The sequence below is a fragment of the Myxocyprinus asiaticus genome, chromosome 29, assembly GCF_019703515.2.
Source record: "Myxocyprinus asiaticus isolate MX2 ecotype Aquarium Trade chromosome 29, UBuf_Myxa_2, whole genome shotgun sequence".
NCBI lineage: Eukaryota > Metazoa > Chordata > Actinopteri > Cypriniformes > Catostomidae > Myxocyprinus > Myxocyprinus asiaticus.
In genome coordinates, this window is record NC_059372.1 from 8,987,831 (window position 1) to 9,120,287 (window position 132,457).

At 38.1% G+C, this 132,457-nt stretch overlaps 3 protein-coding genes across 4 annotated transcripts in view; 2 read left to right on the forward strand and 1 right to left on the reverse strand.

Annotated features, from left to right (window-relative positions):
- Window positions 1–6,194: 6,194 nt before the first annotated feature.
- On the reverse strand, window positions 6,195–74,124 carry LOC127419986 (ensconsin-like). Of its 2 annotated transcripts, XM_051661868.1 has the most exons (20): window positions 73,992–74,124; window positions 48,905–49,027; window positions 47,544–47,618; window positions 40,274–40,437; window positions 38,797–38,911; window positions 37,511–37,609; window positions 34,824–34,934; window positions 34,429–34,530; window positions 31,950–32,066; window positions 25,150–25,331; window positions 24,492–24,634; window positions 18,859–19,121; window positions 18,600–18,747; window positions 18,298–18,469; window positions 16,608–16,712; window positions 16,407–16,448; window positions 16,256–16,310; window positions 16,033–16,171; window positions 14,954–15,186; window positions 6,195–8,149 (listed from the first exon to the last, which is right to left on the reverse strand). In XM_051661868.1, the coding sequence occupies exons 1-20, from the start codon at window positions 74,107–74,109 to the stop codon at window positions 8,139–8,141; spliced, it is 2,517 nt and encodes an 838-aa protein (XP_051517828.1). In that variant the 5' UTR covers window positions 74,110–74,124; the 3' UTR covers window positions 6,195–8,138. The 2 variants fall into 2 exon arrangements, with proteins under 2 accessions (XP_051517828.1, XP_051517829.1); XM_051661869.1 differs by lacking the exon at window positions 37,511–37,609.
- Window positions 74,125–97,165: 23,041 nt separating this feature from the next.
- On the forward strand, window positions 97,166–116,916 carry LOC127420012 (protein phosphatase 1 regulatory subunit 14C-like). The gene is made up of 4 exons (XM_051661915.1): window positions 97,166–97,437; window positions 109,539–109,622; window positions 109,766–109,798; window positions 112,707–116,916. Exons 1-4 carry the CDS (start codon window positions 97,210–97,212, stop codon window positions 112,779–112,781), a joined length of 420 nt encoding a protein of 139 aa, XP_051517875.1. The 5' UTR covers window positions 97,166–97,209; the 3' UTR covers window positions 112,782–116,916.
- A 14,017-nt stretch (window positions 116,917–130,933) lies between these two features.
- LOC127420003 (iodotyrosine deiodinase-like) overlaps window positions 130,934–132,457 on the forward strand; it is a 5,677-nt gene continuing 4,153 nt past the window's right edge. The window contains exon 1 of the mRNA XM_051661906.1: window positions 130,934–131,198. Within this exon, the coding sequence (XP_051517866.1) occupies window positions 131,012–131,198 (187 nt within the window). The 5' untranslated portion in view covers window positions 130,934–131,011. The remainder of the gene's footprint in view (window positions 131,199–132,457) is intronic.

A 132,457-nucleotide genomic window follows, 5' to 3' on the forward strand; every position in this document is an offset into this window, starting at 1 on the left:
TCAAAAGATCAAGGAAAATGTTATTCCTCATGTCATGACCCCTTTAATCTTAACCCTTGTGCCTTATAGTGTTCCTCCTTGGCTACCACTTGTGTTCCCGGATTAAAATGGCCGGCCCATTTAAATGGTTTATGAATCTCACAATCCATATATTGTCAATACTGCATTAGACCTTTTTTTCCAACTTGATTTCTAGTTACTAGAACAGGTTTTTTTTTTTACCTCTGTTTGGAATTTATTGACGATAGGCCTAAATTACTTGATCTAAGGAAACTCAATTTAACTTTTATTTTGTAAAAAATGGTAGAAAACACTCATTGTGTTCATGGTCCAAAATGACTGGTCCATTAAAATGTGAATAAATCTCTCATTATGAGTGTATTTTCACTAGATATTGCATTAAAACTTTTTGTTAACTTGATTTCTAGTAATTAGAACACTTTGTTTTACTTCTTTTCGGAACTTATTGCTAGTAGTCTTTGTTGACCTGACCATATACACATTTATTTTTTAATTAGCATTATTTATTATTTTGTCTATATAACAAAATGTTCTGTGCTATTTATCACAAAATTATTTTGATGTTGTTTTAATATTTAACAAAAAGGTTTGCTTTGGCAGACTTTTTTCTCAAAAATGGCACATACCTGTAGGCCTGAGCCTTTCAAATGTGTGCACTGCATTTGGAAAAAACAATGCTTGTCTTCACATCTTTTGGTGCACACAGTGTGCACCTCTTCCTTTTCTCTCCACGGCGGATCTAGACATTTTTTCATGGTGTGGCAACACCAACACAAGCACCCATGCCTAGTTCTTATGCAGTAAGGTACCAATCTCTAAACACATTAAAAATCCTAAATATTCCTTAGCTTGACATATAGAACTGGCAGTCTGAATGAGAAGCCACCTTATGCAGGCCAAATTGTTTATATCGTTAAGTGTACCCATGGATGGAAAGAAAAAAAATTATATATATATATATATATATATATAACAAATATTATCCTATTCTGCTTATAAAGTCCTGTAGACCTATCACCATTGTAACAGCTGGAACAAGCCATTTGAAAGCGAACATTAACACAAAGTTAGGCCTAATAAAATACAAACTATGACAATTGTACTGTGGGGGACAGTGCTGTGAAACTCATGAATATTAATTGTTATGCACAGTAAAAATTATTTAACATTTTTGATAAAGTCATTCTGACTGATTCAAGCACTCAGATAAATATTTCACATCGACTTCATCTCAACAACTGCCACTATCAGTCTTATGATTTTGTTATTCAGTAGATGAACTAATAAGCACTTTATGAATATGACAGACTAGACTGGTGGTGACATTTTGCCTCTAGTTTTTAGAGGTTCCGGGTTCTAATTCGACCTAGGGGTTGCATAGACTAGTTTACTACAACTAACCTAGTCGATGCTGTCAGCCTGTAGTCGACTAGTCGCTCTCCACATGATTTATCAAAGGCATCTGTAGGAAATACATCAGGTGTGGATCCCGGTGGCTCTGCACTGAAAAGGCGCAGTGGCTCAAATTTAAGATCTGATGTTCAGCCTGGCTCACATTAAAAGACCCACACAGAATGCACTTCAGACCTGATGTTTGTTTACTGTGACACTCTGCTCAACAACGCAACGTATCAACAACAGTCTTACTTAAACTGGAGTACAATGACATGATGGAATCCATCCCCTTGCATGCTGGATCCCGTTGCCATCTGTAAGTATATGGTCAAGCTGCTGCAAGAGGAGAGGGAGCCGCCTGCAGTTACAGGTATTCCAGGCTAACCTACCTTACAGCTTGACGTATGCATACTTATTGTTGAACACTAAAAAGGTGTTTACAAGGATACCATAATGGCTGATGTTTTTTTCCATTATGATGTTTTCACTTATAATAACAGCCGCAACAACACTCATCATAACATTAAAAATAACACATTCCAACGCCAAATTGCAAGTCAAAACACACACAGATCAGATGAAATAGAAACTCCTTTTTGAAAGCGATTTCAAAAAGTGTTGAGGACACATCTCATCCGTGTGCACCCATAATTGAAAGCGATGTATCTAATACTCATTCAGTGACAACTTAGAAACAACTTTTATATTAATCTCTTACCTCTGTGCAGCAGCACAGCACGTCCTTGATTGGCCACTGATGTAATCTATCATGCGATTGGCCGCTGCTCTGGTCACTCACACAATAGGTCTGTGCTCTGGGCTCGGTTAAGGCAGTTCGAAATGAATAAACTCCTACACAATGTACATTTATTTTTTATACGTTGGGATACTAATGCTGGGGTGCAATGCTTTTTCTTAAGGTGGCCACCCGATGTCACCCCGGTAGATTCACCCGTTTCGGTTGTAGACTCTGGCTCTTTCACCTTGGCTTTCCCCAGCTCTTCTAGTAATAACCTTCTCTTGAAGGTCTTCCTCTGGTTCCAGCCTGGATTCACCTCCATCCACATTACGATAGCGTTGTAGGCTGACACATCTAGTCTCCTGAACACTCATTGTTTTCTTTTTTATAACCTCATCCATTCAATCCTAATGACTGGTCATTTCTGACCAGGAACACCACAGGTGTGTGTGTGTGTGTGTGTGTGTGTGTGTGCACATGTACCCACATACCCCCTCACCCCGACAGGCCCTTTGGAATCCCAGGCAACCTCTGAACCTTTCCTGCATTGGTAAAAATCATACAAAATTTCAGAGCTTGCTTAGAAAACCAAAGTGCGTGTATGTGTAGGAGTGTGTACACATGTCCAAGGACTTAATGTGTGCAAGTACACATGCAGATAATGTATGCGCTCATCAGGTGGTTAGACAGGCTCCTGAACACTAATTTTTTTCTTTTTTTTGTAGCCCCACCCCTTCATTTCCAATGGCCAGTCATTTTTGACCGGGATCACAACAGTAACAAAGTGAAATAAAATATTCTATTAAAACGTAAAGACAATTGTCAATTTTTTGTGTGTTTTCAGATACCATACTGTATGTGAACAAAGTCAAATAATTTTATTCCAATTGGATTAAAAAAAAAAATTCCATACATTCATTATTAATTAGTTTTCATGATTATCATGATTAATGTTTATCATGATTTATATTAGTGTATAATAAAGCTAATTTTGTTCAACACCATTGTTTTGTATTTTTAGCACTTTTGTGTTGTTGTTAGACTAGTTCAATGTAGTCCCTTCATGAAATACTATTTCATGTTCAATGATTTTTGTCTTTTTCAGATGTTTCCTCTGTGTACCGCACATCAGCTTTGAGCAACTTTGGGTACTTTGAGTGAACAAATGTAGGGAACGAGATGTTCGCTCAGAATTCGGTCAACACTACAAAATGGCCGACACACAAAATAGTGCACTATATAGTGGATAAGGGGTGATTTCGGACACATCATCTGTAAATACCCACCTATGTCTTACTACCTGGAAGTGAACAACCAAAATACAAAAAACATTTCCTGCTCCTACAACATGAATACACAATTTTTGCAACAATAATATTATAATAAAAATTCTATAATAAGTAAATGTTTATACCAGTGGATATACCAGTTCAATGTGTCTGCCTCTCACTCCGTCAGTTATATGCATCTGGTGTCCAATTAAATGAGCTGACTGTGACGGAAGTTGGTTTGACATCTTTAGGTCAAATGGTCATACATTTTAATATAATTAGAAAAAAACGTATTATACATTTTTGTATTTTTTTTATCAAACATATACAATGTATATTCCCCAAATGAAGTCTTGACACAAGTGATTTTTTTTTTGTTTTGATTTTTTTTGTTTTTTTGAGTATTTTAAAATTGGTGTGATGTCAACTTTAAATGGTTAAATTGTTTAGTAGATTTAGAGCTAAAACAATTTATGCGAGAAAAAAATAAAAAAATACGCATTTTGAAATGTAAGCCTTGTGGTATGCTAAGGATATCTGTTTATGTATACACTCACCGGCCACTTTATTAGGTACAGTACACCTGTACTTCGACTTGTTCGTGCGATTATCTAATCAGCCAATCGTGTGGAGGCAGTGTAATGTATAAAATCATGCAGATATGGGTCAGGAACTTCAATTAATGTTCACATCAACCATCAGAATGGGATCTCAGTGATTTGGAGCATGACATGATAGTTGGTGCCAGATGGGCTGGTTTGAGTATTTCTGTAACTGCTGATCTCCTAGGATTTTCACACACAGTCTCTAGAGTGTCAAGAGAATGGTGCGAAAAACAAAAAACATCCCGCGATCAGCAGTTCTGTGGGTGAATACGTTTTGTTAATGACAGAGGTCAGAGAAGAATGGCCAGACTGGTCCAAGCTGACAGGAAGGTGACAGTAACCCAAATAACCACACGTTACAACAATTCTACGCAGAAAAGCATTTCTGAACATACAACAAGTTGAACATTGAGGTGGATGAGCTACAGAGGCAGAAGATCTCTCCAGGTACCACTACTGTCAGCTTAGAACAGGAAACTGAGGCTGCAGTGGGCACAGGCTCACCAAAACTGGACACTAGACGATTGGAAAAACATCGCCTGATCTGACAAATCTGGATTTCTGCTGAGGTACACAAATGGTAGGTCCACTGCAGCCTTAGTTTTCTGTTCTTGGCTGACAGAAGTGGAACCCAACGTGGTCTTCTGCTGTTGTAGTCCATCCGCCTCAAGGTTCAGCGTGTTGTGCATTCTGAGATGCTGTTCTGCTCACTACAATTGTACAGAGTGGTTATCTGAGTTACGGTAGCCTTTGTCAGCTCGAACCAGTCTGGCCATTCTCCGTTGATCTGTATAATTAACAAGCCATTTTCACCCACAGTACTGCTGATCGCTGGATGTTTTTTGTTTTTCACACCATTCTCTTTACACTCTAGAGATTGTTATGTGTGAAAATCCCAGGAGATCAGCAGTTACAGAAATACTCAAACCAGCCCGTCTGGCGCCAAAAATCATGCCACGATCAAAATCACTGAGATAAGCAGATGTACTGGTGCACCTAATAAAGTGGCCGGTGAGAGTATATCAGTTGTTTTGGCTTCTTGATGTGAACAATGCAGAGTTAAATGAGTTTTATTCTGAGTATCAAAGGAACTGTCAAACATAAAACTAACTTTGCCGTTCTTTTACATTGCTGTTCAAACCCTATGCTCTATGTTTTTGTTTGTGAAAAATTCCAAAATCATTCATAATTCATAATTTCTCTCTTTCCTCACTTAGTCCATTTAAAAATGAACATGTAATAATCCTGATTTCAATATTAACATCAACATAATTATACTTACGGAACTGAAATTTCATAATTAAACGTAAATACAGAATTAAAATGTAAGATTCAGGTGAAGGCATTCATCTTCTAGTATGCAAACCTACGCATAAGTTTGTTTTTTCATTGCTATCTAAAAGGGATGAGAACACACACACACACACACACACACACACACACACACATATATATATATATATATATATATAAAATGGGTGTTTCTTCAACTTTGCATGTCCCAGAGGTTCTTTTTTAATTTAACAAACAGATTTTTACTTTTTGTTATAGGAGGTCCCATTAAAACTCAATTAGAAACCAGGTCTTCATTGTTAATTGTTGGTACTTTTCAAATACCTTTTATGTACAGATTATTTTTTTGTTTTAGCCTGGTATCAGACCCAGACTTTAATTATTAGACTATGAAAATCCATTATAAATATACAAATAAATGAAATGAACAAACAATTTCAATATTTATTATTTGAAAATGATTTCTATCAATTTTAATATTACGACTGTCCCACTGTTGTGGGACCACAACATGATACAGAATTTGAGATGTACTGAAAATGACACTGCTGTGGGAATTTTCATGACTTTTAGAAAACAAATGACAAAGACAAACCTCCTGTGAATCCACAGTGCTAAAAGTGCCAAAGTTGAAGAAACACCCAAATACAGTATATCAATTATAAAATGAACAATTTACACAGAAATTCATTCTGCTTTAGAACTTTTTCATAGAATATACTCCATTTTCTAACCAGCTGCTTTCACATGCAAACGTTTAATGAAGGTTATTAACTTTTTTCATCTACAGCCCTCATTTACTGTGAAATTTCTCTTGTTAGTGACACGCGCAGCATGAGCATTATGCCTAGTTAAATGAAGCAGTCTTAGTTGTTTCTGAACAAAAAGTTTTATTGCTTTTCATCATCTGTACATGCAATATAGATTGACTTTGTTGGGAAAAAATGCTTCAGTGTTTAAAGTGATACTCGGTGCTGTTGGTCCGGTCAAGGGCACGTGGGTGCTTTATCAGATTGTTTTTCTTTAAATAATCCAGTAGATTTACTCTTCACTGAGAAATCTGTCTCTGAGTGAAGTTGTGCTCGTCTTAAACCCTCACCCACAGTTTCCCAAGATAATGCTGTCAGATTTTGTGCACTGTATATTAATATTTTGTACTGTTTGCATATAGCAATGTACACTGCATCTGTTTAGTCTTATTTGACAAGATATGTAATTAATCCCTGCCTTTTTTCGAATATAAAGTAGTGCTCCCTACATAGGATACTTGGTATTATATAAGCCCTATGACATCATGATATCACACAGGGCTTGGATGGAAAGTAAAATAACTACATGATGTAGCAGCACTGACAGGGCTAAACTGACAGAATTTGTTGGAAGCTTATTGATGAACTAAGGATTTTTCGAAAAACAAAAAACAAATCAGCCCTTAAACAGATAAAGAGGTCACAGGCTACTAACACAGTCAAAACGTAACTTCATTTGATAAGGCAAAGGAAAGACATAGGTAGCAGCATTTCAAACTGAAATAGATTCTGCTAATTTTTTATTACGATTCATTTCGCAAAATTTCATTATTTATATAGATTTTTTTAATGATTGGATTAGCTTTCACGGGATCTAACGATGCAATAGACATGTTGCAAGTTTCTCTCGCATATCTGTGATCAAAGTTACATGGAACAACACGGCTAGCAAAACCATTAACCTGGAAAAAAAAATATTTAAGTCACAGTTTTCGCCAAAATTAAAAGATTTTTTAAAAATAATATGAATAATAATAATGTTGCATAACGAAAATGAAGCCTATATTCTCAATGATCTAGTGTAAAAATAAATATAGTTTAATAGTGTAATGTAAATAATTAAAGATTTTGTTTAATATACATACAGTTTATCATGATAACAGGCATTTCAACAAATACTACTATGATGTATAAATACTTTAAATTTAAATAATACATTTTTTGGCATTACAGTAATGAGAATTAGATTTTTCTTGCATTACGGTAATGACAACTGTGTGGAAAATGTACTTAATTGTTATGAAAATGTTACAACAGAAAAAAAAAAATGTGAATGGCCTAATAGCCTTCATTTTCTTTATGCAAAATATCATTTCTTTTAATTTTGGGGTAAATATGACTTGGACATGTTCTAGACAGGTTTTTGAGATTCACTCAACCATTTGCTTTTTTCAGATTGCGCAGGGAGCCGTATGATAGGGTACAATGGAGCAAGACATCTTTGCAACCCATAGCAAAATTCATCATTCAAGAGGCAAGAATCTGTTCAAGCTTTTCAAAGAGGGAGGAAAATCTGTTTATCTTCATTATTAATAATAATTATAAAACTAAGCAGAAAGTTAAGCCACTCCATTGCTGGCATAATGAGAGCAAAACTAGAAGGTTTGCCATTAATCTATGTAAATATACCAACCATTATTCTCTCGTCACACATTCCTTATAATTAGCACTTCACAGGAGCTTCCACAACAATGACAATAACATTTTTCAAGTATTCGATGTGACTTTATGGTCACCAACAGTGGTCCCCCATCCATTAACAGTGGATCACTAGTTTGAGCCATACCACCTTCAGCTTGGGGAGACAGGAGCAGATTACAGGAAGCGCAAGACAGGAGATCTGTCTCAACTGTGAGAAGATGGTCGGAGGCTATTTCTTCTTAATTTCTCTTTGCAGTTATAGATGTCCTAGTGTCAGATGGAGGGAGATGCAGTGAGAGGTCTCCCTCTAACTCTTCTTATCTCTCTTCCCTGTGTTGCATGCTGCACTTCCACAATTATTTGTTCATACATCATCTGCAATTAAAAGGAAATTAAAATCAGGTAAAGGGGACATATGTTCTGGTTTTGTTGGCTTGACAAAGGCCAACAAAGTTTTTTCAAAATCCCTAAACCAATATCAATTGTAACTCGTATAGCTTTCAAGCTACAGCCACCAAACTTGGCACAGACCTTCAGACTGTTCCGACTCGTGTTGCTGTAGCTTCCCTAACTGATCGGAATAACCATTTTCGCATATGTAAATCTAACCATTTCATAGATTTGCATTGACGGAATGTTCAAATGGGCCAACGGAATGCTTGTTAATTCAAACTCTGTCAAAAAAATTCAAATGTAAACAATCATACACAAGGCCTGCCATATCATGGCTTTAAAGAATTAGTTCACCCAAAAATGAAAATTCAGTCATTGTTTCCTCACCCCTGTTTTGTTATAACCCATATGACTTTCTTTTTCTTAACACAAAGGGAGAAATTGTGGAAAAACTGTTGTGCTCAGTGATGTCATACAAATTACAGTTTATGGTGGCCACCACTTCAAGCTTCAAAAAGGACACAAAGTATAATTCAGAAGTCTAATCAATTACTCCATGAGACTCATGAGTGTTATGAAAGCAAATGACAAGGTTTGGTGTTAAACAAACAGAAATCGAATATATTATTTAGTACAATTGATCACTGACCGTAATTCTCCTGTGCACGTGTTCATGAGTCTGCACGCAAGCTTTAGAACTTTTTGCTCGAGAGCAACAGTTGTCACGCAGCACACACTAGATGGGGCATTCAAGCGAAAATGCATTTTGTTTCGCTTCAACAGAACCACCAGCAATATTAACAACAGAAAACACAACATAGCTGTACACAAACCAGAGAACAAAACATACAAACATGCCTGAAGAGTGTGTAGTGGAAGAATACAGTGCATCCGGAAAGTATTTGCAGCAATAGAGTTTCTGGACTTGGTGCCCTACTTAGACTGTTTAATATGCGTATAGGGAGCGGAGGTACTGGTAGCTACCTTCAGCCTCCTCCATCACACTTTTTGATTGAGGGCTGGACATTGAAATGCATCTACAGTGCATCCGGAAAGTATTCACAGCGCTTCACTTTTTCCACATTTTGTTATGTTACAGCCTTATTCCAAAATTGATTAAATTCATTATTTTCCTCAAAATTCTACAAACAATACCCCATAATGACAACGTGAAAGAAGTTTGTTTGAAATCTTTGCAAATTTATAAAAAAGAAAAAAAAAAAAGAACAAAAAAGAAAAAAGAAAAAAAATCATATGTACGTAAGTATTCACAGCCTTTGGCACCAATTACAGCCTCAAGTCTTTTTGAGTATGATGCTACAAGCTTGGCACACCTATTTTTGGGCAGTTTCTCCCATTCTTCTTTGCAGGACCTCTCAAGCTCCATCAGGTTAGATGGGGAGCGTCATTGCACAGCCATTTTTAGATCTCTCCAGAGATGTTCAATTGGGTTCAAGTCTGGGCTCTGGCTGGGCCACTCAAGGACATTCACAGAGTTGTCCCGGAGCCACTCCTTTGTTATCTTGGCTGTGTGCTTAGGGTCGTTGTCCTGTTGGAAGATGAACCTTCGCCCCAGTCTGAGGTCCAGAGCGCTCTGGAGCAGGTTTTCATCAAGGATGTCTCTGTACATTCCTGCATTCATCTTTCCCTCGATCCTGACTAGTCTCCCAGTTCCTGCCGCTGAAAAACATCCCCACAGCATGATGCTGCCACCACCATGCTTCACTGTAGGGATGGTATTGGCCAGGTGATGAGCGATGCCTGGTTTCCTCAAGACATGACACTTGCCATTCAGGCCAAAGAGTTCAATCTTTGTTTCATCAGACCAGAGCATTTTGTTTCTCATGGTCTGAGAGTCCTTCAGGTGCCTTTTGGCAAACTCCATGCGGGCTGTGATGTGCCTTTTACTGAGCAGTGGCTTCCGTCTGGCCACTCTACCATACAGGCCTGATTGGTGGAGTGCTGCAGAGATGGTTGTTCTTCTGAAAGGTTCTCCTCTCTCCACAGAGAAACTCTGGAGCTCTGTCAGAGTGACCAACGGGTTCTTGGTCACTTCCCTGACTAAGGCCCTTCTCCCCCGATCAATCAGTTTGGCCAGGCGGCCAGCTCTACGAAGAGTCCTTGTGGTTCCAAACTTCTTCCATTTACGGATGATGGAGGCCACTGTGCTCACTGGGACCTTCAATGCTGCAGAAATTTTTCGGTACCCTTCCCCAGATCTGTGCCTCGATACAAGCCTGTCTCAGAGGACTACAGACAATTCCTTGGACTTCATGGCTTGGTTTGTGCTCTGACATGCACTGTTAACTGTGGGACCTTATATAGACAGATGTGTGCCTTCCAAATCATGTCCAATCAACTGAATTTACCACAGGTGGACTCCAGTCAAGTTGTAGAAACATCTCAAGGATGATCAGTGGAAACAGGATGCACCTGAGCTCAATTTTGAGTGTCATGGCAAAGGCTGTGAATACTTATGTACATGTGATTTTTTTTTCCGTTTTTTATTTTTAATAAATTTGCAAAGATTTCAAACAAACTTCTTTCACGTTGTCATTATGGGGTATTGTTTGTAGAATTTTGAGAAAAATAATGAATTTTAAATTTCTAGATTAAATTTTGTAATAAGGCCCTTTCTCACACATAACAAAATGTGGAAAAAGTGAAGCGCTGTAAATACTTTCCGGATGCACTGTAGATGCATTTCAATGTCCAGCCCTCAATCAAAAAGTGTGATGGAGGAGGCTGAAGGTAGCTACCAGTACCTCCGCTCCCTATACGCATATTAAACAGTCTAAGTAGGGCACCAACTCCAGAAACTCCACCGGATGCCCTTTCTCACATGTTATACCTTATTCAAGGACATGAAAGCAGTCGTGGAACACAAGTAATCGCCTCGTGCTCGCACCAGGCATCGCATTTTGGACTGGTGCCAGTTCATAGCCGACGTGGTTACCATGTGTGACGCTAAATATAGAAACCAACCAATTGACAGAATGTTCCGTTGCTCATCGCAGCAGCTTAGGACAACAAACTCTGATTAACATAGAAAAGATTACTTTTATTGTGTGTTGTTTGGCATCTGAGTAGGACATGATGTGACTGTACCTTCAACCCCATCTCTCTGTTTGGAGGAGGACTCATTTTCTAACAAATAAGTCTGGACACTGCATCTATTCTTCCACTACAAACTCTCCAGACATGTTTGTAAGTTCTGTTCTCTGGTTTGTGTGCAGCTATGTTGTGTTTTCTGTTGTCAATAATCGCTGGTGGTCCTTTTTAAGCTAAACAAAATGAGTTTTCGTTTGAATGCCCCATCTCGCGCATGCTGCGTAACTACTGTTGCGCTCGTGCAAATAGGTGCAGACTCATGAACGCGCACAAGAGAATAACGGTCAGTAAACATTTTTACTAAATAAAACATTAGAATTTGGTTTGTTTCAAACCAAACCTTATTGTACGCTTTCATAACAATCATGAGTCTCATGGAATAATTTATTAGACTTCTACATTTGTGTCCTTTTGAAGCTTGAAGAGGTGGCTACCATAAACTGTCATTGTATGACATCACTGAGAACAACAATTTTTTCACAATTTCTCCCTTTGTGTTAAGAAAAAAAAAAAAGAAAGAAAGTCATATAGGGTTATAACAACACAGGCGATTAACCAATGACTAAATTTTAATTTTTGGGTGAACGATAGTTAATTACAATACAAAGTCTATCCAATCTATCTATCTTTCTGAAAGTCCACTTGACTATCTAGCTACAGATATTATTTAGCAGAGATGGGCCATGTCTATTAAAATTAAAGGAAGAAATTGGAATGCCCAACGGCAGCCAACGGTCAACGTATGTAGAAAGTCCTGGCTTACAGGTAAAGAGCCAATCACCTTTTAGATACAGACATCACCTGTCAATCAACAGGAAAATTTTGTTTTTTAGTGTAATCTGGTTTGTCAAGCCAACATCAAAGTTTTACTTGACAAACTTTACCTATCTAGTTCATATTTAAGAGTCCAATGTACTGCATACTTGAATGTTTACAACATAAAAAACCTCTCCCAAATCAATTTTCAAAAATTAAGCTCCCTAAATGGCTTGTTCAAAAAACTTCCATAAAAACAATGAGAACATAACATTTGACGACTCACATTACGTCAAAGAAAAAAGTAGCAATGAAAAACAAGTTTCATTTCATGTGACCCACATTTGGTTTTCGACCATTGAAAATGGGTAAAATTGAACAATTAAATTAAGATAGAAAAATGAAATCTTGTTCTGAACCAGAATCTGGAAGGATATTAAGATATATCTTTCATATTTCTGGAGTTACAGGCTCAGCAACTTTAGAAAAACAAAACACACACATACATACACACACAAAAAAAAGCATATTTTCATTTTATTTTTTTCTTTCAGTTTTCAGACTCACCCCATTGGCATATAATGCAACAAGGGGTGCTGAAGTAAACTTATTTTAGTATTACACCAACCTATCTCTGTGTGAAAATAAAATACTTATGTTATTTTGTTTACCTTTAGTTTTGCTCCAAAATCATCGGCAAAAATTTTAATTTTGACCCTCTAGAAAATAATGGATTACTCTGCAAATACTGATGCATGGCATTTAATATTTTGGCTTTCGTCATTATTTATGTTCATCTTTCACCAGTAAAAAAATAAATAAAATATCAAAAACTAAATTGAGATGGGGACTTTTGGTTGATTTGACATAGAACGACCTTTTACATTTTTGACCCTTTTAGACCAATTTTGCAACAAGTTTTAAACGGGGAACAGATTTAAACACTATATGAAATGGCTGGGCAATAAAACATTTTTTTTACCAAATGCCACTTGTTGTAAAAGTAGGGGTGTAATGGTTCACTCATTTCACGATTCGGTTCACGATACTGAACTCATGGTTCGGTTAGGTTCACTATTCTTTAAACTTAGCCTGTATCAAGAAAAGTTAAGATTGAACTTTTTTTATTTTTTAAAATTATTATTACTACTTTAACGACATGTGCAAAACAGTTCCTTTCCTTTAACAGGGTTGCTGCAGAGTTTTTAAAAATCAAATGTAAGACTTTTTAAGACCTTTTTCAAGACCTGAACAAATAAAATTAATACCGTATCCCCATACCAAAACAAACCAACACAATCTCAAAATAAATCAATTATCACAGATTCTTACTTAAACAGGCAGGGGGGCACACATTCAACATGGCCTTAACATTGCTTATCAGTAAAACAGGGTAGGATATATGTAAGTTTAAAACACTCAAGACGTGTTTTCCACATATATATCACATTAAAATTGGTTTACGTGACATTACATAAATAGATACAAATTGGAGGTCAACCGATACTGGATTGTGCTGATTCAATGATGTGTTGAAAGAAAGCCAGTTAATCTGACAATAGTTGTTTTGTTTTTTAAAATTGGTAGCCTATATAAACTTTTACATTTAAAGGCACTTTAACTTTGAAATACACCGGGGACTCCTGTTTTGAAATGTTTGCGCTTCACTGCTTCCAGCTGCTCATTCAAACAAATAAGGGATATAAAATGTGCACTCCTACAACCTATTACAATATAAACAATTAAAAGTAAACATTTTCAACACCAAGAGTTGATCATTAGTAATCGCTTGTCATACATTCTTTACTCCAAAAGACGCAGTGCATGCATTTATTTAATTAAATCATATTCTTTTGAAGTTTGATAATCACATTAGGTCATATCTTTCAACCTCTAAATTCAAGACCTCTTGAAATAAAAATTAAGACTTTTGTTGTATCATTTAAGACTTTTTATGACCTTAAATTTGGGAAAACTGAATTTAAGACATTAAGACTTTTTAAGGATCCATGGGAACCCTGTTTAAAATGGAGCTAAAAGTACTGTTCTAAAATAATATTGTCTATGATTATATCAAAATATTCCTTTCAAAAATACATATTTAATGGAAGTGCATGCTCGTCCAGTTAAATAATAATAATATGCTGATGAAATCAAATCAGACATGACATTTGACATTAGGATTATATTTCCCCATAGCATTATAATACATAATATTCAGCATTATACTGTATATAGTAGATTTATTATTATGGCACTATCATTAAACCTCTGTAAACTTTAATTTTCTCTCACACAGTCAGAGCAGATCACTTACGCTTCAAACGGACATTTGATCATTTGCACTGAAAAGGTGCGTCTCTCTCCCGCTGCTGTACTGGTTTAACTTTCAATTTCCGCAGTTTCAGCCGAACTCATCGTACAACACCTGTGGCTACTAGTTTGCAATCATATATTAGAGGTCCTTGTGTGCAATGAAGCGATTTCCATTTGTATGCTCTCATTATGTAGATGTAGGGCGTTGCATGTATTGGATCGAATAGACTCTAAAATAATAATAATAATAATAATAATAATAATAAAAAAGTCCAATCTCCATGCGCATCGTCACATTGTTGAACCGCGATGTATCGTCCAACAATAAACCGTTACACACCTATGTAAAAGTAGTTTAAAAATGTTAATGCAAGAACTAAAAGACAGTAAAAATCTATTTAATAATCACATCATGTTTTCTCCCATTTAAAGTTTCTCCAATGAGTTTATGGAAGAATACAATTTGATAATATTTATTTATTTAGCCTCATAAGGTAAAAATCACATGCACCCCAGAGGACTGTTTCCACTGATCAATGTGAGTTGAGATGTTTCAGGGAACACTCATGTGTGGTAGAAGATGCTAAGGCCTGACAGACTCACCTGCATTCAACAGTGCTGGATTCTCCTTCAGTTCACTCACATTGTGAGCGCTACCATTCTCTCTGAAGGCCAAGAAGGGAACCTTACTCTTCTCCTGCTCCTCGTTTTCCACCTCCTCTCCGTCTCCATCCTGACGGGACAGTTTGGCTGCCATGGGAACCTCTATGACCTCCTCAAAGGCCTCTCTCTCTGCAATAATGCCATTTTCTCTGAGCTGGACAGCAACATTTGTACTGAAGACAGAAGAAACAGAACCTTTAATACAAACATATAATACTTCACATCAATTTGACATTTCTTCTTAATTAAACATGGCTTAAATTATGCTATTGTCTTAAGGAAATGTTGCGAATAACAAACATAAACCTATCACTGAGTATAACCAGCAGCTCACACTTTTAGTAAACTGATTTATAAAGCTTGGAAAGGAGGATATGAGTTGTAGTTCCCCCTTTCACCAGCAGAAGGCAGAAGAGCGACAGATTCTCAACATATTAGTGGCAGATCTTTTCCTTCATTAATGTTTAATTCATCAGTAGACAGTTTTATTTAAAGTGAATTACACATGAGGAAAAATAAAAGCTGTGCCATAATACTGAATTTAATAGTAAAATAAAATAGTTCAGCTAGAGGAGAACAACAAAAGGCATCCCAATAGCAAACCTTGCTGAGTAAAACTGAATTACTAAACCCAGAAATGATAAAAGCACAAAAAAGGCCTCTAACAAAAAAATCTCAGTATCATTATTGCCTTTTTCTACTGCTCATAGTACTTAAAAATCTCCATTATTACATGAAACAGAATAGATAACTACAAGTCATCATTTTTATTTGAATAGCAATTTTCACAACAAACATAGTTTCAAAGCAACTTCACACTCAGCGGTTTAAATCCAGAAAATTCTATGATTTTTTTCCTTTTTTTTTTTAACTGCACTTTTATTCATATACTGGAGAGTGGATCGAAAATGGAGAAGAGGGGCGAATTAGATTGGAAGCGTGTGTACTAAACACCAAGCAATCGCTCTGATCCCAATTATTATAATTTATAAAAAAAGTTCACAGTGCGCTGGACTCACCTGTGACCTGCAGGGGGCATGATGGGTGTAATGAAGCTTGGGCCCGTATGTCCATTTCTGTCACTGCATTCTGTCACAGAGGTTTCAGGAGCCTGAGGGGCCAACACATTCACTGACAGACTGCTGGATACTGAACTCGCTAAGAAAGAGAAAGGAGATGTCCAAGTCACAAATGAATCATTCGTTTTATTCTTTTTTTCTTTTTTTAATAAGAGTCACTTACCTGCATCTTGTCCACTCTGTTGGCTGCCATCACCATTTCTATGAGGAGCTGTTTTCTTCAAGTGAAACACATAGTGCATGTTAGAGAGAGAAATTATTGGCAACTATGCCAAAAAAGGAGGCGACAATTCCATGCAGTTATCAAATCTTACCTGATCAGATCGGCGTGTGCGTTTCATAATTTCCTCAAGGCGCTGTGACGCACAAGAACATACTCTTACATTTTCAAAAACTGTCAAATAACATGCCAGCTTTCTCAAATAAAAATAATCTTTAATTATATTAATTGCTTAATAAACTGAACTCAAAAACACAACTAGCACATTTTGTGTTCAGTGTTTTGTTGATGTTACCTTCTTCCTTTCCAGTCTCTCGGCCTCCTCTTTCTGGAAGTGTTTCTCTCTTTCCTGGCGCAAACGCTCTACCTCTTCTCTCTGTCGAGCCTCCTCTTCCTCTTTCTGAACAAACAAAGGTGCACAAAACACACATTTGGATAGACCTCTTGCATATCTTCAACAATATTTCTTTACATACATAAGATAAATGGACTTATTTTTTCAGGGCTGCCCGAGATACCATGTTCTAAATGTAAATCATTTTTTAAAAGGGTGATGACATGAGGAATAAAATTTTCCTTGATCTTTTGACATAAGAGAACTAGAACTTAAACGTCCTCCTTAATAGAAAAAGAGCATTTATTTAAACCAAGCTACAAAAACAACTAATTCGGAATTTGTGGAACTTGTGACGTCACAAGGACCAAATACATCTGCATATGACTGCAACTTCAGCAAGAAATCAATGCCTATTTTTTGTCAGTGCACCCTTGGCCCCGCCCACTGGTGCTCAGTCAGTCACACAGGTGAAGAGGAGAGAGATGGGCCTGTTGTGGGAAATTCATCTAAAGTGGACTTATACAGGACAGCTTCATGTGCCTGTCTGGATTTAAATGTTTTTCTAAATAAATGTTATTGTGCATTTCACGGCACTTTTAAAAGACACAATGTCACTAAAAAGGAGATCCCCCATTCTTTTTCATCTTGCTGTTTGCTATTGTGCTGTTTTGAAGGCATCCTGGACCATTTTTGCATCCATCTGTGCTATTTTTAATTGTTGGTCTTTTGTAAACATGCGCTACATGGACGTCTTCAATCATTTTGATGCATTTCCAGCAATGTGCGCTGCATTTTAAGAGCAGTACAAGTGCAACTTTTAAAAACACGTCTCATTCTACTGCTGCCACTGACTGGGAGAAACACATGGCCTGTTGAAGCACCCAATATCACCGGGGGTTGTATTACATTTCCATATTCAGAAGATTTGGACGTGGATTGCTTGCGCACCAGTCGCAATATGATTCAAGCTTTACAAAGGAACAGTTATTGAAAGATGGGACAGTTAAAGCTGGACTACTGGATGAAAAACCATAAGTAATCAGTTCCATTCACAAATGATTTTTAAATGTTATGACTGTTAAGATTTTGCTGTGCTTGAGTAAACAGTTTGAAACATTCAGATGAAATGTGTTGGGTGTACATTGTGCTAACACTGAAATGTAGTTTTATAATGTTGTGTAGAGTTTGTTCATATTCTTCAGATTGAGTTTCAAATATGGCTGTATTGGAAGGGCTGCATGATTTTAGCCAATCAAAAAAGTGGGCGTTTACACTGAAGTGTTAAAGGGCCAGACAGCTTAAAACCGAGCGTTTCGGACAGAGGGCCAGAGACATTTTAGAAAATTATTATATATGACTAAATTATGCACACACACACACACACAAAAAAAAAAACTTTACTAACATTATAAGTGGACCTCAGGGAAGCTAATAATATTAAATTATTAATAAATGAATTAAATAATTTTAATAATAATAAAAAGAGTATGTCATAACCCCTTTAATGTTTTTAACTCTGATAAATAAATCTATTGAACACACTTACTTTAAGGCATATTTTGTGTTCACATACCTTGAGCGAGTCTGGTATATGTTTACTTATCTGTCTGGTGTGATTAATGAGTGTGATTGTGTTGTGTGTGTGTACCTGTCTCTGCAGACGTTCAACCTCTTCTTTCTCTTTCTGTGCTCTCTCCTCCTCTAAACGCCTCTCCTCCTCCTCCTCTTGTCTCCTCCTTTCTTCTGCCTGCCGCTGGGCCTCCTCCTCTCTCTTCACTCGCTCCTCTGCCTTTCTGCGGGCCATTTCCTCCCTACTGCGTCTGCACACATAAAAACAATGATTTGAATAACTCTTTCAGCAAATAATTCTGTCCTGAAATTCAATTAGTCCCAGCTCTAAAAACTGATTAAATTGTGTTGTAAAACAGTCAACATGCTGTGACCGTACACCTTTCTGCCTCTTCCTGTTGTCTCCTCTTCTCTTCTTCTCGCTCTCTTTGTTCTCTGGCTTGCCGTCGTTTCTCAGCCAGCAGACGAGATGCTTCTTCAGGATCTGTTGTGCCTGCAGAAGGCCGTGCTGATGGAGGACTTCCAGTACCTTCCATAGAGAGAAAGAAAGACAGGAACAGAATAAATGATGTTTGTTAAATTCAAGCTAAAGTAATGGTGGAATGTGATGTTTAACAAGTGGTTGAGTATAAATAATGACCTGCAGCGGGTTTAGGTTTAGTTGCAGGGGCCTCTGGTTCAGTTTTAGGAGGATCGGCAATTGGCCCCTGCTCCTCTTTTTTGCCCCCCTCCCCCTCTGGTGTAACTCTCGGACTCTCTGGTGCAACTTTGTTGGGCCTAAGGTTGCCTGGCGATAAGGATGGGTTACTAGGAGACAGAGGCATTGATGCGGGAGGAGGTGGAGACCTGGACTTTTTGGGGATTTTTTGGGGTATCTTCTGAGGGGGTTTAGCATTGGAGCTCCTGAAACGTGGACAAAATCAAAATAGGTGAGTGTAAAGTAGTTTAACCATTCTCTTATTCTGTTGAATAAAACCTACAGCACCATACTACTTGTGCTATTTGTAGTATGTAACTTCCATTTCCAGTGTTACAAATTAAATGGAAACCACAGCAAAGTTTTGAAGTCACAGGTTTCCCCTAGACATTGCACTGTAAACCCTAATGTTGTCATTACTGAAACAATTAAGTTGTGCAAATCAAACTTTACTTGAAATGTTAACTCAATCTGTTTCTTGAACTTCTTTGCTTAAAAATACATAAAATTTTAAGTGCTTGTAACTCAAAAGATCAAGCACAAAATTGAAGTTGTGGGGAATATCCATAAGCCCTTGCGATTTAATTATTTAATCATGTTTGCTTTGTCAAAAGGAGCTTATGGGGCATTTTAAATGGTTGTTATTGAGAATTCATGGAGATTTTAGCTATTTTTGTATTATTGATGTTGTTCTATTGCAAATAGTTTAGTGTGAAGTCACTTTAAGGGTGATTAGTGTTCCCTTTGGTGAAGTTGGACCTCATTCAATTCATGTAATTTCTACTTGTGCATGTGAATGTACAGTTGAAGTCTTTAGTTTACATACACCTTAGCCAAATACATTTAAACTCAGCTTTTCACAATTCCTGACATTTAATCGTAGAAAACATTCCCTGTCTTAGGTCAGTTAGGATCACTACTTTATTTTAAGAATGTGAAATGTCAGAATAATAATAGAGAAAATTATTTATTTCAGCTTTTATTTCTTTCATCACATTCCCAGTGGGTCAGAAGTTTACTTACACTTTGTTAGTATTTGGTAGCATTGCCTTTAAATTGTTTAACTTGGGTCAGACATTTTGGGTATCCTTCCACAAGCTTCTCACAATAAGTTGCTGGAATTTTGGCCCATTCCTCCAGACAGAACTGGTGTAACGGAGTCAGGTTTGTAGGCCTCCTTGCTCGCACACGCCTTTTCAGTTCTGCCCACAAATTTTTTATCAGATTGAGTTCAGGGGTTTGTGATGGCCACTCCAATACCTTGACTTTGTTGTCCTTAAGCCATTTTGCCACAACTTTGGTGGTATGCTTGGGGTCATTGTCCATTTTGAAGACCCATTTGCGACCGAGCTTTAACTTCCTGGCTGATATCTTGAGATGTTGCTTCAATATATCCACATAATTTTTCTTCCTCATGATGCCAAACATAACGTTGGTCATTATGGCCAAACAGTTAAATTTTTGTTTCATCAGACTAGAGGACATTTCTTCAAAAAGTAAGATCTTTGTCCCCATGTGCACTTGCAAACTGTAGTCTGGCTTTTTATGGCGGTTTTGGAGAAGTGTCTTCTTCCTAGCTGAGCAGCCTTTCAGGTTATGTCAATATAGGACTTGTTTTACTGTTGATATAGATACTTGTCTACCTGTTTCCTCCAGCATCTTCACAAGGTCCTTTGCTGTTGTTCTGAGATTGATTTGCACTTTTCACACCAAACTACATTCATCTCTAGGAGACAATGTGTCTCCTTCCTAAGCAGTATGATGGCTGCGTGGTCCCATGGTCTTTATACTTGCATACTATTGTTTGTACAGATGAATGTGGTACGTTTAGGTGTTTCGAAATTGCTCCCAAGGATGAACCAGATTTGTGGGGGTCCACAATTTTTTTTTTCCTGAGGTCTTGGCTGATTTCTTTTGATTTTCCCATGATGCCAAGCAAAGAGGCATTAAGTTTGAAGGTAGGCCTTAAAATACATCTACAGGTACAATCCAATTGACTCCAATTGGCCTATCAGAAGCTATTTGGCTAACTGGCTAAAGGCTTGACATCATTTTCTGGAATTTTCCAAGATGTTTAAAAGGCACAGTTAACTTAGTGTATGTAAACTTCTGACCCACTGGAATTGTGATTCAATTAAAAGTAGTGCCCGACCGATATTAGCCTTTCACCGATATATTGGTATCGGCGTATATTTTACCGATATGCTGGAAAGTAAAATAAACAACGTCCGTCTTTTACTCTCCGTGGCAACGAGCTTATAGCTAACTAGCTAATCACGTAGCTACTTTCATTGTTGTCAGCTGAGTGGAAGCTAATGTGTAAACATGTATTCACCAAACTGTTTTGTTCAGGATTCACAGTTTGGTACCCCCTTCAACCAAACAATTCCAATCATTGCATTTATAAAATGTAATATTTAGAAGTCTGGTTTTCCACCGTTGAAAGTTTCCCCTGAACTTGTATAGCAGAAAATGGTGTAACACTGCTGCTTATCTGTTTATCTTGACTCGGCAGTATTAATATTAGTCAGCATTTGACTGATACTAAACAGTACTGATGTTTATTTAGCTATTTATTTTATTTATTCTTTATTTTAATGGTCAGCATTTGACTGATACTAAACAGTACTGATGTTTATTTAGCTATTTATTTTATTTTTATTTATTCTTTATTTAAACGGTCAGCATTTGACTTATAATTAACAGTACTGATGTTTATTTAGCTATTTGTTGTATTTTTATTTATTCTTTATTTTCTCAGAGTTCATTTCTAGAATTTGTTGACAATGTATAATAATAATGTAAAATATTCTTTGATAAAAATATTTATGAAAGCAGCCTTCTGAGTACCTTTGCATAGTCATATTGGTGCAAAATCGGTGAAAAATCCACATGGAAAAGGTCTGTTTTCATTCCAGCTCAAAAATTTTATATATCGGCCACCATATTGGTAATCGGTGAATTTTCCCTCTCTAAAATCGGTATCGGTCGGACTCTAATTAAAAGTGAAACAATCTGTCCGTAAACAATTGTTGGAAAAATTACTCATGTCATGCACAACGTAGATGTCCTAAATGACTTGCCAAAACTATAGTTTGCTAATATGATATCTGTGGAGTGGTTAAAAAATTAGTTTTAATGACTTCAACCTAAGTGTATGTAAACTTCTGACTTCAACTGTACACAGCTGAAGTGCAGTTTAATGTGTGCTTCTATGTGGAATCAAGTTTATATAATGACTGACCTACAGTGGCAAGAAAAAGTATGTGAACTCTTTGGAATTACCTGCATTTATGTATAAGGTTGTCTTAAAATTGGATTTTGATCTTCATCTAAATTAGAATAATGAACAAACACAATCTGTTTTAACTAATAACACACAAATTATTGTATTGTTCTTGTACATACTGAATACATCATTCAAACATTCACAATGTAGATTGGAAAAAGAATGTGAACCCCTAGGCTAATGACATCAACAAAAGCTAATTAGTGAGAAGTTGGCATCCAATTAATGAAATGAGATTGGAGGTGTAGGTTAGAGCTACTTTGACTTTGCACTCAAACATTTTGAGTTTGCTATTCACAAGAAGCATCTGCTGACGTGGACCATGCCTCACAAAAGAGAGATTTCAGAAGATCTACGATCAATTGTTTCTTTGCATAAAGCTGGAAAGGGTTACAAAGTTATCTCGAAGAGCTTAGATCCTCATCTGTCGACAGTTAGACAAATTGTCTATACATGGAGACGACTCAGTACTGTGGCTACTCTCCTTAGAAGTGGCTGTCCAGCCAAGATGACTTAAAGGGCACACTGCAGAATGCTCAATGAAGAACTCTAGAGTGACAGCTAAAGACTTGAGGGAATCATTGGAACTGGTTAACATCTCTGTTCATGAGTCTACTATACAGACAACATTAAACAGGCATGGTGTCCACTGCTTTCCAACAAAAACATTGCCGTGTGCCTGAAGCTTGCCAAAGACCACCTTGACACTCCACAACGCTACTGGGAAAATGTTTTGTGGACTGATGAATCTAAGGTTGAATTGTAAGAACACGCAGAACTACATATGGTGTAAAAAGGGCACCGCATACCAACATGAAAACATCATCCCAACAGTGAAATACAGTGGAGGGAGCATCATCATTTGGGGTTGCTTTGCTGCTTCGGGGCCTGGACCACTTGCCATCATCAAGGGAAAAATGACTTCCCAAGTTTATCAAGATATCCTACAGGATAATGTCAGGGTGGTTGTGCGCCAGCTGAAGCTCAGTAGAAGTTGAATGATACAGCAGGATAATGACCCTAAACATCGAAGTAAATCCACTACAGAATGGCTTCAAAAAAATTAAATCCACCCTATGGTCTTTCTGTGAGTGCTGGCCCAGTCAGAGCCCAGACCTTAACCCAATAGAGATGCTGTGGAATGACCTCAAGAGAGCCGTTCACACCAGACATCCTAAGAATATGGCTGAGCTGAAGCAGTTCTGTAAGGAAGAATGGTCCAAAATTGAATGTTGTGCAGGTCTAATCCGCAGCTACCGAGAATGCCTGGTTGAGGATATTGCTGCCAAAGGAGAATCAACCAGTTACTGAATCCAAGGGTTACATTCTTTTTCCACAGCACTGTGAATGTGTAATGGGATGTGTTCAAAAAAAAATATGAAAGATTATAATTGTTTGCGTTGTTAGCTTAAGCACATTTTGTTTGACTATACTTTTAACTTTGATGAAAATGAGATCACATTTTATGACCAATTAATAAAAATTTTTTATTAAAACAAACAAAAAAGTTAATTCCAAAGGGTTCACATCTTTCTTGTCACTGTAGAATCATTAATTTTATTAATTGAGCAAATTCAATTGAAATTATTAAGTAGAAACAGTGATCTTTTAATAGCAAATCTGAGTTAAGTCTACTTGCATCTAGTATACATAAATGTATAAGTTCACACTATGTGAATACCAAATTAGGTAATCTTGAAAACCTGAAGTTCTGAGAGACACTTTTAGTCAGTTAAATCAAATCAAATCACTTGTTTGAGGGAACTACTCAATTGTTTTGAGTAAACTCAACTTATTAGAGTTCATGATGTACCAATATAAACAATTACAATTATTTTGTACAATTACTACAAGTACATTATTTTTGCTGTTTTTAGCCTATACATTTTCTCACATAAATAAGCACACTTATCCACATGGATTCTTCTGTTAAAAGACAATGTGAAATAAATGTATCTGGTCTTATTGGGCACAATTTATCAGTGCACAATATTTTGAAATTATCTTTTTATTTTTCACAATATTTTTTTCATCAAAATATGACAAATGTTTCTGCGCTCTGAAATGACAGTTCTAATCTGAAGGCTGTGTGGGTAGGGAAATCAATATTGAGCAGATATCATTGCCTAACTTTTCACGATCCAGTTACGGATTAAATCAAATGCCATCCAAAATTATTTGCTGAATATTCTGTTTAAATTTTAAATGTCATGTTATGAGATTTAATATCATATTTTGAATCAACTGCAGATCACAAACAATACAGCATGTGCATCTGAGTGCAAACCTGTTGGGGGACGGATTTGTGACCCTGCTGCGATGACTGACAGGTGAAGGAGCTCTCTTGGGTGTGAACAGGGTCAGACTGGGAGTGGGATATGAGAGATTGCTCCATGACTTCCTCACATAGTCCTTATCCTTTCTGTCAACCTGCAGAAAGAGGCACAAAATACATCTTTATATCAGTAAAAGTTGTAAAAGTTAAAGTATGTCTATGTAGCGCATTAAACTCTGAATCTGAATAAACTGAATTTGTGTTATGTAAAGAGGTAATTTTAGTGTTAGCTCTTAATTGAAGTAAAGCACCCAGGGTCTGTTGAGGTTCTAGCAGGATAAAAGCAGTGGGCTGGGTACAGCTGGCAGGTGTTGAGCCGGCACCAGCCCCTGAGAGGCAGATTAATGGAATCTAATACAGGTCAGTGGCTCCAGGGCTATAAACACAAGTCTCTAATGACATAAGCACCTAACACAATCACACATAAACAGAGACTGAAGAACGTGAACTAAACATGGTAACCGAAAATCATTTGTTTTTATAAAAACAAGTGTCAGTATAAAAGTCCAGCATGACTGCTGTAGCAGCTATCAAATAAATTTCAGACCTGAAATGATTGGGCACAAACAAAAACTCACGTTTAAAACAATACATATCAAATTAGGCTTACCAGTATGTTCTGGGTGGTCTTTCTGTGAGTGCTGGTGTCTTGAGGAACATGCCCTGTTCTGAAGGGTCTCTCTAGATAAAGGCCCGTTTTGATTGGTCGCTCAGCGTTGCGACACTGGAGGGACTTGAAGGACATCGAGGTCATTGAGTGACAGGAGGCTGAGCGAGGACAAATGGGGGTCACTGTACCATGGTCAAGTTTAACCAACCAACCAGGGAGTATTGACAGATAATTCATGTATTCAATATGGAAATGAGAAGCGACAGGGAGGTGGGAAGAAGAGACGGGGTGGGGAAGGGCCAGTGAGTGAGTGAGTGAGTGAGTGACGGAAACAGTGAAAGAAGAAAAAGAAAGTGTGTATTAGTATCTATAAAGCATTAGAAATAAATCAGGCAACTACTGGATCGTCACTGATCTGATCTGTCATACAAACGGTTAGGCTACGATCGGAATGGTATACTACTAGAACTATTTCTGCAGTATGTAACTTCCATTTCCAATGTCACAAATTAAATGCAATATCAACCAAGATTTTTAAAATACACACATATATATACATATACATATACATATATACAAACACACACATACACAGTTGTGCTCAAAAGTTTGCATACCCTTGGAGAATTGGTAATATATGTACCATTTTTAAAGAAAACACGAGTGAGCAGGCAAAACACATTTCTTTTATTTCTTATGGGATTCATATTCAACTGTAGGTTATAACAGAATGGCACAATCATAAAACAAAACATGGCAACAAAGAAAAAAATGAAATGACCCCTGTTCAAAAGTCTGCATACCCTTAGTTCTTAATACTGTGTATTGCCCCTTTTAGTATCAATGACAGCGTGCAGTCTTTTGTAATAGTTGTCTATGAGGCCCCAAATTCTTGCAGGTGGTATAGCTGCCCATTCGTCTTGGCAAAATGCCTCCAGGTCATGCAAAGTCTTTGGTCGTCTTGCATGAACCGCACATTTGAGATCTCCCCATAGTGGCTCGATGATATTAAGGTCAGGAGAGTGTGATGGCCACTCCAGAACCTTCACCTTTTTCTGCTGTAACCACTGGAGGGTCAACTTAGGGTCATTGTCCTGCTGGAAAGTCCAAGTGCGTCCCATGCACAGCTTTTGTGCAGAAGAATGCAAATTGTCTGCCAGTATTTTCTGATAACATGCTGCATTCATCTTGCCATCAATTTTCACAAGATTCCCCTTGCCTTTAGAGCTCACACACCCCCAAAACATCAGTGAGCCACCACCATGCTTCACAGTGGAGATGGTATTCTTTTCACTATAGGCCTTGTTGACCCCTCTCCAAACATAGCGCTTATGGTTGTGACCATAAAGCTCTATTTTGGTCTCGTCACACCAAATTAGCTGTGAGATGGGTCAAGGTGTTGTCATTTGTGGCATTGGCACAGTAAAGGCTTCTTTCTGGCAACTCGACCACGCAGCTAATTTTTGTTCAAGTATCGTCTTATTGTGCTCCTTGAAACAACCACACCGTCTTTTTTCAGAGCAGCCTGTATTTCTCCTGAGGTTACCTGTGGGTTTTTCTTTGTATCCCGAACAATCTTTCTGGCAGTTGTGGCTGAAATCTTTCTTGGTCTACCTGACCTTGGCTTGGTATCAAGAGATCCCTGAATTTTCCACTTCTTAATAAGTGATTGAACAGTACTGACTGGCATTTTCAAGGCTTTGGATATCTTTTTATATCCTTTTCCATCTTTATAAAGTTCCATTACCTTGTTACACAGGTCTTTTGACAGTTCTTTCTGCTCCCCATGGCTCAGTATCTAGCTTGCTCAGTGCATCCACGTGAGAGCTAACAAACTCATTGACTATTTATACACAGACACTAATTGCAATTTAAAAAGCCACAGGTGTGGGAAATTAACATTTAATTGCCATTTAAACCTGTGTGTGCCACCTTGTGTCTGTAACAAGGCCAAACATTCAAGGGTATGTAAACTTTTGATCAGGGCCATTTGGGTGATTTCTGTTATCATTATGATTTAAAAAGGAACCAAACAACTATGTGATAATAAATGGCTTCATATGATCACTATCCTTAAATAAAAGACAGTTTTGTTTCCATGATCAGACATATTTTCAAAATCAATGCCAAAATGTAACAATTTCTGCCAGGTGCAAACTTTTGAGCACAACTGTACGTTGTATGTGTGTGTGTGTGTGTGTATATATATATATATATATTACGTGTGTAATGGTTCGAATTTCTCACGGTTCTGTTTGTATCACGGTTTTAGGGTCACAGTTTCGGTACGGTTCAATATTTGCTTTAAAAAAATTTATATATATATATATATATATATATATATATATATATATATATATATATATATATATATATATATATATATATAAAACTGGCAAATCCAAAGAATAATCTATTTGGTAAACACTTCAACAGGTTTGCCCTTAAATAACAATCATTGTTTTATAACAGTAACCATAGTTTAACCATGGCATTTGCAGTAAAATCATAGTAACCACATATAAACATTGTTTCTGTCATGGCTACAATATATAGTAAAATCATGGTTACTATATAGAAAATACAGTATTACTGTTATAAAACCACGGTTAAATTGTATCAAAACCATGATTTCTGCTCAGAAAACCATGGTGACAGCAGTCATGGTTACTACAATATTACTATTGTAAAACCATGATTAATTTTCTTCATGGTCCTAAAAAAAATTCTAAACATTACTAAATCAACATTTTAACTTAATACCTGCACTAATATGCTACATGAATCAACATAAAGTGCACTTCAAACTCATCTCAACATATGCAATATTCGGAAGCTGTACATCACTATAGAAGTAATAACCTTGCTATCAGAATGCATACTAGAAGGGATGTTGTGATAATGTTGCTTGAGTATTTTAATCATTCGTGGAAATCACACATGAACATCCCAAATGCTTTAGTTATTGTTTCATGTCTGTCCAAATTAGAGTGCATGCTTTAAAATGGAAGGGAGTATGTGCAGTTTCGGCTCACCTGCGGCTCTTTCCCTGGGTGTTGTCAGCGTAAATGATTAATCATGTATCAATGTATTACTATAACGGCATATTAATGCCATTAATCAAAGCGCATTATTGACGCTCGTGCTCCAGATGCGTCATTAAACGTGAGGTGAACTGACCGCGGTGCCAATGCTTCCTGAACCGTGGGTGGCAAATATATATATATATATATATATATTTAAAACATTTCATGTTTACTTCACTACTGCATAATGTTTCACATACTATTTTTTTTAAATATGCAGTATAAAGTACATGGTGTGAAGTACGCAGCAGTCCATTCTGAACATAGCCTGAGATACATGTGGAACTGAAAAGTTGTGTGCATTCACTTTAATTTAAATCATTTCAGTCAGTGATGATTCTGTTCCCCGTGTTAAAAGCCTTTAATCTAATGAATTAGTTAGAAATAATGACAGCATATCCAACCAGAAAAACCCCACAACACCAATTAGTAAGAAACACACGTGTTATTACATACACACAAGCCATTATCAGAGATTATCCTCAGCTCCATTTGCACACACATTTTTTAAGATTAAGTGGGCAGTGACTGGGCAAAGCTGTAACCCTGGTTGCAGAGATAAGTCTTTCAGAAAGAGGTGTTTTGTTTGTGAGCAGGAGTCTTGCCAAAAACTGCTCTCACAGTTTAGCAATACTCTCATTCCTGTCTTTTCCTGCTCATTCTCTTAGTACATGTTCGCTTTTATAATCTACCACAGACAGAGACAAAGATCACAGCATAGCTGATATTTTTAGTGGACAGTTCTCACGTCCACTGTTGGGAAGTAACTATTATGAGTCGCAAAATGTTAAATTACAGTTGAGCTACTCTTTTGATAATGTATAAAGATTGAATTACTCACAAAAAGTAGCAAACTGCACTTCTGTAGCATTTATCTGGCACAAAAAAAAATGATACTCTCAATTGGGGTGACCGCATCAAACTGGGACATCAAAATGACACTTAAAACAAATAATATTTAAAAATAATATTTAAAGCATACTGATAAACAGCATTATACAACAGTTAGTTCCGGTCTTAGAATATGATTGAACGAGAGCCGTTCCAATCAGCACTGGGATGCTTTGCTGTATGTAACACTCCGCTTGTGTTTGTGGCATTCTAAACTAACACATAAAAGCAGCGCAGATGTCTTTTCATTTATCCCTGTAATATTGAAGAATTTAGCCAGCAGGTGGCAACAAAAGACAATTTTTGTGTGTTATGAGTCAGTTGAATTGAAGTTCCTTGAGTCAGAGATATCAGTCAGCGAGCAGGTTTCTTTGAAGTCATCAGAATGGTCTCCCCATGATCGATCGGATTAATACTACGCTACAGCTGGGAAATAGATTTAAACTAACAGCTTCAGCATTAAGTCTCATCACAGCTGAGAGATAATATTGACAGACCAATAACACATACTCACACATAGGGTGCGTTTAGGTGGAGACGTAAACATTAAACAAGGCGGAGGAGAGTATAGCTTTTATAGTGAATGACTACTGCGAACCGGCTATGTGAAATATTCAGGGGGGACCCCCACTCGGATGTCTATTTTTATACAGAAAATAGGATGTATTTGACCAAAATTACATTATCTTTAGCAAGCTGACTAACACTACACTACAGCTGAGGAATAGAGCTAAACAGCTTTATAACTGATTGGGAGTCGCGACAGAGGTAGGTAATCACACTTGCTCAATCACTCTTCTCTCTTTCTCTCAAAAACACATCCTTGTTTCTCCAAAAACTTGTTAGACACAGCCCAAGCCATCGATACTAGTTCTAAAGTGACATTTTTGAGTTAGTAATGGAGGTTTGAACACATATTTCAACCTAACAATGGCAGATCCTGATCCATGGCATAAGAAAGTATTTCCATGCACAAGTGCATTTTTTTGTGTGACAGTTTTTATTCATTTATTTGTTTGTTGAACTGTTGTATAAAAGCAATATCACACTCCCTATATCATGCACCTGTATGTCCCTATATCAGCATCTGTAGCCGAATCACAGCCATGCTGATATAGGTCCATACAGCACTCTTGCTTGTGTGATATTGCTTTAATATACAACAGCTAGTTCCGGTCCTCGAATCTGATTGGACGAGAGATGTTCCATGAGCACTGATGGTCTGACACCATCAGCACTCGAACGCTTCACTGTGTGTATCACTCCGCTTGTGTTCGTGCCATTCTAAACTAAAGTGTAAGAGCAGTGCATAGGTGTTGAGCTACTGTAGGCTATGTGTCTCTTTTTACATCTATTTTTTTTTACATTACATATGTTAGCCAGCAGGTGGTGGCAAAAGATCATTTTTGTGTGTAATATGAGACAGTTGGTGACGTAAAGTGAATCCGCGTCAGCCACTGTTTACATACAACAGCGCTCCGTTATCGCTGTTACACTACTAAAGCTAGGAAATAGCTTTAAACGAACAACTTCAGCATTACGGCTCATCACAGCTGAGCAACACAACAGATTGATTGATTACAGAACTCAAGGCACTTACCTCTTACCGGAGTTTCCACATTGGAGAGAAAATACTGTTCAAAATAGTGGAGGAGATTGCGGTTTCTATAGTGAATGACTCTTGCGCACCGGCTACCGCGAAATAGAATAGGAATACCCCACTTGAATGGCTATTTTACCACTGAGAAAGCTGATCTTCAGAAAGCTGACAGCATCTCTGCTTGGGTGTGGCAACAGGTGATCACACACGCTCCTTGTCTGTCTGTCTGTCTCTCTCTCTCTCGCTCTCTCTCACACACACATCCATACTTGTTTATCCAATAACTTGTAAGAAACAGCATAAGCCCCGATACTATTTCTGAAGTGACATTTTTGAATTACTTACAAAGGCTTGGACGCATCATTTGGTTTGAACCAGCAACGGCAGATTCTGATCCGCCAAGTAAGAAAGTAGTTCCAAGCACAAATGCGTTTTTATGACCGTACTGAAGTGCAATTTACTTGTTCATTGAACTGTTGTATACAAGCAATATCACACTCGCAATCGTGCTATATGGCCCTAAATCAGCACTGCTGTGATTACCTATGTCACTCGGCCTGCGGCCTCGAGCCTGCAGCCGAATCACAGCAGTGCTGATGTAGGGCCATCTTGCACTCTTGCTCATGTGATATTGCTTAAGTATTTAACTGCTTTTTAAGTATACTTTAACAGTATTTAAGTATTTATTTTACTACAAAATGTTTTATTTAAAAGGATGCACCATGAGTTCTGGGAACACAAGTAATGACTCAAATGATCTTTTTCTTTAACTAGTTCATTCATTCATTCCTTCACTTAAATGAATCAAAGAGTGGACTTCTAGCTGAGAATATTTGCTTATTGTCTCAGCTCTTTTGGTTGTAAGGCTGTGTGTGCACAGTGTGTCCAAAAAAAAAAAAAAAAAACTGTGATGTAACATATTGATATGGTATATAACTACTTAATAAAATAGCTTGTTCCTGGAAGCTATTTGTATTACTTGGAAAAACGCTGAGCTAGTGAAAGACATAATTAGGCTAGCAGTGTTGCTACTTTTAGTAAGTCACTCCCCAATACTGCTCAGGCCTATCTGAGTAATCTTTAATACTAGCAGAATTATCTGAAATATGGGAAGTGTTCTAGTATTCTGTTAGGGTTCAACACACTACAACCTTACTCAACTCATATGACAGGAGAATCCAGGGCTATGTATTAGTTTGTGTCTTGCTGTTTTTGTGTTCTACCTGCATCTCCAGACAAAGACATGGCGCTGCGACTCCTGGCCAGATAGGAGTGTGTTGGTGTCTGTAGTCGACTGACCATCATATTCTCCCATGGGGTCAGAGGCATGCGACGCATACCTGGACGGGCATAAACACAGGCATTTACTCTTGTATTCTGTAATTAAAATTAAAAATACTTATGCATTCAGATCAATGAACATAAATGCTGAGCAAAGTAGCTTCAACGTGCAACAGATAAACACTTATCACATACAAATGGCATCACATGCATTGACCAACTTTAACCCTCTATCTGCCCAGAGTGAGCTAACCCATTGACATTAGCTGGTGACTGTGAGGCAGGCATTAAAGCTTTGTTTTTGTTTTGTCAAATTAACTAATAATAAAAAAACAGGGTTAGTTAACAGCATTAGTCACAAAATGGTTGCCACCTGCTGTAGGAAAAAAAAAACATGCAAACTAGCAAAAAGATGACAGCAATTAGGGATGCAAAACCGTATCAGTGTCGACCAAATGTATTTTTTAACTGTCATCATTGGCCAATAGCAGAAGCAGACAATATCAAGGCTTACATTTTCCAATTTAAACAGTATACTCTCTATCATTTTGAAGGTATTAAACCATTATTCAACTTTTCAACTGTATATTAAAGTGTTTTGGTGGCTGATTTCACTCAAAACAATTCTAAATTGCAGCGAAGTACACCAATGAGTCAAAACATTTTGACCACTCACAGGTGAAGCAAATAACACTGATCATCTCCCAACAAGGCCAAATGTCAAGGTCTGGGTAGATTAGATCAGGGTTTCTCAACCACTGGGTCACGACCCAACAGTGGGTCACGGATCATTGTCTGCTGGATCGCGAGATATTTTCTGTCATGAGTACAAATTACTAATTAGAAGGATCGAACTAAACATTTGCAATGTTTGGGGCAACAGTGACCTCTATTGTTGAATCGTGTTAATATATCCAGGTTTACGTAAACGATCATAAGAGGCTGCATTTCTCTGACGTTAATTATTAGCTGTCCAGTCACAATAATCCATCAATGCCACGAATCATTCTTTTTGGATAAGGTCTCTTTACATAGATGGCAGTGGCCCCTTTCAGCAGGATATTGCGCCCTGCCACATGGTAAACATTGTGCGGGAACGGTTTGAGGAACATAATGAAGAGTTCAAGATGTTGCCCTGGCCTCTGCTGCTAATGTCTTGGTGCCAGATACCACAGGACGCCTTCAGGGGTCTTGTACTGTAGAGTCCATGCCTAGAAGGGTCGGCAGTATTTTGGCGGTACACGGAGAATCAACGGCATATTAGGCAGATGGTCATAATGTTTTGGCTAATCAGTGTATATGATGCAGGCCAACATATCAGTTATTGGCTAGAAGATTCAAATAATGATGGCTAAAATTTCTACATCAGTACATTCCTATTAGGAATTTCTAGTCAAATGACAGCACAGTTCCCAATATGAAGCATGCACCCATGCACACACACTTAAACCACTTAACAGTGCACACCGCACAGCTACATAATACACTATAACACACCATATGTGTAAATGGGTCATTGACAAATCTTTTAAAAATCTAATTTAAAACATGTCAAATTTGTAGAAATGTAATCTTTGTGTCCATGTTGGTTTCATACATTTTTGAAAAACATTTATACAGTAGCATTTTCTACCCGAAAAAATTATAATAATTTAATGACTTTAATGAAAAATCTCAAGTGGTGTAACCATCAAGTAAAAGGTATTAAAATACTTCTCTTGCACCATGAGTGTACAAAACTAGACTATACATTTAAAAAAAGATACAAAATATTTTTGTAATATTTGTAATATTTAAAATATTTAAAGTTACTCAATTTGACCGAACAACATGTGCCTTTTCATAAAAATGTCTAAATATCAGATAAAAAATAAAAAAAAAAAAAAATAAAAAAATAAAAATATAACAGTAATATGGGTCAAAATGGGTCCTCTCTGTTTTATGTTTTTTTTTTGGTCACATGACAACAGAATGGCTGCCTACACGTTGGTTACGCCACCTGACTTTGATTTGGTGGGCAAAAGTTTTTTAAATATTAATAATGTTTTAAAACAAAATCGTTTCACTGCTTATTTTATTAAAGAAATATTAATACAATTATTCCCAACTACATAAGCCAAAATGTATTTTATTTTTTTCAAGAATTTTTGTTTTTAAATGAGATTTTTTTACTGTCTCTGGACTTTTTTGACTTAAAGCCCCAGAAAAAATATAAAAACTCATCATAAGAGGTGTATTCAAGTATGTGGATTGCATAATTTATATTTTTGAATAACTTAATAGGTCAGAAAATAAAAATGAGCATCACGTCATTGACCCAAATACTGGAATAGAAACACAGACTGCAGAGTTCTGTGTTAAGCACATGTTTGACCCCGGATAAAACGAATCAACAAAGATTCCTGGATGTATTAAATCCACCTGCTTGTTTGTCCTGAGGGATCTTCTCTCTGGAGATTTGGGATTTGGACTGTGTTTTTTTTATCAAGCAAGTGGACAAGAGAGACGTCTGCTTCTTTAAGGCTTGGACCAACAGTACAACAACACACAAATATTAAACAACACGCAAATACACATACACAGCAAACACAAAAACAACAAAAATGGTCAGTATCAAAACACAGAGAAGGGGCAGTTTCCTTATGGTATAATCCCGTAAATTCATGTTAAGTGAAATCCAAACTGGTTGCGAGACAGTTATTTCACAATACAAGTCATTATGTGATAGTGTGTGCACACCTTGACCCAAACAAAAAAAAAAAAAAAAAAAAAGTATAAAAGAAGATTTAAGGAATTAAATGTGTGTTTGCGTTTACCTCTATCTGGTGAATTAAGCAGGGTGGCTGAGGACAAGGACAGACGTTTGGAAATGACTGGATCAGTATGTTTGGACAGATTCATGGTGGAGACAGACCGTCTCTCAGCATCTACATATAAACAGACACAACATTCATCATCAGATGCACAAATCAAGTGAACAGAAGAAAGTAGATGTCGGCCGATATGGGTTTTAAAATGGCCGTTGCCAATATCCAGAGAGCAAGGTGGTCGATATTTAAAACAATAGTAAATGACAAATAAATTGGCTAAAAATGTATTAACTTTTAGGTTGCACTTTATTTTACAGTACGTGTACTTTCAGTATACTTAGTGTACTTACCCAAGAAAGTACGGACTAGTATAAGGTAAATACATGTACTTAATATGGGTTAAGGCTAGGGTTAGGTTTAGTACCTTGTAATTACTATAGTTGTTGTAATTATATAGTACATAAATGTGGAACAGTACTGTAAAATAAAGTGCTACCAACTTTTATTTAGCATTATATTTACTCAAACTTTCACACAAAACTTTAACATAACTTTTTCCGTTTAGTCTTCCCATTTTAGTAATTGTTTTCACATAAATTGTGAATTGAAGAAGGAAATAACAACAGTGCACAAAGTAGTCCAGCACGGACGGTAAGTGCACATTAGCAATCGCATTTCCTCAACTTTGTTTATTCTGCCTGGATCGTCTGCTTGGAGTGTCACTGACAGACCATTGTACAACATTTGTGAGTCAGAGGGACACAGTTTGGAACCAAGCTATTATAATATGCGCTTCAGAGGTATATACACTCACTGAGCACTTTACTGGGAACACTACGGTCCTAATAAATTGCCCAGCGTGGTTTTCTGCAGTTGCAGTATGTCCGCTTCACGGTTCGATGTGTTGTGCATTCATGTTATTTTGCTCACTACAATTGTACACTCAATGTTTTTTGTTTTTGTCTCCATTCTGAGTAAACTCTAAAAATCCCAGGAGATCAGCAGTTACAGAAATACTCAAACCAGCCCGTCTGGCACAAACAATCATGCCACGGTTAAAATCACCAAGATCACATTTTCCCCCCCCATCCTGATGGTTGATGTGAACATTAACTGAAGCTCCTGACCCGTATCTGCATGAATGTATGTACTGCACTGATGCCACATGATTGGATGATTAGATAATCACATGAATATGTAGGTGTACAGGTGTTCCTAATAAAGTGCTCAGTGAGTGTATGAGTGCTCCACACAGCGGATTTGCACGAGTTTCGTGAGGTTTGTTAATTAAATCTGTTTAAATGAGATATCCGCATATTTGCAGACGATATGTGATAGAAGTTTTACTGATGTTTGCCTTTGTATTATTAGACATGACAGTTAGCAGTTACAGGACATGCTTGAGGAGAGAGAGAGAGAATGAAACACCCGAGCACTTCAAACATCATGAGTTCACACGCGTCTGTCGCGGTACCATTTAAATGAGACTGTGTTGCACACTGGTCTATTATTGTAGTAACACGATGGCACTAACAACAAAACTGTGAATGGTCATTTACATGTCTCAGATGGCCTCGGCGATATATCGGTCGACCAGTAGAAGAAAGGACTATAGAAAGTTTGAAAGCAGGGATGATGGGGTAAGAGGCTTTACAGTGGCCTTTTCTATAGTGTGCTTACCTGTCGCAGCTAGCTGGGGCCAATTTTTAAGTTAGTTCTGAGGAAAAGTGCTAAATCTAATGACTACTAAGGATGGCAGCACCCTTATCTGCTTAATGCTCAATCTGTCTTCCATTTGTGTGTTCCAGGATGGACAAACACACAGACATGTTAAAGCTCACAAAACATCTGTTATGGTATACATCTTCAGTATGCCACTTTAAGTGACCTAACATCACCAATGACTACTTTAAAGGGTCATATTATGGGAAAAAATGTTTCTTGCTCTTTTGAAATAAGAGTTATATGTACTATGGAAACACAAACATCCCAACAGACCATATATTAAAACTAAGCTGCAAAAACAGGTTGTTCAGAAATATGTCACAGCTATGAGCTTATTAACATATGATCACACCCATATTTACACATCAATGTCAATGATGTCTATTCAACAACTTCCAATCACAGTGAAGTATTAAGCAGATGTAGGATAGACAATATTATTTCTAAACACCAGCAGAGAAAGATCCGATTATTTGAGGTATCTACAGTATATATTATATGCAATTTTCATGCAAGGGTTTAGCAAATCATAACAGAGCTTATTTACATATAGAAGTCTTACAGAAACGGGAGCCAAAAAAATAAAAAATAAAATAAATAAAAATAGAAAATACGAATTCCAAGGGTCAGAGAGAGGACAGAATTGGTCATGTTAAAAAAAAAATTTGTGCAAGAAAGTTATTTTCAGGGACAAAAGTAAAACATTTCAAAAGTGAAAAAAAAAAAAAAAAACCTTTAAAACAGAAACTACAGCCTGTTACTAGGGTATGAGTTTGTCTCTCTATACAAAAAATAAATAAAATAAAAAATACAAGTCAGATATAACATGCTATTGATCGAGCAGTTTTTTCATGTTTATTTCTCCAGGTCAACGTGGTGAAATTCACAGAAAACTACTAGTTAAAAGAACTACAGACTGATGCTACGAGCTCTAGCTAATGCTGCTCTACACTAAGTGTCATATTCACATTTAGAGCAAAGCTTCTGCTGACGGGCCAAGCTGAAAACACCATGACAGTGCTCCAGCCCAGCTAGATCCAACGGAAAGAGAGCAGACTCATCAAAACCTGAGAGAGAGAAGCAGGGAAAGAAAGAGAGAAGGACAGAGATAAAGAACCATACAGAGAGAAAGAGAGATATATTGGAGGAGAATATAAAGGGAAACAAAGGTAATGTGCTGTGAGCTCACAGCTCTGAGTCAGCATATGTATGCAAAAAAGAAGCGAGATGCTGTACAGCAAATGTTTTTAAATTAAATTAATAATACCACCCTTACGTACACTCAAGCACACACACACACACACACACACACACACACACACACACACACACCATAACTGCAAATGAAAGGGTTAAAACACATCCCAGACAGATGCACACCATTACGAAATAAATATTAGGACTTTAAAGACAACATAAAATGGCATTCACAATGCCTTTAACTGGGCATATTTCAATGTAAAACTGAATATTCATGGCAAATTTTGGAAGGCGGTACTAGATCATGTAAAGCAGGCTGTGAAATTACTGGTTATTAGGGCTGGGTATTGGTACAGATTTCCCAATTCGACTCAATTATGATTCAAAAGCTCTCGATTCGATTCTGATTCGATTTGATATAGATTCATATGGGTATATTTCAGTTAAAATGTCCCCTTTGTTTACATATGAAAGAAATTCTCTCCCAGCTAAGGCTGTTAATTATACATTATTCAATGACAAATGGGTTGCGTGGATCTCGTCTTTGGACACACACACACACATTACACGGAACAACTTTTACTCTCAACACTCAGTGAAAGGATCTCGCTGCCGAATACTCCACCAATATACTACACAATTAATGGTAAGTGAAATCAAAACATTTACCAGCCAGTTGCCAATATACATTTTAGTCGCATAGCACGAAATTTGGTTGCAAATGCGAACGATTTCCTCTCATTGTAGTAGAGGGTTGCGCGTAGAGTAAAAGATCGATCATGGGATTTAAGAAACGATATAGAGATCATTCAAATGAATAGCGCGATGCATCTGAAAATCTATATTTTTACCCACCCCTATTGGTTATTATTTTTCCACACATACATTGACATGGTTATGTCAGAAGAATAGTACATTTGTTTCAATGCCTAAGTACAATGATTATTAATAAAAAAAAAAAAAAACATCTTTAAAACATGCAAACCACACTAAAGTGTGCTTGTATTGAAACAAACCAATAAAACAAAGGGACAATGACTGTAAAAGTCTTTACCACTGTTGTGTGAGGTGCTAGCAGGGAGTGTTCCACCCCAGCTCCAGCGGTTCGATTTCGGCCTGGCTTTCTGACTCCTCTCCATAGTCCTTCTGATAACGGCTTCATACCGAGCCTGAAAAACACACAATCCAAATAGATGAGCAACACTTTCTCTGTGGTCCAATAGTTGTATGCCTAAGAACAATAAACTTTTGCACAAGCTGGAAGAACAGGTCAAACTCCAGCACAGACTGAGGTTTTTTCAAGGTCAGAAAGGGCAAGAGGTGTAAGCACTGCACGTGGGACAATAAACCACAAAAAAATAAACAAAACATCTGTGCACGCAGTGTAAACATGATGCTTTTTTATATTCCACCTGTGCTATTTTTTTTTAATAGCTAGTTTACGTCGATAGATGGTTTGGCTGTTGCGTTTTTAAGATGCTCTGTTAAGTTCAACTTTTGTTATGCAGCGTATCAATGTGTCAAGTTTTGTTGAGGAAATGGCAGGACTCAAAGGGCTTTTATTGTTCGAAAAATATAACAAAAACAAACAAAAACTACCCGAGGGGGAAAAAAAAAAAACACAGTCCAGGGCGACAAACAAGATGACGGGCTGGGCTGGGCTGGAACAGACAGACAAACAAACAGGACAGGACTCGACAGGCAGACACCTAACAGGGGGGAAAAAATCCACAACGAACTGGCACAAGACAAAAAACACAATGGGGTTAAATAGGAAAGAAAACAAGGAGATAACAAGGAAGAACAGGTGGGAACAATCAACTAATAATCAGACAGGTAACAAGGAAAACGAGAAGGTGGGGTTATCATGAAGACAGACACAAATGCACAAGGGAATGAGAAAACACAAACCCTAGTGCATTCACACAGCACAAGACGAAACAGAAGTGCCTGACCTCAGCCACAGAGTAAATAAACCAAACCAACTGAAGTGGCTGAATCCAGACCCAAGACATAAAACAGACATGGAACACGTACATGTCAGGGTTCTGCCACAAAGGGAAAAAAAAAACCAAAACTAAGGACAGAACTCTGACACAATGTCCATTTTAAAATGACGGAACAGTGAGAATAAGCTAAGGTCAGGACAAGTATCTGGAGAGTATTGAGTGCTTACAAGTAGCAACTGTAACGTTTATGCTACATCTCATGTTAGAGCCAGGACGATTACTATTTCGAAAGAAGTAGCTAACAGTAATACAGTAAGTTAGCCTGCTTTCTGGATAACTGGCAACGAGTTTAGGCATTAAAACACATCTCAACACCTCTGCATTATGCTCCATTCTGTCCAATATAGTACAGTATGACTTCACAGCGATATTTATACTGGCATATGCTTGAATAATGAATGATGAGCAAAATAAAGATAAATATGGGGTAAATATAAAGTTTTGTTATAAAGATAAACAAAGGAGGCAGTTTTATACAAAATGGAGAATGAAATCTCTCATATATTGATGTTTTCTTGTCACCTTCTCCTCCTCTAGTTTCTGTCGTCGTTTCTCCTCAACCGCAGCTCGTTTTCTCTCTTCCTTTAGCCGTTGCTCCTCATATTTTTTCCTGCGCTCCTCCAGCTGTCTCTCATGAAACTGTCGGGCCCTCTCCTCTCTCTCCAGCCACTTAGAGCCCCGTACAGCTTTAAAGACACACATACAGTACATTTCAATTAATCTTTTGTTTTATTAAATTTAATATATGGAGGGTGATTCTAAACTAATTGTTAAAAACCTTTTAAATTTAAGTAAAAATTGAAGTGTGTAGTTTAACCACTAATGTCACCAAAAATATTTGAAGAAATATGCCATTGTTTGAGCCAGTTCTGTTATGTTGATTGCTCAAAGAGCATGCAATTAAGGGCCATGAGTAGTGCAAATATTACTCCCTTAAACCTAAAATATAACGGTATTTAATTTGGCAGAGCCCTCTATTCTTTTGGCCAAAAAAGTCCTGGAAATGTTAAATATATGTGGTTACATTGTCATATACATTTTTTCCTACTGCCTAATCATAAGACTAAAAATATTTAATTAACATTTAAATTATATCTTTGTAATAGGTTCAAAGGAATGAGGAAGCGGGAGGTGGCGATTCTACTCAGGAATATCACTTTTTATTAAACAAAACCAAAAACGTATTCGCTTAACAGCACAGTGGTGCAGCTTCAATTCAAACTCTAATAACTCAGGTAAGCACACGGCATCAGCCAACACAACAGCTTCTCAGCTGGGCTTTCTCTCTCAACTGCCACTGTCTCCTCTCCTTAAAAACTCCAATCACTCCTCGCTGAAACAAAAGGCAGGTGTTAAGCACAGGTGATAATCATTTTCCACTCATCTCCCCCGTTTCATTCTCCACAGCACGGCGCTCTGCCATGCCCTCGCCTCCACATACCCCCACCACCTGACTCAGCTGGGGCCAGGGCATTGACTGACTGATTCCCTTCCCCCTCGGCATGGTCCGAACAGAGGCCTTCTCTAGCAGGTAGTACTGGAGAGTGAGGACCGCCCACTTGATGGCCAGACACTCCTTTTCTATCGTGCTGTACCTAGTCTCTCTTACCGAGAGTTTTTGGCTAATGTACAGCACAGGGCTCTCCTCACCCTCCACTACCTAGGACAACACAGCCCCCAACCCCCGGTCCAATGCATCCATCTATAAGACAACAGGGAGAGAGAAGTCAGGGGAATGTAACAGTGGACCGCCACAGAGTGCTGCTTTTACTTGTAAGAAAGCCTATTGGCATGGCTCCGTCCACTGAACCGGGTCTGGCGCTCCCTTTTTAATGAGATCAGTCAGCGGGCTGGTGACATCTGAATAATTAGGCACAAACCTCTGATAATAGCCAGCCAACCCCAGGAACTGTCTCACTTCCTTTTTGGACTTGGGCCTCGGACAAGTCGCAATGGTCGCAGTCTTATCAATTTGGGGGCGCACCTGTCCATGACCCAAGTGGAAGCCCAGATACTATAATTCCACCCTCCCAATTGCACACTTCTTCAGATTTGCCATGAGTCCCGCCCACCTCAGCGACTTCATGACAGCCCTCAGATGCTGGATGTGCCGCTGCCAATCATTGCTATAGATGATGATATGACACGCGGCATATGCAGCGTGCGGGCGAAGGACCTTGTCCATGAGCCCCTGAAACATCACCAGGGCCCCAAACAAACTGAACGGAAGTGTAACGAATTTGTGTAAGCCGAACTGAGTGGAAAAGGTAGTTTTTTCTCAGGATATGGGAGTCAAGGGAATAAATATCCCTTTGTTAAATATAGTGTCAAATAAAAACGAGCTGCACCCAACTGATCAAGCACTTCATCAATGCAAGGCATTGGGTATGCATCAAATTTTGACACTGCATTCACTTTTCTATAATCCACACAAAACCGGATTTACCCGTCACTCTTAGGAACTAAGACTACAGGACTGGCCCAGTCACTGTGGGATTCTTCTATTACCCCCATGTCAAGCATAGCCCTCAATTCCTCCCGCACTTCCTTTTTTTGTGTTCGGGTAAACGGTAGGGACGACTGCGTACCACTACCCCTGGGAACGTTTGGATATGGTGCTGTATGAGATTCGTTCACCTGGAAGGGCCGAGAACACATCGGAGAATTCTCCTTGCAACCTGGCGACCTCTGCGATTTGGGACAGTGAGAGGTGGTCTCCACAGGGAACCGGGCTGATTTGATTGTTGATTTTTAAACTCATCTCTGGACCGAGCTCCTCCCTCTCCGGGACCACCATCACCAAAGTCACGGGGACCGCCTCTCTCCATAGTTTTAGGAGGTTAAGGTGGTAAATCTGATGGGCTCCGCCTTTATCTGTACACATTACCTCATAAATGACTTCCCCCTCTTGCCGCGTGACCTCAAAGGGCCCTTGCCACTTTGCGAGTAATTTAGAGCTTGACGTGGGTAGTAATACAAAAGACTTTATCTCCCTGTGTAAATTCCCGTAGCCGAGCCCCCCTGTTATACAGCCGGGACAGGCATTCTTGAGCCTGTAGCAAATTCTTCTGTGATAGCTGCCCCAATGTCTGGAGTTTTACTCCCAGGTGAAGAACGTATTAAATTTCATTTTTGCTAGTTGAAGGCCCCCCTCCCAATTTTCCCTCACGACTTCTATGACACCGCAAGGCTTACGCCAATACAATAATTAAAAGGGGGAGAACCCCGTGGAGGCTTGTGGGACCTCTCGAACTGCGAATAATAGAGATTAAAGCCACTTATCCCAATTCCGATCAGACACAAAAAATTAAAAAACGTATAAATCATATTCTTCAAGGTTTGATTAAACTGTTCGGCCAAGCCGTCCATTTGCAGGCAGTACACGCTTGTCTGAATCAATTTAATACCTAATAATTTGTACAGTTCACGTAGTGTACGTGACATATAACCTCACTTGCATCATCCTGATGCAGAACTGACACATACGGCCCCGGCCCTGCCTCCCCAGCCAGCGAATCGCACACCACACACTAAGACACTTTGGTGTAGGACCCATCCACACATAAACCCCCCAATAATGACTGAAATGCAGGCCAATTCATACCAAAAATTAGCAGATGTATGAGACGAGGACTAATCGCCGCCTCTATTCTATTTTTTTGCCCCTGAAATTGAATAGACACAGGCACTAAGGGATATTCATGAACGTTCCCATGCACACACCTCACCTTCACCTAGCATGCTGCACCCAAAGCCTCCCGTTGAACCAAGCATTGGTGAATCGAGGATTGATTACAACCTGAATCCACCAAGGCTTGATATGTACCCCCTTGAATACTCACAGGTATCTGGTACTTTCCTGCTCGGTCAGGGGCGGTATGCGGTGCATCAGTGTCCCAGCACACCGGCCCAGACCTTCCCCCTGCACCTGTGGCTATAGATTTTCCAACCTGGCAGAAAAGGGAAGGAAATACGGGAGGGAGGGGGGCATCCGGTTCTCCACTAGCAACCACCTCTGGCTAGCATCCAGAAGCTGCTGAGCAAATGCGAATCGGTGGCCAATTCCCCCAGCGTCACGGTCCTCCACTAGTAACCACCTCCGGCAGGCATCCCGGAGCTGCTGAGCGAATGCGAATGGGTGGCCGAATTCCCTGTAGGTCAGTGCCCGAAAGCACTGCTGATGTTGCTTGGCGTTCCGACCAACCCGCTGTAGGATGGCCCGCTTTAGGTCCAGGTACTCCAGCAGGTTAGCCACTGGCAGTTGAGGCGCGAGCTGTGCCTCCCCCGACAAAAGCAGCAGCAGGCAAACCACACACTGCATCCGGGGACAGCCCTACCCCGCTGTTGCCCGCTCGAACAGCTCCACGAAAGCTTCAGGGGCCTGGGGACCCATCTTGGCCAGTGTGATTTGTGGTGGGGGTCCCGCGGCTGTTGTCGCTACTGGAGTACCCTGCGGCAGCAAGCTCTGGAACACCCGCCGGTCCTCTGCCTGGGCTTGCAGGAGCACTTCGAAACTTGGCTCCTGTTCTGCTCGAGGCTCCAGGAGGGCCTGGTGTTGAGTCTGGTGGATGCCAGACTTCCACCAATGGCGAGGACTCCATGACGACATATCTTTCTCAATCCCGGGTTTCGGCACCAGTGTACTAGGATCAAAGGAATGAGGAAGTGGGAGACAGCGATTCCACTCAGTAATGTCACTTTTTATTTTATTTTATTTAACATTTTCTCCCCTTTTTCTCCCAATTTGGAATGTCCAATTCCCAATGTGCTCTAAGTCCTCGTGGTGGCATAGTGATTCGCCTCAATCCAGGTGGCGGAGGACGAATCTCAGCTGCCTCCGCGTCTGAGACTGTCAACCTGCACATCTTATCACGTGGCTTGTTGAGCACGTTACTGCGGAGATATAGTGCACGTGGAAGATTCACGCCATCCACCGTGGCATCCACACACAACTCACCACGCACACCACCGAGAGCGAACCACATTATAGCAATCACGAGGAGGTTACCCCGTGTGACTCTACCCTCCCTAGCATGGAAATATGCATCCTGGAGATCCACTGTAGTAACCAGACTCCAGGATGGATAGAGAGACAGCGTTTTGAGTGTCAGGATTTTGAACCTGTACTTTGAGATGTTTGTTTAGGGTTCATAAATCCAGAATAGGATGGAGAACCCCCCCCCATGGGAATTACAAAATACCGGGAATAAAACCCCTGGTGCCTTTCTTCCAGCGGTATCACCCTTATAACTTTCTTGCTCAACAGAGAGGATATTTCTTCCCCTAAAATTTGAGCTGATTCCCCCTGAGCTGCTGACATAACCACTCCATTGAAGCTTGGTGGTTTCATAGCAAATTGCAGTCTGTAACCCTTCTCCAATGTGGGCAGGACCCATGGAGACACTGCGCATGTGCGCCAGCTTCCATGCATCAGAAGACAACACATAATACAACCTCTTTCATCCTGTCCACAAAAGAAATCAGAAACTAAAATAATCTAAAATGAGCACAATTAATCCCTAAATCTCTCTCTGGTCTGTCTGTCTTGGCCTCTAACCACTTACATAAAACTGGGTGTCATGGCAACCGCTTTGCCAACAGCTCACATAACAAATGCACCTCGCCACAGCAACCTGCCCCATCAACTTAGTCATGCAGTCACGGACAGAACAAAAGAGACATGTACAGAGAAAGAGAGAGAAAGAGCAAAAGATGTAAAAAGGCAAGACCAATAAAAAAGCCAAATAAGTGCATTTTAACAGCGATCAGTCTCCTTTTGGAACGCGGCTTGTTTTGACAGTCTAAGAAGTCAGAACCTTACACCATGGGACACAAACAACAATTCAAATGAAAATGAATGTTAGATCAGACACAAAAATTAAAGCAAGCATCCTTTGTTAATAATTGTAACTCAAACATCAACTGAGAATGAATTCTGTCCGAATAGTGCTAAAAATGCACTAAATTTCTCCACATCCAAAACTTATAATTTGTTGACGTATTCAAAGCCATTTGGGCTGGAAAATAAATAATTTAAATATATTTCTTTAAATACAAAACAGATAAACTTCTACCCCACACTATTTCCCAATGAATACTGTTTTTACTTGGAAAAACATCACATTAAAGAAGTTAATTGCGTTGCCTTTAAAGTGTACAGTTGAAGTCAGAAGTTTACACACACCTTAACCAAACAAATTTAAACTCCGTTTTTGACAATTCCTGACATTTAATCATATAAAACATTCCCTGTCTTAGGTCAGTTAGGATCACTACTTTATTTTAAGTGAAATGTCAGAATAATAGTAGAGAGAATGATTTATTTCAGCTTTTATTTCTTTCATCACACTTCCAGTGGGTCAGAAGTTTACATACACTTTGTTAGTATTTGGTAGCATTGCCTTTAAATTGTTTAACTTGGGTCATACATTTTGGGTAGCCTTCCACAAGCTTCTCACAATAAGTTGCTAGAATTTTGGTCCATTCCTCCAGACAGAAATGGTGCAATCGAGTCAGGATTTTAGGCCTACTTGATCGCTCATGCTTTTTCAGTTTTCAATTTTTTATCATATTGAGTTCAGGGCTTTGTGATGGCCACTCCAATACCTTGACTTTGCTGTCCTTAAGCCATTTTGCCACAACTTGAGGTATGCTTGGGGTCATTGTCCATTTTGAAAACCCATTTACGACAGAGCTTTAACTTCCTGGCTGATGTCTTGAGATGCTTTGCTTTAATATATCCACATAATTTTTCTTCCTCATGATGCCATCTATTTTGTGAAGTGCCTCAGTCCCTCCTGCAGCAAAGCACCCCCACAACATGATGCTGCCACCCCCATGCTTCACGGCTGGGATGGTGTTCTTCAGCTTGCAAGCCTCACCCTTTTGAATCCAAACATAACGATGGTCATTATGGTCAAACGGTTCAATTTTTGTTTCATCAGAACAGAGGAAATTTCTCAAAAAGTAAGATCTTTGTCCCCATGTGCATTTGCAAACTGTAGTCTGGCTTTTTATGGCAGTTTTAGAGCAGTGGCTTCTTCCTTGCTGAGCAACCTTTCGGGTTATGTCAATATAGAACTCATTTTTACTGTCTACCTGTTTCCTCCAGCATCTTCACAAGGTCCTTTGTTGTTGTTCTGGGATTGATTTGCACTTTTCGCACCAAACTACGTTCATCTCTAGGAGACAGAATGCGTCTCCTTCCTGAGCGGTATGATGGCTGCGTGGTCCCATGGTGTTCATATTTGTGTACTATTATTTGTACAGATGAACATTGTACCTTCAGGTGTTTCGAAATTGCTCCCAAGGATGAACCAGACTTTTGGAGGTCCACAATTTTTTTTCTGTGGTCTTGGCTGATTTCTTTTGATTTTCCCATGATGTCAAACAAAGAGGCACTGAGTTTGAAGGTAGGCCTTAAAATACATCTACAGGTACACCTCCAATTGACACCAATTAGCCTATCAAAAGCTAATTGGCTAATTGCCAAAAGGCTTGACAACATTTTCTGGAATTTTCCAAGCTGCTTAAAGGCGCAGTTAACTTAGCGTATGTAAACTTCTGACCCACTGGAATTGTGAGTCAATTAAAAGTGAAACAATCTGTCTGTAAACAATTGTTGGAAAATGACTTGTGTCATGCACAAAGTAGATGTCCTAAACGACTTGCCAAAACTATAGTTTGCTAATATGAAATCTGTGGAGTGGTTAAAAATTGAGTTTTAATGACTTAAGTGTATGTTAACTTCTGATTTCAACTAAATGTATGGGTGTATGTTCATGGGTCATACCGCTCTGTTTCTCCAGCTCCTCCCTCCGTTCACGGGCAAGTCTTTGTCTTTCATCGATCTTCAGTATGAGAGGCTCTGCAAATACACACACAAATTAGTGATGCACTGAAATTAAAATACTTGGCCCAAACTGAACATTTTGGGCACAATGGGCTGAAAACCGAAACTTATTATTTTAAAATAGGCATTGTTTGGAAAAATTGAACAAATTACATGTTACAAACTAAATGTTATTATTAGGAATGTACCAAAACCACTTTTTTATATAAGTGCACATTATAAAATAGAGTATGAGAAAAATGACATAAAAAATGTGTAGACTATTAAAAAAAACATTATTGTTAATTACTCTACTGGATAATGCAGCAGCAAATTCAAGTCAAAACGTATTTATAAAGCACATTTAAAAACAACAGGAGTTGAACCAAAGTGCTGTACAAAAAATAAAAAATAAAATAAAAAAATAATAAATAGTAATTACCTTAAGGAAAAAAAAGCAAGTAATTAACAGTAATTCCCATGAAATATATATATATATATATATATATATATTTTTTTTTTTTTTTTTTTCCTCCACATTGTATGTAGACCTGGAATGTGGAATAGATTCTTTAGTGGATCTCTTTTGTGTTTGTGTTTATCCCTTGTTTATCTCTTTTGTGTGATCCCTTTTTGTGTTTTTTTTTTTTAATAGGATATCACATTACTTAGTCAATTAAAATATTACTGTCACTTCTGATATATTATTATTGTTAATAACAATAATAATATAGTTATATAATACAATAATTACATTTCAGTCGTAATTTCTTAACTTTAAAACTCACTGGCTTTTATTTTGTCTGAACATTTCAGGAAGCAGCGCATCATGAGCACTTCATTAGCCAACAACAACAGAGCAAAGCTCATTTACTGAATACTATATATTTACTTATTAAACGCATCCTTTGCGATTCATAAAACTACTGTATGTTTTCAAGAGACTTTGAATATAATGCACAAGTCAAATGGACTACTTTAATGATGCTTTTATGCTTCTCTAATTTCATATTGCTTGACAGTAATAACCATGACACACAATAACACACAATACCACGTGCACTGGAGAACGATCTTTATTAAATGCCCTAATGACCAAGAGAGCGATCACTTCGCTTCTGGGGATGTGGACTTTAATGTGCAACATTAACAATGCTTTTTTGACCAAGACCTTCAGACCTTTTTCTCTTTTGGATGAAAATGTCAGCAACCGAAATTTTGGTGCATCCATAACACAAATGCTAGATTAGCATTCACAGTAAAGCTGGGAACTGTTAGTGAATGTAGAGCTGGCAGTAGTGTATGTTGCGTGTGTGTCTGACCTGGTCTGGTAACGGTGTGTATCTCTGTCGGGCTGGAAACTGTGTAGGTGATCTGTCCAGAGGCAGATGACTCAGGTCGACTCCATGACAACTTCTCATCTGCTCTAAGATGGTAGTCAGAGCCTGAATGAAAAAGAAAGAGAGGATTATTGGATTATTATGGAGTCGATCTTGGCTCCACCCCTAATTCACCTTTAAACTAGAGTTGGGGAGACAGGTAGCACATGTTAGCTCTTCCTGCTAACTCCTGTTGGCTATAAAGGCAGTGTTTTGTTGTTAAATAGTACTCCGTTGCCAAATTAATCCAGAAGTGTCTGCACTGAAGCCACTGTTGTGGAAATGAGGCTCACCGTGCATTAAGTTGGATTTGGAGTGTAACTCTGATTTTATGGACCAGCACGGAGTTTCAAGCTGCTAACTCATCTGTTGCCCAAAAAGTTCTTAAAGGAGTCCAGTCTTGAAGAAAACACAGTCAGTATAATGAGTGAAAAAAAGCTCACTAACTAACGGTTGACTTACTGTTTTGATTTTCTTTGCCACTTTAATGAACTGTGTTATTGAACAGTGCATCAGCTATTTTTTTGAATCATGAAATGACCTGCTTTGGACTTATGTGGTGGTTATTGACTATGTTGGATTTTGTGATGTTTAATGAAAGTTCTCTTTCTAACATTCGTTCAGCATCTCACTAAGGGAACGCCTCAGGCGTTACCAATTGAGGAAGCACCAACAGACGACGTCTGTCAGAAGACAGACCAATAGCTGTAGCGATCAGGGAGTCCCTCCTCCCTCATATATAGATCGCTGCAGCCCGCTGCTGCACCATTCTCGCTCTCTTCCCCATGGATTTTGTGGAAGCTGCACTCATCAGATGCATAATTGGAGTCAATCGCTCAACAGTTTAAAGATGTGGCGTTATGGCCACAGCTACAACAACGGAGAGCACAGGGGGAAGAGATGGATCCCCCCCGTATGTGCACATGTGGCTCATGGATATCAGTCAAGGATTTACACCCTTGATGTATATCTTGTTTGGAGGTGAAGCATGCCCAAGATGCTTCATCTAACCCAGAGTGCTGCCCAGTATGTGTCTCTTTCCCCACCAAGACCAAAGAAATGAGGCTTCGGGTGGCGGTAGCGGGCATGTCTCTCCTCTCAATCAAAGAGGAGGGGGCAAAAGAGCCACATAGAATGTCCCCCACCCTTTGGGGGTGACCGCTGGGGAGGATGACAATGATGAAGAATTGTCCCCCCATCTCCTTGAAGATGATGACGAAGAGGAGGATGACGCTATCCTTCCCCCGAATTCAGCTCGGCCTGCCAGCCAGCAGAGTGGGGAACCATCCCCCACCCCAGCTGATTTGGATCTTTTAGAAGTCTGCTGTAAGACTTTCTATAGACTGGCCATCTCAGCAGGTGGGCAGATGGGCCGAGATCATAAGCACAGAGTATGTAAAAACAAAGAGTTTTCCTTCGCATCCAGGCCAGGGGCCGTGGGCGAGGAAATATTCGCCAGTAGATGGCGGCATGGCGCCACTAGTGAGCAAGGATGGCCAGGACCTGCTTGCCATGCGAGCAGAGAGCTGGCGCACTTGCGCAGTGTCTCCGTGGGTCCTGCCCACAGTGGAGAAGGGTTACAGACTGCAATTTGCTGTGAAACCACCAAGCTTCAATGGAGTGGTTATGTCAGCAGCTCAGGGGGAATCAGCTCAAATTTGAGGGGAAGTAATATCCTCTCTGTTGAGCAAGAAAGTTATAAGGGTGATACCACTGGAAGAAAGGCAGCAGGGGTTTTATTCCTGTTATTTTGTAATTCCCAAGGGGGGGGGGGGGGGGGCTGTCTCCATCCTATTCTGGATTTATGAACCCTAAACAAACATCTCAAAGTACAGGTTCAAAATCCTGACACTCAAAACGCTGTCTCACTCTATCCATCCTGGAGTCTGGTTACTACAGTTGATCTCCAGGATGCATATTTCCATATAGACATATTTCCTGCTCACAGGAAATTTCTCAGGTTCGCCTATCAGGGCACAGCATATGAGTATTTGAAGACCCCCTACGGGCTGTCTCGAGTGTTCAGCAAATGTGTGGAGGCGGCTTTGACCCCGTTAAGACATACGGGCATCAGAGTGTCAGCTTATCTGCATGCTGTCACAGCACCAAGCGAAAAAGGATACAGATACTCTGGTTTTACATCTGATGAATTTGGGTTTCAGAATAAACCGAGTGAAGAGCTGTTTGATCCCCGCCCAGGAAATAAAATATCTGGGTCTAAAGTTGAACTCAGTTCTGTTTTGTGCATTCCTGTTGGAGGAACGCATCAAGACATTTTGCAATTGTATTTCCCTTTTTCAAAGAGGGAAATCCATTGCTCTCAGGACCTGTCTGAGGTTACTAGGTTTGATGGCATCAACAGTAGCTGTTATTCTCCTGGGGCTGTTGAGAATGAGGGAATTCCAGTACTGGACAGCGACACAGAGTGCGACATCGGGCGCCGTCTCAGCCACAAAATAATTATTTCCGAGGAATGTGTGCGGGCTCTACATCACTGGAAAGCTCAGTTTTTTTTTCCTCAGAAAGGGGACCCCGGGGGTAATGAACATGGGTGCAGATCTGTTGTCCAGGGGAAATCCCGTATACGGGAATTGGACACTCCATCCCCAGGTGGTGAATCAGCTGTGGCAGAGATACAGTCGGGCTGCCGTAGATCTCTTCGCATCGTGCGAAAATGCGCATCCCATGAGAGGATGAATCTAGAAGCCACCGGTTTACCCCCTAAAGTGATCAAGACGATTCAGAGCACAAGGGCAACCTCGACGCACTCTTTGTATGATCATAAATGGGGAGTGTTTGAAAAATGGTGTGTGCTTAGACAAGTCATCCCATTCTTGTGTTCAGTGACTGATGTTCTATGTTTTCTTCAGGATTTGTTGATAAAGGCAGAGCTTTTTCTACTGTAAAGGTTTATTTGGCAGCTATTTCGGCATGTCATGTTGGGCTGGACTCGGGAACGATAGGTCAGCACTCACTAATATGTCGGTTTATGAGGGGTGCATGACGGTTACACCCGGTATCTAAACTGCTGTTCCCATCTTGGGATTTATCAGTGGTTTTAGACGCGCTTTCACAGCCCCCTTTTGAACCACTAGAGTGCGTTGACTAAAAGCTTCTTTCTCTCAAGACGGCTTTACTATTGGCACTCACAACAGCAAAATGATTTAGCGAGCTGCATGCACTGTCAGTTCACTCATCATGTATGCAGTTTGCTGCCGGTGGGTTTGAAGTAACATCTAAATCTAATCCGGCATTTGTTCCTAAAGTGAGCGATTCAACGGAGGTTTGTAAACCCGTTGATTTGCTAGCTTTTCATCTGCCGCCTTTTTCATCACCGGAGGAAGAGCGGATGCACTGTTTATGCCCCACTTATGTGCTGAAGACGAGAGCACAAAGGAAGAGTAATCATCTCATAAGGGTAAACCTATTTCTCATCAGCGTCTCTCACACTGGGTTGTTGAAGCGATTGTTTTAAGTTACAAAAGCACAAATTTGCAACCTCCCCCATGATTACGAACCCACTCCACTGAGGGTATGGCCACATCCTGGGCTTTATTTAGAGATATCTCTGTTCAAGATATATGCGTGGCAGCATGTTGGGCATCTCCGCATACATTTGACATACTACAGGCTAGATAAGACTGAGCCGTCACTGGCCCATTCAGTTCTTGGTGTAGGAGCAGCACGTGAGGCGCACCAAGCACTTACACACAGGGTACCATACAAGGGATTACGTTTTCTTGTATTATTGGCTGTCGTTTAATTCGCTTGTTGCGTCTGTCTCGTTCAGCAGATCTGCAATACAAGAGTTGTCTATATCCCTTAGTGAGATACCGAACAAATGTTAGAAAGAGAACGTTAGGTTTCTTCCGTAACCCTGGTTCTCTGATAACAGAAGTGAGGTATCTCACTTCACCGCCCTTATTGCAGACAAGCACGGTAAAGAGATATGCTGAGAATGGCGCAGAAGCGGGCTGCAACAATCTATATACGAGGGAGGCAGGACTCCCTGATTGCTACAGCGATTGGTCTGTCTTCTGACAGACGCTGTCTATTGGTGCTTCCTCAATCGGTCACACCTGAGGCGTTCCCTTAGTGAGATACCTCACTTGTTATCAGAGAACCTGGGTTACGGAAGTAACCTAATGTTTTTGCATTGTGTGATGATTATTGAATATTTTGGATATTTATAGAAATTTTCTGAATTTGAGTTATGAAAATGCATTAAAAGACTGCAAATATTTTGTGTTTTAAACTTTTATTTTGTGTTTATTATGAAATGTGATAATCTCTTCCAAGTTTAGGGGTTTGTGTGAAAATATCTTGAGGTTTTCTACATTTATCCCTTGTACATTTTACATTTTTTCTTTATGGATTAACCACTGACTTGACCTTCCCAAACAAAAAGACATTTGACAGGTGGTCCCTGTCTGGCACCAAAACTAAAAAAAAAAAAAATAAATAAAAAAAAAAGGAAAAGGTGGTAAACGTTACAGCGTGTGAAACACCACATTAACAGTACAGTACACACACTTTATTATTTAAAAATAACTATTTATAATTATTTCATCATTATATCTTATTGTTTTTTGAGGAGCTTTCTCAGGAAATATTTATATATGCGATTAATTGCGATAAAAAAGGGAACTTTATCCTGCTAACTGATTTTGCTCTCTGTGTTCTACAGTATCCCATTACTGTCTAAATGAGTAAGAAACCACTCCAAACAATTCAGTGCATCAGTGAGCTTTTGGCATGGTAATTTTGTTTTGCAATAGTCGCACAGGTGGACAGTTAACCAATCATTCAAAAGGGCAAGATACCATCCACAAGGCCAATCAGGTGAGAAGCTATGCCTTTTGACGTTTTGACTGACTTACCGTTGTGTTTTCTGACTTGTCCTTTTTTTTTCTGGATTTGGCATTGTGTATTCCGTTAATTACTATTATTATTATTATTATAATTTGTTGTTGTGTCTCAAAATTGTTATTTTGTCTTTGGATGTGCTGTTGTGTTTTCAGATTTTTTGTTTTGTTTTGCACTTCCTGGTCACTGCAGGTCTCATGTGACACTGAAAACAAGGCTCAGGTCTCTTAGCCAATCCATGCGTCAGCAAAAACTTTTCAACATAGGCTACTGCTCATATATTGACTGTCAGGTTGCAACATCTGCAAGCAGCCTGTGATCAGTAAAAGATACTGAAACAAACAGCACATGTCAGACTCAGCAAACTGGTTAAATTGTGTTATCGATTCCCACTCTAAAACCAATCTGACTCCTGCTGTGTGTGTCATTCCACCCACCAATCGATCTCAGGAATATGGTGTCTTATTGTTATTGCAGGGATTACTGCCCTTATGTAACCTGAAGTTAGGTGTTTGGTTTTAGAATAATATCTCACATAATACTGCTGTACATTCAAACACTGGCAACATAGCCATGTCATATATAAAATGTAATCTTCAGATTCAAAACTTAAACACAGCAACAGACAGTGACAGTTGTAAAGTCACCCTCTTGGTAGCTAAAAAGGGAAAATATAACCGCTTTATTTTACATTTCCTCCATTCCATTAGTAGAATTCACAATAAGACTCAATGGATGAGTACTGATGTGACAATGTTTACTCAAATTAGTTAGTATTTTGTTGTGCTATCGAAATTGGTACTGAGAATCAAACTGCTTTCATATGCAAGCAAAATGGACATCATAAATTCAATATACCGAAATTAATTTAAATGGATTCAAATCCAATCTAAACTGAAAGCTTGTTAACTGGAATAAAATCAAATCAGAAAGTCTGTATCGACACTCAGTACTACATGTTTGTAGATGCTGGCATGCTTTATAGACATTCCCAAAAAACATTGATCTTTAAAGGGTCATGAAACCCCAAAACAAATTTTTTGAGATGTTAACAGATATTTACATGTTGCACATCATTGAAAACAATGATAGAACTCATTGTCTTTATTGTTAAGGGGAAAGTGGTTACTTTTTTGTTTTATTGAGCCATTTCGTTCTTACAGTTTAAAAACTAAAGTTAAAGCAACGTCACAAATATGAGTTATAATCGTAAACTCCGAGTTATGATTGGTAGGACAGTACAAATGTACATCAGTAGATTCGGAGCATTTCTCCACAATATTCATGAGAAGGAATGCTTCCATCCGACCACAGCGCTGCCTCATGCATGAGTTCACATTACAGTGGAGAATTCAAACTCAAGGATGTAACAGCTGTTCCAGGCAGGCATGAGACTTCAACAGCACTCACGGAACATCTGGACGTAAGAGCGGATTTTACACTAAACACTGTGATAAGATCAAAATCACCGGACCGGCGTGAGCGTTTCTTGGCTGCAGTTCTGCTACTTGCGCTCCACAACATGCTGTTTATGAGGCGAGTCTGTTAGAGGGAGTCAGGGCTTGACATTAACACCTGCCCACCCGCCAAATGCGGGAAGAAATTGTCCGCAGCCGAATCAAATTTAATTGTATTCATCCCACGTTCAGTGCCTTACAAGCAGTAAATATGCCTCTCATAACTTACTCGCGCATCTATGTGGGGCAAATGAAGTGTGCTTTCGCGCAAACCGGCGCAGTGCACATCAGCATGCTGCAGAGATAGAGCCAGAGCTCTGGGACACCGCAGAGCGAAACTTGCATGATTCAGTCAGGATTTACTCAATATCGCGGCAGCCTTTATCTTGATCCAAACCCATATGACTTTCTTTCTTCCATGATTGGAAAAACGATTCATGAATTTTTCTATTTATGGAAAAAGTTGCGATGAAAGTGAATAGCGACTGATTTTAACCTACCTAACATCTCCTTTTGGAATAATTAACTGTGAATGTTGTAGTTAAAGGTTTCTAAACGTGTTTAGGCTATTAGTTTTTCATAATAAATAATGTTTATTGTTTTAAATATTGTTATTGTTTAATATTGTCTATTTCTGTGGGTCTGTGGCCCCCGATGAGATAGAACCAAAATGGCTGTCACTTGCTCTAGATTCCCTTTAACTTTTCCAGGACGATAATAGTGGTCGACTTGTTTTTTTTTTTAAATGGCCGATGCTGATGCCGATATCCAGAGAGCAAAGCCGATATGTCACACAATTTAATATAGTAAATAACAAACATAAAATTGTTAAATTAATAAACTCTTATTTAGCACTATATTTACTCAATTTCACACAAAACTTTAACTCTGTAAAAAATAATCTAAAAAATAATATTGTATTGTAAATGGTAGATAGCAGTTTCTTCTGATTTCTGTTTAGTCATCAAATTATTGTAATTTATTTGCACATGAAACACTTGTTAATCTATTAACACGTGAAGCGCTTTTACCTTGAAGTTGCACCAGAGACTATTTAGCAGAGACAGTTCACTTCAATTAAAATAAATGGGAGAAATCAGAACGTCCAACTTCAACCAACAGTCAACGACTTTAGACAGAAGTCCCGCCTTACAGGTAAAAGAGCTACTCACCTTTTAGATACAGACATCCCGTTAATCAACTCAATGTGCATGCACATTAGCTATAAAAGATGGGAAAATTTTGTTTTTTAGCATAATCTGAGGTAAAGAAGCACCATTTATAATACCAGTGTTGCCAGATTTTACTGCTAATTTGAAATATGTTCTTTGATCGTAATCTTGACCAACGGTTTTGGAGATTGTCTTTCCCCATTCAAGTAGATAGGAGCTGCACTGGTGAGAGCGTTCCAAACATGGCCAACAAAAAAAAAATGACTAAGGAGCCCTTGGCTGTTTTAAAAGCCAAAGAAAAGACAGCTGATAGCTCATTAATCGGGTGTTTAATATACAGTATATACTGTATAGTTAAATGCACAAATTTGCATTCCCCTTTTGTCTCATAAGTTTTCAGATCCCTTTTCAGAATTTACACAAATATAAGATTTTTTTATTTTAGTACTGCCCTTCAGAATCTACATGTATTTACATAAAGTACAATATGTGTATAGTAGTGTGTTGCCTTCTTGAGCATCAGTGAATGTTTGTACCTTGTGTAATAGTTGTGTACTTTGAGTCCCTCAAAGTGTCAAAAGCTGGATCTCAGACCAAAAATAATATACATACACACACACACACACACACACACACACACACACACACAGTATATATTATTTTAAAAAAATCTTAGTCTTTCTTTACTGTGTCTAGATGGCCCAGACAGAGACTACAAGAGTACAAATTGAATGAAATCCCAGATGCAGTTTATTGTGCTACTCCAATCCCAATCAATAATTAATTTATTTTTTTATTTTATTGGACTTTTAATTATAAACAAGCCCGAAATAACACATAGGACAACTATTTTTAAATGTCTGCACTCCCAGTTGTAAACTCACTGACAGCTGATTCACTGAGAAAGTGACTCGAAATTCAAACTGCTAACCCGAGCTCCTTCAAACTTCAAGCAAGCTCTTGTCAGGTTCAAAAGAGTAATTTGTCACGAATCGGACATCATGGCTCGTGCTAACACACTGGCATTCTAAAGATGTATTCAATAACTCACAAGATGATATCTGACGAAATCGCATATGAAAGCACACATCCCTACTGTCACCAATGGCGACTAGATTTTAAATTATTGTCGCAATCATTTATTTTTGGTCGCATTTGCTACCATTTTAGTCACAGTCTGGAGCCCTAGACAGTGGACTGACTTGCTAGAAAGACTTCTGTTGCACTCATGTGCTTGTGTGGATCCAGCGCAAGCAGCAATCTCCTGACAGTTTAAATGGCCTGGTTCGCCTGCTTGGATTGTCACAGAGTGACCGTCATGATTTGTGAATCAGAGGAACTTTATCCTGATCCTGAAGTTTTTGATTCTGGCTGATATAATACGCACTTCAGAGGAAGATGAGCGCTCGACGGGAAGAAAATGCTGGATTTTCGTCAGGTTCGTGAATGACATTTTTAAACGAGATATCAGCATATTTGCAGATGTTATATAATAGCAGTTTTATCGATGTTACCTTTTTATCATTAGAAATGTTACAGGGAACTGTTGAGGAGAGACTGTTAGAATACGTGCTTTAGAGGTAAATAAATGAGCGCTCCATAGGATGCTGGATCTGCTGAAGTTGTGTGAGGTTGGTTTATTACATCTGTTTAAACGAGATAAGTGCATATTAGCAGACGGTATATATATATAATATTAGTTTTATTGATGTTGCCTTTTTATCATTAGGCAAGACAGTTAAAAGTTAGAGGGAACTGTTGAGGAGAGAGAGGGAGAATGAAACAGGCGAGCACTTTAACATTATGAGCTGAAACGCGTCTGCAGCAGCTCTGATATGCAGACCGTTTAAATGAGACTGTATTGCACACCGGTCTATTACTGTAGTAACATGATGGCACGTAACAACAAAACGAACCGTGAAAAAAAAATTCGGCCAAACAGGAAAATGTATCAAAAATGTTTTATTTATTCAATTAAAAAAAGTCCGAATATCGGCCTATTTATCGGCCGACCACTAGACAATACTGCTTCAGATATGTGCCAGGACTAAACTCTGTCTGACTCATTTAACCTCTTGCCAAAAACCCTAGATATTACCTTTCTGAAATAAACAATAGCCAACGTCTCAAATGCTAACTGAGGGCAATTTCTGAAAATATTATTCTCCAGAAAAGGGGGAAGAGGTTTGATAGTGATGAAAGGCTTTATTGTTTTACATTTCATCCAGTAAGGATCAATTCTACAGAGTTTTTACCTGCCCTGTATGGTTAGACACACACACAGAGGCCTCATTACTACAGTAATGCAATCTAACCTGGAATTATCAGTTTTCCACTGAGAGTGAAATGAATACTTTTATCAGTCCCTGAGAGAATATAAAGCCTAAAAATAAGTCTGTGTGTGTGTGTGTCTCACAGCTATGGCTCCTTTATTTGACGTTGAAGGAGACGCAATAGCATTTAACCCAGATATAACCTAAGAGCAAATTTGAAAACACAAGCCCAATGCTCATGCATAATGTCACCAAGACGTATTACCTAACTTACACAAGTAATAAGTAGTACAAATAAATAAGATTAAACAAACAAACAAACAAAACAAAAAACGTATTAAAAATTACGGGGTGTTTAGGGGCAGGGTTATCGTAGATGCATCACACCATAATAAAAAGACTGACATGGGGGAAAGTAAATTATTATATAATGGCAAGGAAACCAGACAGTGATAAAAGACCTTCAATGTAACTGCAAGAACAGGATAAACAAATCCTAATGGCATCAGCTAAATTACAACCAAAAACGGTTTAAATTTTAAACTTGGGTGTTAGGATGTCATTAAAAGCCAAATATGCTGAGTTGCCAAAAATCTTGTCATCTGACGTCTACGTCACTTAAACCTTCCAGCTATTGTCTCTGTGAAATTTTAATATGACAATACAGCTGTTCAGCCATGACGTCAATTTGTAGGCGAACCTGGAAGTCTAATTCGCAATGGGTTCCCTCTGGGTTTTTATAATGGGGTTTTTGAACTTATGTGTAAAATAAGGTCTGTGGTAAATATTACTTGGCGATATGTGGACGTTTTGTTCTACAACATAAATTACAGAGTCATACCCAGGGCTCCAGACTAAAAAAATGACTAAGGAGCCATTGGCTCCTAAACTGAAACATTAAGGAGCCAAATGGCTGTTTTTAGTCACCAAATCACAGAATTGCTCGATTTAGATTGCTGTTCAGAAACAAGATAGAAAGCAGAAGGAAGACAGATGATAACCCATTAATCGGAGGTTTAATAAACAGTATACAGTATATTGTTGAGAAGATAAGTTTGCATTCCCTTCTGTCTCATAAATGTTCACACCCCTTTCATAATTTATATAAGAGATAACATCTTTTAATACTGCTCTTCACAATCTACATTACAGATAATTACATATAGTATGCATATAGTAGTGTGTTGCCTTCTTAAGCATCAATGAATATTTGCCTCGTGTATTAGTTGTGTACAAGTCCCTCAATTGTCCTAAGTGTCAAAAGCTTGATCTCATATACACACACACACACACACACTACATAAATTGTTTTACAATACTGCCTTAGTCTTTTACTGTTACCAGATGGCCCAGACACAGAGACTACAAGAGTGCAAATTGAAATCCCAGATGCAGTTTATTGTGCTACTCCAATCCCAATCAATAAAGAAAAAGGTGGTAACACAATACGGGACTTTTAATTATAAAGCAGCCCGAAATACGCATGGGACTCTTATTTTTAAATGTCTGCACTCCCAGTTGTGAGTTCACTGATGGCTGATTCACTGAGAAAGTGAATCTGATTGAAACTGCTAACCTGAGCTCCTGAGTTCAAACCCTGTGATTCATTAAAAAGATCTGGTTCAAAAGAATCATTTAGTCACGACTCACTCGTGCTGGATTTGTTGGTGCGGTGCAGCGAGCTCGTCATCACAACAGAACAGGTGAAAAGCGGCGCGAGACACACTGGTGCACGCTCTGTAGATGTATTCAATAACTCACAAGATGATATCTGACGAAACCGCATATGAATGCACACAACCCGACTTTCGCCAATGGTGACTAGATTTTAAATTAAATGTATAATTTAATATAAATAATTCCATTTTTTGGTCGCAATTGCGACCATTTTAGTCACAGTCTGGAGCCCTGATTCCTACATCCTCCATACAAGCCGTGTGCTCATTTATACCGAGAGAGGTCATGGCTAGCAGCCACACATACTCAAACTTTCATTTCAACACCATCTCCTACCACACAGGCTTGGTACTCCAAAATCCCCAGCCAAACAATGACACTCCCAAATCTATATTGAAATAAGAACACAAACAGATAGGTATGCAAACCCATTCAATTGACCCTAAATGTGACACCCTAGAGTAAACTCCCTTTTTTTCCACTCCAGCTTACTTTCATTCCTGTTTACGTCAGTCATGCAGCAGAGTCAGAGCAAGGCTGAGGTCAGAGTACAAAGCATTGGATAAATGCACATGTAAATCAGGAGTAATGCTTTTGTTACTCAAGATAATGTTTGGGGATAGTACTCCCCTCAAACTCTTTGAGCAATGAAAGAGTTTATGATGTTCTCTTGCAAAAATTATTTTGACTCATCCGTCCTTTTCTTTAAAAAAAAAAAAAAAAAAAAAAAAAATCCATGCTACAGTGAGGTACTTGCATTGGAAGTGAATGGGGAAATTTCTGAAGGGTTTAAAGGCAGAAATGTGAAGCTTATAATTTTATAAAAGCACATGAATTCTTCTGTTAAAACTTGTGTATTATTTGAGCTGTAAAGTTGTTTAAAGGGGTTGTTACAAGATTTGGTGATACAATAATGCTATATAAAGCTGAGAACAGTGAAAATAGTCTAGGCCAGCAGTCCCCAACTAGCGGACTGATTAGTTCCATCCGGACCGTGCGACATCATGACAATGGTTGCCCCATCTCACCATTTATACACTTTAAGTGAGCAGCGTGACTAAACAAAAAAAGAGATTTTTGTGAAAATTAATCGGAGTCAGAGATATCATCACCTCTGGCATGATGGCAAGACAACCAAAACATTGAAATTACAAGTTCTCCCCCATACCCCACTACTTTGGATATCTCTGGGCCCCCAATGTCCTTATCCTTGCCAAGTAAATAAGATGCCAAGTTGGACAGTTGGTCTTCGCCTCTGTTGTGTGGCTGCTTCAATAAGCATTCCGTGTAATGGGAAATACGGGATGTTCGCAAGGTGGGGACTCCCACCTTGGGGAACTCCCCACCTTGTAAACAAGTAATGTTTAATTCATTCTTGAGGTCTAACAAACATGTGGAATGCACTTCCTCCCCCATTAATGGTATGAAATGTATAACATGAGAAATACTGATACCGAATGATATGAAAAAAAAAAAAATATTGTGATAATATTTTTGGCCATATTGCCCAGTCCTACCATCTACCTTTTGTCCCCAGCCATAACATGATGTCAACATCCAACTTTATGAGCAATGGTCAAAGTTGAGGCTTGTGTCACTGACCTTGAGTTCCCTTGATTGTGTGCTTTCAAAGGCAAAAATGGCCAATAACACCACCCCACCCCCTCCATACACGATCAACCCCTCCAGCTGCCACATCTATAATCTCACCAAGTATAACCCACTCCATGTGCAACAAACACTTATACTCATTTACAAACACACTCCAAATATTACAATGCTGAACAGGGTTTGTTTGACTAATTTGAGCACTATAACCAACACAACTTAACTAAACAGTCAGTTACCAGCCACTAGAAGTCCAGACAGTTTTGTTTGTCTTTAAAGAAGACGATACCAAGTTTCCCTTCATGGAGAATAAGAAGTTTCAGTGCCACTTTATATTAGGTGTCTTTAATTATGTGGAGGCGGGTGGCACGGTTGAGCGTTCACCTGAGGGAACCTGTGTTTGCAGTTAGAGATGGAGGAGATAGATGCGTTCCAGTCTACAGAGAGAGGCGAGAGATACACACGGAGACTGCGTGTCTGTTATTGAGAGTGTTTGATTGATGCTGAAAAGCTGGACTTTGTTTTAATTTATGCTGAAGACACAAACTACTATGTACTAACATTAAAATACATACAATACATACAATGCATTTATTGTGTAAATACATGCTCTGCAAAATTCTCACAAGATTCATGTTTGCTGGTATTGATGTTGAGGAATGGGTAGGTTTAGGACTAGGGGCTAGGGTAAGGGTTAGGTTAGGGGTAAGGTTAAAAGTGTAACTACAGATGTAATTAAATGCAGGTACAATGCAACAAGAATAATGTATACAATAAGTACATTGTATCAAATGCTTATGTACAAATTAGTTAAAGACATCTAATATAAAGTGGATCCAAAATTTCAACTCGAATGAGCTTCTGTTGACCGTTATGAACTTGAGACGGTGAACTTCATCAGCAAAAAGTGACTTGCCACATCACCTTATAGTTCTTACCTTGAATCTCACTCATAGTTTGAGAACTTTGGAGTGGATTTCCTGGTTCTGGAAACCCCCATGCAAACCTCTCATCTACATCGCCAACTAAGAAATCCTTTTCCAATTCATCAGATACAAACTCACACAAAGTCCAAAGAAGACATCCATCAAAGGCTGACGATAATGTGTGTGCTCATTCATTGACAAGTCAAGAGGAGAACAAATGATCATGGCATGTATGTGAATCGGCTCGCTCCTAATGGGAGAGATTGTTGACCAAGGGGCTGGGCTCTCACCCCACCCTTTCAATCTGAAAGGGAATGGTCAAAAGGAGACAGTAGATCCCCCTCTCCGAGTGTGTAAATGGGAGATTATGAACCTCAAATGTGTATGTGATTGTTGTGTGCAGAAAAGGCGAGGAAGATTAAATGGGGAGAGAGAGAAAGAGATCAGCGATTAATGTGCAATTCTCCACATGGCACCAGAGTGTGTATGTGTGTGTAGGTGTGTATTTGGGCTGCAAGGATCAGAGATCTGAGCAGCTTAACGGTGGCTAATGCTAAGCTTACGGAGGAGAGAGAGAGAGAGAGAGAGAGAGAGAGAGAGGACAGCAGAGGTCAGCGGGGCCTAAAGGCCAATTTATACTTCTGCATCAAATCTATGTCATAAGCTATGCATAGCTACAGTGGATACGGCGTAGCCTAACATGCATCTTTTAAAAAGATGCAATGCATGTCACGTCGACACAGACCCCAACAGCTGTGATTGGTGCACTTTGTAACCAGAGACTACCCCCCAGGATGATAACAACGATATATGTGGTAGCATCGCATTTTATCCAAGATTATTTTAATATCTATGCATTATGTCATATTATATTTGGACTCTGGACCATAAAGCAATAGGGCTGCAACTAATGATTATTTTGATAATCGACTAATCTACCAATTATTAGAACTATTATTCGACTAATCTACCGATTATTAGAACTATTATTCGACTATTCGGTCGATTATTGCAACGATTAATCATTAGCCCTTAACCAACTATTCAGCTTGTGCCCCGACTTAAAAAGTTGTATTAAACTTGCTTACTAACAATAGAGGACAAAATCATCTTTTAAAAATACCTCTAAATGACATTCACTGTAAATAAATATTTTAAAAAATATTATTTTTAAAGTTTAAATCAGTAAAAAATTCACTGCAAAACATCCTATTGTTATCAAGTGTTTTTGTCTTGTTTTCCACTTAAAATTGTCACCAAAAAAAAAAAAAAAAAAAAACATTTACTTGAGAAGCAACATAGAGTGTGCATCAGCCGGGTGCAGTTTCAATCTCTCCCCCTTAGATCGGAACACTTCGCACAACTCATAGAAGAGGCACTGACCGCACAGAAAAATGCCAGTTTCAGAGTTTGTAGTTATTTACATGATCTGCTTCTGTATTATTTGAACTTTAATAAAGCTATAACACATTAAATATAATTGCATTTAAGATGTAATGCCGGGGTGTTTCCTTTAAAGATGCTCAACACGCAAGTTTTGCTTCAGTGGAGAGGCAGCTCCAGCTCCACTTATTCCACAACGAGAGTGCTTCTGTATTTACTTATTTTGTATTTTTGCATTATAATTCCCTCATACTTTGTGATCTACATCACCCGAAGCTGTGAAAGTTTAGAGTGCATCTGGACTGCGAGTCGTTTTCTTCCTCTCCTCAAACGACTATTCGACAACTAAAAAATTTTTTATTTTATTTTATTGTCGATGTTGTTGACAGTGGCATATCCAGGATATTTTTACTGGGGTGGCCAAGATGGGGCACAGACCTAGTGTGGAGTGGCGATACCGGGAGAACCTTTATGAATGGCACATGATCAAAATGTGTAAATATCGCATTGCTTTGCTTCAACATCTACACATGTAGAATAAATGAATTCTTAAACTCATGTTAGCATTCACTGAATTGTTTGTATTCAATATCAGACTGTTGTTTTGACATTTGACAGTTTTCTATTCCTGTTCTATTTCAACCTATTACAGTTTCTGGGAATCTCTGGTTATTTTAACATAACATCCATTTTTAAATCAGTAATTGTTTAGGAAAAGTCAGTTACACATTTTTAAGAGCTATTCTCATTGTAGAGAATTAATCTGCGTATAACATCAGGTATCGTGTATAATCATAAAAAGATACAAGTACAGGTGATAACTGATTGAGGCGCAATTCAATCAATCATTCAATCAATTATTCATTCATTTATTAGCTATAACTGCACTGTCCAGCAGAAATAGTGTTAAATTGGGTACAAATCAGTGTGTGAAATTGGCTATGAGGGCTTATAGGTGTCTGTCTGGAAACCCCAAAATTGCAGATTGAGCTCTGAATACAGTAAAAAACAAAACTCTATTTACAGTGTCTACTCAGGTTTATTTTCCACATGTTCTGATAGCTTCAATTACTTTGAATATTACCAAATAAAATAGTTAGTCAAAACATTCACGGCATTTAAGTGCATTTTGCCCTGCCTCTGCATATTTAAAATGTCAAATAAGGTATAAAAACTTTGAAGATTTTATTGGTCTGACTGACCAATAATACACATAAAGAGCTCATAAATAACTCATGTAAAGATTTAAAGTACAGTCACAGCACAAACCCTTCCATTTCACACACAGGTTAGCCATATATATGACTTTAGCTATTGAACATATACATCTGTAGAACGCTTTACACACCTCCATCATTAAATCAGAAAACATGGCATTTCATATTTCATGTCAATATAAAGATAACATGCTGAATGTGGTGTAGGGTCTAGCTTACTCTCTAACCTAGCTACTGTAACAATGAAAATTTTTTATCACATTCACATAGAAATTCGGGATAAATTAAACGATAGATTAGATGAACATACCTCTCAAATAACAGCTTTCTTTTTGACCACAAATCGACGTTGACTCATTGGAAGTTGGAGGTAGACGCTAGCTCGTGTCAGCTTCGTGCTTCTGACCGACCATTATACATTATACCTACGGCACCTGCCTGGCCACCCGCGGCCTGCTCCTCCCCCCACTGATCAAAGATCAGCTCACACAGCTTCAGTCCCACCACTACTATAATGGTCAGAAATATAAAACTGACCCTGGGTCAGTATGGCTCTAAATCAACAAATGACCTGAGATGTCATCTTTGATTGACAGGTGTTTCTATTTGTTCTTTGTTCTTGTGTTGATGAACATGATGAACTACCAATCAGTTCTGGGGTGGCCACAGGGTGGCCAATGAGAATTCAGGGGTGGCCCAGGCCACCACAGGCCACCCCCTAAAATCGCCACTGGTTGTTGATAACGTCAACTAATCGTTTCAGCCCTATAAAGCAACTGTCTCAATCGGGACAGTTTTTACGTTCTGTTTGTGTTTCATGAAGCGAAACACGACAAAAGATATGTGTTTACAGCTTATAAACTCTAAAAGCTTTTCTTAGCAGGGCTTTTACTTGATATTAATTTGATTTATGAGTGAAATAATATGTGTTGTATTTTACTCGCAAACTTTCCGATCTGCACTATGATTTGACCGTATGTTTGTCAGTTTGTGTACAGTAAATAATCATAAGTTATGGAAACGGAAAACTAGTCAGCAAATTAAAAAGCACCTGGGAAGAGTTGGTTATATTCCCTATATGCACTGTAAAGTCTTTAAAACTACGCCCATTTAGTGTTCATCAAGCAAGTGTTATTAATTAATTTGATTTATTTCTTTTGAGCATGGAATTCCAAAAGTACGCCAAAATATTTATTCATTATTATTTAAGCAACTCAAGAGCAAGCATACAGTATTTCTCATTTATTTGCTCCCTGCAATGCAGGCAACATGTATAATACATTATATGTACCTAAATTTCAACATTTTCAAATACTTTGAACTCGTTTTTAATGCTACAATAAATTAATAAATCCACCAAACAAATCAGAATGGACAAAATTTAACCCTACATGTTTGAGCATTGTATTTCTTTAACTAAACTTTCCCTTGACTGCTGCCTTTCTCTCAGCAAGTGATTCAATGGCCAGCATTTAGACAAGCTTAGTGCACCGTCTAGATTTACTGCCTTTCTTGCCCTGCTAAACAACAGGGTGATAGTTCATCCATTAAGCAGCATACCAACACAGAATCAGACTACAGAGTAAAGCAGCCTGATCTCAAGAAAACTACATGACTGTGACTGAGACCAGGTTGGAATAAGGGGCTGTTACACAGGACGTGTTCTTGCGTTCGGTCTGCGCTATTTATTAGCCTAATTTTTGGAATATGTAAAGGTGCAAGACGGATGTTATTGGCCATTGTCTTGCTGTTTTTTAGCCTCTTGTGCCTTGAGTGCTGTATTTAAAAGATGACGTGTCAAGATAAAAATAGTAGATTCAGTGCAGTGCATCAATCTCCATTTTAAAACTATGGTCCAATCAAATGAATCTGGGGGCAGACTATATATATATATTTACTAGGGATGGAATGATATTATTATCTCATGATTCGGTTCGATATACGATGAGGTTCACGATTCGATATAATAACACTTAAATTACAAAATATTACAGAACATGTTTTATTTTCTGAAAAAATATGTATGCAAAATACACATTATAATCTCTCATCAAAATAAAGTCTTTAATACACAATATAAATGCTCAAAGTTTAAATAATAAGAGTTGGTCATATACCATAAGAAAAAGATTACAAACAAATAAGCATCGAAAAATAACAGGGTACAACCAGGCTGATCAGGTGCAGAACAAGCAATAGAACTAAACAAAACCTGTCCTGACAAAAGTATGTAAAAGTGAATATTTCTTTTTTTTTTTTTTTATCATTTGTTTGTCATCATTACTATAATCAAATTTTTTTAAAAATACAAAAATTCTACATTCTATTAATTCATATAACAATGATATGAGCCATCACTGTATGAAATAATGTGTACAATTTACAAGTAAACACATTAAGTTTACATTCATTTGTATAAGAAACGCTAAAATGGTACTGTCACTTTAAGAGATGAACAAGGCAGGTGCCTCACATTGTGCCGGTTCAGCAAACATCAACGAGAATCTCTCGTTTTCATTAGGGCATCCATGCTGTGTGAGCTTAAACTAATATTTATTTTTATCTGACTGTAAAGAACAGAAAGATATTTAGACACATTATTCAATGAAAGTGAAGTCCTCATCTTTACACATTACACAAAGGAAACATTTTAATCTCAAGCACTTTTCATCAAAACAAGGCGATTTTCCAGGTATTCCAGTACTTAAATTTCTAAAAGCTAAATTCAAGCACTTTAGCACTTCAAGGACCTTGTGTGAACCCTGTAAACAGTGTAGAAAAAAGTGCAGTAGTGGTAAAATCAAACGATAGAAAGACGGGTCATTTCATTTATGATCACATGGACAGAAAACAACGTTGCGAATTTCCAAATACCAAGTTATGTCATGACATGGTTCATCTTTTTTTGGTTTGCAATATATCATAATTCAATATGTTGTTCCATCCCTAATATTTACATATAGACATGTTCAGGGTTTCCACTCTTTACAAGGCACAATTTTCTATGTGCCCAACGGATGTAATATTTAAGCAAAAACACATGAGAGGTCATGATGTTTGTTGTGGTTATTAATAGTGGTCGACCGATATGGGGATTTTAATGACCGATGCCAGGAGCGGACTGGGAAGAGTAGTCGGCCCGGGATTTTACATGGAAACTGGTCCAAAAGTTGTTGGGGTGGGGTGGAATCTGGCACAAAAGTCGCTGTCCTTTTCTGCATATCGCAGCGCCGTTTTGTGGCCCGTTCTGCATATCGCGGCGGCCCATCTCAGCTTATCGCTGCCCATTCGGCCCCGTTTCGCGGTCGGTATCCAGAGAGCAAGTTGGCAGACAGGCCGATACAATGCCGATGTATCACACAATTTAATATAGTAAATAACAAACATAAAATTGTTTAGCACTATATTTACTCAATTTCAGACAAAACTAAAAAATAATATTGTATTTTAAAAAGGTAGATAGTAGTTTCTTCTGATTTCTGTTTAGTTATCAAATTTTAGTAATTTATTTGCACGAAGAAATTGTTAATATATTAGGAAGAAGGAAATAACAGTACACACAGTAGTCCAGCAACCATGGATGGCATGTCCACATTAGCAATCGCATTCACTAAAAAAAAATACAGAATCAAACCAACAGCACATACAGTGCATAGTGAATAAGACATTTACTTATAGCACACGTGAAGCACTTTTACCTTGGGCTGCATCCGAAAACATAGGCAGCTGACTTGCTACCTGCTGCCTAATCAGTTAATGGCTTAACTGACAGCTGTTTTGAATGAATGGAACTCTTAAGGAAACTGGTCTCCGAACAGTTTGAAAAGTACCTTATTTTCATCGTACCTCCGCATACAGCCTCCAGAGGCAGCATTTTCCTAGTTTCGGATGCAGACTTGAAGATGCACTCAGGCGATCGTGCGGATCCAGCGCGAGCCTCAACCTCCTGACAGTTTAAATGGACTGGATCGCCTGCTTGGATCGTCACGGGGATTCATTATTTGTGAATGAGAGGAACTTTATCCTGATCCTTAAGTTTTTGATTCTGGCTGATATAATACGCACTTCAGAGGAAGATATTAGATGAGCGCTCGACGGGAAGAAAATGCTGGATTTTCGTGAGGTTCGTGAATGACATCTGTTTAAACGAGATATCTGCATATTTGCAAACAGTATATAATACAAGTTTTATTGATATTTGCCTTTTATCATTAGAAAAGTTACAGGGAACTGTTGAGGAGAGACTGTTAGAATACGTGCTTTAGAGGTAAATAAATGAGCGCTCCATAGGATGCTGGATCTGCTGAAGTTGTGTGAGGTTGGTTTATTACATTTGTTTAAACGAGATAAGTGCATATTAGCAGACGGTATATATAATATTAGTTTTATTGATGTTGCCTTTTTATCATTAGGCAAGACAGTTAAAAGTTAGAGGGAACTGTTGAGGAGAGAGAGGGAGTATGAAACTGGCGAGCACTTTAACATTATGAGCTGAAAGGCGTCTGCAGCTGCTCTGATATGCAGACCGTTTAAATGAGACTGTATTGCACACCGGTCTATTATTGTAGTAACACGATGGCACGTAATAACAAAATGAACCGTGACTGGTCATTTACATGTCTCAGTCTGGAAAATGTATCAGCCAATACCAATAATTAAAAATGTCAGAATATTGCCCGATTTATCGGCCTCGCCAATATATCGGTCGCCCACTAGATTATGTTTTTACTAAATCGCTGCCTTTTGCAGTTTAATAACACACTAGGACATATCGCAATTTAAATTGAATTCTTTGTGCATTAAAACATTCTTTTTCATCCCAAATGTGTCAAAATTACGAGACATTCCTCGTTTTACAGCCAATGCCATTTTTCTGACTGGATTCAGTGATTCCGTCCCTGTTTTTCACATCGCAGATATCATAGGGCCCTATATGTGGTAACCACATTATAAGTGGACTCGGATCATTCATTTATTATTGAATATTAATTCACATCCTGAGGTGTAAAGGCAGCAACACCACGCTACCACCTCGGGTTGTGAACTCAAAACAAAAATCAGCAGTCTGACCGTCGACCTTTGTCTAAGGTTAACAACACAAAAGTTAAAATGAAAAAATTATATTTTTCACAATATTAATATTTAAACTATTTAGTCGGAGCAAAGCAGAGAAGACAGCAGATGAGCAGAGAATGTACATGAAAGGGCTTCTTTCATGACAGTCATCCATTTTACAAGGAGCAGCCGCCGGCATAGACAAGACCAGGGATGCACCAATGTATCGGCTGCCGATATTTAGCAACCAATTATTGACCAAATTAAAACCACTGGTGTCTGTTATAAGCGAAAACACAGATATTAGTAACACACTTTGTAAAAACTGTATGTAAATACACAATCCAGAAATAATAATAGCCACAATATGTAGAAGGGTTGGCGCCCTTCTATGTAATATTTGATTTTTATGCTTTCTCGTTCTTATGTTAATGCTGAAAAACCACCATAAACGGACATGACAGTTGTGAAAACGGCACTTACCTATAGGCTACATGATGAGGGAAACCATCCAAAACGCTTTAAAACCAGCAGACTTTGACGCCTATCCCGAGTCCCTATCGTTACCATGTTTTTGTATATGTACCAAAAATCATGTTATCCAAACAGTCACAGTTTAACTATACTTAAATATTTCCAGGACAAATAATTATTTTCCAGGACATTTAGGTATTTTTCTCATATTCTATGACTGGAAAACTGCATTGCAAAATTCCAGGTTTTCCAGGACACGTGGGAACCCTGAAGTTTATTGACTGTTTATATTAAGCATGTTATATGGGCGTAAATGTGTCTATAAACGACCTTCTGTTCAATACCACTGCACTCCATCTAGCTGTTTTGTATGCAAGAACACTTCCTGTCTTTATTTTTTAAGTTTGTGCATACAGGCTGTACATGGAATTAGCTCCATTAAGGCAGCAGTGTTTCAAGTTCTGAAGGATTTTGACCCAGCTGAGCTGCCCTGTACAGTCTTGTGACCCAAATCTGCACATTAAACAGTCAAGGAGGTAGGCAGACCGAATTTGATGCCGACATTCACATGCACTTCACATGCTTAATATTTTAATGAGGGGTGGTATAGGCCCATTCTTGTAAGAAAACTAACATTTAACTTCTCATAATTCTACAATATAAGAAATGAAAGAGATAATGAATACTAACAGTAACCTACATCACTAATACACACACACACACACACACACACACACACACACACACACACACACTGGCCTCAGTCCCATCCATATCCACCTCTCTGTGGAGCCATCTTGTCAGCTAATAGAGCTGCACTGCTGTTTACATTCCACTTCCCGGTGGTCACGTGACCCACCCACAGCCCTGACCATCCTGTCCAACTTGTCAGTCATCTGCCACTGCTGTAAAGATGATGGGTGGGGAAAAACGGCAACACCCAACAGCAAAATAGAGAGCAAAAATCCTTTCTTGGCAAGGCCTGAAGTGGTGCTGAAAACAATCAGTGACAGTCTTTTGAAAAATTCACTCAGATTTACTTGTGATCTTTTGTTAGTGTCTCTGTTGGCTGCATTAGACAAAGTGAATGCTCTTTCTGAATAAATATGAACTTAAACAGAAAACAAGGGTGTATGCTCATTGTCTTTAATAGCACAAGCTGAAAAGTGCATGTGAGTTAAGGGGAAATTCTTACAAAATAAGAAGAGAAAGCTACTGTTTGGCTGTGGTTCAAACTATGCACTTATAATATACAATCATGCCATGGTCCAAATCACTGAGATCACATTTTTTTCTCCCATTCTGATGGTTGATGTGAACATTAACTGAAGCTCCTGACCCGTATCTGCATGATTTTATGCATTGCTGCCACACAATTGGCTGATTAGATAATCGCATGGATGATTGTTGGTGCCAGATGGGCAGGTTTGAGTATTTCTGTAACTGCTGATCTCGTGGGATTTTCACTCACAACGGTCTCTAGAATTTACTCAAATGGTGCCAAAAACATCCAGTGAGCAGCAGTTCTGCAGATGGTAATGCCTTGTTGATGAGAGAGGTCAACAGAGAATGGCCAGACTGGTTTGAACTGACAAAGTCTACAGTAACTCAGATAACCGCTCTGTACAATTGTTGTGAGAAGAATATAATCTCAGAGTGCTATTCTGAGATGCGGGTTGGCGCTGTTTTGGCGGCACAAGGGGGACCTACACAATATTAAGCAGGTGGTTTTAATGTTGTGGCTGATCAGTGTACACCTTAAGAAGTATGACAATTTGTATGACAATTGTGACAAGCCCTAAAACAGATAATTAAATAGTTAATTACAAATATTTGTTTGACAATTTATCATCAGCCACATTTTGTAATCGTGACAGATCTAATTGGAAGTCATAGTTGTATGACGGTTAAAAACACAAAGCCAAGGCTGTACCTCAAAACCTAATGAGCTGCATACCAAGACAATTAAAGGGATAGTTCACCCAAAAATGAAAATTTTCTCATTACTTACTCACCCTCATGCCATCCCAGATGTTTATGTCTTTCTTTCTTCTGCTGAACACAAAGATTTTTAGAAGAATATCTCTATGTAGGTCCATACAATGGGTCCCAAAAAGCAAATAAAGGCCACATAAAAGTAATCCATAATACTCAAGTGGTTAAATCCATGTCTTTAGAAGTAATAGGATAAGTGTGGGTGAGAAGCAGATCAATATTCAAGTCTTTTTTTTTGTTGTTTTTACCATAAATCTCCACTTTCACTTTTCAAATGTGAAAGTGAAAGTGGAGATTTATGATTTAAAAAAAAGACTTAAATATTGATCTGTTTTCTCACCCACATTTATCCTATTGCTTCTGAAGACAGTTTAAACCACTGGAGTCTTATGGATTACTTTTATGCTCACTTTATTTGCTTTTTAGAGCTTCGAAGGTCTGGTCAACATTCACTTGCATTGTAGGACCAATAGAGTGGAGACATTCTTCTAAAAATCTTCATTTGTGTTCAGCAAAAGAAAGTCATACACATCTGGGATGGCACTGGGCTGAAAAAAAATTATGAAAGGATTTTAATTTTTGGGTGAACTCTCTCTTTAAGGCCACAAGATCCTTATACACATTTAGTTACTGAATCAAGGCTCTCAAATAGATTGTGCTGAATTCTTCTCAGTAGGAGATTCTGGATTTATATCTATAACATCACCAGCAACAACACAGCAATAACTCTGCATTGCTTTGCTCTAAAGCTCCAAACAAGCTCAGACAGATAAAAACAACTTTACATCAACAAAACATTTCCACAAACAACACAGGTATGAAATCATGCACACACAGACATCTCTTTAACCAGACAAGTATTAGCTTAGCACAATACCCCAGAGAGATATAGTTCAGCCTTTTCAATCCTTTTCATCTCACTCGTACCTCTTCCTCTCCTGCGTCTCTTACGGCTCTGCTGTCCCTCCTCTTCCTCAGCAATGGTGGAGAGAGATGGGATAGCTGACCTGCAGGCCCCCCTCCTAGTCCTGAGGGGGGCCGGCATCCTCTAGTTTTCCTCTCTCTCTTTCTCAGTTCACAGTGTGGCTAACAGCTAGCTCCCTGCTCATCTCATCATCTAAATGTTCTCAGAAAGAGACGACATAATATGGCACGCAACAGGAAGAGACAGACACAGAGAGAGCTGGAAGACCAAGCAAGACAGATTGAGAGGAATGAGATTTGAAGTTTAAAGACATGCAGAGATGAGTCAAAACACCTATAGTCCAGCCAGTCTTACAGATGCTCATGTAATCCTCAGTGACACATAGCGCTCTTCCTCCTTAAGCCTGAGAGACACGGTTGCTCTATTTGCTGATGCTGCCACTGACTCTCTCAAGGTCTGTCCTACTCTTCCTCCTCTCTCTCTCTCTCTCTCTCTCAGGCCCTTGTAGAGAATCCTGAACAAAGTACCACAGCACTGACTCATAAGTGCATAAACTCAGAGCATAAGCAGTTACTGAAATAGTGTCTCTCTCTCTCTCTCTCACACACACACACACACACACACACACACACAAATACAGTCCTCTGTTTCCTTCTGAATTATTCAGTATGAAGCACACCAAGGCAAGGTGAGCCAGCGGAATAATGGACGCCACGACAGCTAATGCACAGAGGGGAAGAATAAAACAGGCAGAGAAGCGAGACCCCCAGAGAGAGATGAAATACATTATAGTCCTTCCTCCAATGGAAAGTGCAGCACTTTTGCCCACCACTAAAGGCCAAAGCGTACTTCAGCATTATTTATGACTAGTCAGTTACTGAGGAAGACAACCGTGTGAGTTTGGAATCTTTCAAAATTTTAATATTTTTAGCAGTAGTGATATAAAGTGCACAGAATGACCTGAAAATAACCAGGTCATTGTCAAATAAGGTCGCCTGAGGTGATAAAAATGAGAAATCTTTTAAAACTGTAGAATAAAACATGCATGTCAAGTTCCTTGAAATGTAATCTTTGAGTCCAATTTATAGCAATTTAAAAAAAATAAAAATAATTAATAACATAAAATGTCATGTGGTGTAACCATAAAGTAAAAGGTATTCAAATACTTCCCTTGAACCTTGAATACATAAAAGTAGTGAGAGACCGATATATCGGCCAGGCCAATTAATAGTGCGCAACAGTCAGGCCTGGGAAGTAATAATCCCATTCATTTCTTCCACAGACGCTAACTTATAAACCTTTGAAGACAGACGTATCAAGAGCTCCAAGGTTGTTCATCAATGGTATATGCTTCCGTTGAAGCCATCCATCTGCGTTTTCAACTTTATTTTTAAAAAATAGTCTTTAATAGCAGAATTCCTATTGAACAACTACACTACCCATGGTCCAGCAGAAGCAGCTTCACCAATTAGAGAACCACAAAGCCCAGAAGCTACTGCCCACTTCCATGACACACTCTGAATGACCCAATCAACTCGCAGTAAATGTAAACTATATTGTTTCTATACTTATAATCAATCTGAAAATGCGGGCGGGCACTGTTGCACTCTATAGGCCGATATTTGGTCATTTTGTGATTCTCTGCATTGGCCAATAACCGTGTTCGTTTGGCCAATTAACAAGGTGTCAGTTTTAAAATCAACCAATAGATATACACTATACTGCCAAAAGTATTCGCTCATCTGCCTTTAGACGCATATGAACTTAAGTGACATCCCATTCTTAATCCATAGGGTTTAATATGACGTCGGCCCACCTTTTGCAGCTATAACAGCTTCAACTATTCTGGGAAGGCTTTCCACAAGGTTTAGGAGTGCGTTTATGGGAATTTTTGACCATTCTTCCAGAAGCGCATTTGTGAGGTCAGGCACTGATGTTGGACGAAAAGGCCTGGCTCGCAGTCTTCGCTCTAATTCATCCCAAAGGTGCTCTATCGGGTTGAGGTCAGGACTCTGTGCAGGCCAGTCAAGTTCTTCCACACCAAACTCACTCATCCATGTCTTTATGGACCTTGCTTTGTGCAGTGGTGCGCAGTCATGTTGGAACAGGAAGGGGCCATCCCCAAACTGTTCCCACAAAGTTGGGAGCATGGAATTGTCCAAAATCTCTTGGTATGCTGAAGCATTCAGAGTTCCTTTCACTGGAACTAAGGGGCCAAGCCCAGCTCCTGAAAAACAACCCCACACCATAATCCCCCCTCCACCAAACTTCACAGTTGGCACAATGCAGTCAGACAACTACCGTTCTCCTGGCAACCGCCAAACCCAGACTCGTCCAGCAGATTGCCAGATGGAGAAGCGTGATTCGTCACTCCAGAGAACGCGTCTCCACTGCTCTAGAGTCCAGTGGCGGCGTGCTTTACACCACTGCATCCGACGCTTTGCATTGCACTTGGTGATGTATGGCTTGGATGCAGCTGCTCGGCCATGGAAACCCATTCCATGAAGCTCTCTACGCACTGTTCTTGAGCTAATCTGAAGGCCACATGAACTTTGGAGGTCTGTAGCGATTGACTCTGCAGAAAATTGGCGACCTCTGCGCACTATGCGCCTCAGCATCCACTGACCCCGCTCTGTCATTTTATGTGGCCTACCACTTCGTGGCTGAGTTGCTGTCATTCCCAATCGCTTCCACTTTGTTATAATACCACTGACAGTTGACTGTGGAATATTTAGTAGTGAGGAAATTTCATGACTGGACTTGTTGCACAGGTGGCATCCTATCACAGTACCACGCTGGAATTCACTGAGCTCCTGAGAGCGGCCCATTCTTTCACAAATGTTTGTAGAAGCAGTCTGCATGCCTAGGTGCTTCATTTTATACACCTGTGGCCATGGAAGTGATTCATGAATTCAATTATTTGGATGGGTGAGCGAATACTTTTGGCAATATAGTGTATCAATGGATAGTCAACACTTTCTGTTTACAAGTTTTTCTCTTCTCAGGTTTATGCAAATTTTAGGAAATATTCCATAATAGTTTGTTTTACTTAAGGAAATGTGTGTACATCTGATTTGCAGTTGTCAAATTGGGTTATGTTTATCGGCATTTATTTTGGATATCCTGATCTCTAGATATCGGTATCGGCCATTGAAAAACCCAAATCAGTCAACCCCTACCATTCATTCAAAAAAAAGTTTTCAAACATATTTTTCAAAATGAAAAATATTTCTTTACAAATATCACTGGAAAAAATCTTCCTGGATATTTTTAAGAGACCAAAAAAAGTGCAAAAATTGCCAAAGTGCTCAGTGCAGAAACAAAATGTTTTCAATTAAAAAAAAAAAAAAAAAAAAAAAATGATGATTAATGTGAAAAGGTTATTTTGTACTTGCAGTTCAAAACAACAGAACTCACATTTTACATGTTTGTACTGTATATAACAGCACAACACAAATTCATATTATGCATATTTTGGGCAATTCCACGGAAATGTCAACCACATTATGAAACATAAAAAGTTACCAAAGGAACAAAATGCCCCGTTATGTTCTATAGTGGTGTAATGAATAATGGAAAATGCCGTCCAGATCGCTAGAGGGCGCCACTTGCTTACACAATAATGACTGAAGCGCTAACTGCAGTCTATTTTTAACCCTAAAACAGGCAATGTGCACCACAAGATACATACTCTTTAGTTTCTTATAGGGGGTATGAGACAGTGTTTCTCACTAGGGCTGCAACTAACGATTATTTTGATAATCGATTAATTTAACAATTATTAGAATGATTATTTGACTATTCATCGATTATTGCAATGATTAATCATTAGCACTTAACTGATTATTCAGCTGGTGCCCCGACTTAAAATGTTGTATTAAACGTGCTTACTAACAATAAAGAGGACAAAATCATCTTTTAAAAATATGACATTCACTGAATTAAAGGGGGAAAAAAATACTTTAATTCAGGAATTCACTGCAAAAAAAAAAAAAAAAAAAAATCCTATTGTTATCAAATGTTTTTGTCTTGTTTAACATTTAAAATTGTCTAATAATCCTTTAAACAAGATACATTTACATGAGAAGCAACATAAGATATTTAGACTTGCTTTAAGAGAATGTATCTTAAATATAAGTGTATTTTGTATATAAATGTATTTTGTATATAAGTGTATTTTTTCACTTGGTTATGCTTCTGAGAGTGCAGTAGACAAAATATCCTTATATTCAAGATCTATTCTCTAAAAGCAAAAATATCTGATATGCTGCTTCTCAGGTGAATGCATCTTGTTTTAAAAGGATTTTTAGATATTTTTAAATATTTGTATTTTTAATATTATATTCAACATTCTCAGATAAAACATTTTTCTATTGCAGTATAGCTGCTAAAGAAAATGTATGTTGTTTTAAAAGAGTTTTAGATATTTATATTGGAAAACAAGCCAAAAAAAAAAAAAACATTTTGTTGCAGTGTATAATGGGATGAAGACTAACTCTCTCACCTTTCTGTTCACTTCAATCCATCATTAACTCACAAAAAAACAAACTCTCTCTTATTAATAAAGCTGCGTATTGCCAATTTTCTTCATAATAAGAAATGCAGTGACATATAAACTCAGCAAAAAAGAAACGTCCCCTCACTTTCAACTGCTTTTATTTTCAGCAAACTTAACATGTGTAAATATTTGTATGAACATCAAAAGATTCAACAACTAAGACATAAACTGAACAAGTTTCACAGACATGTGACTAACAGAAATGGAATAATGTGTCCCTGAACAAAGATGTGGTCAAAATCAAAAGTAACAGTCAGTATCTGGTATAGCCACCAGCTGCATTAAGTACTGCAGTGCATCTCCTCCTCATGGACTGCACCAGATTTGCCAGTTCTTGCTGTGAAATGTTACCCCACTCTTCCACTTGCAAGTTCCTGGACATTTCTGGAGGGAATGGCCCTAGCCCGCACCCTCCGATCCAACAGGTCCCAGATGTGCTCAATGGGATTGAGATCCGGGCTCTTCGCTGGCCATGGCAGAACACTGACATTCCTGTCTTGCAAGAAATCACGCACAGAACGAGCAGTATGGCTGGTGGCATTGTCATGCTGGAGGGTCATGTCAGGATGAGCCTGCAGGAAGGGTACCACATGAGGGAGGAGGATGTCTTCCCTGTAACGCACAGCATTGAGATTGCCTGCAATGACAACAAGCTCAGTCCGATGATGCTGCGACACACCGCCCCAGACCATGATGGACCCTCCACCTCCAAATCGATCCTGCTCCAGAGTACAGGCCTTGGTGTAACGCTCATTCCTTCGACGATAAATGCGACCGTCCATCACCCCTGGTGAGACAAAACCGCGATTCGTCAATGAAGAGCACTTTTTGCCAGTCCTGTCTGGTCCAGCGAAGGTGGGTTTGAGCCCATAGACGACGTTGTTGCCGGTGATGTCTGGTAAGGACCTGCCTTACAACAGGCCTACAAGCCCTCAGTCCAGCCTCTCTCAGCCTACTGCGGACAGTCTGAGCAATGATGGAGGGATTGTGCGTTCCTTCCTGTCTCCCTGTAGCGCTGTCTTAGGCGTCTCACAGTACGGACATTGCAATTTATTGCCCTGCCCACATCTGCAGTCCTCATGCCTCCATGCAGCATGCCTAAGGCACGTTCACACAGATGAGCAGGGACCCTGGGCGTCTTTCTTTTGGTGTTTTTCAGAGTCAGTATAAAGGTCTCTTTAGTGTCCTAAGCTTTTATAACTGTGACCTTAATTGCTTACCGTCTGTCAGCTGTTAGTTTCTAAATGACCGTTCCACAGGTGCATGTTCATTAATTGTTAATGGTTCATTGAACAAGCATGGAAAACATTGTTTAAGCCCTTTACAATAAAGATCTGTAATAAGAAGTTATTTGGATTTTTACAAAATTATCTTTAAAATGCAGTGTCCTGAAAAAGGGACGTTTCTTTTTTTGCGGAGTTTATTATGATTCAATATGTTATACTAAATGAGATCAAACGACTATTCGACAACGAAAATTGATGTAGACTAATCGTTTTTGTTTCACTTTGTAATAATTAATTATATATTAATCTTTTCTTCAGTAAAAAAAAAAAAAATACAAATAAAAATACTAATATTAGTTGAGTCTTAAGATGCGGCAGAAGAAAATTAAATCATATGTTGTTCATGCTTTTATTTAGCACATTCTGAAGTGTGCGTCTCCCCTGAGATCCATTGCCAGATTCAGGGAATTAAAAGGGTTAATCCACAACGTTACACATACACATTTATTACATTTACACGTCATACATGCAACCTTAAAGCTAAACTTTTCTCAGTTTTGTTACACACAGTGCTGGGTAGTAATGGGTTACATGTAATCAGATTACAAAAATCAAGTACTTGTAATTGGATTCAATTTTAAAATATTTTGAACTAGTTACTTTTTTATGGATTACATTATTACATATTAAGAAGGCAACAGCAGTAAATTGTTAATCATTTATTGATCACCCTAAATCACTCTTTTAAATCAGAATCTTTTGTATTTTTCATTCTAAATTCATTCAATACCACTGATATACCTAGCAACGTCATTGATGTTGATGTTTATGGTCCTTCAAAACACTGGCTATTAGGTAGCCAGCCTAATCTTTTACAGCATGTTGTGTCTCGTGAGTGTGCACCCTTAAGGTAATTGAACTTATTTGTCTGCAGTGTGTCCGGATCTGTCGTGATCGCACTGTCTCCATTACTTTAGTTGAGCCTTGAAATTACATTGCATTTAACGACGTCAACTTTTCCACATTATTCTCCATTTTAAATCAAGCCAACTACTAACAAGCCTGTCGGACATCTGTTAGAATTTCAAAGTGTTGCAAAACTCGAGAGCTTGTAGATCTGAATTAGAGATCCTCTTGTACAATAAATATTTCTTCAAGCAAGTCAATACACATTATACAAGTACGTTTCTTTTTGCTTCGTTCCGTGTATTTTGTATCCATAGACGAGACCCAGGCACCCCATTTTCATTTCATGTCTCTTTTAAAATCCATTCTGTTATTTACAGTCAGTTGTTGATCAAAAAAATAAAAATAAACATTATTTCTAATCATACATTGCACAGATGAGGAGGGGAAAAATGTGCAACTTCTCTCTCGTTAATGTGCGCTGCACTCATTCAACCGTAAACACTTGCTCGGGGAAGGCATTCCCTTAAAGAGACAGAACCAGTTTAGCGCTTGTTATTCATATCAATGTAAACTCAATGTAAATCGAACAAGCGCATATCAACAAACATGTTACAAAATGTAGTAAGTGTAATAAATGTGTAAATTAATAAATATTTAATATGAAAACTAATAATATATATATGTATATGATGCCCCCTTCTCAGTTTTCTTAATATCTTTTTTAGTTTTCAGTTGCATGACCCTTACATGTTGTCAAGAGTCTGACGAGTAAAAACAAAAATGTACTAGCCAATGGCGGTTAATTCTCCAATGTGTCCGTAGAGGGTTGATTAACCAATTTTTATTATTTTTCCAACAAACAAAAAAATACAATATTGTGATAAATATCGTTATCATGGTATGAAATTGCTCATATTGTGATATAAGATTTAGGTCATATCGCCCACCCCTTATTATAAATGAACCATCGTACTTTCATTCGATTTGCCGATGGTTTTAATATGGTCAATAATTGGCCGATAAATATCGGCGGCCGTTACATCGGTGTATCCCTAGTTTTCGATTTACATCACCATCAGTGTCCAAGTTAAAACAGCACACCTGGTTCCATTTATAGGTCAGAGTAAAGTGTTAACCGTAACACCCTTTACTGTCAGTTGGTAAAAGAGTGTTGTGTGTGTGTCTGAATGAGAAAAGACTAGTTGATTGTCTACAGCCAACAAATGAAAGAAACTTCCTTGGACCAACCCATAAACAAGTGACATCACTATACTAACACATTACTAAAAAGCACAGTCTATGCTTCTAACTCACAAACACACAATGCAGTAATGAATTACAGTAATCTGATCCCCTCTTCAAAGACACATTCAATGCAGCAGTTCACAGTCAACTAAAACCATAAATAACCAACAAAAAGATTGGATCTATTGAAAATCTTCCTACTTTAATCCACTATTCCTCTATTAAAAGGCCACTGTTTTTACATAAAATCCAAAATACAATTATTCCCAATTTTCTGTTGAGCTATTCATAGTGTAATACTGAATCTAATATACTGACTTTGACCCATTTGACTGTATAAGTGACATTTAACATACACTGTAGCTTTTATCCATGACGCATGTAGAATGAATTGGCCTATAACTAAAAGATGTGTGAACCGAATCCATAAAACCATAAAATGTCTGGAAATGCAAACTGACTCTTGTAATAATTAATTGAATATTCTGGGATCAATACAAGTTAAGCTCACTCGACAGCATTTGTTGCATAATGTTAATTACCACAAAAATGTATTTAGACTTAATTAAAAATAAAAGCTAAAATCTGGGTTACAGTGAGACACTTACAATGGAAGTGAATGGGGCCAATCCGTAAACATTACAATACACACTGTTTCAAAAGTATAGCCACAAGACATCAACAATATGAGCATTAATGTGATTAGTGATACAATCGCTTACTAACTTTTTTTGTGTAGGTATATCAAATTTTACAACTTCATTGCAATGATGATGAATTCATAGCCCTAAAACGACAATTTAATTTATAGCTAAAAGTTTCAACAGAGGATTTAATGTAAATACTTTAAGATTATAAGCTTCATATTTCTGCCTTTAAACTAGAGGTTGACCGATATATCGGTTTTGCCGATTAATCGGCACCGATAACAGATTTCTGGAACTATCGGTTATCTGCAAAAATCCACACCGACAGTTTTTCCCCATTGTGTCCGGTGCTGGGGCGGCTGAGAAGGGTCCGCTGTCGGTATACAGTATGAGAGCGGCACTTCACTGATGTGTTGTGGTGTTTGTTTTAACATGTGAGACTACACTCTGCATGGAGCGGAACACTTCAGATGCAGATTTAAAACATCAACGAAAAAGTATGTATACAGGACACATTGTCATATCATTATAAAGTAATTAATTTGTTGACTAGATGCCGCATTAGTAGAGAACAGCAGTATGTTTGCAGACAAGGCTGAGAGGATGCTAACATTAAAGCTAACCTCAAGCGGTTAGAACAATGTGACAAAAATACACGCAAGTCCTACCCAAATGTTTAAATGTCACGATTGTTACCATCTATTTGCATTAGTTTATATCCGGCTGGTCACTTTTATGCATTCGTTAGCCAGCTAAGTTGCATATTTAGAGCTAGTGACGTGAGAAAGCAAATTAATATCTTCATGCAGCCGAGAGAAACGCATAAACAAATCAGAAACGCATCTGATTTCGATTCAGTTTTTTTATCTTCACTGTAATACGATGACTTCAGATCTATGACATTTTTGTGCTAAAAAGGCTAGACACAGCACAACAAATACAGTTTAACAGAAAGCAGGTGTCTCAATATGCTGTTAAAGTTATTTTTAATTACACACATCATCTAAAAAAACAGCACTCCTGCATGAGACGCTGAATAAACAAAAAGCGAAACAAAGACGTTCGTCTAGCACAGTTTATATTGAAAAACAAATGGATGGTTGCAAAAGCGTTCGGTGTGAACAGCCGCTTACAGTTGGTGGATGGTCTTCGGCCATTGCGTTTTGCTCTCTTATAAGCGTTTCTCAGATTAAGCAATGGAGTTGTTTAAATGCTTTGTCAGGAAAGATGTTCAACTTGGAAATGTGTCGCGTTCGGTTCCAGTCTGTTGTGTTCCGTCTGTTTGAACAGCCCCTGACCTGGGCTGATAGTCTGAGCCACTTCACCACCGATTTCAGCCGAATACCACTGCTATCTGTGAATATCGCTACTCTACATACACTATATGGCCAAAAGTTTGTGGACACCATATGTGCTTGATGAACATTTGATTTCAAAACCTTAGGCATCAATTTCCCCCTTTGCTGTAATAACAGATTCCACTCTTTTGGGAAGGCTTTCCACTATACTGTATGTAGTAACATGGCTGCAGGGATTTGCTCTCATTCAGACACAAGGCTATCAGTGAGGTCAGGAACTGATGTTGGTCGATGGGGCCTGACTTACAGTTGCTGTTCCAGTTCACCCCAAAAGTGATCAGTGGGGTTCAGGTCTGGGCTTTGTGCAGGCCAGTCAATTTCTTCCACGCCAGACACAGTAAACCATTTCTTTATGGACCTCACTTTTTTGAACCCAGAATAATCCTTTAAATACGCTATTCTAACACTGAACGTGAGGTTAGCTGTTTGTTTACATACAATCCACTGCAGTCTATATGAATTAAACACATTTTCAGAAAATTTGACATGTGGGAACACTAAAAATATATTAATTGGTTATATGCCATTTATTCACATTGCTCATTCTCTGCATTATAAGCACTCAAAGACTTTATTCACGGTAGCGCCATCTTTGATTTTTAATGGGAATGACAACGAGGCTGTGAGGGACAGACATGTTGTCTGGAGTTTTCTGTCTACTGAATGTTCTTGAAACAATCCAAAAACACTTTAAACTGCAGTACAACCCATTGAAATGACTGTACGTCAATCCCTCACAGCCTCGTTGTCATTCCCGTCAAAAATCAAAGATGGCGCTGCAGTGAATAAGGTCAATAGAAGAGCTAAGGTGCGTCCCAAACCCCACACTTCTGCACTGTTCTACACCATTTTGTAGTGGAAGTAGTGCGAGTAGTATGTTAACACTGAAAATGCAGCAAAAAGAAGTGCACTTTAAGTACCCGGATGATGCACTTTTTCAACCGGAGTGTGGAATGTTGTTCCGCAATGTACGGCTTGGAAAGGGCGGAGTTACCTGGCTGCGCTGCTGGTCTAGCAAAACAGTTGTAAATAATGAAGAATGTAGCAGCTAGCGAAACTTCAGTGGATACGGCACCTTACAAATGTGAGTTGAATGCTTTACCATCACCACAAGTTGTGTGAATATGTACATTGTTTAAAATACAAGTGTTGAACTGACGTTGGCTAACGCGCTAAAGCTAGTGGCAACACATCATGTGCGCTTGAAACGTCACTTCCGTCAGCTGTTAAACGGCGAATGCTTCCGTGTAGTAAATATCTGTTAAGTGTTACCATTTGGGTTGATACTACACTTTGAAAATGCATACACTACATGGCTGAGTGCATTGTATATTTTATAAGAGCATAGTGTGTCGTTTGGGACACAGCTATAGTTTAGCCTACAACATTTAGATGATAACTCATTAAAATATTCAGGGGCGGGGCATGAAGCTGAAAACAGAGTAATTAAAAGGTGATTCAGCAAAACTTTTAAGCCTAAAGTCACGGTTATATTCTAAGAATAATTGCCTTAAACTATGTGTGTGTGAAAACAGTCAGTGACTAAGTTGTTGATAAGCAGACCAATGATCATTTGACTTGACAGGAAGTGCAAAACATACATAAACATGCACTCAATCTAACAATCTTTATCTCAGTCTAATTTCACACGTCAAACAGTCAAAGAGGGACTGCAATGTGATCTTTGCCCCTCCAGTCCCGAGAATAAGTAATCTTACACTTTAACCAGACTGTATTGTTGTCTGAGCATACAGACTATTATTTTTCTTTCCCCTTCTCAATTTTCTCTCTCAAACAAAACCAAACTAACTGTGTCCATGTTCTAAACATTTAGACATTTTTCAACTTTTCTTCATTTATTTACTGCACGTTTTGAAAAGAGCTGAAAACACACCTGTACAAATGCACACAAGGGGTGTGTTTTAAAGAATCATGATTTCTACAGAAGACAAGATGAACATAATGCAATTTCATTAGTGGTGGGCCAATGTGGATGTTTTATTTATTTATTTATTTTTTGGGATATGTTCCTGCTCCACCAACCGGCTTTCATTTCTCTAATAGCAAAGTCTCAGCTCATCTCTACTTCCCAAAACAAAAGAATAATACGGGTTGGATCTGATATTTTAGCCACAGGGATTATGGCAAATAAGACTGATAGTGGATAATAAATGGGGCATGAAGATGACGTAAGCGTGGAAATGGACTATTAGTCTCATAGGACACAACTGACAGTGATTCACACACCTGAATATTTATTAACAAGACGAAACAAATTGAGACAGCATAATCACAGATGATTGTTGAACCAAATTCAACAAATAAAACAAATACAACCAGTCACATCAGATATGCTCGCGCAAAACGCGCACGCGCACGTAACAGGTGTCTCGCGCAAAACTACTTCAAAAGAAACTAAACGCTCCCAGTGTCAGAGAAAACCACAAGCTAATGGGGTTTTCTTCATGAAGTCTGGTGATAAACCCCGTTGGCAGCGCTTCGGGTCAGCGTTTAGGCTTATTTACTGATTTAATCCCTTTTGGCTGACCGGCTAGCGCTGCTTCTGATGTAAAAGTGTTTTATTGCGTGACAGCTTTAAACGACCGGTTTTACGAATAGACTAAAAAATGCTAGAGTGGTTCAAGCAGCGTAATAGTAGTTTAAACAAAATGTACGTTTAATGCATAAACTCTTACCTTGGCTGGAATTCTGACAGACGCCGCTTCCATCCCGCTCCGCCATTTCAGCGACGTCACATGAGAGGATTAGAGAGAGCGCGCTTTAGTACAAAACCAGCGGGAACGCGCCTCTAGCGGACAGGTGCAGAATAACACAGATAGATAGATAGATAGATAGATAGATAGATAGATAGATAGATAGATAGATAGATAGATATAGATACAAAAGACTGATTATAGATAGATAGATAGATAGATAGATAGATAGATAGATAGATAGATAGATAGATACAAAAGACTGATTATAGATAGATAGATAGATACAAAAGACTGATTATAGATAGATAGATACAAAAGACTGATTATAGATAGATAGATAGATAGATAGATAGATAGATAGATAGATAGATAGATAGATACAAAAGACTGATTATAGATAGATAGATACAAAAGACTGATTATAGATAGATAGATAGATAGATAGATAGATAGATAGATAGATAGATACAAAAGACTGATTATAGATAGATAGATAGATAGATAGATAGATAGATAGATAGATAGATAGAAACAAAAGGCTGATTATAGATAGATAGATAGATAGATAGAAACAAAAGACTGATTATATATAGATAGATAGATCGATAGATAGATAGAAACAAAAGGCTGATTATAGATAGATAGATAGATAGATAGATAGATAGATAGATAGATAGAAACAAAAGACTGATTATAGATAGATAGATAGATAGATAGAAACAAAAGACTGATTACAGATAGATAGATAGATAGATAGATAGATAGATAGAAACAAAAGACTGATGATAGATAGATAGATAGATAGATAGATAGAAACAAAAGACTGATTATAGATAGATAGATAGATAGATAGATAGATAGATAGATAGATAGATAGATAGATAGAAACAAAAGACTGATTACAGATAGATAGATAGATAGATAGATAGATAGATAGATAGATAGAAACAAAAGACTGATGATAGATAGATAGATAGAAACAAAAGACTGATTATAGATAGATAGATAGATAGATAGATAGATAGATAGATAGATAGATAGATAGATAGATAGATAGATACAAAAGACTGATTATAGATAGATAGATAGATAGATAGATAGATAGATAGATAGAAACAAAAGACTGATGATAGATAGATAGATAGATAGATAGATAGATAGATAGATAGATAGAAACAAAAGACTGATTATAGATAGATAGATAGATAGATAGATAGATAGATAGATAGATAGATAGATAGAAACAAAAGACTGATTACAGATAGATAGATAGATAGATAGAAACAAAAGACTGATGATAGATAGATAGATAGATAGAAACAAAAGACTGATTATAGATAGATAGATAGATAGATAGATACAAAAGACTGATTATAGATAGATAGATAGATAGATAGATAGATAGAAACAAAAGACTGATTATAGATAGATAGATAGATAGATAGATAGATAGATAGATAGAAACAAAAGGCTGATTATAGATAGATAGATAGATAGATAGAAACAAAAGGCTGATTATAGATAGATAGATAGATAGATAGATAGATAGATAGATAGATAGATAGATAGATAGATGGAAACAAAAGACTGATTATAGATAGATAGATAGATAGAAACAAAAGACTGATTATAGATAGATAGATAGATAGATAGATAGATAGATAGATAGATAGATAGATAGAAACAAAAGACTGATTATAGATAGATAGATAGATAGATAGATAGATAGATAGATAGATAGATAGAAACAAAAGGCTGATTATAGATAGATAGATAGATAGATAGATAGATAGATAGATAGATAGATAGATAGATAGATAGATAGATAGATAGAAACAAAAGACTGATTATAGATAGATAGATAGATAGATAGATAGATAGATAGATAGATAGATAGATAGAAACAAAAGACTGATTATAGATAGATAGATAGATAGATAGATAGATAGATAGAAACAAAAGACTGATTATAGATAGATAGATAGATAGATAGATAGATAGATAGATAGATAGATAGATAGATGGAAACAAAAGACTGATTATAGATAGATAGATAGATAGATAGATAGATAGATAGATAGATAGATAGATAGAAACAAAAGACGTGATTATAGATAGATAGATAGATAGATAACGAAATAGAATAGATAGATAGATAGATAGATAGATAGATAGATAGATAGATAGAAACAAAAGACTGATTATAGATAGATAGATAGATAGAAACAAAAGACTGATTATAGATAGATAGATAGATAGATAGATAGATAGATAGAAACAAAAGACTGATTATAGATAGATAGATAGATAGATAGATAGATAGATAGATAGATAGATAGAAACAAAAGACTGATTATAGATAGATAGATAGATAGATAGATAGATAGATAGATAGAAACAAAAGACTGATTATAGATAGATAGATAGATAGATAGATAGAAACAAAAGACTGATTATAGATAGATAGATAGATAGATAGATAGATAGATAGATAGATAGATAGAAACAAAAGACTGATTATAGATAGATAGATAGATAGATAGATAGATAGATAGATAGATAGATAGATAGATAGAAACAAAAGACTGATTATAGATAGATAGATAGATAGATAGATAGATAGATAGATAGATAGATAGATAGAAACAAAAGACTGATTATAGATAGATAGATAGATAGATAGATAGATAGATAGATAGATAGATAGATAGATAGAAACAAAAGACTGATTATGATAGATAGATAGATAGATAGATAGATAGATAGATAGATAGATAGATAGAAACAAAAGACTGATTATAGATAGATAGATAGATAGATAGATAGATAGATAGATAGATAGAAACAAAAGACTGATTATAGATAGATAGATAGATAGATAGATAGATAGATAGATAGATAGAAACAAAAGACTGATTATAGATAGATAGATAGATAGATAGATAGATAGATAGATAGAAACAAAAGACTGATTATAGATAGATAGATAGATAGATACAAAAGACTGATGACAGATACAGTGCATCCGGAAAGTATTCACAGCGCTTCACTTTTTCCACATTTTGTTATGTTACAGCCTTATTCCAAAATGGATTAAATTCATTATTTTCCTCAAAATTCTACAAACAATACCCCATAATGACAATGTGAAAGAAGTTTGTTTGAAATCTTTGCAAATTTATTAAAAATAAAAAACGGGAAATAAATCACATGTACATAAGTATTCACAGCCTTTGCCATGACACTCACAATTGAGCTCAGGTGCATCCTGTTTCCACTGATCATCCTTGAGATGTTTCTACAACTTGATTGGAGTCCACCTGTGGTAAATTCAGTTGATTGGACATGATTTGGAAAGGCACACACCTGTCTATATAAGGTCCCACAGTTAACAGTGCATGTCAGAGCACAAACCAAGTCATGAAGTCCAAGGAATTGTCTGTAGACCTCTGAGACAGGATTGTATCGAGGCACAGATCTGGGGAAGGGTACCGAAAAATTTCTGCAGCATTGAAGGTCCCAATGAGCACAGTGGCCTCCATCATCCGTAAATGGAAGAAGTTTGGAACCACCAGGACTCTTCCTAGAGCTGGCCGCCTGGCCAAACTGAGCGATCGGGGGAGAAGGGCCTTAGTCAGGGAGGTGACCAAGAACACGATGGTCACTCTGACAGAGCTCCAGCATTTCTCTGTGGAGAGAGGAGAACCTTCCAGAAGAACAACCATCTCTGCAGCACTCCACCAATCAGGCCTGTATGGTAGAGTGGCCAGACGGAAGCCACTCCTCAGTAAAAGGCACATGACAGCCCGCCTGGAGTTTGCCAAAAGGCACCTGAAGGACTCTCAGACCATGAGAAACAAAGATTGAACTCTTTGGCCTGAATGGCAAGCGTCATGTCTGGAGGAAACCAGGCACCACTCATCACCTGGCCAATACCATACCTACAGTGAAGCATGGTGGTGGTAGCATCATGCTGTGGGGATGTTTTTCAGTGGCAGGAACTGGGAGACTAGTCAGGATCGAGGGAAAGATGAATGCAGCAATGTACAGAGACATCCTTGATGAAAACCTGCTCCAGAGCACTCTGGACCTCAGACTGGGGTGAAGGTTCATCTTCCAACAGGACAACGACCCTAAGCACACAGCCAAGATAACAAAGGAGTGGCTCCGGGACAACTCTGTGAATGTCCTTGAGTGGCCCAGCCAGAGCCCAGACTTGAACCCGATTGAACATCTCTGAAGAGATCTGAAAATGGCTGTGCACCGACACTCCCCATCCAACCTGATGGAGCTTGAGAGGTCCTGCAAAGAAGAATGGGAGAAACTACCCATGGATCTTTTCCCCTTAAAGAGCTGTTGTTCTATGATTGATGTACATTTGAGATACAAGTCATTTTATTTCAGGTCACATGCTCTTTGCATCCAGTTGGGAAACAATACATTCATTCAAGCTATGATAGCCAGGTACAGTATGTATGACCTACATTCATGTAATGACATGAAATATCCAGAAGGTGGAACCAACTTCCACAGTACACTGTACTTACTTCAAAAGCTTTTACATTATGCATTTCAATGCAGCCAGTCATTCAATGGATGACTGGCCTGTCTGGATATAAGACCACACTGCTGTATGTATTGTGGTTTTCAAGGTGGGCCTCATAATGTCTGTCATCATGTGATATCTACTTTCGATTACTGTCTGTAACAAGCTGATTAATTAAATATAAATCATTACAGGAAACACAAACATTGAAACAGGCAGATGATAATCAAGATTCAGTGTTAAAATGTTCTCTGTTTAGTAAGGTTCTGTTTATACATATTACTGTTTGTTTTTGGCTCCTTTGTGATAAATTACTTGTGTATTTCCCTCATTTGTAAGTCACTTTGGAGACGGGTCTAAATTATGCTGATAAAAACTGTAAAAAATCTCCAAAAATGTGAACTGAATATATTAAAGGAATAATCCAGGTTCAATACATGTTAAGTTCAATCGACAACATTTGGCATAATTTTGATTACCATAAAAAATTAGACCTTCTGTTTAAAAAAAATTAAAACATTAAAAATCTTGGTTACAGTGAGGCACAGACAATGGAAGTGAATGGGGCCAATTTTTGAAGAGTTTAAAGGCAGAAATGTGAAACTTATAATTTTATAAAAGCATTTACATTCATTCTTCTGTTTAAACTTGTGTATTATTTGAGCTGTAAAGATGTTTAAATTGTCGTTTTTGCATGATTACAGGGTTTACAATGCTATGTTGTCATGGCAACGAAGTCGTAAAATGTATTATAACTTTGCATAGAAAAGTTTACGCTATTTTATCCCACTAAAATCATGTTAATACACATATTGTTCATGTCTTGTGGCTATAATATATGAAACAGCGAGTATTTTAACATTTACGGATTGGGCCCATTCACTTCCATAATGAGTGCCACAGATTTTTCCTTTTTTTAAAGAAAAGCAGGGACAATTGAATATTGATTTTGTGGTAGTCTACATTATGCCACAAATGCTGTCAACATATCGTCAGTGTTGGGTAAGTTATTTAAAATAGTAATCCACTACAAATGACTAATTATTTCTCTAAAATTGTAATCAGATTACATTACTAATTACTTAATTTTAGTTACATTGAAAAGGTAATCACATTACTACTTATTTAAATTTTTTGTTTCTTTCTACAACACTTTTCCACTCAACAAGTTCAAAATAATGTCTATATTTCTTACTTTGTTACACACAAGTCATACACTAAGCATAACCCTATATATTGTACTTAAAAGTAATTAAATTAATTGAAAGTCAGAAACTGTAATCTGATTACAACAATTTAAAATGTAATGCATTACACTACTTTTTTGACTAAAAAGGAATTAGATTACAGTAAATAATTACTTTGTAACTGGATTACACCTAACACTGTATATCGGGCAGAAAACTGAACATGCAAACATTTGTTCAACATTACAAGCAATCCCTGGTTTGTCATTTGGACCTTATGGCACCTCTTCAGTAGCAGTCTGTGTGTGTATGAGTGAGTTGTTATTTTTGGGAGTGTAACCCTTAAGACCAAGAGGTGCGTAAAGCACATGACACCCCTATTACTGACCTCTTTCTCACTCTTCTTTGCACAAAAGGACAAATATAATTAAAATAAAGACTTCTGAGAATTGTTCTGTTCAGCTTAAAATTGAATGTACAAATACAGAACAATAAGCTGTATATTTTTGGATTGGATTGATTTAATAATGAATGTTGTTACTAAAATATCCTTGGATAACCTCCATCTACTCAAATCTTCCACCTCCACCCCCCCAAACCCCATCCCTTTCTCAGTACCTATCCATCATCCCGCCTGCTCACACACATCATCCAACATGGTTATTACAAAGTACTAAGAGGTAGATAAATGAGAGCATGAAAAACTAATATCTCTCTCTCTCTCTCTCTCTCTCTCTCTCTCTCTCTCTCTCTCTCTCTCTTCCGTTCTCTTTATGAAACAGCACTGGTGTTCTAGGACTGGGCCATCTCATTAGTGGGAGTTTCATTACATTATATAAGCCCTGAACACTTTGTCTACCTGCTTTTTTCAATCCCAACCCAAGCTCTGACCTCAGCTCCCCCAAACACACACACACACACACACACACACACACACCTGCATGGACATTATGCAATAGAATCTGGGCATCTTTCTCTTTCAGTCAGATAAAAATCTGCCTGATTTCTGTCAGTCAGGACAAGTTTAGCAAGAAGGTTATGTGTGCCACGTTATACCAGATCTACCTTTGATTTACTTGCTTTAGGCAAAGTTTCTAAAGACTTAGCTCCCTACCACCTTCATGTATATTGTATGTGGTTAGTAGTTTTGTATTGTGTAGTGCTATATTGTATGATACATACTGTATTGCATATCATATATTGTACTGTATTCTGTATTAAGCATTACTTTTTAATTTTGTATTGCATTATTGCATATTGTGCTGTTTAATAGATAAGGTAAATTAAAAAGACAGACAGATGGATGGACGGATAGACAGACAGACAGTCAGACAGATAGATACGATAAACAGACAGACAGACAGACAGACAGACAGATAGACAGACAGGTAGATAGATAGATAGATAGATAGATGGACTAGGATGATAAACAGACAACATACAGACAGACAGACAGACAGATAGACAGACAGGTAGATAGATAGATAGATAGATAGATAGATAGATAGATAGATAGATAGACTAGGATGATAAACAGACAACAGACAGACAGACAGACAGACAGACAGGTAGATAGATAGATAGATAGATAGATAGATAGATAGATAGATAGATTAGGATGATAAACAGACAAACAAACAGACAGACAGACAGATAGACAGACAGGTAGATAGATAGATAGATAGATAGATAGATAGATAGATAGATAGATAGATAGATAGATAGATAGATACCAAAGACTGATGATAGATAGATAGATAGATAGATAGATAGATAGATAGATAGATAGACTAGGATGATAAACAGACAAACAAACAGACAGACAGACAGACAGACAGATAGATAGATAGATAGATAGATAGATAGATAGATAGATAGATAGACTAGGATGATAAACAGACAAACAAACAGACAGACAGACAGACAGACAGATAGATAGATAGATAGATAGATAGATAGATAGATGGATAGATAGATAGATAGACTAGGATGATAAACAGACAACAGACAGACAGACAGATAGACAGACAGGTAGATAGATAGATAGATAGATAGATAGATAGATAGATAGATAGATAGATAGATAGATTAGGATGATAAACAGACAAACAAACAGACAGACAGACAGACAGACAGATAGACAGACAGGTAGATAGATAGATAGATAGATAGATAGATAGATAGATAGATAGATAGATAGACTAGGATGATAAACAGACAACAGACAGACAGACAGACAGACAGATAGACAGACAGGTAGATAGATAGATAGATAGATAGATAGATAGATAGATAGATAGATAGATAGATAGACTAGGATGATAAACAGACAACAGACAGACAGACAGACAGACAGACAGACAGACAGATAGACAGACAGGTAGATAGATAGATAGATAGATAGATAGATAGATAGATAGATAGATAGATAGATAGAAACAAAAGACTGATTATAGATAGATAGATATATAGATAGATAGATAGATAGATAGAAACAAAAGACTGATGATAGATAGATAGATAGATAGATAGATAGATAGATAGATAGATAGATAGAAAAAAGACTGATGATAGATAGATAGATAGATAGATAGATAGATAGATAGATAGATAGATAGATAGATACCAAAGACTGATGATAGATAGACAGACAGACAGACAGACAGATAGATAGATAGATAGATAGATAGATAGATAGATAGATAGATAGATAGATAGAAAAAAGACTGATGATAGATAGATAGATAGATAGATAGATAGATAGATAGATAGATAGATAGACTAGGATGATAAACAGACAACAGACAGACAGACAGACAGACAGATAGACAGACAGGTAGATAGATAGATAGATAGATAGATAGATAGATAGATAGATAGATAGATAGATAGACTAGGATGATAAACAGACAACATACAGACAGACAGACAGACAGATAGACAGACAGACAGATAGACAGACAGGTAGATAGATAGATAGATAGATACAAAGATAGATAGATAGATAGAAACAAAAGACTGATGATAGATAGATAGATAGATAGATAGATAGATAGATAGATAGATAGATAGATAGATAGATAGAAACAAAAGACTGATGATAGATAGATAGATAGATAGATAGATAGATAGATAGATAGATAGATAGATAGATAGATAGATATCAAAGACTGATGATAGATAGATAGATAGATAGATACCAAAGACTGATGATAGATAGATAGATAGATAGATAGATAGATAGATAGATAGATAGATAGATAGATAGATAGATAGACTAGGATGATAAACAGACAAACAAACAGACAGACAGACAGACAGACAGATAGATAGATAGATAGATAGATAGAAAAAAAGACTGATGATAGATAGATAGATAGATAGATAGATAGATAGATAGATAGATAGATAGATAGATAGATAGAAACAAAAGACTGATTATAGATAGATAGATAGATAGATAGATAGATAGATAGATAGATAGAAACAAAAGACTGATGATAGATAGATAGATAGATAGATAGATAGATAGATAGATAGATAGATAGATAGATAGATAGATAGATAGATAGACTAGGATGATAAACAGACAAACAAACAGACAGACAGACAGACAGACAGACAGATAGATAGATAGATAGATAGATAGATAGATAGATAGATAGATAGAAAAAAAGACTGATGATAGATAGATAGATAGATAGATAGATAGATAGATAGATAGATAGATAGATAGATAGAAACAAAAGACTGATTATAGATAGATAGATAGATAGATAGATAGATAGATAGATAGATAGATAGATAGAAACAAAAGACTGATGATAGATAGATAGATAGATAGATAGATAGATAGATAGATAGATAGATAGATAGATAGATACCAAAGACTGATGATAGATAGATAGATAGATAGATAGATAGATAGATAGATAGATAGATAGATAGATAGATAGACTAGGATGATAAACATACAAACAAACAGACAGACAGACAGACAGACAGATAGATAGATAGATAGATAGATAGATAGATAGATAGATAGATAGATAGATAGATAGATAGATAGATAGAAAAAAAGACTGATTATAGATAGATAGATAGATAGATAGATAGATAGATAGATAGATAGATAGATAGATAGATAGATAGATAGATACCAAAGACTGATGATAGATAGATAGATAGATAGATAGATAGATAGATAGATAGATAGATAGATAGATAGATAGATAGATAGATAGATAGACTAGGATGATAAACATACAAACAAACAGACAGACAGACAGACAGACAGATAGATAGATAGATAGATAGATAGATAGATAGATAGATAGATAGATAGATAGATAGATAGATAGAAACAAAAGACTGATGATAGATAGATAGATAGATAGATAGAAAAAAAGACTGATGATAGATAGATAGATAGACTAGGATGATAAACAGACAAACAAACAAACAAACAGACAGACAGACAGACAGACAGACAGATAGATAGATAGATAGATAGTGATAGACAATGTGCCATATGAATGTGGTAATCATTTGGTAACATGGCACTGCCAACGTCCAGCACAACGCACTTTTGTAAGGCTTGTTCAGGATCACTGATGTTGTGTCCAATGAGCGCAGAGGGGAATCCCTCTTCACCAATATTATGCGCGCTCTGGCACTCACAGCGTTAACGCGAACGCGCACATTGGCTTGACATTCCCCTCCCACGCGCCGGCCGTCCTTTAAATGCTCGCTCTGCGCTTTAAATAGCAGGTGCTACAAACTGTGTCCCTGCATACACACACACTCATCATTATCATCACCACCGCAATGTCCACCGCCAGCGCTGAGACGACCGCACAGCTGCCCCCGGCTGCAGGCAGGGTGTTCTTTCAAGCCGGCGGGGGTTGCGCCGGTTCCAGCCCGCTGCAGCGAGATGACCCGGTGCAGAAGAAGCAGGGCAAAGTGACGGTGAAGTACGACCGCAAGGAGCTGCGGAAGAGACTCATTCTGGAGGAATGGATCATTGAACAGCTGAGCGAACTGTACGACTGTGAGGTAAGACTAGACCGGAACCTATATTCTATTATTATTATTATTATTATTATTATTATTATTATTATTATTATTATTACTATTTTACGTATAAAAAAATGACACTAAAAAAAATCAATATAAATTTTTTTTTTAAATATAATTTAGTTTTTAGCTGAATTTTAAATTTTAAATATTTATTTAATCTTATTTAGCTTTATCTTGTCTTGTTTTATTCTAAAATGTTATCTTAATTATTTTTTCAATTTCATTTAATAGTTTTTTTTTAATTTAAAATATTTTTATAAAATTGTTTAAAACATTTACATTTTTTATTAGAATTTACTTTCTTTTATTACTAGCCTTTATATGCAGAATTTTACAGTACTTGTTCAGTATTTCTGGTGTAACCTGAGGTTAAGTGTTTTGAACAAGGGCACAATGGGAATAAATCATAGATCACCCCTTTGTTGGATTCATATCTTCAACCTTTAAATCTACAACCAGTCTAGATCTTTAACCACAAAGCTACTCCGCTGCCATAGGTTTATACATTGATATATTGTCGTCTCCTTTGTTTGACCTACATTTGCCTTCATTAAAGCGATGCTGTAACGGACGGCACTGCAGCCTGGTATCTTTACAGGGTGGCATCCTTTAGCATCAGTCCTCATTTAAAGAAGAGAAAATGTCCTTTTTGCTGACTTGTGTAAGGGATCTCATTGCTCTGTGCAATGTGCCTCTTTTGTTCTCACTCTGTCTATCTCCTTCAGTATTTCTATTCTGCGGCTGCTTGCTCTTTTTCTGCTGATGCTGTTTTGGCCCCAGAGAGACTATAGAGAGAGAATTGCAAGTTTTACTTGTGAGGCAGAATAACACTGACCACAATAAAATGCTTATGTGGGTTTTCCAAATTCTGAATGAGTAAAAATCAGGTAATTGACATTTGGGTATTTAAAATTAAAGTTAATGGAGGAGGACATTTATCTTTTCCCATCTAAGCAGACATGAGCATATGGTAAATTAAGCTTTAACACGGTCTCTTGGGACTTGAGCTTTTCCAGTCGGTCTGTAGACAGAATTTCTTTGCATCTCATGGGTGCTTATAGCGAGATATCTGATGGCAGTAGTACCTGGCAGTCAGATGTTGAAAAGAGAGAGACAGACAGAAGGAGAAAGAAGGTGTACCATATGATTTTGTGTGTGTCTGTCTATTTGTGTAAGCTATTTTCAGCCAGTTTCTTTCAATTTGATGATCCTCTGTTACCAGGGACCCCCATGGAAAGATAAATAAAACAAAGGATTTTCTGTAAAAATCTAAAAACATTCTATACATTTTAAAATTATCTGTTAAACATTATAGAATGCAATGAAGTTTGTTATTAATGAAATGTATTATAAAATGTGACTGACACTGCTGGTAATACAAACTTTTAGACCCCCAATTTATTGTAATGCATAGTATTTGTTTAGCCAAATGAAGTTTTGTGGCAATTAAACTGTATTGTATTTGTGTTGTTAACAGTAGCGGTTCTAGCTTTTGGGGAGAGGGGGGTGTTGGTGGTGATTGTAAATGAGATTACTGGTGGAGTTCAGGGCGCCCACTTGTCTGTGTGGGCTGCCCATGTCGCCCATGCCTAAATCAACCACTGGTTGTTAACATAAACACCAAAAGCTTAGGATATTGTTTACAAGCACCACAATCTAGGCTAATCAGATTAGAGCTAGTAAAAGAGTTGTTTACTCAGGTGTATTTTAATGGCCTGTCATGTTTACATCCGATACAAGAGGAGGTCACACATATTGTACCCAATAACCATTAACAGCTCAATGCTCATTGAATAGCAGTTTACAATAACAGGCTATATACTTTACAGAAATATCAAGGTCCTGAGTACTGTATGCCAGCTGCAACAATAAACACAAGAAATATATTTCAGTGCAATGCAATTAAGCTTTAGTTAACCTCCTGAGACCCGAGCATGACTGCTGTGTGCATTTTCCATTTCCCTTTTTGATTTGTAACTAGTAGCACCTAATAAAAATAAAAAAAATTTTAAAAACTGATGTCCACATCTGCAGCCTGAAACTGAACTTTTGATCAGATTTTAGGAGTGTATTGCATTTAGCTGCATAGGAAAGCTATAGGATGCTCCCTTGCTCCTTATTAAGTGAATGACTTAACCTCCAGTGTGCTGTCTGTCTGCACTGGTCTTATTCTCATCCTAACTTATTTACATCCTAACTCCATATAAAGCCTCTGAAAGCAACATTTTCCAGTTTTTGGATGAACCCATTTATTCTCAGTGTGAAAATGCACAATAAATATACAGGAATGCATTTACTAATGTTAATGAATAAAACCGTATTGTACACTAATAACAAAATAAAATATAACAAAATTTATATTAAAATTAAGTTAAATGATGTGTTAATTGAAATGGATTCAAAATAACTAACATGTTTTTTCAAATTTGGAGGAAATAATGTCCCAAAATCCATATATGTGGACATCATATTTATAAGCATGCTGACGTGTGAAAAATGAATGATTGCGTTTTTTTAAGCGGCATATCAATTGAAACTAGAGATGCTACTCTTTATACCCAAAACAGGTTTCAATGAAAAAACTTAAAAAGGTTTCTTACCAGAGGCACTTATGTTGGCTCTGCGCCGTAGAAATGCTTCATGGAAATCAAGGTCTTGTTGTTGTTTCACGTGATTCCGTGCGCCAGAATTTTAACCCTTAAATGACAGTCTAGAGTGCTGTGAACAGTATTCAGTCAGTTTAAATTCATTTAAATTATTGCGTATAGAGAAGCCAAAATACAACGTCCATGCATGTGGACACAGGGTTGCACAAGGTTAAAGATTATAAGTGGTACTTAATAAGGAAAGCATCACTATTGCTATTGCTCATACGTTTTTGAACAAACCCCTAACCCTAAATTAGTAAACTTCAGCATTTATATCACTTGGGACTTGGAGGTGGGCTTTTTTGGCCGCAGGCCCTGGCAACCACCCACAACACCCTAGTGTCATAGCAATAAGTTTTGCATGGGAAAGCACCACTCACAATTTCTAAGAAATGTACAAATCTAGTTATAATGCTGAGATTGCAGTATTTATGTCTAATTTTGTCTTGTCGAGTTCAATTGGAGAATAACTAATAATTCGGTTCTCATTAGCTCCGGTTATTACAGACTGATCACACAGTGAATTCGTCAATAGTAAGCTCCAGTTTTTGGGTGAAATGTCCACAGACATGTCCTTTTGGTGCCAAAAGAGAAGTAGTCGTAAATAATGTAATAGAGTTGGCGTGCTGAGTGACTCCAGCCAGGTCTCCTAAGCAACCAAATTGGCCCGGTTGCTAGGGAGGGTAGAGTCACATGGGGTAACCTCATCATGATCGCTATAATGTGGTTCGTTCTCGGTGGGGCGCGTGGTGAGTTGAGTGTGGTTGCCGCGGTGGATGCGTGAAGCCTCCACACACGCTATGTCTCCGTGGCAGTGCGCTCAACAAGCCACGTGATAAGATGCACGGGTTGACGATCTCAGATGTGGAGGCAACTGGGATTCGTCCTCCGCCACCCGGACTGAGGCGAATCACTACGTGACCACGAGGACTTAAAAAGCACAACTGGGAGAAAAATAAAAAAAATAAAAAATAAAATAAAAAATAATAATAATAATATATATAATAGAGTTAACAGGAATGCATATTTTAATAATGCCACTCCCTATCCCAAACCCCAACCCTAGACCTAACTGTCAGTGGAATACAAATTTAACTTTAGAGCGAAAGTGCAACCTCAGGATTGCACTGATCATTCTTTATTTAAACGCGATTACTTCCTGGTTCCCACGGTAATAACTGTTCATTTTGTTTATGGAAAGTTTTTATCTGTTTTACCATGGAAACAGACAGTTTCTGAGCGGATTTGCGTGTCGCTCAGTTATAACATCACCATTCTGCAATATGGCTGTTAGGATTAATGGAAGGTGCTGTTTAGCTTTGATACCTCAAAAAAACCAATTTAAGGAAGGAAGAGAGGTCAGAATGGGATTACTTGCTGCCAGTGAATGTTTTCTCTGGAGAAGTGAGAGAATTATTGCCAACTAAACATTAAGGCCCGAAACAAACTCTACTCCAGTACAGAACAGCGATGTATCCCTTACAGGCTTACGCAGAACAACTGTAGGATTTTTTTGTTGTTCCTCTGTAATACAGTGCGTGTTTGTGTGTCAGAGCACTGATGGGATTTACCTTTGTAAAACTGGTCCGTCAGGAGGTCATTAGGGTATTGAATGTAAAATGAGGTAGTACACATGTGAGATAATGATGGAGTCCTCAGTCTAACTTACTCCTCAAATCAATGGAGGTCATAAACTGCTGCATAAGCTCTTTTCTGTACAGAGGATTCTGTCTATTATGGGCTCAGTGCTGCAGTTTGCAAGCATGCAGATTAACAGTGTGTGTCTGTGTGTAATAAAAGCTGGATACTGCCATGACTGGATGTAAAAGCTAATTATCAGAATCACTGCTGTACCACTTGGCATGCCGTGGCTTTTTAGCAGCTGGTTTGCAGTGCAGAATCAAGCAATAGTGTTGTTTTATGTAGTTTACTTAAAAATGTCAGGAAATGTGCCATTTATGCTAATGCTAATGACAAAAAAACTGTGTCAACCCTGTTACATTTTAAATATTTTTGGCTTGAATTGGAAAAAAATAATAACCCATTACTTCTGTTTCAAAACATGTTTTATGTCAACCTTGTTACATTCTAAATGTTTTGGGGTTGAATGGAACAAAAATAAACTATATTTTCTTTTTTCTTTTTTTTTTTTTTGTTGGATTTTCTCCACTTTTCTCCCCAATTTGGCATGCCCAATTCCCAGTGCACTCTAGGTCCTCCTGGAGGCATAGTGACTCGCCTCATTCCGGGTGGCCAGGGTTGGGAGTGTTACTTTTGAAATGTATTCCACTACAGATTACAGAATACATGCTGTAAAATGTAATTTGTAACATATTCCATTAGATTACGCAAGGTCAGTAATGTATTCTAAATACTTTGGATTACTTCTTCAGCTCTGGTAGATTTTTTCACTTGTTTTGACTATAAAAACTCTGCCAGTACAGGAAGACAAATACACATGTTAAAAATACATTCTCTGAAAAACCTAAATATCTTATGCAGTGTTGTTTCTAAAACAAGAAAAATCAAATTGATCTTGTTTTAAGGATTTTTAGATATTTTTACAGGAAAACAATAAAAGAATTATCATCAAGAATACGATTTTTGCCCTAATATCAAAATGTCTTACTAGAAAAAAAATTATTATGATCCAACGTGAATTTTCTTGATAGAAAAATATGATCGTGTCTGGTAACGTGCATGTAAAATATTTTGTATTTTAAATACGTAATCCCGTTACATGTATTCCGTTACTTCCCAACCCTGCGGGTGGCGGAGAATGAATCTCAGCTGCCTCCACGTCTGAGACCGTCAATCCACACATCTTATCATGTGGCTTGTTGTTCATGTTACCGCGGAGACCTAGTGCGTGTGGAGGTGTCACGCTGTTCTCTGCGGCATCCACACACAACTCACCACAAGCCCCACTGAGAGTGAGAACCACATTATAGCGACCATGAGGAGGTTAACCCAACGTTACTCTGCCCACCCTAGCAACCGGGCCAATTGATTGCTTAGGAAGCCTGACTGGAATCACTTGGCATGCCCTGGATTCGTACTTGTGACTCCAGGTGTGGTAGTCAGCGTCTTTACTTGCTGAGCTACCCAGGCCCCCTTTCAAAAAACTTTTTGTCAACCCTGTTACATTTGAAATCTTTTGGGGTTGAATGGAAAAATAATCCATTACTTCTCTGCCAAAAAAAGTTTTGTCAATCCTGTTACATTCTAAATGTTTTGGGGTTGAATAAAAAAAATAATAACCCATTACTTTTCTTTCCAAAAATTTTTTGTCAACCCTGTTACATTTTAAATGTTTCGGGGCTAAATGTAAAAAAAAAAAAAAAAATCCTTTACTTCTATTAATCCATTACAAAATATTTTGTCAACCCAGTTACATTCGTTTTGATGTTGAGTGGGAAAAAAATAATAACATTGGGGTTGAATGTCACAGGGTTTAATAATTGTATGAAAAATGAAACTACATAGTGAAAGCATGACCTTGGGATTGAATGGACAAATATATGGACATATACACATTCAAATTCACACACACACACAACACGGCAAAATGATCTTCCACATTCACCCCATTTGGTTTCAGCTAAAATGCCCGTCGGCAAAAGATACCCACAGCCCCCTCCCCTGTATTCCTCTTTAATAAGGGGGGAAGGGATTTATCTTTGAGGTTAAACGCTTCAGGGGTCTGTCTCTCTGATATCTTGGGAAATACAGTACATTTTATTTCAACTGTTTGTACTGATAGAGTGTGTATCAGAAACTACAAATGCCTCCATTCATTTTGTTCTTGTTTGTGGATCTCATATTTTCACCTTCACCTGACATTGCTGAATCAAACATTATAAGCCTCATTCTACAGACCGAAGGACCCAGGTCATAAATCTTCCCTGACATACAGAATTTGTGTGCACATGGTGTTTTATGACCACATATGTCCACAGTACAGTACAATCTGCTTATGTATGTGAGGTGCAAATTGTGCAAGGTTGCCAAGTATATACTCGAGTATATATATATATATATATATATATATATATATATATATATATATATATATTTTATTTTTATTTTTATTTTTTTTTATAAATACATATTGCTATTTGCACATCTGGTTAGATGCAAACTGCATTTCATTGGCTCTGTACCTGTACTCTGCACAATGACAATAAAGTTGAATCTAATCTAAACTTGAATCTAAAAAGTAGTAGTATTAGAATGGAATTAGGCTAGTTTTGATTGAACAATGGGCTGCCTTAACACAAAGACCTGGCAACTCTAAAATTGTGGATCATGTGTGGGAGAGTTTGTGTGATTTTTGAGTATTGCCGTCGGCTTTCATGTATACACATCACACTTTGCTGCAAGACATCGTTCTCTGTTTGCTATTCTGATACAAATCCTCAGTGACCTGACCTGTCTGTTCTGAGAGAGAGAGAGAGAGAGAGAGAGAGAGAGAAAGAGAGATTTCTCTGCTTTGTGTTTGCCAATGAAACACCAGTCGACTGTACAATGAGGTATGGTGCACAGATATTTCAAGTGAAGGTGTCTGGTTGGTTCTGCAGACTGGCAGAGCTCATTCAACACTCTGGACTGATGGCACACATATTCAGTACCCAGAATCCACCTGCAGGGCTTTTCATGCACAATAGAGGGACATTATTTACCTCTGAAAGCACATTTGCACAGCTGGAACATATGATTTATTATAGTGGTCATCAATGACATCAGAGTGAAAACAGCAAATGAAATGATCGTTTGAGATGGCCAATGGCTGTAATGGATATCAGCTCTGTGATTGATTGGCCATGTCTTGTCAGTTAGCTTGACTGATCTGCTGATTGTGGGGCTTTATCAGGTTAATTAATGGTGGATGGTATTGTCTTTTTCCCTATTTTCTCTCTTTAGGGCACTAGGGAGTGCACACCCACACCCACACCCACAAAGAGGTCTAAGAATATTAGTCCTGGTATTCGTGAATGTTTAAGCGCATGATATATGAGCTAATCTTGACAATAGCCAGCCTACTGATTGGATCATTATTTATCAAACAAATCTATTTAGTTTAAAATGGGCAAGGGAGTGTTCTAAAAGGCTGATTTGTCAAAGTCTTCATTTGTAGTGCATACAGTTCATAAATGTGTGGGTGTTGATGTGTATACAAAGTCTTGCACAGTGGGATGATATCTTTAAAAGACTGCAGACCGATACACATACTAACTTAGGATGGGAATCGAAAGGAGTTTAACAATTCCGGGTCAGATTCCTCTTTATTCAGATCGGAAAACTCTTGAGTAGAATACAACATAAATGCCATTCATCCGAAGGTGTGCATGCGTGTAGTCTTTATAGATTCTGGACATACATCATCTGGGTACATGGGTATTGACCTGTGACCCAATTTTTTTTTTTTATACTGGTTCCTAACTCTAATACTAACACACACACACTCTCAAACTTATCAGACCAGCACTAATCATTTTGACCTGCTTCGTGTCAAGTCTCTCTCTTTCTCTTACTTTCTCTCCTATCGTATCTGAGGCATGACTCTTAGTCAAAGCAGCTTTCGAGAGAGAGATGGTTCGCTGGTATATCTGTAAAGCTGTATTAGAAATGTTGCTGTTTAAAAAAAAAAAATTTTTTTTAAACATGGTGTCACGGGTTGCTGACGATTTTTCTCTTTAGGAAGGTCAAAGCTGAGTCTGCCTTTGAAAAAATATAACTAACATACACACATTGAATTGCACACACCACATACATGCTTAAAAATAGCAAAACTAGGCTACAGACAGACCTGTTTTCTGTTAATGGATTTGTAGAGATCTGTGTGTGTGTGTGTGTGTGTGTGTAAAACACAATAAAATTTTTAACATTGATGGTCATTGCACACTTGGCCAGGGGTGATCGCCATTGGCTGTCTGATGTCTGGCCTACTTAGCTAATGTATATGTGTGGACAGTGTTGGGTAATGTTACTTTTAAAAGTAACTCATTAGAATATTGCGTTACTCCTTAAAAAAGTAACTTAATTAATTAAAAATATATTTTTTATGGAAAGTAAAGCGTTAAGTTACTTTTGCATTACTTTTGCGATACATTTTTCTCACAGCAACTTTCTCTTCTGCTATGCATTCCATACAAATAATCCATGCATTGCATACAAGAGACATTACAGGTCATGCTAGCTACTGTACAACACTCATGCCAGAACAACAGAAGTAAACAAACAGATATTTAGAAAGTAGGTCTTCACATCATATTTACAATAAAGAATCAATAACATGAATATGCATGATTTGTTTTAATAAACAACATGGGGGGGGGGGGCCTGGGTAGCTCAGTGAGTATTGATGCTGACTACCACCCCTGGAGTCACGAGTTTGAATCCAGGGCGTGCTGAGTGACTCCAGCCAGGTCTCCTAAAACCAAATTGGCCCGGTTGCTAGGGAGGGTAGAGTCACATGGGGTAACCTCCTCGTGGTCGCGATTAGTGGTTCTGGCTCTCAATGGGGTGTGTGGTAATTGTGCGTGGATCGCGGAGAGTAGCATGAGCCTCCACATGCTGTGAGTCTCCGCGGTGTCATGCACAACGAGCCACGTGATAAGATGTGCGGATTGACGTCTCAGAAGCGGAGGCAACTTAGACTTGTCCTCCACCACCCGGATTGAGGTGAGTAACTGTGTGTAATGAGGTACAAGGGAAAGGAGGAGGCAAGAACCGGCTTGACAATATAAATAATAATTTAATAATGAACTTAAACAAAAAGACAAAAACAAACACATGCCGGGCAGCTGCCTGTAACTCACTCTCTCTAGAACTGCCGCCTCCGGTCGCCTTTATCCTTCTTGAGGGCTTGATTAGCCTGATTAGGGGCCGGGTGTGCAGCATCACGACCCGGCCCCGCCCTACTCCCTGACACACCGCGCCACCATGAGGACCTACTAAGTAGTGGGAATTGGGCATTCCAAATTGGGAGAAAACGGGGATAAAAAACAAAAAACAAAAAAAGAAACAAGGCAGCCAATATGAATAATGAAGAATAACCACTGTCTTACCTAAACCAGCAAAGTCCATCACTTGAACCTGCATCATATATGTCATCATGTGTGGTGCCCATCGACAATGCCAGAGTCAACTTATGATGTTTTTCAAAAGTCAGGATAAAATTCAGTGGGGAATGCCAGCCTAACATGTTCAAGGAATAAGTCTGATGAATAAATGAATATTTTTCTCTTAAGTCATCTCAGTGCACACTTGTTTTGAGTTGATCCATGGTGCGTACAGATGCCACAACTTCAAAGGCGCATGTTGACACAACTTGAATGGAATCGTTTTTAATACTATCAAAATTTCATTAAAAAAGTTTGGTTCATGAATCAAACTACATGTTTATTATAAAACAAAAATGTCGAATATTTTTAGAAACTAAGACATTTTCTCTGCGTACACAATCGATGTAGAACATTGCTCGGAGCCACTGATCCAGAATCTTTTCTCATCCCATTCCCCCAGTTACAGGGTGCTGTAACATGGAGCAGTTCGGCTGCATAAGTCAGTGAATTGAGCGAGTATTTCACCCTGTGTATCATGTCATGGCCAGTGGAAGACTAGTCTTATAATCCCTCTGCCTAAAAGCGTTTACTGATTTTTTTTACACAGTGTATATTACACACGAATCAACCGCGTTTCACTCAACCGAATGTTGACCTCATATTACCCTAAAACACGAAATGCGTTGATTGACAGGCGAAATCTGTATCTAAAAGGTGATTGGCTCTTTTACCTGCAAGGCGGGACTTCCTTTCTACATCCATCGATTGTTAAGTGCTAGAGCTTATTGGCTGGGTGTTCCAATTTCTCCAATTCATTTAAATAGAAATGACTCGTCTATATGCTAAATAGTCTCTGGCCTCACACTCTATAGAACAACAATGCCCATCATGCACTACGTCTCCTGCCCGAAGTTTCACACTTTTACTCCTGATTTCTCGCAATACAGGGACAGCAGAGGTGTACAAAAGCAACGCCTTACTTTATTTAAAAATCAACTCCGATATTATCGTCTAAAATAAAGAATATTGCATACTTTACTCGTTACTCTAAAAAAGTAATCTGATTACATAACGTGTATTACTTTTATCGCATTACCCCCAACACTGTGTGTGGACTGATCTGTTCTAATGATCTAGTAGTCTAATGCTTAGTGTTTGTACTGTACTGAAACACACACATCGTCATAAGTTTGGATACACCTACTCATTATTACTACTTTCTAGAATGTCCAGATATCATTATTATTAAAATATTCATAGGCTAATGCTATTATGTTTTTATTGTTGTAGTCTTATACTTGTTTTTTGTGTGTCCAAACTTTCACTGGCACCATTTATAGATTCTTTTATTTTTTTTATTTTTTTGTTGCATTGCACAGTAATGGGCATTTCACTACCATTACACTGAAATGTATGTAATGAACAAACTTTGAAACAAATCAACCTTCATGTTTACTTGATGAAGTAGGGGTGAATTTGAAGAGTCAATCCTGGATTTATCCTTCCTGGATTTGCTGTGACACTCACACAAACACAACACATTGGCAATGACAATTGCTGTTTCATAATGATTGTGTACGGAGTGGCTGACGATTTATTGTATAATGTGTGATGATGTATTATTCCATCTCTCTCTCAGGCCATTCCAAACCAATTGCTACATGGAAAATACCTCCCTCTCTCTTTCACCTTTAAAGGGGGGAGTGTATTTTTAGACTTCATCTCATCCTGTGTGTAGTATGTGTGTGTTTGCGTCTGTCATCACATTGGCACAGCATTCTGATTAATGACTTTACAGATTAACCTTAGCTTGTGACCAGAGAGTTTACTGATGCTTTCTAGATCACTTCTTAAATGTTTCTCATAAAGCATTATTCCTTATTCCAATCTATGTTTTTTCACATCAGCCTCAGAAAAATTGCTCAGTGGTTTCTCTTAGTGGACTTAATGTACAGCTCAATTAAGTATCAATTTGGTTGCAGATGTTTCTCCTAAAATTCACTTGGAGAAATAAAATGGCTACAAATGATACCATCGTTGACATACAGTAAGAGTATCGAGCAATAACAATTGACGTGAATAGCATAGCTCAGATCATTTGGTCTTGGAAGAATGTGATGAGAAATGTTTGAGTTCATATTCATATTTTCGACTGCAGACTTTGGTATCTTGGTAAATCTGAGCACAGTTGGAGACATTGTTGGGATCTCTTCTGAAACTCTAGAGGAGACACATGTGAGATTACTAAAGGGCATTCATGGAAGACAAATCTGAGAAGCAGGAGACTAAGTCTACATTTGATGTTCTTTCTGTCTAAGAGAAGCAATTGAGATATTAAAGACCTGTGTTTGATCTGTGTTAGGAGGAGGAAATGCCAGAGGTGGAGATCGACATTGATGATCTGCTGGAAGTGAACAGTGAAGACGAGAGAACCATAAAACTACAGGTAAACCCATATATATGTGTGTGTTCGTGAGTTAGAGAGTTTAGTTTCTAATAAAAGAGGGTAAAATTCTGTTTGTTTTAGCCTTTGAAGATGTTTATGTGTCTCAATCCATGATATCTCTCTGTTTTTGTCCATCTTGTCAGGAATCACTGTCAGACTGCTTCAAACCCACTGATGTAAGTCATTATGCACAAAAAAGTCACCAACAGCTCTAGTCCAAAACCTTGTGCTGCCTAGACAGACAGCATTTTAAGACAATGTGGGGCCTATTTTAAAAGCGCTAGTGCTAAGCGCTGTGCTTCAAGCCGTACGGCCAAAGTAAATGGGCATGGCCACGAAGTTTTGTTATTTTCGTACAAACATGCGTTTAAGTCTAGTCGCAAGTGGGTTTGGTGAAATTGCGCATGCAAAGCGCTAATGGGCTGGGTCAAGAGCAAATTAATTCTGAAGTTCTTTTCTGGCACCGTTTGTGTCCTATTATATAGTCCATTCCCTGTCAAGCACCAGCGATATAAACAAAGACAGCACGTTCATAAGAAGCTGGTAGTGTAAGTGGATTGTATGCAATCATTTAAAAGAATAGAAATATGGACTTGCATTCAGGCATATTTCTATGACAGTGATATGCTCCTTTTACATTATATGCATTGGAAATTGTGGTTCTTGTCAGGATTTGGATGTAGGCTCCATTAAATTATAGCGAATATAAGTATTATTAATAATTTTCATCTACTAACACACAAATCATGGCTAGTATTAACAGTGCTTCTATCGGCATCTCAGGTTAGGCTGTGGATCGAGGGATATTTGCACGCACTTCATTTCTGCTGGTCAACTTTGATTTTGAAAAATTACATTCATTTATTGAAACACAAAAAAAAAATTAAACAAAAATATTTCTAAATTCAATTTAGACTTTAAATGAAACGAAAATATAATAAAAACAACGTAGTCAGAAATCATACCAAATCCAAACATTTTACCCTGTCCAACTTCTTCCCCTTCTACAGTGACTTACTCTAACGACACTCTATGACAACAGGTGGAAAAATACCAATATAAATTAGATCAAAAATACAATTGTAAATATAAACATAAAAACAATAACTAAAAAATACACCATGACCTCTAGAACATTTAACACAAATGTATTTCGTAAAACGGCTACAACAGTGATCGTCAGGGACATAATTTGATGTTCCAATATATTTTCAGAGTTTGGACATGAACTTTATTACCACCTGCTGGTAAAATCTCCAAACTGCCATTGCAGGAACTGATTTTAGACTTTGCGCTGAGATTAGATGTGCTTCTCAAACATCTTAGCGCAATTACATATTTCTCAATAAAATAGCAAATTGCGCTTTGCACCACTTCGTTTACATAAAATACACCCACAGTTTGCGCTCATACACCCACAGAAACACTCACACCCATGCCCACTTGCGCTTTGCAGTGGCACGAAAAATGTTTGGCCATTAAAAGGAAAATTAAAATTTGGTCATCATTTACTCATCCTCATCTCTTTGACTTTCTTCCGTGGAACACAAAAGAGAAATGTTAGGCAGATTGTTAGTCTGAGTCACCATTTACTTTCATTGCATCTTTTTTCCATGCGAGTAAGTGAATAAAAGTAAATGGTGCAGGATGCGCGTGCCAAGTGTAATTCTGCCTTCATGTGCTATGGAAATTATCCATCTTCCCACTTCTAAAGTGGTAATTACGAGTACGTCATGTTCAAGTGCTTTGTTGTCGGAAATAACACAAAACATGGCAGATGCCAGGCTGTGGCGGTTCTAGCTTGTATGGCACCCTGGGCGAACCCCCACTTCAGCAACAACCCCCCTGGCAAGGGCCCCGTGCTGCCCCAAGCAAGATGCCGCCCTGGTTGCCCGTGTCGCCTGTGCCTAAATCCACCACTGATGCCAGGTTCATTCATACATATTTCTTGAGGAACTTTTATTTTGACACCATAACACATATTACTCTGCTTGCTGATGATAATGGAATTTTGGTCAAATACAAGCTATTTTCATGGTGTAAAAATGTACAACATACATAGAATGGTTGCTGATATACATAAATTAATATGACCAAAATGGCAAGCGCTAACAATTAACTGTATTTAGAAAAATTAACAAGACCTGTCATGCAAAACAGAAACTATGCTCTCCTCCACCTTGTTGAAAGTTTAGAACACCTCCCAGCTCGGAAACTCGGGTATCAAAATTATATTTGAGTTTCCCGGTCATAATTACGACTTGAGGGGTCATTCGTCGTGCAACTTCCGAGTGGGAAACTCATATTTACGATCATTCCGATAGCATGTAAAGGCAGCATAAATAAAGCACTTAGCGCACGTAAGCAAACAGAACTGAACTCTGAGCACTTCTGTTACTCTAAGCATGAGATTTTAATGTGAAGCAAAGAACCGCTCTGAAAACACTGTAATAATGCTCTAATTTAATATAGACTGGACAAAGCAGCGCAAATAAACTTTGAAGCAAGCCGACTATTTATTTATTTAATTAAATTGCAGCCCTTTGCGATTTAATAATCACACGAGGTCATATCGCGATTTCAATTTTATTTCGATTAATTGTGCAGCCCTAATATATACTATGTAGACACGAGGCAGTTCACTAGGTTTTGAAACAGAGTCATAGATTACACACAAACTGATACTGATTACATACAGACTACAAACAATCTGTATTTGTCTTTTTATTCATACTGTATCAGTCAGTCCAGTGCTAGCACAGTCACATACTGTACAGACACAGCTCCAGGACATGGGAGTGGATTTCATATGAGCCCACTGACCTGAAAACGTGTTTAAAGGATCCATGCGACACTATGAAAATCAAAGTGCACAAGACCTACAGTAGAGACACTAACCCAATGACCCACACACACACAGCCAAAGCACACACATGCAGTGATCACTAACTGTCCTATGATGTAAAATTCAGTTGATCTAATCACAACCACACATAAACACACTTACCCCATCCATCATTATGATGTAAATAAAAAGCCCACACAGTCTGTTTGACTGCCCTTCTCTTTGTCTCTCTACACCAGGAATTTGTGCGCGAGCTGCTCGGTAGGATAAGGGGAATGAGAAAACTCAGCGCTCCACAGAAGAAAAGCTTTTAAGTGCTTGAAAATGCAAACGACAATCCAGCTACCTTGACTGCAGGTCCCACAATCGATCAATCAGCATAGAGTCACAACACAGCATACAACACGCAAGGACTCCAGATCCCAGGATTCATTTCTCACCAGGAATCAATATACCAGAGTTCATTTTGCAAGGACACATATCCCACAATACAACGTACAAACAGTATTGTTCAGTACACATTACAAGCCATGTCTTCATTTCCCAATGCCCCAAGAGTCCCAGAGTTCATCCAGGACACCATCTAAAACTCGCACAGAGACTCGTAAACAATTTCAACAGCCACTTGGGTTAGTCTGTTGTTCCTAACCTCAACTTCTCAATTAGTCTTATAGGCTCACCACATAATCACATTGTTTGGTGCAGTATTACAGCTATTTGTATGCGACTACGACTGACTCCAAAGCTATTTTATGTTATTATTATTTATATTTTAATTTTTTTTATTTTAGTCACAATTTTTTTAGTATTTTTTACAATTGTTTTAATAGCCACTGGCCTTTGCCACCAATCTCAGAACAACTTATGTCCATGTAGTGTCCTGTTGTCATTTTTTCTGAATATCTGATCCTAGAACAGCAATGAATGGCCTACATTCACCAATAAATGTCAAACCTTACTTTGGCTATGTTCCGAATAGCATGCTAACATACTAATCGTACTATTTTTGCAGTATGTAGTGTGCACATTTTCTGCCAAAATGTGCAGTATACAACAGAGCAAACTTAGTGGAATATGCTTGACTTGACCTTCCATTTCCAGTGAGACAACGTAATATCAACCACGATTTGACTTTACTTAAAAAGTTTTAGAAAATATTGCAATAATAATGCAAAATAATCGTATTCCAAATTTCCAAAATTATAACTAGACAACGTTCACATGCAATGTAATGAGGTCATGTGACAACAATGTGTCATACTAATGTTTGCATAGTAGCATACTGTTTGACTTACAATTTTCAAAATACATTAGGAAACATAGAGTGTATAATATGGAAGCTGGATCCCACCATGGAAGAAAAAAAATAAGAGGTAATTCTGAATTTATATGTCACAGTTGCAACTTTATAATTTGCAATAGTGGGATCTAAAGTCGCAATTGCGAGATATAAACTTACAATCGTGAAATATAATGTAAGAATTACCTCTTATTTTTTATTCAGTAGCAGGATCCAGCTTCCACAGTACACACCATATATTTCCTAAATTATTTTATTGTGATTTCTCATAATTATGAGAAATAAAGTATGAATTGCGAGATCTAAAGTCACAATTACAAAATCTAAGTGCGCAATTGAGATATAAAGTTGCAATTGCAAGAAATAAGGTTGCAACTGCAAGATCTAAAGGCAAAACTAAGAAGTTGCAAATGCGATATCTAAAGTTGCAATTGCGAGATCTAAAGTTGCAATTGCGAGATCTAAATTCGAAATTGAAATAAAGTAGCAATTGAGAGATATGATCGAAATTGCAAGTCGCAACTGCGAGATCTAAAGTTGCAGCTGCGAGATCAAAGCCGCAACTGCGAGATCTAAAGCCGCAACTAAGAAGTTGCAAATGCGATATCTAAAGTTGCAATTGCGAGATCTAAATGCGAAATTGAAATAAAGTCACAATTGCGAGATATGGTCGCAATTACAAGTCGCAACTGCGAGATCTAAAGTTGCAGCTGCGAGATCTAAAGCCGCAACTGCGAGATCTAAAGGCGAAACTAAGAAGTTGCAAATGTGATATCTAAAGTTGCAATTGTGAGATCTAAAGTTGCAATTGCGAGATCTAAATGCAAAATTGAAATAAAGTCGCAATTGCAAGATCTAAATGCGAAATTGAAATAAAGTCACAATTGCAAGATATGGTCGCAATTACAAGTCGCAACTGCGAGATCTAAAGTTGCAGCTGCGAGATCTAAAGCCGCAACTGCGAGATCTAAAGGCGAAACTAAGAAGTTGCAAATGTGATATCTAAAGTTGCAATTGTGAGATCTAAAGTTGCAATTGCGAGATCTAAATGCAAAATTGAAATAAAGTCGCAATTGCAAGATCTAAATGCGAAATTGAAATAAAGTCGTAATCGCGAGATATGGTCGCAATTGCAAGTCGCAACTGCGAGATCTACAGCCGCAACTGCAAGATCTAAAGGCGAAACTAAGAAGTTGCAAATGCGATATCTAAAGTCGCAATTGCAAGATCTAAATGCAAAATTGAAATAAAGTCGCAATTGCAAGATCTAAATGTGAAATTGAAATAAAGTCGCAATTGCGAGATATGGTCACAATTGCAAGTCGCAACTGCGAGATCTAAAGTTGCAGCTGCGAGATCTAAAGCCGCAACTGCGAGATCTAAAGCCGCAACTGCGAGATCTAAAGGCGAAACTAAGAAGTTGCAAATGCAATATCTAAAGTTGCAATTGCGAGATATAAAGTTGCAATTGCGAGATCTAAAGTTGCAATTGCAAGATCTAAATGCGAAATTGAAATAAAGTCGCAATTGCAAGATCTAAATGCGAAATTGAAATAAAGTCGCAATTGCGAGATATGGTCGCAATTGCAAGTCGCAACTGCGAGATCTAAAGTCGAAACTAAGAAGTTGCAAATGCGATATCTAAAGTTGCAATTGCGAGATCTAAAGTCGCAATTGCGAGAAATAAAGTCAGAATTACTTTTTTATTTCTTTATTCAATGGCAGGATTAAAGCAACACAGTATACTGCTCAGTATTCAGTAAGTAGAAAGTTAGTATTCCTTTTCAAACACAGATGTTGATTTTATTGCATGTCATTCTTCCTTATCCCATTCACAACTTGAGCAAAGCATGATGGGATGTGTAGTCTTTCAGGGCCAGGAACACATAAATGGCACACGGTCTTTGTTTAATATTAACTTTAAGTCATTTAATTGCCTAGAGTACATATCAGTCTATCATGTATCCATCATATTTGTGGCTTGATAACATAATTCAGTAACTGTACTTTGATCTTGGATTGTGGTATACCTAAAGTTTAAAGGATTTGGGTGGGATGTGCTGCCCTAAAGTAAGAAGAAAAAAAATCCGGTTTTAATGATTCTAGATGACAACAAGGGCTGCATGACTATTTATAGATCTCTAATGAAAAGATGTACTGTGATGATTGTTAGCGCTAATGAGAGTTTAATGATCGCTGGATGAGGTATCTAGATTTATGACTCAAGCCATAAATGAAATCGCTCAAATCATTCGAATCTAGGCTTTTAACTACTTTATAAACATTATAAACTTCACATCATTGGTGTCATACTCGTGGGTTAGATTTGTGTTTGATGGTGTAAGTCGAATAACAAGGAATCCAGGAAAAACTATGGTGCTGTTTAAACTTCTAATCCTCTACAGTGTGGATGGACGATGTGTTTTGCTTGCCAGAGAGAAAGGGAAAAAAGTGAGATTTGTTCTGGATCCAGTCCTAAAATTCTGCAGGAATCTTCTTTTTGATTCAGTTGTTTCACAGATCTCCTATAAAATAAACGATGTGCAGATGCATCGATTGCCATCTGCTCTAATCAGAGCTGCTGTCGGCCTGCTACTAAGTATTGATGTGGATTTTAAAGTGATAGTTTCCCCAAAATTAAAATTCTTCCATCATTTACTAACCCTTAACCCCTAATGTCTTTCGAAACCTGAAAATAAATAAAAATGAACAGAATTTAAATTTTTGGGGTTAACTATTCCTTTAAGGAGATTGTGTGTTTTCAGGTATGCTTTGACCCTTCTCTCGGAGAAGAACATTCAGGGTTTAGGCTGATCTTTGAAGTATTTTTAGTTATTTTTGTTTTTAAAATGTTCGAGATGTATTTGAGGTGTATGAAAGCTTTATTTATGCATGTTTTATTGGCATGGTAGAAACGTTTGTTGATCCATCGCGTACTTAAGCGATGATTTGTCTGTTTTTATACCTTATTACAAGTATTACTCTTATTAATATTATATTCACTACTTTTTCTTCATTTTTACTGACTGCATATCTGCATTTTGGGTGTTTTTAATTTTTTTTTTTTTTTGGTTTGTTTTTTTGTTTAAATATATGTAAAGTGTGATCTTTTGTGCTGTTCTACTTACAATAAAAGCAAAATGTCTGAACAGTTGTAATAAAAAGTTCCCTTTCATTTGTGTTATTTTATAGTTTTAATGACTGATATTAATCAAAATAATGGAAACACTTTACAACAAATTTGTATTAGTTAACATTATCTAACAATAAACAATACTTTTTCAGCACTTATTAATCTTAAAGGAATATTTTGGGTTCAGTACAAGTTTAGCTCAATCGACAGCATTTGTGGCATAATGTTGATCTGTAAAAGTTAAAATACTCACTGTTTCAAAAGTAAACCCACAAGATGTGAACAAATTGTGTGTGGAAAAATATAAAATCAATTACTTTCCTTTTCTTTGTAGAGTTATGTCTAATTTTACAACTTATTTGCCATGGCAACATAGCTTCGTAAACCCTGTAATCCTCCTAGTGCAATAGTTTACTGCAAAAATGATGATTTAAACAACTTTACAGCTTAAATAATGCATGACTTTACACAGAAGAATTAATGTAAGTGCTTTTATAAAATTATAAACTTCACATTTCTGCCTTTAAACCCTCCAAAATTGGCCCCATTCACTTCCATTGTAAGTGCTTCGCTATAGCCTATATTTTTTTATTTTTCTTTTTTCTTTTTTTTTTTAAGAAAAGGAGGGACGAGTTGAAATTATTTTTTGTGGTACTCAACATTATGCCATAAATGCTGTCAAATGAGCTTAACTTGTATTAGACCTGGAATATTCCTTTAATGTAAATTGCTAACTTTGTTTTTATTAAAAGTTATTTTAACATTAGTTAATGCATTATAAACTAACCATAAACAACTGCATCTGTATAAATTAACATTAGCCAACATTTGTTAAATCTGTAAAAATATACTGTCCATTGTTATTTCATTTTATAAAATTTAACAAACCTAATTGTAAAGTGTTAAAATGTCGAAACTGTTAATAACGATATAAAATGAGTGTCTGAATATTGTACTTGTAAACACAAATGCCTAATACCTCATACTTTTTCTTATTACATGTTGCACTATAAGGTATAAAAGGTGTTTCAGTGCTATTTATATGTGCATGGTAAAAACACATTTGCATGTGGACTATTAGTCACAAAATTGCATCCAACTACTGAACATATTCATCCTAAAAAAATGATTAATCCACTTCCTTCCTAAAGTACAGATTACGGTACATCCTGTGGTACATATTAGGATTAAGAAACATTTGCATATCATGTAGACAGAACTGTCATGTTTTATGTACTTAAATTTATATTTAAGATAATTTATAAATTCAAACTCCTTTTCCTCTGTCTTGTAAGACATAAATGACACCAGCTGTGCTGTTTCTAAATTAAATTCTGTTTGAGTAAAGCACCATACTGTATGCTTCAGACAGGCATTCATGTGCAAATATGACATTAGATTATCATGCAAATAACTAGGAAAAACATGATTCAGGGAGACCAGGGGCCATATTAAAGAAACTTCCTGTCTTCCTTTATTATTAAGAAACATAATTTTTATATTCCATATTTTTATTGCATAATAATTACGTATATTGTAGATAAAATAATGCATTATCTTATTTTATTTTGTAAAACTCAAATGTGGTATTTAATTCTTTGGTTTAACTCAAAGCATAAAATTATAATGATGATCAAATGTAAATGTAAATGGCAATGTCAATATGTTTATATACAGCTGTAGTTTCACAGCTCAGATACATTACCAACATATGCAACTATTATCTCACTCTATAGTGACGCTTTCCCTTTAAATTTCCTGACCCACTTTCTAGCGCATGAGGCATAAATGTGACTGTAAGGTGCATGTGAGGAGAATGGAAAATGACAGGCGTGCGCCCCAGCCCCAAGTGCCAGATCTGGCTCTGTGCCTGCACTCCAGATGTGCAACACAATCCATTCAAATGCCATTTAGCTCAATCACCAATCTAGGCTGAAAGGGTATCAATGTTTCTTTGGAAGTAAACAAACCATTAGGTCTAATTCAATAGTCATCAGTGCTGTTGTTGACCATTATAGTATCATATTAAGACTGTGATGTGGGATGACTGAAGTAGTTCCGTTTTACCTCTCTTCAACGCATCGATGGGCCTAATGTGTTCTCTAAAACACTGGGCAGCACATTCATTTTTCCCCTTCTGTTTTTCTTTAGAGATCTCTAGCAACCCTTTTGCTACCTAGTTTTCTTCATTTGCTGATCTGTTTTTCATACACCTCTCATTCCCTCCCCTTCTCTCTGATTCATTTGTTTCTCTAATTCTTTCATATCTATCATGCCAATATTAGTGTGCATGTGGCAGACGATGGAGAAAGCTGGTACTGTAGCATCTGCCACCCAGCAGTGCAATCGGTGATTCCTCATGCGAGGAAGATTAGAAAGCCAAATGCAGCATAATTTAAAATATGCATTCTTTTCTGCATCCCTCAAAACCACCACAAAGGGAAAAAAAAACCCCATTAATTCATTATTTCTGAAATGAATCTGCATTTACCAAAACCATCACAATGGGAAAAAAAACATTAATTTGTCTGTCCTTTCATTCATTCATTAATTCAAATTATTTTCAACACTTCCAAAACTATCACAAAGAAAAAACGAATTCATTCATTCATTCATTTCCCAATACCATCACAATGGAACATTTCATTCATCCATCCACCCATTAATTCATTCATTCATCACATTCATTCTCATCATTCTTTTCTGCATTTACCAAAACCATCACAATGGAAAAACATTAACTTGTCTGTCCATTTATTCATTCATTCATCCTATTCTTTTCAGTATTCCCCAATACCATCACATTGGAAAAATGTATTCATTCATTCATCACATTAAATCATTCATTCATCACATTCATTTTGATCATTCTTTTCTGCAAATTTTCGCATTACGCTGCAAAACACAATGGAAAATGGAATTGCTGATGGAACTGGACGGAGGGATATACTGTAAATAAAACTGAAACCTGTCTCACTCTAAGCTTGTCCTAATCACCCTGTATTACATCTATACAGATTCAAAAGTGCATGATGAAGAAGGTTGTATACTTTACAGTGCATCACAAACATGACCATGTAACCTTAAAGTAGCCCAGTAAACTTCCACCCACCTATAATTACACCGTCTTATCTAAAGAGACAATCTTTAAAGATTTGAAAGAGGAAGCAAGAAAAGAACAAAAATGTTTTGAGGATCTGAACATGACTTGTAAACATTTATAGTGAATCGAGCAACTAATCTTAAGCATAAACTCACTCCCTAATCGAGTTTTATATTTGGAGTGGCTCTTACTTTCAGTGGCCAATAGATTTAAGCATGGAGCCAGATGTGTGTTTTAATTGGTTAATATTTAACTTCCTAGCATTGACCCAGATCTGTGGAGAAACCTCTGGCCTAAAAGCTCTTCAGGAATACACATGCAATCACACTAGCATCACGTGAGTGCGGCTGTCTGCGTGTGTATGGTGTGAGTGTACTGTAATTGATTTATCTCACTCCAGTAAACACAGTCTGTGTGTTGTCTCTAGAGACGTGTAAGTACTCAGAGTACAGTGTTATCAGAGCTACTGTGACTGCTGCAGTCTCTATTTACTTTATAGCCATTTACAGCAGCTTTCAATTCCACCAGCAATACTTATGGACACAACTACACTATATTAATAATAGACTATCACTACTGGTATGACTATTCATCTACACTTCCACTACTATTACTAGTAGAAATATTTTAACATTTTGTGAAAAATTTAATGTTTACATTTTCTGATTAAAATGTTAGTGGTTATTTCTATCAAAATGCTAGGGTGTTGTGGATGGTTGCCAGGGTGTTGCTATGCAGTTGCTAGGGTGTTCTAAGTGGTTTTCAACATGTTGCTATGCAGTTGCTAGGGTGTTCTGGGTGGTTGTTAAAGGAGTAGTTCACCCAAAAATAAAAATTCACTCATGATTTACTCACCTTTAAGCCATCCCAGAAGTGTATGACTTTCCTTCCTCAGCAGAAACGAAGTAAAGATTTTTATATGCACATTTCAGCTCTTGTTGTCCATACAACGCAAGTAAACCGATGGCATCAGGCTGCTGGCTATTTTACAGTCCAAAAGGCATATTTAGGCAGCATAAAATTAATCCACACGACTCCAGTCGATCAATGAATGTCTTCTGAAGCAAACCGATAGGTTGGTGTAAGAAACAAATCGATAATTAAAATGTTTTTAACTTTAAATCGTTGCTTCCAGGCAGTTGAAATAACCTAACTCTCGTGTGAGAGTACTTACGTAATGTGATGCATCGACTGGTGGCAGGAAGTTTTCTCCCATTTTCTCCCCAATTTGGAATGACCAATTGCGCTCTCTAAGTCTTCGTGATGCCGTAGTGACTCGCCTCAATCCGGGTGGCGGAGGACGAATCTCAGCTGCCTCCGTATCTGAAACCGTCAATCCGTGCATCTTATCACATGGCTTGTTGAGCGTGTTACCGCGGAGACATAGCCATTATGTGGAGGCTTCACACTATTCTCCGCGGCATCCACGCACAGCTCACCACGCGCCCCACCGAGAGCGAACCACATTATAGTGACCACGAGGAGGTTACCCCATGTGACTCTACCCTCCCTAGCAACCGGGCCAATTTGGTTGCTTAGGAGACCTGGCTGGAGTCACTCAGTATGCCCTGGATTCGAACTCGCGACTCCAGGCAGGAAGTGATTTTTTAAAGTTAATAAAGTTTTAATGTTCTATTTATTTTTTTTACACAAACCAAACGATTTGCTTCTGAAGACATTAATTGATCAACTGGCATCGTGTGGATTTCTTTTATGCTGCCTAAATATGCCTTTTGGACCATCATACAGCCAGTAGCCTGATGGCACCCACTTGCATTGTATGGACTTACAGAGCTGAAATGTGCTTAGAAAAATCTTCACTTCGGTTCTGCTGAAGAAGGAAAATCATTCACATCTGGGATGGCTTAAAGATAAGTAAATCATAAGAAGATTTTTATTTTGGGGTGAACTAACCCTTTAAGGTGTTCTGAGTGATTTACACTGCAAGGGTTAATGCACAGATCTTATCTTTTGACCATATCCATTTTTTTTTCTTGCCCTTCTGTTTACATTCACTTAAACTGACGATCACAACAATCATATTTAGAACCAGTAAAAAGATAAAAAAAGATCACATAGCCATATATCATTGGAAATGTTTTGATTAGTAGAATACAACAAGCACACTTTTTTATTCAAAGACCAAACTACAGTGAGTTTTAGCTTGTGAAATCCACATGTATAATAAACAGGTAAACAGAATTTTGTCAAATTTTGGTTGATTACTTCATGAAAAATAAACATGATATAAAAAATGCTGTAAAAAACTTACAGCAGATGATTCTGAATTAAACAAGCCCACACTCAACATAATATGATGTGTATATCCTGAAATATTCTTTAAAGAGTGTCATGACAAGCTATGGTGGCTAATAGTTAATTACATCTCTATAGCGACAGTTTTTCTGGGATCGATTCACTGAAATACAATCCTTCACATCATAGATGTGTTAGATTGTCACCTTTGGATGTATAGAGAGTGTTAGAATACATAGTTGGAAAGATATATCTGCAGGCATTACTCCAAAAAAGGGCGGGAGCTCCAAACCGCCATAAAAGATATAGGGAGCCCCTAACCTAACCCTTTCCCTAATCTTAACCATGAGTGGAAGTGATGCCCCCTTTTGGAGTTGGCTCAATCCCCTTTTGGAGTAACCACACCCCTTCTGGAGTAAGCCCTGGCTCTTTTGGAGATTTCGCCCTCATTTGGAGGTCTCTGGCCTGCAGATTTGCCTACAGTACTTGGGTAGTTGTGCGGAGTCGGAGTGCACATACACAGACTGCGCACAAGAGGGCGGTCAACGCACATTTTTTGGAGTGATGGAATAAGATGCCCATGTACGGAGCCCCTTAAAGGACAGGGCGGGCATATTTTTTCTGAAATAGTTTTGCGTGCCCTTATATCCCTAGAAGTTTTGCGTTCCATCACAATAGTTTGCGTTCCCTTGCAATAAGTTTTGAATTCCCTCACAATACATTTACCAAGGTTTTACTACGGTAACCATGATATTCGTAGAGAAACCATAGTGATAATACTGCAAAACGAAAACTATGGTAATTAAAATCATAATTTTGTTGTTATTATGGTTTTATTATACAAAATACCATACTATAACTATGGCTTTACTATAGTAATATTGCAGTAACTATGAAAAGTTAGTTAAGTAACCATGGTTTTTTGGCAGAAACCATGGTTCCCTTTCGATTACAGTTCACTCTACATTCCGGTAAACGCTTTTGGGGAATTCCTTCTCCGACGACCTAACTGAAGCCCTTGTATAATAACGCCAATCCTATGATTGACAATGGTGTTTGAGCCCCGCCACTTTAGGCGTGCAATTGGCCTATATTACTATAAGTGGGCACTCAATCACCATTTCTTCAGACATTTCTTCCTTCAAGACCGACATTGTCACGTCTAGACTATGACTACATCTCGTCTTGAAAATCCCTCTTCGCCATCGACATACACCCTTCAACGGATGGGACTTCCCTGCAGACGCAACAGGATGATTCATTGCCTGACTCTCTGCACCTGCAACGAAAGACTAACCCGCCCCCTGCAGTGTTCCAGTGAAGATTCTCTCCGCCTCCCCACTGGCAACAGGTTCTTTGCTTCAGATGCTTGTCGCCTTGACAACAGTACCTCAGCGAGACTCCTACCTGCTTCCCGCAGCATTCCGGCAGGAGCTGTATCATTTATATATAAATCCATCCACAGCATGTTAAAAGTTCTAAAAAGAGTCACTTGTGTGTATGCGTCTTTATCAAGATGTCGTTCTGTAAGTGTTATGCATGCCAGATCAGCATGCCAGATCAGCATGAGAGCTGTGTTTGCTGCCTGGTCTACACCCACACCAAAGCAGCTCTCATGGGGACAGATTGCCCTCACTGTGAGAGCTTGAGTCTCCGGACACTCAACTTGAGGGTCGCCCTCGATCTGAGGGACAATTACGCCTCCCTCGTTCTGAGGGACCACATGAGGAGGCACGGCTGGACCACGAGGTAGAGTGAAGGATCCAAGGAGGATCTCACGCCAGCGCAAGCCACACAAGCACCTCAATCTTCCCACGCAGCATCCTCACCAGTGCAGTATGCACGTGACGAACTCCGGCCCTCTATTGGAGAGCATGGTCTGGTCACATTCAGTGGTTCTAAATGCAGAGATGATGCCATGTCCCTTGCAGTATCAGACATGGGCGGATGGTCCATGGAGAATGTTGCCAACCCTTTCCCCAGCGAAGGCAAGGAACGTGCATAGAGCTCCTTCGTGTCTTCACATGGGCAGTTGAGGAGCTCAGTATTGAGTGGTCCCCCCCAGAGGAGCCGTTAAAGTCCCGCCTGGACAAGTGGTTCCTGCAGGCTGGCCATTGCCAGCAGACTGCAGCCCAGAAAATTGCACCATTTTTTCCTGAGGTCAACACAGAGCTCACGAAGACATGGCGCATGCCCTACTCATCTCACGTCAAGATCGGAGGAGCTATAGTTCTAAGGAAATTGGACCATAAAAAGGAGAAGGGATATCTGAAGCTTCCGCCATTGAATAGGTGGTTGCAGCCCATCTCTGCCCAACTACCGCTATAGGATGGAAGTCCCGCCCCATCCACCCCTCCAAGCCGTGTCGACTGATGTCTGCACTGGCAAGACGAGCTTATATGGCGGTGAGCCAGACCAAGCTTCTCAAAGATATAGATGAGCAAGGCCTGCACCCTGAAGTGTTTAAGGAGCTCCGCACCACCACAGACTTGCCGCTGCATGCTACAAAAATCACAGCGCAGGCAATCGGAAAAGCGATGAGTAATCTGGTGGTTTTGGACTAGCATGTCTTTGCGATGGATGCCTGGCTTTCGGCACCTGGAAAGGTGTGAAACGGGCATGGCACATAAACTGCCTGGAACTGCTGGCTGTCTTCTTAGCCATGAAGGCTTTTCATCCCAACATAACGAATCATCACATTCTGATGAACATGATGTAGTGGTTCTGATGAACATGATGCAGTGTAGTGGCATACATAAATCGCCAGGGCAGAACTCAATCTCTACCAATGATGAGCCTGGTGCAACGCCTCCTCATGTGGAGCAAGCGCCATCTCCTTTCCCTGCGATCGACATATGTCCTGGGCCAATGAACTGTGGAGCAGACATGCTGTCGTGCCAGGGACCGATGGCAGGGGAATGGAGACTTCATCCTCAGATGGTTCTGAGGATTTGGGAAGTATTCATCAAAGTGGAAATCAACCTATTCTCTTCTGCGGAGACTGCCCACTGCCCTCTTTGGTACTCCATGACCCAATCCCCGCTGGGGGTGGACACCTTGGCTCACATGTGGCCGGCGAACACTTAAGGTCTATGTAGCAACTATCTCTGCATTTCACGCCACAGAGGCTGGCTCCCCTGTAGGCAGACATGATCTGATCATAAAGTTCCTTAGGGGAGCGAGGCGCTTGAATCCCCTCGCCCTGCTACAGTCCCACGGGGGATTTAAATCTGGTGCTGAGGGAGCTCAAGAGCCCTCCGTTCGAATCACTAGAATCCGTTGAGTTGCGTATGCTTTCTCTAAATACTGCACTTCTGTTGGCTCTGACCTCAGTTATACGGGTGGGTGATATACAGGCACTGTCAGTTGACAGTTCATGTCTAGAATCCGGGGCTTTCAAAGGCCACTATCAAACCTAAAAAGGCTGTGCATAAGGTGCTTCCATGCCATTTAGGGCTCAAGTAGTTCACCTACAAGCTTTCTCTCCCCCACCGTTTAATTTGGATGAGGGCAGTCAGCGCATTTATTATGCCCTGTGCGAGCATTACACACGTATGTGGAGCACACCCGCCAGTTTAGGCTGTCATATCAGCTCTTTGTTTGTTATGGTGGACGCACAAAAGGCATGTCCGTATCTAAGCAAAGGTTCTCTCACTGGATCGTTGATGCAATTGCACCCACCTATAATTCACAGGGCACGAAATGCCATTTTGGTGTGAAAGCACATTCAACTAGAGGCATGGCCTCTTCATGGGCATGGACAAACGGTGTCCCTGCAGGACATATGCCTTGCAGCAGGATGGTCTTCGCAAAACACGTTCGTGAGGTTTTATAATCTCGGCGTGGCATCCATCTCTTCGCAATTGTTCTCTGTCTAGAGAGCCTACTATCCTAACGCCCAGCGGGTGAGCCCAAGCTCCTTTATTATGGGCTGTTTACCTGTTATAATTTTAATATAATGGCCTGTACAAGCTGTTATCCAAATTATTCTCTCTAAAGTCACAAGCACTTCCAATAAGAATAAACCTCCCTCCCAACCTCTGGTTATGAAGGGGTTAAATTTGTACTGTGTGTATTATATGACTCATATATATCCCCAGCATAAGATTAACTTCCCGTCTGATTTTCACCATGTGGGGTTATTCATTATTCTATACACTTGAAATATGTTGTAATAAGTCACCGCCCAGCAGGCCCGTGACCTCATATACATATTATTTTACAAGTGTTTATACCCTGGTGTATCTCTCGTGGTATGATGTCATGTAGTGCGGCATGATGGGGTTCCCCAAAAGCGCTTACCGCAATGTCGAGTGAACTGTAATCGAAAGGGAACGAGACATTGTGAAAGCTGGCTGCACTACTACTTCAGAGTTTCGAGGTATGAGCGATGCGCTCATGTCCTTCAGTCAGAAAATTCTGAAGAAATGGTGATTGAGCATCCGCTTATATAGGCCAACTGTACGCCTAAAGGGGCGGGGCTCAAACACGACTGCCAATCATAGGATTGCCATTATTATACAAGGGCTTCAATTAAGTCGTCTGAGAAGGAATTCTCCAAAAGTGTTTACCGCAATATCTTGTTCCCTTCACCTCAGGGAAATGAGGTGTGTAACTGGAGACGTTTTAATACAGTATACTGTATCCACCTAGTAACCATTGTTTTACTATAGATTAACCATGGTTAATCTTGTAGTTACTATGGTTTTACAACATTTGTAGAAAATAGGCCAAATTGTATTCAGTGATGACAGTCATTTGGTCGTTTGAATGAATTAGTATGAGATGCTGATAAATGGTGCAAATCAACTTAGAAGTACTCCAATTCACAATTAACTTGCAATATACCTACTTCATGCCAATGATAAAATATTATTTACATTTATTAATTTGGCAGATGCTTTTATCCTAAGCAACTTACAGAGCATTAAGGGTATGCATTTTATCAGTGTGTCTCTCCCTGGGTTCAGTTTGGTTGTATATTTCCCTGCTAGAGTGATGCTGAGATCGGAAGGCATGAAATGGTTGTGATATGGAAGTGTGACGCTGAAATCAGTCTGGTCAGAAATTCGTCTCACTTTTCAAACAGGACTGAATGTTAGACATGCTTATTAACCTCTAAGTCTGAAATGTAATTATTACAAATTAAATTCTGAGGTCAGCTACACATCACAAGTGACTGTGTTCATGGCCAAGTTCAATTTCAATCAAAGCTAAATTTAGATAGAAATTAGGTAGTTTTTTATGTATATATTCTATTTAACTCATTAAAATGTAATGGTGATGAATGGGGACATGTAAATTGGCTGAAAATTTTAACGAACAAACAAACGTGTCATAAACATTTATTTTAAAAGTTACTTTGAATTACACATTCAGCATAGATTAAATCTATGAAATAATGTGAGTAATAATGTGTAAAAGTTTAGTCTCGTACTGTAAGTCATGGGGACTCAGAAAGCACCGTTTCCTGAGAATGAATCATGAATTGTCATATCTTATTGTCAAGTAAGTGGTTTAATGCGTGTTTAATGGTATACACTGATCCGATTGGTTCATATGGGTCATATATGCTGTCCAGGGTAAGTAAGTGTACTCACAGATGCTACTGTAAAGCAGATTATCAGCTCTGAAAAACAAGACAGTTTAACGTAAACAGTGTGTGCCTCTGAGTGTGTGTGTATTAGAGAGAAGGTATAATTCCAGACAGTGTCAAGACAGGGCATAACGCCATCTGTTTACATTATAATTTTACGTCTGTGATAAAAACATAATGAAGTGACGCAAACGGGGGATTTCAATAACAAAACAACAGCAACAACAACAACAACAACAACAACAAAAATTAACCACAAAATTACTTTTGTATGACCTTTAAATAACCGTTAATAATGTATGAGAAAATTAATTCCCATTCAGTTGAATATTGGTTTTAATATCACTAATAGCTATATCAGAGCAGTTTTCTAATGTCTCCAAATTGAAAGTCACTATGGTAACAGTGGATTAATAACAGATCATATTAATTTTACGGTATGAAAGAACCCTCTGAGAAAGATTAAGAGAGTTGTGTTATTTTTATATGCTATTGTTTCTATGATGGAACTGACTTTATGTTAAATATTACAATGGGTTAAATGTGAATATATTATAATATTCTACAGAGAGAGTGAGAAAGATTTTACAATTACATTATTAAATGTCATGGTGGTAGCACAGTGGCTCAGATACTTAACTAGCTTGTTTCAGCTGAATAGCTGCTGTGTGATAGTAGAATGCTTCTAAACTCACCCCTTAACAATGAATTATGTCCTATATTAGATAAGAACATCTAATAAATCCATCTCATGTAATTTACTTTAAAGTATGTTGTTTATGCCCGTTGGAATCTTGTGAATTTTCAGCTGTGCAAAATCTCCAAATCTGATGTATGTGAGGGATAGACCAAAGAGCAAAGTTGTCCGCGTTGCTGATGGCTTTACGCACAGTATGCGTAACGCAAATTTCATCCTCAGCACAGTCTGTGCAGAAAGTCCGCCTGCGGCCCAGTTTTTCTCGACACGTATACAGTTCTCATCTGTCCGCATCGTCCAGGCATGTGCCTGCCGGTGACTGTACTAAAAGAGGGCAGTGGTGGCTCAGTGGTTAAGGCTCTGGGTTACTGATCAGAAGGTTGGAGGTTCAAGCCCCAGCACTGCCAAGATGCCACTGTTGGTCCCTTGACCCTCTGTGCTCCAGGTACTATATCATGGCTGACCCTGCACTCTGACCCCAGCTGAGCTGGAATATGTGGAAAAAGAATTTCACTGTATATGTATACATGTGTGATAAATAAATACAATTATGTAGTGTGCATTCATAATGAATTATATACAAAAAAGTGTACATTAAAAGCCAACATGTTTGACCAGGTGTGATCTGATCTGGAATGAAGAAAAACAAAGTATGCTTGGGCATTTAAAGCCAAAGTATAATTTGGTTGTCCACATTGCCAATCGTTCCACACACACAGTATGCGTAACACGCATTTTGTCATCAGCAGTCTGCGAGGACTGTCCGTGTGATTTTCCCAGATTTTCTCTATACACGGACACTTCTTGCCTGTGTGCATCGTCCGGGCATGCACCTACCGTGTACCGTAAAGCAGTCGTAGTGCCCATGCATCAAACGCATTTGTATTCGCTCACGATCAAAAGAGTATACACTGAAAGCAACATGGTCAACATGACGCAATCCGATCTGGAACAAAGTAAAACGAAGTATATCCAGACATTTAAGGCCAAAGTATTAGGGGATCACGGCCCCTAACCACATCCTCCACAGTTTTAGCAATAAATATGTTGAGTGAATATGCGTGATTAATAAAAATTGTATATCCTTTCTTATATGGTAAAATGAAACTTTCCTGACCCATGACTTATAAAAAAAAAAAAAGATAAAAATATATTTATTTTAATTTTTTCGATTATTTGTCTTCTTTATTTTAAAATACCACACCCTCCTTGGAATTAACACGTCTTAGCACAATGTGTGGACTTTTCAGACGGTCCCTTACCACACCCTCCATGGAATTAACACGTTTTAGCACAATGTGTGGACTTTTCAGACGGTCCCTTACCACACCCTCCATGGAATTAACACATCTTACCACAATGTGTGGACTTTTCAGACGGTCCCTTACCACACCCTCCTTGGAATTAACACGTCTTAGCACAGTGTGTGGACTTTTCAGACGGTCCCTTACCACACCCTCTATGGAATTAACACGTCTTAGCACAATGTGTGGACTTTTCAGACGGTCCCTTACCACACCCTCCTTGGAATTAACACGTTTTAGCACAATGTGTGGACTTTTCAGACGGCCCCTTACCACACCCTCCTTGGAATTAACACGTCTTAGCACAATGTGTGGACTTTTCAGACGGTCCCTTACCACACCCTCCATGGAATTAACACATCTTAGCACAATGTGTGGACTTTTCAGACGGTCCCTTACCACACCCTCCATGGAATTAACACGTCTTAGCACAATGTGTGGACTTTTCAGACGGTCCCTTACCACACCCTCCATGGAATTAACACGTCTTTGCACAATGTGTGGACTTTTCAGACGGTCCCTTACCACACCCTCCTTGGAATTAACACGTCTTAGCACAATGTGTGGACTTTTCAGACGGTCCCTTACCACACCCTCCATGGAATTAACACGTCTTAGCACAATGTGTGGACTTTTCAGACGGTCCCTTACCACACCCTCCATGGAATTAACACGTCTTAGCACAATGTGTGGACTTTTCAGACGGTCCCTTATCCACCGTAGGCAAATTTTCCAACTTACATCAATGTTAAATTGGCGATCTGTAACAATTTCACCGTGGCGCCATCTGACCGGCTTAAATACGGGACAAATTGGATCCCGTATTGATTCAATGATTAAATACGGGACGATCATGTATTTTACGGGACGGGTGGCAACCCTATGTCTGATGAACGATCAACACCGATTTAAACAAGATTACAAACCATTTAATAGTCTGTACTTATATGTATCACGGCCTTGCTTAATTATAAATTACATTAAATATAGTGCTACACTGAATAATGTCTATTATGGTGTGTGCGTGCGTGCGTGCGTGTGCGCGTGCATGTGTGTGCGCGCGTGTGTGTGATCTGTTTGAATATTAACTGGAGAAAGTGTGTTCAGCCTCTTTAACTGAACTTTGACTTGAGTCAGACCACTTTCTCGTCTGTCATGGCGTTGTTTTCGTCTCTCACTCCGGTGTTCGTGGCGATTTTGTGTGTGATTATTGTGTTTCTCTTCAGAAGTTCCTCTAGTCGAAAGATCAGATCAAAGGAGAAGAGTTCAGCTGTGGGGAAAGTCAGACCATGGGTGGACGAAGATCTGCAGGATGACACAGAAATCAACAGTAAAGACAACGGTACTATCCGCTCCCACAATATACTCACATCAGTACTGAAAGAAACATATATTATAGTAACATTACAGTAGTTACAGTAACTTTAGCTTAGACCACTGGGGGCTGGAGGTCGATTAAAACAAGAATGGATTCTTCGATTCCGACATGGTCTTTAATCACTCAGTCATAAATAGTGTGAAGAATTATTTTGAAAGATTTCACTTTGCCTCTTAAAGGAATATTCCGGGTCCAATACAAGTTAAGCTCAATCGACAGCATTTGTGATATAATATTGATTACCACCAAAATTAATTCTGACTCGACCCTCCTTTTCTTTAAAAATCTGGGTTACAGTGAGGCACTTACAATGGAAGTCAATGGGGCCAATCCGTAAACATTAAAATACTCACTGTTTCAAAAGTATAGCCACAAGACATCAACAATATGAGCGTTAACGTGATTTTAAGGTGATAAAATCACATACTAACCTTTTCTATGTAATGTTATAGCCAATTTTACAACTTCATTGCCATGATGATGTAATGTCAGCAAACCCTAAAACCCTTAAATGACTGTAAAATGACGATTTAAACAACTTTACAGCACAAATGTTACATGAGTTTAACAGAATTAATGTAAGTGCTTTTCTACAATTATAAGCTTCACATTTCTGCCTTTAAAACTTCCAAAAATTGGCCCCATTCACTTCCATTGTAAGTGCCTCACTGTAACTGTTATATATAATTTATTAATATTATATATAGAAATCATATTGGCCCCAAACATTAGGTATCACAGCAAAACACACAACACACACACACACACACACACACACACACACGTGTTGTGAGGACTCTCCATAGACATAATGAGTTTTATATTGTTTTATATTGTATATAACTACAGATTCTATCCCCTAAACCTAACCCTAGCCCTACCCCTAAACCTAACCCTACCCCTAACCCTAAACCTACCCCTACCCCTAAACCAAACCTTACCCCTAAACCTAACCCTACCCCTACCCCTAACCCTAACCCTAACCCTAACCCTACCCCTAAACCTAACCCTACCCCTAACCCTAACCCTAACCCTAAACCTAAACCTAACCCTACCCCTAAACCTAACCCTAACCCTACCCCTAAACCTAACCCTACCCCTACCCCTAACCCTAACCCTAACCCTACCCCTAAACCTAACCCTAACCCTAACCCTAACCCTACCCCTAACCCTACCCCTACCCCTACCCCTAACCCTACCCCTAAACCTAACCCTACCCCTAA

Excerpts from the sequence above, each read along its gene's own strand:
- LOC127420012 (XM_051661915.1), top strand. The coding sequence starts at position 97,210 with ATGTCCACCGCCAGCGCTGAGACGACCGCACAGCTGCCCCCGGCTGCA. Across the intron at positions 97,438-109,538 it reads GCGAACTGTACGACTGTGAG|GAGGAGGAAATGCCAGAGGT; the intron begins GTAAGACTAGAC and ends GATCTGTGTTAG. Across the intron at positions 109,623-109,765 it reads AGAGAACCATAAAACTACAG|GAATCACTGTCAGACTGCTT; the intron begins GTAAACCCATAT and ends CCATCTTGTCAG.
- LOC127419986 (XM_051661868.1), bottom strand. The coding sequence starts at position 74,109 with ATGCCGGCCCCCCTCAGGACTAGGAGGGGGGCCTGCAGGTCAGCTATC. Across the intron at positions 47,619-48,904 it reads ACACACCGTTACCAGACCAG|AGCCTCTCATACTGAAGATC; the intron begins GTCAGACACACA and ends GTGTATTTGCAG. Across the intron at positions 38,912-40,273 it reads AGAAACTAGAGGAGGAGAAG|GCTCGGTATGAAGCCGTTAT; the intron begins GTGACAAGAAAA and ends TGTGTTTTTCAG.